Source organism: Vipera ursinii (genome assembly GCF_947247035.1).
Source record: "Vipera ursinii genome assembly, chromosome: Z".
Lineage (NCBI taxonomy): Eukaryota > Metazoa > Chordata > Lepidosauria > Squamata > Viperidae > Vipera > Vipera ursinii.
Genome location: NC_139517.1, coordinates 13,491,416 through 13,635,594, shown reverse-complemented (window position 1 = coordinate 13,635,594; position 144,179 = coordinate 13,491,416). Strand labels below are relative to the sequence as shown.

The following is a 144,179-nucleotide window of genomic DNA, read 5'->3' as shown; positions in this document are numbered from 1 at the left end:
TCTTTTATGACTCGTGGACTTCAACTCCCAGAATTCCTGAGCCAGTTTAGCTGGCTCAGGAATTCTGGGAGTTGAAGTCCACGAGACATAAAAGAGCCAAGGTTGCCTAGCCCTGTGCGAGGTAGATGCCTCTCTTTGCAGTGTAATCCCTTTTCACATAAAACCTTTATGATAGCCGGAGATCCCTCCATCTTTCCCTGCTGTTTTTGAAACAGATTTTCCACCTCTTGTGTCATGCTCACCTGAATAGGAAGGGTTCCAAAGTAGCTGGAAAAAAAAAGGGGGGGATTTAATCTTCCCTCCCTGGGGCACAGCGACCCCTGCTGGGTTTTACCTGCATTATTAGTGAGCCTGCAAGAGAGTAAAGTTAAGAAACGGGAGTTCTTGTGAACAGAAGTTCTAAGAAAGCCTAAGTGAATTACCAATTCACTTCCCAAACCTAAGTGAATTACCCAGAATTGGGTAAAATTAGGGTTTTTGGGGGGAGTAAGAATGCACAAACCCATTACCCATCACTATGAGGACATTTAAATTGACTTGAAGATTGCCACATGTATTAAAATATATTTTTAAAAAATTCCCCAAGTGTTCCTGTTAAGATGAAAATCGATGAAATCCCCAACGGTAATTTGCGGAAATATTCATCAAGTTCATTCAGTGATACTGTTTTTATAATACAGGTAGTCCTCAAATTATGACCATTTGTTCAACAACCATTCAAAGTTATGACGGTGCTGAAGGAAAGGTCTTACAACCGGCCCTTGAAGTTCAATAAGATTTTGGGGTAAGCAGTTTGAGGTAATGAAGGAAAAGATTTGGGAAGCACTGTTCTAAGATATTACTACTTCAAGATCTGGACTCCTTATGGCAACTATAAAACTGCCTTATTAGGGCTGTGCACATGTTGTTTGCTTATCCCATTGTCCCAGAAAGACAGAGAGCTGCTTTTATAAGTCATCAGCAGATTCTGCATTGATACTTTGGCATACTCTGAAAGTTCTTTGGGGAATTAAAATGAAACCTTTGCAGGCTTGACTTTTATTCTAAAGCACCAGAGGGCAGAACAAGAAGTAGTAGGAGGAAGCTTTTTAAAGAGAGATACAACCTAGAAGTAAGAAGAAATTTTCTGACAGTTATTTATTTAGCGTATGGCTGGTCACACACAGAATTAAAAGCACTTCATATTTACCAGTTAGAACAGTTAAAACATTTTTTTAAAAGAAGCAATTATAAAACCTAAGAGGAAAACAGAAATAACATTTCAGAGTTTAATGTCGAGTTTGGAGATCCAGTCAGTAGCTGCCGTTGTTACGCAGAGGAAGTCCTTAAAATCTCCTGGGTATCTTCTATTAGTGCATTCCCTCACTATATGTTGGATAGTCTGTCGGGGAGCCCCGCAATCACATTATGCTGAAGGTGTCTTTCCCCATTTATACAGAGAATCGGCACACACCCCATGAGTCGTTCTAATTCTATTGTATGTCACCCATATGTGTCGGGGTAGATTAAATCCTGGAGGTATACTATTAGGATTAATATGCTCAGAAATATCTTGGGAGGTATAGCTACTCCACGCTTCCATCCACTTTTGTATAGTGCTCTGATGTTCGGCCAACAGCTTAAGCGCTGTGAGGAGTGGTGGATTTCTTGACTTTAATCGACATCTTAAGAGATCAGAGGTATAGGCATGAATGGGTAGAGAGGAGTTTAGCAGGATCTTACTATACTCCCGAATGAGAGCTTCTTGTCGTCGTAAGTGCGGGGGAAGTATGTGGCTAAGAACTGGTAGCCAGTGAATAGGTGTAGATTTTATGCACCCAGTGAGAGCAATTAACTGATAAAGTAGCTTGCCTCCTGGACTTGTGGGTGCTCCATCACTGGAGGTTTTCAAAAATAGACTGCACAATATTTGACCAGGACATTATAAGGTCTCCTGCCTTCAACAGAGGGTTGGACTAGAAGACCTCTGAGGTCCTTTGCACCCCAATGATTCTGTGTTCTATGTTCTACTCAATGTCAATCTTTCAAGATAGAACAGGCGAAGAAACAACTTCACAAGAGCTACTGAAACTCTATTTATTATACTCTGCAACAATAGAGTTTGTTTCTTTCCCCCTCTTGTACCAAGAGAATGAAGGTGAGCAATTTTGAGCTTCTTCTTTTTTATTTCTTTCTCTTTTTCAGGGCTAAGCTGATATTTATGTATCTGCTGTTGCATCCTTTCTTCAAGGTTGTCACCCTGCTTCTCAATGAATTCTATTCTAAACAGCTCAGGATTGTATTATCTTCTCTGCAAAATCTTGGCCTGTGGGATCATCTCACTTCTTCAGATCTCTTATATAAGGCAGCCCAGAATAAGCACACAGCAAACAATTGACAACTGTCAGGACCCACCTCAATCCACATCTTAGGAAATAAGAACTCTTGGATGCAAGTTTAGTCCAAAAGGAAAATGTTTACTAGGATGGAATCGATTGTGGCAATACAAGACGGAATCTAACAAAGTTACATTTCAATGCTATATAAAGCATTCCCATTTCAGCCCCTCCCCTCATCCATTTGGTCAGGCTCTCATCATTTGCTTAGGTGTCAGGCCCTTCCATGGGAAAGGGAACTCTCCTTGGTTTTATGGTTATTGCTTTCCTTTTCAGTTGTAAATGAAGATGCATCCAGATCTGTCTCTCCCCCTCCCTCCCCCAGTTCAAACGTTCCCTGTTGTTTGAAGATCGCCTTAAGTGACCATCCTCTCCCCCCCCCCCTCGGAGAGATGGCAGAATCCCCAGAATAAGCCCAATGTTCTACCTATACATTTATGAAATGTGATATAAATGGATTCTGACATTCGGCTCTTCTTTCAGAAAAAAGATGAGTCCTTCTGTGGGGAAAAGAAAACATATAAATGTTAGCCTGGTTTGTTCGGATATTCTGTATGAAACCTCTTAAGCAACTTAGGTGCTTTAACATGGAGTTTGTTAACCCACTCATTTTCTGAGGAGGGGAGGTGTTTCCATGCCACTAAATATTGTATTTTTGGGTAGTTCTAATTCAACTGTTACTGGGTTTATGATTCTTTTAATTGGAAAGGGTCCAAGATATTTTGGTCCTAGTTTTTTACAGGGTTGGAGTGATTTCAGGTATTTTGTGGATAAATATACCATCTCTCCTACCCTAAATGGTGTGGGATCGGTTCTTTTTTTGTCTGCCTGTGTCTTGTATGCTTTTCTGGCATCTTCCAACGCTTTCCTAACGATTGGCCATGTATTTTGTAATTGAGCAATCCATTCCTTCAGATCAGGGATGACCGGTTCTTTTGGGGTTAGTTCTGGTATTGGGTTGAAACTCTGGCCTCTAGCTACTTGAAAAGGGGTGTAACCTGTGCTTGAGTGGACTGCATTATTATATGCTACTTCTGCGAAAGGCAGTAGGTCCGTCCAGTCGGACTGCTGAAAATTAATAAAGCATTTCAGATATTGTTCAAGTATATTATTAAGTCTTTCAGAAGCTCCGTCTGTCTGAGGATGGTGACTAGATGACAGTCCTTGGGTGGTTCCTAAGAGGGATAAAAATTCTTTCCAAAATGCCGACGTAAATTGCACCCCTCTGTCAGATATGATGCGTTGTGGTACCCCATGCAATCTGTAAATATGCTGTACAAAAAGTTTTGCTAATGCTTTTGCGGTCGGGATTTTTTGGCAAGGTATGAAATGTACTTGCTTAGAGAACAGATCTGTGACAGTCCAGACTATGGTGTTTCCATTACTTTCTGGCAGTTCTACGATAAAATCCATAGCTATTTCTTTCCATGGGGCTGAGGGGTTTGCCACCGGTTGTAACAGACCTGGCGGTTTCCCTTGCAGTCTTTTGGCCATCGCGCAAATTTGACAGCTACCCACATAGCTTTCTATGTCCTTTTTCATAGATGGCCACCAAAATTGCCTTTTAGTTAAGTGTAAGGTTTTTACAAAGCCAAAGTGTCCTGCTGATTTTGTATCATGGCACAGTTGCATGAAATTGATTCTCTGTGTGGCAGGTATATATAGCTTCTCCCCCACCCATGGCAGTCCATCTTTAATTGTGCACACATGTTTATTTTTCTGGAACCATTCATCACTTTCCAAAGATTTCCTGAATTCTATTCCAGTTTGGCTATCATTTTTTCGGCTTCATTTTTTCTTGTGCCCTGGTGGTGACTGGTGCTGCCAGTTGTTGTTCCGGTACAAGTGGTTTAAAGTCAGTAACTCTTGTGCTGTTATATTGGGGCATGCGGGATAATGCATCTGCCAGGAAGTTCTTTCCCCCCGGTAAGTGTTTGAGAGTGAAATTGAATCGGTGAAAATGTTGGGACCAGCGGGCTTGCTTAGGAGTGAGCTTCCTGGGCGTTTTTAGTGCTTCCAAATTCTTGTGGTCTGTCCAGACCTAGAAAGGTATTTTATTTCCTTCTAAAAATTGGCGCCATGTTAGTAATGCCCACCTCAACGAGAATGCCTCTTTTTCCCATATTGGCCAGCGTTGTTCTGTTTCTGTGAGTTTCCTGGATGTGTATGCGCATGGTTGCAACGTCCCCCCATCATTTTCTTGTAATAGTACGGCTCCTACCGCTACATCACTCGCATCTGCCTGTATTACAAAAGGTTTGTCAGGATCTAGGTGTTTTAGGACAGGTTCAGCAGAAAAAAGTCTCTTTAGCCTCTCAAATGCTGCTTGACATTCCATTGACCATTTTAGAGGCTGGCTGGGTTTCACGGGTGACCCCCACTTCGTTTTCAACAAATTTGTGAGGGGCATGGCTATTTGGCCAAATGCGGGGATGAATTGGCGGTAGAAATTTGCAAACCCCAGGAAACTTTGCAATTGCTTCCATGTGCGGGGGGGGGGTGCCCACTCTAGTACTGCCCTGACCTTCTCAGGGTCCATTTCGATGCCCTCTGTAGATATGCGATATCCCAGGTAGTCGATTTTATGCTGATGGAATTCACACTTCAATAATTTAGCATATAAATGGGCAGCTCGCAACTTCTTCAGGACTGCTCTGACTAGTTTGATATGTTCCTCTTTGGTTTCTGTGAAGATAAGGATGTCATCGAGGTAAACCAGGACCCCCTTATATAGGTGCTCTCTCAGCACGTCATTAATTAATTGCATAAAGACTGCGGGGGCCCCTTGCAGTCCGAATGGCAATACTTTGAATTGATAGCACCCCATTGGGCAGTTGAATGCAGTCTTCCATTCGTCTCCTTCCTTAATCCTAATATGGTAGTATGCTTCCCTCAGGTCTAGTTTGGTAAAAATCTTTCCTTTCGATAGGTGGGATAGCATATCCTTCATTAGGAGAAGGGGGTACGGATTACATTCACTAATTGTATTTAGATTCCGGTAATCCATGCACAAGTGGAAAGAACCATCTCCCTGAATAGAACCGGGGCGGCCACTTTGGGTTTGGCAGGCTCAATAAATCCTCTTTCTAAGTTTTTCTTTATGAATCTTTCCATTTCTGACATTTCCCTTGGGCTCATGGCATATATCCTGGGTTTTGGGAGTTTTGCCCCAGGTTTGAATTCTATAGCACAGTCAGTGGGGCGATGGGGGGGAAGCTCATCTGCCCGTTCCTCACTGAAAACTTCAGCAAGGTCCCTGTGTTCCTCCGGTATCTCTGGTAACTTCTCTGGTAACTTCCCATATCAGCCCCTCCCCTCATCCATTTGGTCAGGCTCTCATCATTTGCTTAGGTGTCAGGCCCTTCCATGGGAAAGGGAACTCTCCTTGGTTTTATGGTTATTGCTTTCCTTTTCAGTTGTAAATGAAGATGCATCCAGATCTGTCTCTCCCCCTCCCTCCCCCAGTTCAAACGTTCCCTGTTGTTTGAAGATCGCCTTAAGTAACCATCCTCTCCCCGCCCCTCGGAGAGATGGCAGAATCCCCAGAATAAGCCCAATGTTCTACCTATACATTTATGAAATGTGATATAAATGGATTCTGACAACAACTCAATTCCATCCTTCCATTAATGGACACTTCCAAAAAACACATTCTCTCAGAATTTTTTTTGTAAAAAAAAAAGATCTGCAAGGATCTGCACGGAATAAAAATAAAAATTTAGCCGGGGCAAAAAACCCCTCCCACTTTCTTCTCTCTGTGTTCTTTGTGGAAAAGGTCCCATACCATCCCCAACTTCCTTTGAGCCTTAACCATGATGTAGCCACTTTTTGTCCAGGTTCTGCCATACCATCTAATGGTATTTGTCCAGTGCTTTTACAGTAGCGGTCATTTGTATGCAACACAACATAAGGTGAAGACATTAAAAGATGTAGAACAAATTAAGGTGGCATGAGTTGCACAGGAAGAATATAGGAGACGAGAATAGTAAGAACACTCAGAATAGAATAACAGAACAACAGAGCTGGAAGGGACCTTAGAGGTCTTCTAGTCCAACCCCTGCTCAGGCAGGAAACCCTATACCAGGAGTAGGCAACCTTGGCTCTTTTATGACTTGTGGACTTCAAGTCATAAAAGGCTTGCATTTAAATCACTGCTTGTTGGACAAGTCACAGCGCCTTACTACAGTTAGTCCTAAATTTATAACCATTTGTTTAGTGACCGTCAAAAGAGCAGTAAAAAAGGTGACTTACTACCAGTCCTCCTATTTACAACGGTTGCAGCAATCCCACTATAGTTACATGATCAAAATTCAGGCACTTGGCAACCAGCATGTATTTAAATGGATGCAGTGTCTCAAGGTCATATAATCGCCATTTGAAACCTTGCCAGGCAGATTCTGACAAGCAGGGCCAATGGGGGAAGCTGGATTCCCTTAATGACTGCAGGAATCACTTAAGAACTGCTTAAGATTGCTTAACAATCTTGTCAAAAGAAATTGGATGTGATTCACCTAACAACTGACTTGTTTAGCATTGGAAGTTCTTGCCCAATTTTATTATAAGTCAAGGGTCACCTGTAGTTCAGAAAGTTAAGCAATTGTAGTTGGGGGTCAATGGTTGCCAGTGTGTTCACAGATCTTGCTCTCCAGAAATGTTCTGTCCTGTAAAACTAGTTCCTTCAATAAAAAACTCACAATGTCTAGACCCACCTTTTTCCTTATGTGAAATTTCTATGTGCAAGGTTTAAAAAATAATAGATTTATTTCTCAACATTTGTCTGTACAAGTTAGAATAGTGGCTAACCCTTCTTCTTTACAAGCTTCTCCACCCTCGGAAAAAAATCTGTCTTTTCAACCCCATGCAAAGTTTGCATCAGGTGGGGCCTGGATAAAGGGAATCCAGACAGCTGAATTCAGAGCTGAAACATCACTTGCAGGTAAATGCAGCACAACTATGCCATGGCGGTATCTCATCCCACGGATGTGCCAGGCTTAAATGATCTTAAACTGTTGCATTTTGAAGTCATGGTTTTTTCTCTTAGAGCTGGGTTTCCCAACCTTGGCAACTTTAAGATGTGTAGATTCCAACTCCCAGAATTTCCTAGCCAGCATGGCTGGCTGAGGAATTCTGGGAGTTGAAGTCCATGCATCTTGCCAAGATTGCAAAACCTTGCCTTAAAGTGCCAGTTTGGTATAGTGGTTAAGGAAGATTTCTCCAGGCAATTGCCAGGCATCCGTGCTGGTTTTAAGGCCGCCATCAATCAATATTTCTCCCTCAAGTCGTTTTAGGATGTGGAAAACCTGGTGCAGTTCCCTGTTCTTTTATTGCAATATGATGATTTGCAGAGAGTGGTGTGGGAAGTCAGCCCTCTCCAAGAGAAGGAAATATTAAAGAGGCAGAGAAGCATGCCCAATTTTTCTTAATAGCCCCAAGTCTCCCTCCCCAAGCAGAAACCAGCTCTGTAGAAATGCAGATGTAAATAATCCAGGAAGGTTGGAGGCCCTTAGCTAGAAGCTTAGGAAGACAAAGACACCTAAAATCTACATATCCCATCCAAACTCTAAGACAGGACATAATAGGATTATTTTTTATTTTTATTTTTTATTTTAATCCCATTTATATCCCACCCTTCTCTGAAGACTCAGGGCGGCTTACACTCTAAGCACAAATCAATGTGCTTAGCAATAGCCTTCATTCTATGTATATGCCTGCTTATTAGGGCTTTCACACACACCCCAAGCGGCATTATTACAAAGTCAGCTTATTGCCCCCAACAATCTGGGTCCTCATTTTACCTACCTCGGAAGGTTGGAAGGCTGAGTCAACCTTGAGCCTGGTGGGATGCGAACCTGCACTAATTGCAGGCAGCTGGTGTTACTTAAGGAGGCATTAGCCCACTGCTCCACCAACCCACAGATGGCAAAGGGCACACTCAGATTCAAGTCAAAGTTCATGCCACAGGAACAACTCCAAATAAAAGGCTCCAGAGGGTATAAAACCCCACTCCCTACATGTGCTCTCTCTCTCTTTTCTTCTAGAGCCATCTTTCTGTCTGGCTCTCCTCTTCAATAAACTGCAACCTTCTTTCTAAAGCAGTCACCATGTTGTTTATTCCCGGCTTGGACTGAACCATGATGAAGACTTTTCCTTCAATAATGGGAACAGCTATTTCCCCCCCCCCCTTGTCATGAAAGAGTTGGGGACAGCTGTGGGTTGCTTCAATGCCTAGGAGAAACTAGACATTTGAAAGAGCTCTGAACTCAGCCTGGCTTGAGCTGGCTGGTAAAGTGAGAGACGTCGTGCTGTCAGGTTTGGAAAGAGCCAGCTGTCCAACTTTATTGCGCAACAACCTCAATCCAATGATCAGCTATTCAGGTTTTATGGGAGCTTCGATCTCTCTTTTCCTGCCGTTCTCCTTGATTGACAGATTTGGTCTCATGGTGACTCTTAGATGGCTCAGTTGGACAAACACAGTGATCATCTGTCAGAACTCATCACTTGCCCAGGCTCTGTTCCTGCCCTGTCTCCCTTTTGTTATTCTATTAGCAGATGGCTGGTGGCATTGATCGATTATATGTCATCAAGTCATTGTCCATGCTTAGCAACTACAAGGGTAGATTTTTTTTCCATGATTTTTGCACATGCAAAAGAAGAGAATGCCATTCAGTAGCAAACCAAAACCGGCAATACAGCACAGGTAGTCCTCGACTTGCAAGCATTCGCTTAGCGACTGTTCTAAATGAACAGTGGCACTGAAAAAAACCTGACTTACACCCAATCTTCATATGTCGCACTGTCCCCACAGTCACATGATCAAAATTTGGATGCTTGGCAACTGGCATTATTTATGATTGTTGCATTATCCTAGGGTGATGTGATTGCCATTTGCAACCTTCCCCGCCAGCTTCCAATGGTAAAGTCAATAGAGGAAGCTGGGGTCACTTAACCAATAGCATGCTTTGTTTAACACTCTTGGTGACTTGCTTAATGACTACAGCAAAAAAGCCAATCAGAATAGAGTTGGAAGGGACCTTGGAGGTCTTCTAATCCAACTGCCTGCTCAAGTAGGAGACCCTATACCATTTCAGACAAATGGCCCTCCAATCTCTTCTTAAAAACCTCCAATGATGAAGCACCCACAATTTCTGAAGGCAAGCTGTTCCAGTGGTTAATTGTTCTCACTATTAGGAAGTTTCTCCTTAATTCCAGGTTGCCTCTCTCCTTGATTAGTTTCTATCCATTGTTTCTTGTCCTGCCTTCAGGTGTTTTGGAGAATAGCTTGACTCCCTCTTCTTTGCGGCAGCCCCTTATGTTGTGTCTGTAAATAGTTGCAAACATGTAAAATAGCAGGTTGCAAAAGTAGGTTCTTAAAGCGGGAAATTCTGGTGCAACCATTGGTTAAAGTAGCAAAGAAGCGGGAAAATAGCGATTGATGATTGGTTACAGTTTAAACAGTTCTACTATAAAAGCTTGAAACATTTGACAGTTGTCAGTTGACTTATGTGTATTGAATAAACTCCTTTCATTGTGAACCACTCTGAGTCATTGTCTACCTGAACCAAACGACTGGCGACGAAGGTGGGATAGACAGAGAAGGTTCGGCGGAACAGCTGCGCAAAGGCGGCAAATTTGAAAAGAGTCACAGTCAACCATAAGCGGCCGCGGCGGAATCAACAATCCTCCGAATGGCGCAAATCGGGTCCTTAAAAGAATTCGACCCAAGCTTCCCAGAGGACTGGGAAGAATATGTAGGACAGGTCGAAGGTTTCCTGCTTGTTAACGGGATAACGGACGACTGAAAAAAGGCGGCGGCGTTACTGACAATTTGCGGCACACCAGTATATCGGATCGCTGTAGGACTTTGTCAACCACAGCCGGTCTCAAGCGTTCCATATGCCGATCTATTAGCCAAATTAAAAGTGCATTTCACGCCAAGGAGATCAGAACTCTTTTGGCGTCGCATTTTCAAAAAAAGGAATCAGAGACCGGGCGAATCGATCCAAAGATTCGTTGCTGCAGTCAGAGAAGCCGCAGTACGATGCAAATATGACAACTTGGAAATAAGAATCAGGGATCGAGTGGTACTAGGCTTGCGAGACGAGCATCTACAAAATAGAATAATCGCCAAGCCCACCGGCGATTTGCAAGAAGTACTGGACGAACTATTAACGTATGAATCCACCGGGTATTGCGACCCCCCCCGTAGTAGCATGGCTGCGTCTGCCGAAATCAATCAAGAAGGCCTTGTGGACTGCAGGGAGGTGGACCAGCAATGGGAAGATGACATCGCCGAGGTCACCAGACGATTTGGGAAAATGGCGCCAAAACCATCCCGAAGTGACGGGCCTGAACCGAACCGCCGATTTCAAACCGCAACACCACAACGACAAGTGACAGCAACCCAATGACAATGGAGAGACACCGCAACGAGACCGCGCGACAACGACAACCGGTGTGGCAGCTGCGGGGGCAACCATCCCCGCGCAACTTGCAGATTTCGTACCGCCAGATGTAGATCGTGTGGGAAGACCGGCCACATCCAAGCCATCTGCAGGGGTCGTGCACGCGACAATCGCCTACATGAAGTCGACGTTTGGCCCGAAGGTAAGGTAACCCCTTACTATAGTGGCAAAGAGACCCCTAGACCGTGGGCTAAATTTCTGAACCGTGGGGAGGTGGCGCGAGTCAATCATAGTAGGAAGGGAAAAATTAATAATTTTCCGGAAGGAAAATTAAAAATCATAGTCCAATTGCAAGGGGTTCCTTGCAAAATGGAAATAGATTCAGTGTCCATAATATCCAGTGAAACCCTGAAAATGATTGAACAAATAAGTGGCAGAAAAATTCCACTTAGTTCAACCAAAATCCAATTGACTGACTTCCAAAAAACCCCAATAAAAATTAAAGGGAAAATTACCCTTAGTGTTAAATTTAAGGGGTTTAAGGGAGCTTTAGATTTAATAGTTACTGAGGGCCAGAGGACTAGTCTAATTGGCCTTAACTGGTTTCCTGCCCTGGGCATTTGGATAGGGGGAATAAACACAGTTATTAAAAATAAGACCCTCGAATCAGTCTGCAATGAATTCGCAGACGTATTCGATGGGTCTTTAGGTAAATACAAAGGGCCCCCAATTAAATTTAATCTAGACCCGTCGGTTAAACCCATCAGGCTTAAGGCCCGAAGGGTGCCTTTCGCCCTGAAGCAAAAAATCGAGGCCGAGCTCGATAAGCTTGTAGGCCAAGGCGTCTTAGAACCAGTCGAGGGTGGTTTGTGGGAAACGCCGATCGTCACACCCCTTAAACCTAACGGCGATGTGAGGATCTGCACTGACTACAAAGCCACCCTGAACCTTGGAATGAAAAAACACGCTTACCCGGTCCCGACGGTGAAGCAGGTCCTCGCCATGATACAGGACGGCGCCATATTTGCCAAGTTAGACTTGGCGCAGGTGTACTTGCAATTAACTGTTTCTGAAGAGGCTGCTGAAGCTCAGACGATAGTTACCCACAAGGGGGCGTTCTGAGTCCACAGATTGCAATTTGGTATTGCAGCAGCTCCAGGCATCTTTCAAGAAGTGATGGAGAGGACCTTAAAGGGCATACCTGGTGTATGCCCTTATTTTGATGATGTCCTGATAGCTGGAAGAAATGAAGAAATATTAGCAGAGCGTCTGGAACAGGTATTGGAAAGGTTTAGGAGGGCTGGACTGAAATTAAAAAAGGAAAAATGTTGCATTGGGGTTAAGTCCACTGAATTTCTAGGATTTAGGATAGACAAAAATGGAATTCATCCTACCCCTGATAAAATCAAGGCAATTAAATTGGCACCAGAACCAAAAAACAAGGCTGAATTACAAGCCTTCCTTGGCTTAGTTAATTTTTACCACACATTTGTGCCACACAAAGCTGCCATAGCAGAACCTCTTCATAGACTTTTAGATAAAAAGACCCCGTGGCAGTGGCTTAACAAACATAGAGTTAGTTTCCAAACATTAAAAGACATTCTTTCTAGCCAATCAACAGTAACCCATTTTATTGAAAATAAACCAATTTATTTAGCTTGCGATGCTTCACCTTATGGTGTGGGGGCTGTTATCAGCCACTTGGACAGTCATGGTGTTCAAAAGCCAATCGCATATTATTCCAGGACGCTTACTAAAGCAGAGCAGAATTATGCACAGATTGATAGGGAAGCATTAGCAATCGTGGCAGGAGTAAAAAAGTTCCATGATTACCTTTATGGTAGGAACTTTACCATACTCACTGACCATAAACCATTATTGGGACTGTTTACCACTGATAAACAGACACCCCAAATAATGTCGCCCAGAATGCTGAGGTGGTCAATTTTCCTCTCAGCATATTCATTCTCCCTTCAACACAGACCGGGCAAGGAAATGGGACATGCAGACGCCCTTAGCAGACTGCCATTAAATATCACTGAGGAAGACCCTGCCCCTGTGGGACAAATAATGTCCTTACAGGACATTCCTGAGTGGCCCTTAACCGCTAAAGATATAGCTGTGGCAACAAATAATGACCATATCCTAAAAAGAATTATGGCCTGGGTCCTCAGTGGGTGGCCAAGTACTAACCAGGATGCCAAGTACATTCCTTATTTTAGAAGAAAGGATGAACTGTCATCCCATTTGGGGTGTGTTCTGTGGGGAAACCGTGTTGTCATTCCCGAAATCCACAGACCTACAATTTTATTAGAACTACACGAGGGGCACCCTGGAATAGTACGTATGAAGGCATTGGCTAGGAGTCACTTATGGTGGCCAGGACTTGACAAGGACATTGAAGAATGTGTTTCTAATTGCTATTTGTGTCAACGTTCTAGGCCTGAGCTGCAACACACACGTACTCATAAGTGGGAGTTAGCCAGGAATCCTTGGTCCAGGATTCATATTGATTTTGCTGGACCTTTCCAGGGGTTAACCTTTCTAGTAGTAGTGGACAGTTTCTCTAGATGGCTAGAGGTAGTACCCGTCAGTTCAATGACTTCTGGTAAAACAATACAAGTTTTAAGGGGCCTCTTTGCCACTCACGGGTTACCTGATGTAATTGTGTCAGATAATGGGCCCCAATTCACCTCTGTTGAATTCCAGGATTTCCTCAGGGCCAACTTGATTAAACACACGACATCAGCACCCTTCCACCTGTCCACCAACGGCTTGGCTGAACGAAATGTGAGGACCACTAAAGATGCATTAAAGAGAATCATCCGTGGCGACTGGCACCAAAGACTAGCAGAATTCTTGCTGACCCAACATACGACCCCGTGCACGGCTACCGGAAAAAGCCCAGCAGAAATGAGGTGGGGGAAAAGATTAACCACCAAACTGGACAGGTTACATCCTGACAGACTACCATCAAGTGCGGAACCGGACATTCCAAACAGATCATTCAAAATTGGGGACCTAGTCTGGGCCAGGAATTATGCACAAGGGGACAAATGGGTCCCAGGGGTGGTCACTGAGATATTGGGACCTTTGTCTTACACTATTGAGGGGGAAGGGAACAGGGTTAGCAAAAGACATATAGATCAGCTAAGGAAGAGAACTATTGGTTGTATGCCAGTTGAGGGGGATCAAAGTATACACGGGGGGAACATTGCATCAGGGCTTATTGATAACAACCTGCCAGTTAGTGGGGAAGCAGAAATGCAAACCAGCCCGTCCACAGCTAACCAACAACAACACAGTCAATTTGACTGGGAGCTGCCCCCTTTGAGTAGGCCAGCAATAGCTGAACATCAAACACAACAACAACCACAACTTGTTAACAGAGAAGCATCTGAGCCAATTAGCCAAGAGTCCAGGTCCACCAGAGTAAGCCAGCCAAGCAGACAATCTGATAGAAATGACTTAGGTATCCAAAGCAATAGATATCCTTCTAGAGTCCATAGGCCACCCAAATATTTAAGAGACTATGTCAATAAATAACAACAACTGGGGGGTAAGGGGTGTTGTGTCTGTAAATAGTTGCAAACATGTAAAATAGCAGGTTGCAAAAGTAGGTTCTTAAAGCAGGAAATTCTGGTGCAACCATTGGTTAAAGTAGCAAAGAAGCGGGAAAATAGCGATTGATGATTGGTTACAGTTTAAACAGTTCTACTATAAAAGCTTGAAACATTTGACAGTTGTCAGTTGACTTATGTGTATTGAATAAACTCCTTTCATTGTGAACCACTCTGAGTCATTGTCTACCTGAACCAAACACCTTACAATACTGGAATACTGCTATCATGTCACCCGTAGTCCTTTTCTCTAGACTGGCCATACCCAAATCCTGCAACCGTTCTTCATATATTTTAGTCTCCAGGCCTTTTATCATCTTAGTTGTTCTTCTTTGCACTTTTTCCCCCAAAGTCTCAACATTTCAAAGTGAAGTCAAGAAATTACTTAATGACCACTTTGCTTAGCAACAGACATTCCAGCCCCATTTATAGATCTAGTAGGAATTGGAGATAGAAATAGCAAATGTTATGACTGGATAGTTTTCTGCCAATTCAAGGACAGGAAGATAATCAGAAGTCAGGAAAGGCACCAGATTTCTATAGGCTAAGTGTGTTATTCTGACCCCATCAGTGTTACACAGAGTGATGTGTATAAATCACAACTTCCCCATTATCTCCGGTGAGAAATGGTATAGTCCAGTGGTTCTCAACCTGTGGTCTGTGGACCCTGGGGGGGCATGATGTCACAGGGCGTCCACAAAGGCTTGAAGAAATGTTATGATTTAAATTTTGAGTTAGGTCTTGGTGGTCCATGGCCTTGGTCTATGGCAGGGGTCTTCAAACCTGGCCCTTTTATGACTTGTGGACTTCAACTCCCAGAATTCCTCAGCCTGGCATGCTGGCTGAGGAATTCTGGGAGTTGAAGTCCACAAGTTATAAAAGGGCCAAGTTTGAAGACCCCTGATCTTTGGCCACAAAAGCTATTTAAAGGGGGTCCGTGATGAAGAAAAGATTGAGAACTACTGGTAGTGCCTGTTCTGTCATAGCGGGTGTTAACAGCCACTTTTGCTAAAATGAGAAATCCACCTATTGTTTTTATTGAACTCACCAGGCTTTACTTCCTGGTGAATATTTACATGAAATTCATCTCTTAACTCTATCCTCCATCTTCATCAGTTCTGTTTATACATCTCCATAAAAGAGGAAATTCATCATTAAAGAAAGACAATAGAGGACGCTGATTTGCATTAACTTTGCATAGATTCATCTATACGCATCATAATGTAGAAGTATAAATCACACTGAAATGCGGTACAAGCTCACCATAGTTTATATTAAAAGCAGCATTTTGATGTGATACTTACGGAGGACTCCAATGTGCCATTTGCTCTCATTTGTTTGGGGTAGTTTTCAAATCTTTGAATCCTGAAGACATAAACGGGATGCATAATAGCTGTAAAGTCTACCATGTGCTTTCTTTAACGTCTGCAAATCCTCTTGTATTTGAGCTAAGCATTAGAAATTGACTTAGTCATTGAGGAGAGAAATCAACAGGTTTTTGCAGAGTGGAAGGACACGGCAGGCTGTAAAGAAGAAAGGTAGACCTTGACTTGCAGCCATTCGTTTAGTGACCAAAGTTGCAAAAGCATTGAAAAAGTGACTTCAACAAGCAATCTTCACCTGACCATTGCAGCATCCCCACGGTCACTTGATCAAAATTGGCGCACCCGGCAACTGGCATGTATGACTGTTGTGCATCCCAGATCATGTGATCATCATTTGCAACCTTCCCAGCTGGTTTCTGACAAGCAAAGTCAATGGGGGAAGCCAAATTCACTCAACAGCCATATGAGTCACATTTGCAGTGATTTGCTTAGCAATCATGGTAGAAATGGTCATAAAATCAGGTGTGAGTCTTATAACAACCTCCTTGCTTAACAGTGGAAATTCTAGAATTTCCACTGTTCTAAATTCTTCTCTGATCAGGGGACTGGAGGCTAAAACATATAAGGAACAGTTGCTGGAATTGGGTATGTCTAATCTAATGAAGAGAAGGACTAGGGGCAGGGCTTTTTTCCTCATAGAACGCTCAGAACTAATTTCGGTCACCACGATGTAAAAAAGATGTGGAGAGAAGAGCAACAAAGATGATCAGGGGACTGGAGGATAAATCATATAAGGAACAGTTGCTGGAAATGAGTATGTTAATCTAATGAAGAGAAGGGTGAGGGGTGACATGATAGCAGTGTTCCAATATCTCAGGGGCTGCCACAAAGAAGAGGGAGTCAAGCTCTTCTCCAAAGCACCTGAAGGCAGAACAAGAAGAAATGGATGGAAACTAACCAAAGAGAGAAGCAACCTAGAACTAAGGAGAGACTTCCTAACAGAACAATTAATCAGTGGAACAACCTGCCTCCAGAAGCTGTGAATGCTCCAACACTGGAAGTCTTTAGGAAGAGATTGGACTGCCATTTGTCTGAAATGCTTAGGGTTTCCTGCCTGAGCAGGGGGTTGGACTAGATGACCTCCAAGGTCCCTTCCAACATTGTTGTTGTTGTTGTTGTTGTTGTTGTTGTTGTTGTTCTTCTTCTTCTTCTTCTTCTTCTTCTTCTTCTTCTTCTTCTTCTTCTTCTTCTTCTTCTTATTATTATTATTATTATTATTATTATTATTATTATTATTATTATTATTATTATTATTATCCCAATTGCCATAAGTCACGGACTCCCTGTAGACCACCCATTTCTAAAGAGCCTTTCCTGGCTCAGAGGTTGACTACTGCTCAGTGTCCATCCCCCATCATTTGAGCAAAGTGCTTGAGCTGATTTTTTTTGTACAGATGTTCTTTGAGGACATTTAAAAGCCAGATAGAACTGGCTTTGGAACAGAATTAATCTGGGTGGCCCTGCTTGGTAATCTCCTGCAGGACTAAAAGAGAGCACGACTCCACTGATCCTATTGGATCCCTCAGCAGCCTTTGATGAGATCAGTAACCCTATTCTCCTGAATTAACTCCATGATTTAGAGGCTGAGCACTTAAGGTTACGTTCAAGGAGTAGCACTGAGTAATCATTTCTCTTCACTGTGACTGACAGCCATGCTGCCTGGAGCCACCAGTTATTAGTTTTGATCCAAAAGCTATTTAGCACCTTTATGAGGCTGCTGGGGCAGTCGTCAGATGTTTTGCATCTATTTGGTATCAATGCACTGATGACACCTAAATTAGGAAAAGTTCTACAGCTAGTTTTATTTGTTTAGTGACCTAAGTTGCAACAGTGCTGGAAAAACAATCACAGTCAGGTGATCAAAACCGGGGTGCTTAGCAACTAGCGTGCATTTACAACAGTTTTAGCATCCCCAGATTGTGTGATTGCCATTTGCAACCTTCCCTGAAGGCTTTTGACAAGCGAAGGAAAGGAGAAGCCGATTCCAGTTTAACGACCACATGATTCATTTAACAACTTAAAAATGCCTTATTTAGCAATAGAAATTCTGGTCCCAGTTATGATTGTAAATTGAGGGCTCCTAGTATGTTTTGAACGAATGTCCGGCAACAGGGGTGGTATTGTTGAGGGGAGATAAACAAATTCCATCCTGGTAAAACAAAGGCCATTCAGATGGATAGTTCCCCAGGTACAAAAACTGGGAGCAGGAATTCTAACTGTTCAAATGGGGGGTGTCCTCTTTTCAGGAACCACAAACTCTTGAACTGCTGTTGGAGGGCAGGAGTACCTGTTATCAGCTTCAGCTGATATGTCAGCTGTGACTTTTCCTGGACATAATCTGCTCAGGCCTTGGTGACCTCATATTCAGAGTACTTTGATGTATTTATTTGACAGGTGCAGAATGCAGTGCCCAGGTCATTTGGAATATGTATATGCACGGACTGCCACTTAACTTCCAAATCTGATTCAAAAGTTTGCAGATTTGAGAGGACAGTTTGCCTATAAAATGGCCAACACCTGTTCTTTCGCACACAGTCTGTGTGTGTGTGTGTGTGTGTGTGTGTGTGTGTGTGTGTGTGTGTGAGAGAGAGAGAGAGAGAGAGAGAGAGAGAGAGAGAGAGAGAGAGAGAGAGAGAGAGAGAGAGAGAGAGAGAGAGAGAGAGAGAGAGAAAGGGGGTGGGGGGGAGAAATAAAGGTATAGTAGGAAAGAGTAGAAGAGAAACCAGGGATTACTAGCCTCTGAGTCTTTGTGTATGTATTGACCTGATCTTCTGGAGTCTGCTGACTTGGGAATTCTTAACAGAACCTGTGACAAAGTAGTGGTATTAGTAGGATATCCAAAAAATATATGACAAGACAGATTGCCTACAAAATGGCCAGTCCCTGTGTTGCTCTTTCCCTTGACAGCATCTGACATACAAAATGATCAAGAGCCAGTGGAGAATTGCAACATTAGGGGGAATCTGGCTTCATGTGTGTAGATTGGTAGAGTGCAATCTTTGAATGGAGACTCTCTGTGGAGTGGTGCTTATCCTCAGTGTTTCTTAACCTTGGCAACCAAGGTGGGTGGACTTCAAGTTCCAGAATTCCCCAGCCAACAAGCCCACCTATCTTAAAGTTGCTAAGGTTGAGAAACACATATCACAACGTATGGTGACTTTTTTCCCATGGCCAGCAATGGGGTGGACACGGTTTCACCATGATGCATCTGGCCTGTTGGGCGGCAGTAGGACACCCCTGCCCTAGAGTATTCTCTTGCCTCCAATTTTTAAGATATCTGTCATTTCATCTTTCTTCCAGGTGGTCCCTGTATGAATCCTGAATTACTTGTTTTTCTTGCTCTTCCTCATTTTTAAAAATACATGAGAGTTTTCGATACATACCTACACGAAACATTAGATCAGAGAGGACCAGCTATGTCAGCTGTTCAGGTGAACTATGGATCTCCACAGGTAACCTTTGGGTCTTCTCAGTTTACTAACAATGAGCAGCTTGAAAAGCTTTGCTTCCTTCAAACCAGTTTGTAAAACACCTTCAGACAAGGGCCATTCCTTAGCAAAGTTGGTCAGAAGGATAGGCCTATCCTAGAATTCATTTGAATGCAAGCTGGGGCCACCAGGCAGCCAGGAAAGGGGGGGAAGGTTCCTTGGGTGACTTCCAGGAAAGTGCCAGCCCAAGAAATCTATAAGAAATGATGATGTTGATCCAGCAGGCCTGTTCCCAAGATATGGTGGTTCATACGGGGCCTTGAAACCAGTATAAAACAGGTTGAAGGCTCCCGTGGGGGACTTTTCAGGAGATAGCCCCAGATCTCCAAACCTGGGACTGCGTTGGTCACAATGTAAGTAAGAAATGGGACAAGGTTTTTTTTTGTTTAACACAATCAAAGGAAACTGAATTGCTTCAGTGGTCAAGAGGGAGCCCGGATAGTTTCTAAATCTCGAAACTTGCGCTGATAGAGGTGACCCATAAATGGTCATGCTTTTTTTACATCCCGGTGGCTCTGGAGTTCTTTCCAGCAGCAGCCTTCTGGAAAGAGAAGGTCAGTCTGGGATTTGTAGAGAGCACGGTAGAATTGGATTTTAAAGCTCCGCCATTAAGCCCTGTGTTCCTCTGTAAAAATTGGGGCGTGAGGAATCTTAAGGCTTCGGTGACTAATGTTTAACCTTGAGTCACCCTTGGAGATATTGCAAGAAATACAGCGAGCAGATTGGAAGTATGCCTGCTACGATGGGGAAAAGGGCAGTGTTGCAATATACAGCCAGTCCTCGACTTAATGACCACAATTGGGACCAGAATTTCCATTGCTAAGCAAGGCAGTTACTGTAAGTGAGTCATGTGTGTAGTGTGTAGTGGGGTGCCCCAGGGCTCTGTTCTGGGCCCAGTGCTTTTCAACATCTTCATCAATGACTTGGATGAGGGGATAGATGGGGAACTCATCAAATTTGCAGACGACACCAAGCTGGCAGGAATAGCCAACACTCCAGAAGATAGGCTTAAGTTACAGGAGCAGGGCTTTTTTTCTCATAGAACGCTCAGAACGGAGTTCCGGCACCTTTTTTGGATGGAACCTTGTAGGGTAGGCAAGGTGGGTTGTATGACATGTGTGACTTCCGGCACCTTTTTCTTTCACAAAAAAAGCACTGTACAGGAGGATCTGGACATGGGCACTATCTAACAAAATGAAATTCAATGGTGAAAAAGTAAGGTTCTACATTTAGATTTAGATAATCTTTGTTGTCATTTTTTACTGTGGGCACAACGGCACACAGGAAAAATGAAATTTAGTTTCCCGCTCTCAAAGTGAAACACATACATGACACAGACCTAAACATGCGAGAAAAACCAAATGCATAGGCATAATATAGGTGGTACCTTGCTCAATAGTAGTAACTGTGAGAGGGATCTCGGAGTCCTAGTGGACAATCACTTAAATATGAGCCAGCAGTGTGCTGCAGCTGCCTAAATAGCCAACACAGTGCTAGGCTGCATTAACCGAGGGATAGAATCAAGATCACATGAAGTGTTAATATCAATTTATAACACCTTGGCAAGGCCACACTTGGAATACTCAGGGCTTTTTTCCTCATAGAACGCTCAGAACGGAGTTCCGGCACCTTTTTGTGATGGTAGGGTAGACAAGGCGGGTTGTATGACATGTGTGAGTTCCAGCACCTTTTTCTTTTACAAAAAAAGCACTGGGCATACTGCATCTAGTTTCGGTCACCACGATGTAAAAAAGATGTTGAGAGAAGAGGGGGACTGGAGGATAAATCATATAAGGAACGGTTGCTGGAATTGAGTATGTTAATCTAATGAAGAGAAGGATGAGGGGTGACATGATAGCAGTGGTAGCAGGGGCTACCACAAACAAGAGGGAGTCAAGCTATTCTCCAAAGCACCTGAAGCCAGGACAAGAAGCAAAGGATGGAAACTAATCAAGGAGAGAACAACCTAGAACTAAGGAGAAACTTCCTGACAGTTAGAACAATTAACCAGTGGAACAACCTGCCTCCAGAAGCTGTGAATGCTCCAACACTGGAAGTTTTAAAGAAGAGACTAGACAGCCATTTGTCTGAAATGGTATAATGTTTCCTGCCTGAGCAGGGGGTTGGACTAAATGACCTCCAAGGTCCCTTCCAACATCATCATCATCATCATCATCATCATCATCATCATCATCATATAACTTTTATTCATTAAACATGAAACTCAGTCAACTGAACACTCAAATTGACTGGCACGGGTTGCTGCCAGCATCCTAGGTATCAACCAGGTATCTCCTTAAAATGTAAGATGTTCCAAGTAGCGCAGTTTTTCGTAGCTTTGCTGGAGTTATTACAGGAAGCTGCAATTTCTTGATGTATTCTGCAAAATGTTTGGACATACTTCCCAGTGCCCCGATGACAATGGGTATCACTGTTACATGTTTCATCCATAATCACACTACATTACAGTTTTGATGACCAGGTTGCGGTATTTCGTAATTTTTTCTAGTTCTTTTTCTTCGACTCTGGCATCTCCTGGTACAGCGATATCAATCAACTGTATGCTTCGGTTCTCTACGACTGCGATATCTGGCGTGTTGTGTTCCAAATGGCGATCTGTCTGTATTCGGAAGTCTCACAAGATCTTCACTCTCTCATTCTTCTTCTTCTTCTTCTTCTTCTTCTTCTTCTTCTTCTTCTTCTTCTTCTTCTTCTTCTTCTTCTTCTTCTTCTTTTTCTTCTTCTTCTTCTTCTTCTTCTTCTTCTTCTTCTTCTTCTTCTTCTTCTTCTTCTTCTTCTTCTTCTTCTTCTTCTTCTTCTTCTTCTTCTTCTTCTTTAATATTATGGGTTTGGGGTTTTTCCCCCCACATGGTCAAGTGACTCATTGAAGTTGCTAAGGGAATCACATGGTCGTTAAGCAAATCCAACTTCCCCCCACTGACTTTGCCTTGTCAGAAGCCAGCTGGGAAGGTTGCAAATGGCCGTCACGTGGCCCTCAGATTGCTGCGACGGTCATAAATATATGCCCGTTGCCAAGTGCCCAAATTTTGATCACATGACCATGGGGAATGCAGTAATGGTTGTAATTGTGAGGAAGGGCTGAAAGTCACTTCAGTAACGGAATGGTCACTAAACAAATGATCGTAAGTCGAGGACTACCTGTAATAGGAAAGATAATGTAGCTTATTGACTTTATATGCAATTGTCTTTCCAGGAAGGGTTGTTTCATCATCATTTTCATCCTCTCATGTGGCCTCACCCTCGATGCAGGTAAATTCAAGGAAAGGCTGTTCCACATGGAGTGGGGCTATTACCCACAGGCCCCCTACCACAGCTCAATCCTTTCTCTCTCTCCCCCCCCCCAATCTTATTTCAGAGTCTCCTCGGAGTTCCTCTTTTTCTGGGGAGTATGGGGGGCAAGGTGGAAAGCGCTTTTCTCATTCTGGGAACCAACTTGAGGGGCCCATAACGGCCATAAGGATCCGGGTTAACTCTCGGTACATTACGGGGTAAGTACGTGAATGGGAAAGAGGGCTGTGGCTCAAGATTATGTATGATGAGGAAGGAAAATACTGCTTGGGTTGGTGGAAATGGAAAGATGCTGCGTCAACACAACTTTGTGGGGTATGGGTGGTTGGGGAATTCTGGGAGTCTAAGCCCGTGCATTGTCAAATTGCCAAGCTTGAGAAACTCTCATCTTCACTAGAGTATCTTTGGGATAAGACACTGGATGAATTCTAACCTAGGGAATAGTAATAATAATGGCTTGGGACCACGTTATTTGACGGGCTGTCTTTTACCGGTCACATCTACCCAACTCACCAAAGCACGGAAATAGGGAATGCTATGGGTCCCCTCTCCTCAGGCGGTCCCTCTAGTAAGACCACAAAGAAGGGCCTTCCCTATATACTGTAGTTCCTGTGTCAACACAATTTTGTGGGGAAGCAGATCAGATTTGTTTATTTAATTTCTATAGCTGCCCAGCTCAGTGACTCTGGGTGACTTACATTTCCAATATTAATAAAACAATAAAAGGCATTTTGCAATCAAAACATCCAAGATAAATATAAACAGAAGCCTATTTATTTACTTATTCCATTTCCACAGCACCCATCCCAATCAATGACTCTGGGCAGCTTACACTTCCAAAACTATAAAAGAAATTAAATTAATTAAAGCAATCAGTCCGTAAAATCTAAAATGTACTTGTATATGTAGGGATATCTCAAGGAAGGACTTGAAAGAGGTTAAGATGGCAGTAATGACCACGTACGCAGGACATATAAAAAGAGGAAGGATTTCAGCTACACTATGTAAAACTTAAAACTTAAACTTATTGCATGTAGGATGCGTACACAAACAACTTTCATCATAAGGAGGGCTTTTTTTGTCATAGAATGCTCAGAACGGAGTTCCAGCACCTTTTTTGGATTGAACCTTGTAGGGTAGGCAAGGCGGGTTGTATGACGTGTGTGAGTTCCGGCACCTTTTCTTTTTTTAACAAAAAAAGCACTGATCATAAGGATCTTTGTTCTCTAGAGCAGAAGTCTCCAGCCTTGGTCATTTTAAGACTTGTGGATTTCAACTCCCAGAATTCAACCAATTCAGAGATGGCTATGCTGGCCAAGCCTGATGGGATTTTTAGTCAGTTCATCTGAAGCCAGGTTGGCGGGGAAGGTTAATCTGGGTCATGACTGGTTGGAGAATTCTGGAAGTTGAAGTCCACAAGTCTTCATGTGGCCATGGTTAAGGACCCCTGTTCTAGAAATCTTTTCTGTTCACGTGGAAGAGGGAAGGGCTTGGAGATAACTTTTGTTTTCCTTCCGTTGGATTTTGGCTCCGTTTCAGGTTTTAGAAATTGCCTGAATCAGTTTCATGGACAAATGTGAAAACTTACGTTTGCCACAATTCCAATTTGTGGATATTCCTAGAATCAGACTTGTACACCAGCTGTCCCTAACTTTTCTGGCTGTGGGGATCAGCAGGGGCAGTGGCGGATGGTAGCAGTGGGGGGGTGGGGGATGGTTTTGTACATGCAACCTAATCCCATGAATGTGCATATGGAGCTTTGTGCATTTGCTCATCACTTACACAGCCCAATTCCAACGGGCCATGGACTGGTAGTGGTCTGTAGACCAGGAGTTGGGAACCCCTGTTGTACACAGCAGAGTAGTGATTAAACCTTGCTTACAAAAATATTGCTTGTCAATGGCTTAATTATGATTATGTGCCATTAGGCTGGTGTGAATTCCTTGTGACTCCATAAGTAGGTTTTCTTCATGATAACCTCTCCCTGACCTGTCCTTCAGATCTTCCAACAGTGGAACCATCTCGACTGGTGGTCATCCTTTTCTTCTCTTTCCTTCCCCAGTTACTATACTTAAATCCAATGTTTTTTGCTTGTTAATCATTGGTGAGTCCAGAGAGATAATAGGCTATATCATATTAAAGCCATAGTTCTGAGAACTAGGTGCTGGATCTGAAACTGAATTACTCTGCTTGTTATCAGATTCAGCTTGGAAATGGGATACTCAATCTTAGTTATTTAAGAAAATTGATATGGCCGCCCAACTCAATCTCAGTGATTCCAAGGAGCTTGCAAAGATAAAAGGCCAATGTAAAACAATAAAAAGCAATAACCTCCTACCCTCCCAGTTGACCATAAACAAAGAAGTTACTTGATGGACTCCATCCCACTTTGGGGTCTCCAGCCTCTTGTCAAATCCTTAACTTAGGGGCCTTGTGAAAGAACGTGGAAGTCAATATTATCCCCACGTGGATGATGTTCCACATGGAGGCAGCCACCATGGAGAAGGCCCTTTTTTGTCTTGCTGGAGGGATTTCTTTAGGAGAAGGGATCCATAGCATTTCTATGCTGGCTGGGGAATTCTGGGACTGGAGATCCACACATCTTCAAGTTGCCAAGCTTGAGAAACACTCATCTACACTATAGTATCTTTGGGATAAGACACTGGATCAAATCTAACATAGGGACCACATCATTTGAATGACTGCGTTTTCCCAATCACATCTACCCAACCTAGAAGATCAGGGAAGTATGGAATGCTGGTTGGGGAATTCTGGGAGTTGAGGTCCATGCAACTTCAAGTTGCCAAGCTTGAGAAATCTTCATCTAGATTCTTCCGTTGTTTCATTTTGAATTGCCCAGTGGCTCTTCTTCCAACCCATGGCAGAGTAACTATAGGATTACTCAGCTGAACGTTGATGAAATGAATAACCTGTGTGGTTTAGTATGCGAGCAATTGGACTCTCAGAGAAAGGTTTCTAACAGCCCAGGGATAATTTCTACATTTGTTGGAAATAAAGACTGTTCCCGATGTTGGTTTAGTCATCATTAAGCCGGTTCTCCCTTTGATCAGTGTAGGTGTAATTAAGACCAAACAAAAGCTTCATTGAGCAGGTGTCTCGACATTTTTCACAGAATTTTAAGAAGAGTTATTGCAAAGGTAGCCTCAGCTTCTAACCTCCCTTTCTCCCCCCCAATTGCTCATTTCTTCATTGTGATAATGATAACTTTATTGTCACTTTGAATGTACACCAATCGGCATACATCAAAATGAAATTTCGTTGCATACAGCTCGCAAAGGGTCACCACCTCCAATATATACTCCTTGTTCGTGGCCCGCTCAAATTTCACATTGTCCATTTTAGTCTCTAGGGAGTGAACGATGGCAAACAGGACAGATGGAAATGGGGCTCCATGTGGACTAGCCCTCAAGTTAGCTTGTATTCTGACAACCTCGACTTCTTTCCTTTTTCTGATCCTGACTCTTCCACCTTTTCTTTAAAGAGGCCTTGCTTCTTTTCACCCATGGAGCATGCTGCTGCCGCCGCCACCAACTCCTCCAAAAGCCTCTCTCTCTTCCTCTAGGCCTGCCGACAGCCTCATCCAGTTCCTTCGCTCCATAAGCTCCAGGTCCTCTCCTCCTCTGGAAACAGCCCTGATTTGCAATACAATCCATCACTAGGCCAGCAGTCAGATCTTGCTGCTGGTAGAACAAATTCAAACAGAGCCTTGGTGGAGCAGTGGGCTAATGCCTCCTTAAGTAACACCAGCTGCCTGCAATTAGTGCAGGTTCGAGTCCCACCAGGCTCAAGGTTGACTCAGCCTTCCATCCTTCCGAGGTAGGTAAAATGAGGACCCAGATTGTTGGGGCCAATTAAGCTGACTTTGTAATAATGCCGCTTGGGGTGTGTGTGAAAGCCCTAATAAGCAGGCATATACATAGAATGAAGGCTACTGCTAAGCTTGTAAGCCGCCCTGAGTCTTCGGAGAAGGGCGGGATATAAATGGAATTAAAATAAAAATAAAAAAATAAAAACAGCGTCAACGACTTTTAACGGTCTCTCCAACAGTTCCAAAACAACTAGAAACTCTCCAGGCCAGCAAAGATTGTCGGTCGTATGTCGTATGTTGTTCTTCTCAGAGGAAATCTATTAAGGAAACTAAGATGCCTTTTTATGGGTAATAATATGATTTTAATCTGGAAACTCATACTTCACAGATTGAAACTGATCCGAGAGAACCAAGACCCTGTTTATATATTCTAGCTTGCAGGTCCGTTACGGAAAAGATTGGAGTAACTACGTTGGTGGCAATTCGGGAGATTTGGAGGAAATCTTCCTGCACCCAGGGGAGTCCGTCATTCAAGTATCTGGAAAATACAGAAGTTATGTCCAGAAATTGGTCTTTGTCACTAACCGGGGCCGCTACTTTCCTTTCGGTCGGGATGACGGCACCAGTTTCAGTGGGGCACCGCTCTTCCCAAGCACCGTCCTGCGTTACTTCAGTGGTCGTTCCGGTTCCGTCATTGATGCCATTGGTTTCCACTGGGATAAGTATCCTTGCGGTAGAAATCAGACGCAGCAACAAGAGGTTGGAGAGAGAGAGCAGAGTAGCGGACAGCCTTCTCTGCTACCAGAGAGATTAGTGTAATAAGTTCCTTCAACATCCAAGGATACTACCCTCCCCTGCCCTGTTATATTTCCCACCCCTCCTTTATCCTGAAAAGGAAAGGAAAGAAAAGTTGATCTGCCTCAACTTTGCTTTGGAGCCGTCCTTCCTACAGAGGATCCAGCCTTGAACACTGGGGCTAATAAAAGGCAAACTGGAAACAAAGCAGCGTTGTTTTTATTTACTCATTGTCCACCCTTGACATTGGCACCATCACTCTGCTGAAATAATATAGGAATTTCTTACAACCTAATTTTTCAACATTTAGGTGTGCGTAGCATACTGAATTCACATAATGGGAGAAATGGAGCAATGCTTAAATGCATCAGCCATGAGCTCCTACTCTTCTCTCAATCACGGCCTTCCTGTTTGATCCTAAGTAAACTGCTACCTGGCTTCCTTAGCCTTCCTGATATAAATGAAAGGACAAAATAATGCTGTTTTTCTAAAGCTATTGTGAAGATGAATGAACTTATGCACTTCAGCCAAGCCATAGCTTACTTTAACTATAATTTTTGAGGAGGTAATAACAGCTGTGCTGACATATGAGTAGTGCTTAACTTAGGACCACACCAGAATTTTCATTTCTAAGCAGGGCGTTTGTTAGGTCACACTCCTTACGGCCTTTTTTGCCATGGTTGTTAAGTGAATCACATGGTTGTTAAGCAAATTCAGCTTCCCCTGTTGACTTTACCTGTCTGTAACCAGGTGGGAAGGTCACAGGTAGCTTCCACATGGCCCTGGGATGCAGCAACCATCGCAAATACGTGCCAGTTGCCAATTGTCCAACTTTTGATCACGTGGCCTTGGGGATGCTCTGACAATTGAAAGTGCAAGGACCAATTATAAGTCACCTTTTCATTGTTGATGCAACTTCAACTAGTTGCAAAATGAATGGCTGTAAGTTGAGGACTACCAGTACATGAGCCAAAACCAAGAAATCATGTTATGCATAGGTGTGATGTACAAACCCAGCCATACACTTTTAAAAAAAAAGATAAATGATGCTGGAATGGATGGAGGGTTGTTTTGTGGAGAGGGAGGTTAAAAAAAGAAGCTGATTGGTTGATGTCTTCTGTGTTTTGTGTGCTTTGTTGTTTGAGCACGTTAACATTTGCAGGAGTATAAATGCAACAGCTATGCAACTGTCCCTGAACAACAGACACAGATTTTCCCTGATGTGCAGTAACGCAAGAGTGTAAACCAACCCTAGGGCGTCAGGTTAGCCTAGAAGCCGGGAGACAGTAAATTCTAGACCCACCTCAAGCATAAAGGTCAGCTGGATGACTCTGGTCCAATCACCAGGAGACTGTGAGTTCTAGTCCCATTGGAAAGTAGTCAGATATTTCCATTTTTCAGGGCTTGGAAGTGTAAGTTTTATGGCCCTCAGAGTAACTTTGGGAGGAGCCAAAATTGTTGGCTTTTTCTTGGGTTTGGTTTTTAGGATGGGCAGAACAGCCAAAATGGAAGAGATTCTGAACAGTGCTGCCCGAGTTTGCTTTCCATTAGACATTCACAAGGAGACCGTGAGTTCTAGTCCAACTTTGGGCATGAGAAATGTGGTGGATGACTTGGGGCCAGTCACTCTTTCTGAGCTCAACAACCCACAGGGTGGTTGTTGTGGGGAAAATAGGAGGTAGACACAGGATACACTGGATATCTACCTCTGTGAAGATCTTACCTGGAAAGTTAATACAACCCAGGTGGCCAGAAAGGCCCAACAGAGACTCCACTTGCTCAGGGTCTTGCGGAAGAACAGGGTAGAATAACGGCTAATGACCTTCTTTTACCAGTCTACTATAGAGAGTGTCCTCTCGTGTTGCATTGTGGTTTGGTATGCTGGCCTGACAGCCGCATATAGGAAAGTATTACAGAGGGTGGTGAGCATAGCACAAGGCATTGTGGGCTGTTCCCTGACACCACTGGATGACATTGCCAGGGCTCGCTGCCTTGGAAGAGTGAGATAAATTCTCAGGGACGACTCACACCCTGGTCGGTACTTCTTTACTCTCCTACCATCGGGTAGCAGATACAGGAGTATAGCCAGCTGTACCAACAGGCTGAAGAACAGCTTCTATCCATGGGCTGTCAGGCTCTTGAATGGGAAATAATTTTATAATTTTATGTATGATTGACTTACAAGGCCGGTGTGTTGTGCAATTAGCTCACATGGTGTAACAAGATGGTGGGTTTGTTGTCACTATGGGTTGGGGGGGCATGAAGGGAGGCTCAGCCAGTCTCAATGTATACATGGTTGTACTTTGATAATAAAGGTTCATTCATATCAGGATATGCAATATCCAGATTGGACCCCGTATTGCAGGAGTCCCCAACCCCAGGTCTGCAGTCTGGTACTAGGTTGCAGCCTGTTCAGAACCGGGCTGCGGAAGTGATGGGCAAGCGTGTGTGTTCCAGCACGTGTGCATGAAGCTGCACTTGTAAAAGTGGCATACACACGGGCAACAAACCATCTCTCTCCCCCGCCACCGCTACTGCTGCCACTGCCTCCACCGATCCACCGAATTAGAAAGCTTGGGGATTGCTGCTGCATTGGATACATTCACTGCCTTGAGTTATTTATAACAATAATAAAGGCAGTATTTAAATAAATAAAAAATTGGCAAATCCACTGCCCTGAACTTGTCCTCACTAATATCATCAATGAAGAGTTGCGCATGGTCAGCAAGACTGTGGAAAACTCTTCCTGTAACACAGGAATGATAAAAGATAAATTCAGGTCCACTCGGTAGTTAGCCAAGGATGAGATAAAGGCAGTTGTGTGAAAATATGGCCTTTAAAAATGGGTTAGGGAAGCATTTTTGTGTCACGACCAGAAGGAAGAAGGAAGCTGAAGATCCATACGGAAGCTCCTGTAGGGCTGCTAAGAATCTCTTGCTTGGAGACATTATCAATTCCAAGCATTGCCTCTTTACAAAGGAAGACCAAGTGAGCTATTTAGAATCAGTAACATCAGTTGCTAGGCACCCTTGTGTCATTTTCTGCAATCCTGTAGGCCTCCCAATATTTTGGTGTTCTTGTCTGAAACCCCACGTGAGAATGTTGAAATGTCACAGAATTAGGGCCATCTCATGAGATGCTGGCCATTTTCAAATATTTTCAGTTTTCACCAGTTATCCCTAAAGGGCAGGGCCAGGAGGAACACCTGGTGATAGTTTTGTGGTGTTGTGGCACCTGCATCGGGCCTTGTTGTGGACCCCTAACTGCGATGAATGCTAGAGTACAATGCAGATCTATATCTCTTAGATGGGGATGTTTGGTTGCACAAAACCAAAGCAGAATGTGTACGTTCTTCCCTTCTTCCCCTTGTGGTTGTTGTACCTTCATTTAAGCTAGTTTGTGTCTAGATCAGGGTGTCCAACATAGGCAACCTTAAGACCGGTGGACTTCAACTCCCAGACTTCAATCCGCATGGCGGGCTAAGGGAATTCTGGGAGTTGAAGTTCACAAGTCTTAATATTGTCCAGGTTAGACACCTCTGGCCTGGACCATCACTTCTTTTTCTGTTACCAGCCCTGATTTTTTCCCCTGTATCTGAGCAGCTAATCATTTATTTCTATGCCACCTTATCTCCAGAGAGTACTCCATCTCACTCTTAGCTCTTTTATTCTCAGAGCAATCCCGTGAGCTAAGCTGTGTGAAATGACATTAGCTAGCCCGACGCTCATCAGCTGACCTCCACGATCCAGGAGGACTTGATCCAAGTTCTCTGCTTGAAACCACAGCCCTGCATGAGACATTTTAAAACAGTAGGAGAAGCAGAAAATCCTTCTTCCCTTATGTATGTCTCAGCTCAGCAAGAGGAGACAACGAAAGCTTTGATTTTATTATAAACCATCAATTCAGTGTTGACTGTTAGTATCCACATACTGTAGATTTTCTCCAGGATGTAGATCTTCAATCACCGCTATAACAGAGCCCATACGATTTACTGCTGGCCACTGAAACTTTCTCTTTCCGTTCAATGTTCCCAGCACGATGGACTTCTCCTGAGAGAACATTCTTTGCATAATATGTCCAATATGTTATTGTTATTATTATTATTATTATCATCCCAATTGCCATAAGTCACGAACTCCCTGTAGACCACCCATTTCTAAAGAGCCTTTCCTGGCTCAGAGGTTGACTACTGCTCAGTGTCCATCTGTTAGATGTTTTTTGTGCCAGCCATGGCAGTTCCCCAAAAAGGTCATCAGATGGGAGCAAAGAGGCATATTTGCTCCCACTGGTGGGTCGGGGTCCCCGGCCCCTGCAGCCCCATTGGAGAGAGTTAATTGGTAAGGGAGGGACTGAGGACCCCCATAAAAACACTGCTCAGGGGCTGCTCTCTCTCTGCTCTCTTTGTTCTCTCTTCTGCTTGCTTGCTTGCTGATCCATGAGCTCAACCCAGGCATGGATGCCTCCATGCCAGGGAACTCTTTCTATTTACTTTATCGTTAAATAAAGCTTTGAATGATTGCATCCCTGCATGCTGCCTTTTTTACTTGGAAGCACCTTAACGAATCATCGGTCTCGTGAGACCATCTCACAAATTGGTAGAAAGAGGATAGTTTAAGGCAACGCTTCCAAGCCAGCAGCTACTGCAAGATGCCTGGAGGTTCCAGCAAGAATCCATTTGAGACGGATGGCAGCAGATCCCCGATTGTGACAAGGAGTCTTCAATCCAGGACGGCAGCCCTGCATCCAGCCCCTGACGCAAGCTCAGCGCCAGGGACCCCTTCACATGCCTCCCTACAGCTGAAAGCCACAGAGGGAAGCATGGAAGGCTTACAGTCTATCCAAGACTGCCCAGAAGCAGCGGAAGCGGCCTGGGCCCAAGCCAAGCGCAGCGTGGACCAGAACAGGAATGCAGGGAGCTGCTCCAAACATTCCTTGCAGCACAAAGGACGCCACAAGCCTCTCCATGAGGGATGCCAGCGCAGGGGGCCTCTGGACACCGGCTAAGTCCTTCCCCAGCGCCCACGAGGCCCCCTAACATGGTGCCGGCCACCCTGGGGGACCCCGGAACCCCAGAGCTTTTGGCACGAAATTTCCTGCCAAACTGTAATCTGCAACTTCCGGGGCCAACCGGAAGCAAGATGGCGGCCCCCAGGACACCCACGTGGCTTCATAAGGCCTATGATGGCCTCGAAGCCTGCCCAGCCGAGACTACTACAGCAGGGCTTGAAGCAGCCATCCAGGTCCTGGTTGCGGCCCTGGAAGCCAAAAAGCCCGCGGCCTCGACATCGGGGGGGCCTCCAATCCTCTCCCCGGGGCCTAACTCCCGGGAGGGGTCCGACCTGGAGCCTCCCAGCTACGTCCTGCAACCCCAGAGGGCCCCCAGTGAACCCCCGGGCCCTCCAGCCTACTTTTCACTGCTGCCCAGACGCCCTGCTTGCCAGATGGTCTTCGGGGGGCCTCCGGATGAGCCCCTCCTCCAGCGCCGTCTTCAGCCGCCTCCAGGGTCTTCAGGACCAGCGATGGGCTCCTCTGGGCAATCCAGGCAATCCGGGCAATCCATGTGCCATCCCGGCCCCATCCTGCGATCTTCCCCCCCGGGTGAGTGTTCCAGTGCCGGGGGGGCTTCAGGAGGAATCCTCGGGTCTACTGTGGCCTTCAGCCCCTCTTCAGGCCCAAATTCCAGCCTACAGGCCCAGGCCTGGGCCTGGCCCAGAGGCAGAGAGACAGACATCTGCTCTCTCCGCCCCCTGGGCCCAAGTGAGCTCTGAGCATGCCCAGTCGGGGCCATCCAACTCTGAGCATGCCCAGTCGGGGCCATCCAAAAATCAGAGAAAAATACCACCACCTGCCACCAGAGGGGTCCCTCTTCCATTCACCTCAATGGAGGGCTCTCAGATGTATAGACATGGACAAAAGGCTAAGGAAAATTCCCTTTCATCTGCTTCTGCCCTCCCAAATAATTTTGAAAAACTGCAACTTGGGGGGGGAGAATTACAGCAGTTGGAGTAGAGATGTGCAGGTATGTCTATTGAAGGATGGGACTCTAGAGATGGTTCTGAATCCTCCACCTCTTCCCTGGGGACCCCAAGAAGAGTGGTATCATAGACAAGCATACACCACTCTTCTGAACTCACTGGATGGCAACTTGTACCCTAGCATTCCAGATGGGCTCACAGCTGGCGACGTTTGGGGGTTATTATACAATTTATTCAACAGCGATAGCATCGGTTCGATCACCAGACTCACAACTGAGTTTTACACCACCAGACTGAGGTTTGGGGCTATGCTCCTGGCTCCAAGGCCTACCGTTTCCTGGGAGAGTGGGGCAGGACTGTGACTTCCCAATCTGCCTCCTTCGAAGAGGACTCCAATTGGACCCAGATCCACTCAAATGATCTGAGCCCATATGTCAACCAACCCAGCAAGGACACACCAACCACGACATCACCTGAGACAACCACATAACCTGCCACCGACAAAAGTGAGGAACAAGACAAAGATGTCAACCTACCTGGTTCAGATGGGGAGGATGAGCCGTCCAGTCCCAAGGGGGAAGACATGCTGTCTTCATCATCCCAGTGATGCCTCAAAGACCCATGATGCCCAGCACCTGGGACCGAGGGTCCACACGTCCTAATTATGAAATGCCAGCGGACGTGGAACCCGCAGAAGAAAAGGGCGGTGAGTGGCAGAAGGTCAGGAGATCAAAGCGGTCCAACATAGGGATCCCGCCAAAGAGAATCGACATTGGGCACATCGCGTCTGTCAACAGTGTTGTGGTCACCCCAAAATCCTTCTCTGACATCCAGGAGCTACCCATCGAAGAACAGGAGAAATGCAGCTCGCGATGGAGAAGGAGATGGCGAGCCTGAAAAAGCTGAAGGTCTTCAACCCCCAGCAACCACCAAAGGAGAGGAAAGTCATTGGCACAAGGTGGGTTTTCAAGGCTAAACCACTTGCCAAAGGCCTCTACCTGTATAAGGCCCGTTTGGTAGCTCAGGGGTTCGCCCAGCGCTACATGGAGGACTACGGGGAGACCTACTCTCCAACCGTCCGGGCAGAGAGCGTCAAGGCCGCCCTTGTAACTGCAGCCGCTCTGGGGGAGGAAGTCTTCCAATTCGACATCCAGACGGCTTACCTCCACGCCAACTTGGACTGGCAGATCTACGTGAGGGCCCCTCCTGGCTACCAGCAGGAAGGGGGAAACACATGGCTACTCTGAAAAGGGTTATATGGCCTCAAGCAGTCGGGGAAACTATGGTACGACTGCCTTAGAAAAAGTTTAGAACGAGTTGGTTTCAGTGCATCCCATGCAGATGAATGTGTTTTCACATGCAACTCCAAGGGTACCACAGAACGGGTGTTAGTTTATGTGGACGATCTCCTATATGTAGGGCCTGACAAGGAAGGGTGTGCTGAATTTGCCAAGGCCCTGGGGGAAAAGTTTACCCTGAAGTCTTTGGGGTGGGTTGACAAGTACTTGGGTGTGCACATCTTGGCCACTAAGGGGGGGTTCGCTCTATCTCAGAAAGAAAAGATTGAGGAGTTATTGGCCAAATGCAAAATGGCAGAATCTAACCCAACGCATAGCCCGATACAAAGTGACTAGTACAATCACACTCACAAGGACGGTCCTGAGTTCACAGATAATAAGCTTTACAGATCTGTGATTGGCTCCTTGCTATATATCAGCAATTGGAGCAGGCCTGACATAGCTTTAGCTGTGAATCTACTGTCCAGGCATGTGGAACACCCAGGGGAATTCCACTGGACTGCTGTTAAGAGGGTACTTAGGTACCTCAGGGGCACGACCGATGCTCTCCTTGTGCTGGAGCCGGCCCAGGGGAAGACGGCCCAGCTCTCCGCTTACTCGGACGCAGACTGGGCTGGCAACACTAAGAGTAGACGGAGCACCTCTGGTTTCCTCATATTGCTAAATGGCTGTCCTATCCATTGGCATGTTAGGCAGCAAAAATTTGTTTCTTGCTCCACGGCCGAGGTGGAATATGCCAGCCTGTCAGACACGGCCAATGATTTGATTTGGTTCGATGCTCTGATAACGAGCATCTGGGCACCTCCTCCTCTGCCCATCCAAATTCAAGAGGATAATACGGCTGCAATTGCAATCTCGGGCGCATATGCAGTGGGCTCTAGGTCCCGCCACAAAGACATACGCTATAAAAATGTCAGGCAGCTTGCCAAAATGGGGTTTATACATGTTGAGCATTGTAATACAACTGACCAGATAGCTGAACTGTTCACCAAACCCGTTCCCATTGACCGGCACAACCTTCTGTGTAAGCGTTTGTGTTTGGTCTTCTGAACGTGTATATGCATGTCTATGACCCCTGCTCGCCCCCTCACATACATTCATTGGTCTCTGTCATTGGCTGGCAAGAAGGGGAATTGTTAGAAGTTTTTTGTGCCAGCCATGGCAGTTCCCCCAAAAGGTCATCAGATGGGAGCAAAGAGGCATCTTTGCTCCCACTGGTGGGTCAGGGGTCCCCGGCCCCTGCAGCCCCATTGGAGAGAGTTAATTGGTAAGGGAGGGACTGAGGACCCCCATAAAAACTCTGCTCAGGGGCTGCTCTCTCTCTCTGCTCTCTTTGTTCTCTCTTCTGCTTGCTTGCTTGCTGATCCATGAGCTCAGCCCAGGCATGGATGCCTCCATGCCAGGGAACTCTTTCTATTTACTTTATCGTTAAATAAAGCTTTGAATGATTGCATCCCTGCGTGCTGCCTTTTTTACTTGGAAGCACCTTAACGAATCATCGGTCTCGTGAGACCATCTCACATCATCATGTTTTTTGTACAGATGTTCTTTGAGGACATTTAAAAGCCAGATAGAACTGGCTTTGGAACAGAATTAATCTGGGTGGCCCTGCTTGGTAATCTCCTGCAGGACTAAAAGAGAGCACAAATCCACTGATCCTATTGGATCCCTCAGCAGCCTTTGATGAGATCAGTAACCCTATTCTCCTGAATTAACTCCATGATTTAGAGGCTGAGCACTTAAGGTTATGTTCAAGGAGTAGCACTGAGTAATCATTTCTCTTCACTGTGACTGACAGCCATGCTGCCTGGAGCCACCAGTTATTAGTTTTGATCCAAAAGCTATTTAGCACCTTTATGAGGCTGCTGGGGCAGTCGTCAGATGTTTTGCATCTATTTGGTATCAATCACTGATGACACCTAAATTAGGAAAAGTTCTACAGCTAGTTTTATTTGTTTAGTGACCTAAGTTGCAACAGTGCTGGAAAAACAATCACAGTCAGGTGATCAAAACCGGGGTGCTTAGCAACTAGCGTGCATTTACAACAGTTTTAGCATCCCCAGATTGTGTGATTGCCATTTGCAACCTTCCCTGAAGGCTTTTGACAAGCGAAGGAAAGGGGAAGCCGATTCCAGTTTAACGACCACATGATTCATTTAACAACTTAAAAATGCCTTATTTAGTAATAGAAATTCTGGTCCCAGTTATGATTGTAAATTGAGGGCTCCTAGTATGTTTTGAACGAATGTCCGGCAACAGGGGTGGTATTGTTGAGGGGAGATAAACAAATTCCATCCTGGTAAAACAAAGGCCATTCAGATGGATAGTTCCCCAGGTACAAAAACTGGGAGCAGGAATTCTAACTGTTCAAATGGGGGGTGTCCTCTTTTCAGGAACCACAAACTCTTGAACTGCTGTTGGAGGGCAGGAGTACCTGTTATCAGCTTCAGCTGATATGTCAGCTGTGACTTTTCCTGGACATAATCTGCTCAGGCCTTGGTGACCTCATATTCAGAGTACTTTGATGTATTTATTTGACAGGTGCAGAATGCAGTGCCCAGGTCATTTGGAATATGTATATGCACGGACTGCCACTTAACTTCCAAATCTGATTCAAAAGTTTGCAGATTTGAGAGGACAGTTTGCCTATAAAATGGCCAACACCTGTTCTTTCGCACACAGTCTCTCTCTCTCTGTGTGTGTGTGTGTCTGTGTGTGTGTGTGTGTGTGTGTGTGTGTGTGTGAGAGAGAGAGAGAGAGAGAGAGAGAGAGAGAGAGAGAGAAAGGGGGTGGGGGGGTGGGAGGAATAAAGGTATAGTAGGAAAGAGTAGAAGAGAGACCAGGGATTACTAGCCTTTGAGTCTTTGTGTATGTATTGACCTGATCTTCTGGAGTCTGCTGACTTGGGAATTCTTAACAGAACCTGTGACAAAGTAGTGGTTATTGTGTAGTGGGTCCGACGCAAGGAAGAGACGCCAGCTGGTGTGTGAGTTCAGCTCTTTATTGGAAGGGGGAAGTGAACTGGGGAATGAGGGCTACCTAGCCTCCTTAAATACCTGGCCAGGTAAGTGAACAGCCAATGGGGTTGGCCCTAGGTTTCCCGCCGAAACTGGGTTTCCCACCGAAACCGTCCAGGCCAGCGCCCCCTGGTGGCTGTTGCTATGCAGGTGCCTGCATACATAACAGTGGTATTAGTAGGATATCCAAAAAAGATACGACAAGACAGATTGCCTACAAAATGGCCAGTCCCTGTGTTGCTCTTTCCCTTGACAGCATCTGACATACAAAATGATCAAGAGCCAGTGGAGAATTGCAACATTAGGGGGAATCTGGCTTCATGTGTGTAGATTGGTAGAGTGCAATCTTTGAATGGAGACTCTCTGTGGAGTGGTGCTTGTCCTCAGTGTTTCTTAACCTTGGCAACCAAGGTGGGTGGACTTCAAGTTCCAGAATTCCCCAGCCAACAAGCCCACCTATCTTAAAGTTGCTAAGGTTGAGAAACACATATCACAACGTATGGTGACTTTTTTCCCATGGCCAGCAATGGGGTGGACACGGTTTCACCATGATGCATCTGGCCTGTTGGGCGGCAGTAGGACACCCCTGCCCTAGAGTATTCTCTTGCCTCCAATTTTTAAGATATCTGTCATTTCATCTTTCTTCCAGGTGGTCCCTGTATGAATCCTGAATTACTTGTTTTTCTTGCTCTTCCTCATTTTTAAAAATACATGAGAGTTTTCGATACATACCTACACGAAACATTAGATCAAAGAGGACCAGCTATGTCAGCTGTTCAGGTGAACTATGGATCTCCACAGGTAACCTTTGGGTCTTCTCAGTTTACTAACAATGAGCAGCTTGAAAAGCTTTGCTTCCTTCAAACCAGTTTGTAAAACACCTTCAGACAAGGGCCATTCCTTAGCAAAGTTGGTCAGAAGGACAGGCCTATCCTAGAATTCATGTGAAGGCCAGCTGGGGCCACCAGGCAGCCAGGAAAGGGGGGGGAGGTTCCTTGGGTGACTTCCAGGAAAGTGCCAGCCCAAGAAATCTATAAGAAATGATGATGTTGATCCAGCAGGCCTGTTCCCAAGATACGGTGGTTCATACGGGGCCTTGAAACCAGTATAAAACAGGTTGAAGGCTCCCGTGGGGGACTTTTCAGGAGATAGGCCCAGATCTCCAAACCTGGGACTGCGTTGGTCACGATGTAAGTAAGAAATGGGACAAGGTTTTTTTTTTCTATTTAACACAATCAAAGGAAACCAACCATCCATTCTTACCAATCTAGGTGAAAAATTTGCATACTGTCCTTAATCTAAGTTCTTAAGAATTGCTTCAGTGGTCGAGAGGGAGCCCGGATGGTTTCTAAATTTAATAAAAATAATTAATAGGGGAGAAGCTTCCTAAATCTCGAAACTTGCGCTGATAGAGGTGACCCATAAATGGTCATGCTTTTTTTACATCCCGGTGGCTCTGGAGATCTTTCCAGCAGCAGCCTTCTGGAAAGAGAAGGTCAGTCTGGGATTTGTAGAGAGCACGGTAGAATTGGATTTTAAAGCTCCGCCATTAAGCCCTGTGTTCCTCTGTAAAAATTGGGGCGTGAGGAATCTTAAGGCTTCGGTGACTAATGTTTAAATTGAGTCACCCTTGGAGATATTGCAAGAAACACAGCGAGCAGATTGGAAGTATGCCTGCTGCGATGCGGAAAAGGGCAGTGTCGCAATATACAGCCAGTCCTCGACTTAACGACCACAATTGGGACCAGAATTTCCATTGCTAAGCAAGGCAGTTACTGTAAGTGAGTCATGTGTGTAGTGTGCAGTGGGGTGCCCCAGGGCCCTGTTCTGGGCCCAGTGCTTTTCAACATCTTCATCAATGACTTGGATGAGGGGATAGATGGGGAACTCATCAAATTTGCAGACGACACCAAGCTGGCAGGAATAGCAAACACTCCAGAAGATCAGACGACACCAAGCTGGCAGGAATAGCAAACACTCCAGAAGATAGGCTTAAGTTACAGGAGGATCTGGACATGGGCGCTATCTAACAAAATGAAATAAATTTTATATAAATAAAATTTTAAAAAAAATTCAATGGTGAAAAAGTAAGGTTCTACATTTAGATTTAGATAATCTTTATTGTCATTTTTTACTGTGGGCACAAGTAAAAGGCCACACTTGGAATACTGCATCTAGTTTCGGTCACTACGATGTAAAAAAGATGTTGAGAGAAGAGCAACAAAAATGATCAGGGGACTGGAGGATAAATCATATAAGGAACGGTTGCTGGAATTGAGTATGTTAATCTAATGAAGAGAAGGATGAGGGGTGAGATGATAGCAGTGTTCCAATAACTCAGGGGCTGCCACAAACAAGAGGGAGTCAAGCTATTCTCCAAAGCACCTGAAGCCAGGACAAGAAGCAACGGATGGAAACTAGTCAAGGAGACAAGCAACCTAGAACTAAGGAGAAATTTGCTGACAATTAGAACCATTTATCAGTGGAACAACCTGCCTCCAGAAGCTGTGAATGCTCCAACACTGGAAGTTTTAAAGAAGAGACTAGACAGCCATTTGTCTGAAATGGTATAATGTTTCCTGCCTGAGCAGGGGGTTGGACTAGATGACCTCCAAGGTCCCTTCCATCATCATCATCATCATCATCATCATCATCATCATCATCATCATATAACTTTTATTCATTAAACATGAAACTCAGTCAACTGAACACTCAAATTGACTGGCACGGGTTGCTGCCAGCATCCTAGGTATCAACCAGGTATCTCCTTAAAATGTAAGATGTTCCAAGTAGCGCGGTTTTTCGTAGCTTTGCTGGAGTTATTACACGAAGCTGCAATTTCTTGATGTATTCTGCAAAATGTTTGGACATACTTCCCAGTGCCCCGATGACAATGGGTATCACTGTTACATGTTTCATCCATAATCACACTACATTACAGTTTTAATGACCAGCTCGCGGTATTTCATATTTTTCCCCAGTTCTTTTTCTTCGACTCTGGCATCTCCTGGTACAGCGATATCAGTCAACTGTATGCTTCGGTTCTCTACGACTGCGATATCTGGCGTGTTGTGTTCCAAATGGCGATCTGTCTGTATTCGGAAGTCTCACAAGATCTTCACTCTCTCATTCTTCTTCTTCTTCTTCTTCTTCTTCTTCTTCTTCTTCTTCTTCTTCTTCTTCTTCTTCTTCTTCTTTTTCTTCTTCTTCTTCTTCTTCTTCTTCTTCTTCTTCTTCTTCTTCTTCTTCTTCTTCTTCTTCTTCTTCTTCTTATTATTATTATTATTATTTAATATTATGGGTTTGGGGTTTTTCCCCCCACATGGTCAAGTGACTCATTGAAGTTGCTAAGGGAATCACATGGTCGTTAAGCAAATCCAACTTCCCCCCCACTGACTTTGCCTTGTCAGAAGCCAGCTGGGAAGGCTGCAAATGGCCGTCACGTGGCCCTCAGATTGCTGCGACGGTCATAAATATATGCCCGTTGCCAAGTGCCCAAATTTTGATCACATGACCATGGGGAATGCAGTAATGGTTGTAATTGTGAGGAAGGGCTGAAAGTCACTTCAGTAACTGAATGGTCACTAAACAAATGATCGTAAGTCGAGGACTACCTGTAATAGCAAAGATAATGTAGCTTATTGACTTTATATGCAATTGTCTTTCCAGGAAGGGTTGTTTCATCATCATTTTCATCCTCTCATGTGGCCTCACCCTCGATGCAGGTAAATTCAAGGAAAGGCTGTTCCACATGGAGTGGGGCTATTACCCACAGGCCCCCTACCACAGCTCAACCCTTTCTCTCCCCCCCCCAATCTTATTTCAGAGTCTCCTCGGAGTTCCTCTTTTTCTGGGGAGTATGGGGGGCAAGGTGGAAAGCGCTTTTCTCATTCTGGGAACCAACTTGAGGGGCCCATAACGGCCATAAGGATCCGGGTTAACTCTTGGTACATTACGGGGTAAGTACGTGAATGGGCAAGAGGGCTGTGGCTCAAGATTATGTATGATGAGGAAGGAAAAACTGCTTGGGTTGGTGGAAATGGAAAGATGCTGCGTCAACACAACTTTGTGGGGTATGGGTGGCTGGGGAATTCTGGGAGTCTAAGTCCATGCATCGTCAAGTTGCCAAGCTTGAGAAACTCTCATCTTCACTAGAGTATCTTTGGTATAAGACACTGGATCAATTCTAACTTAGGGAATAGTAGTAATAATGGCTTGGGACCACGTTATTTGACGGGCTGTCTTTTCCCGGTCACATCTACCCAACTCACCAAAGCATGGAAGTAGGGAATGCTATGGGTCCCCTCTCCTCAGGCGGTCCCTCTAGCAAGACCGCAAAGAAGGGCCTTCTCTATATAGTTCCTGTGTCAACACAATTTTGTGGGGAAGCAGATCAGATTTGTTTATTTAATTTCTATAGCTGCCCATCTCAGTGACTCTGGGTGACTTACATTTCCAATATTAATAAAACAATAAAAGGCATTTTGCAATCAAAACATCCAACATAAATATAAATAGAAGCCTATTTATTTACTTATTCCATTTCCACAGCACCCATCCCAATCAATGACTCTGGGCAGCTTACACTTCCAAAACTATAAAAGAAATTAAATTAATTAAAGCAATCAGTCCGTAAAATCTAAAATGTACTTGTATATGTAGGGATATCTCAAGGAAGGACTTGAAAGAGGTTAAGATGGCAGTAATGACCACGTACGCAGGACATATAAAAAGAGGAAGGATTTCAGCTACACTATTGCATGTAGGATGCGTACACAAACAACTTTCATCATAAGCAGGGCTTTTTTTGTCATAGAACGCCCAAAACGGAGTTCCGGCACCTTTTTTGGATGGAACCTTGTAGGGTAGGCAAGGCGGGTGGGTTGTATGACGTGTGTGAGTTCCGGCACTTTTTTTTTTTAAAGCAAAAAAAGCACTCATCATAAGGATCTTTGTTCTCTAGAGCAGGGGTCTCCAGCCTTGGTCATTTTAAGACTTGTGGATTTCAACTCCCAGAATTCAACCAATTCAGAGATGGCTATGCTGGCCAAGCCTGATGGGATTTTTAGTCAGTTCATCTGAAGCCAGGTTGGCTGGGGAAGTTTAATCTGGGTCATGACTGGTTGGAGAATTCTGGGAGTTGAAGTCCACAAGTCTTCATGTGGCCACGGTTGAGGACCCCTGCTCTAGAGATCTTTTCTGTTCACGTGGAAGAGGGAAGGGCTTGGGAATAACTTTTGTTTTCCTTCCGTTTGATTTTGGCTCCATTTCAGGTTTTAGAAATTGCCTGAATCAATTTCACGGACAAATGTGAAAACGTACGTTTGCCAGAATTCCAATTTGTGGATATTCCTGGAATCAGACTTGTACACCAGCTGTCCCTAACTTTTCTGGCTGTGGGGATCAGCAGGGGCAGTGGTGGATAGTAACAGTGGGGGGGTGGGGGATGGTTTTGTACATGCAACCTAATCCCATGAATGTGCATATGGAGCTTTGTGCATTTGCCCGTCACTTACACAGCCCAATTTCCAATGGGCCATGGACTGGTAGTGGTCTGCAGACCAGGAGTTGGGAACCCCTGTTGTACACAGCAGAGTAGTGATTAAACCTTGCTTACGAAAATATTGCTTGTCAATGGCTTAATTATGATTATGTGCCATTAGGCTGCAACTTCAAGTTGCCAAGCTTGAGAAATCTTCATCTAGATTCTTCCATTGTTTCATTTTGAATTGCCCAGTGGCTCTTCTTCCAACCCATGTTTTTTCACATGGCAGAGTAACTATAGGATTACTCAGCCGAACGTTGATGAAATGAATAACCTGTGTGGTTTAGTATGCGAGCAATCGGACTCTCAGAGAAAGGTTTCTAACAGCCCAGGGATAATTTCTACACTTGATGGAAATAAAGGCTGTTCCCGATGTTGGTTTAGTCATCATTAAGCCAGTTCTCCCTTTGATCAGTGTAGGTGTAATTAAGACCAAACAAAAGCTTCATTGAGCAGGTGTCTCGACATTTTTCGCAGAATTTTAAGAAGAGTTATTGCAAAGGTAGCCTCAGCTTCTAACCTCCCTTTCTCCCCCCCCCAATTGCTCATTTCTTCATTGTTCTTCTCAGAAGAAATCTATTAAGGAAACTAAGATGCCTTTTTATCGGTAATAATACGATTTTAATCTGGAAACTCATACTTCACAGATTGAAACTGGTCCGAGAGAACCAAGACCCTGTTTATATATTCTAGCTTGCAGGTCCGTTATGGAAAAGATTGGAGTAACTACGTTGGTGGCAGTTCGGGAGATTTGGAGGAAATCTTCCTGTACCCAGAGGAGTCCATCGTTCAAGTATCTGGAAAATACAGAAGTTATGTCCAGAAATTGGTCTTTGTCACTAACTGGGGCCGCTACTTTCCTTTTGGTCGGGATGACGGCACCAGTTTCAGTGGGGCACCGCTCTTCCCAAACACCGTCCTGCGTTACTTCAGCGGTCGTTCCGGTTCCGTCATTGATGCCATTGGTTTCCACTGGGATAAGTATCTTTCCAGTAGAAATCAGACGCAGCCACAAGAGGTTGGAGAGAGAGAGCAGAGTAGCGGACAGCCTTCTCTGCTACCAGAGAGATTAGTGTAATAAGTTCCTTCAACATCCAAGGATACTAGCCTCCCCTGCCCTGTTGCCAATTATCTGTTGCTCTACAGGTACCTACTAAACCAATAAACCATACTAAACCAAAACAATGTTTTCTTCCAAAATATTTCCCACCCCTCCTTTATCCTGAAAAGGAAAGGAAAGAAAAGTTGATCTGCCTCAACTTTGCTTTGGAGCCGTCCTTCCTACAGAAGATCCAGCCTTGAACACTGGGGCTAATGAAAGGCAAACCGAAACAAAGCAGCGTTGTTTTTATTTACTCATTGTCCACCCTTGACGTTGGCAACATCACTTTGCTGAAATAATGTAGGAATTTCTTACAACCTATTTTTTCAACATTTAGGTGTGCGTAGCATACTGAATTCACATAATGGGAGAAATGGAGCAATGCTTAAATGCATCTGCCATGAGCTCCTACTCTTCTCTCAGTCACGGCCTTCCTGTTTGATCCTAAGTAAACTGCTACCTGGCTTCCTTAGCCTTCCTGATATAAATGAAAGGACAAAATAATGCTTTTTTTCTAAAGCTATTGTGAAGATGAATGAACTTATGCACTTCAGCCAAGCCATAGCTTACTTTAACTATAATTTTTGAGGAGGTAATAACAGCTGTGCTGACATATGAGTAGTGCTTAACTTAGGACCACACCAGAATTTTCATTTCTAAGCAGGGCGTTTGTTAGGTCACACTCCTTACGGCCTTTTTTGCCATGGTTGTTAAGTGAATCACATGGTTGTTAAGCAAATTCAGCTTCCCCTGTTGACTTTACCTGTCTGTAACCAGGTGGGAAGGTCACAGGTAGCTTCCACATGGCCCTGGGATGCAGCAACCATCGCAAATACGTGCCAGTTGCCAATTGTCCAACTTTTGATCACGTGGCCTTGGGGATGCTCTGACAATTGAAAGTGCAAGGACCAATTATAAGTCACCTTTTCATTGTTGATGCAACTTCAACTAGTTGCAAAATGAATGGCTGTAAGTTGAGGACTACCAGTACATGAGCCAAAACCAAGAAATCATGTTATGCATAGGTGTGATGTACAAACCCAGCCATACACTTTTAAAAAAAAAGATAAATGATGCTGGAATGGATGGAGGGTTGTTTTGTGGAGAGGGAGGTTAAAAAAAGAAGCTGATTGGTTGATGTCTTCTGTGTTTTGTGTGCTTTGTTGTTTGAGCACGTTAACATTTGCAGGAGTATAAATGCAACAGCTATGCAACCGTCCCCAAACAACAGACATAGATTTTCCCTGATGTGCAGTAACGCAAGAGTGTAAATCAAGCCTAGGGCATCAGGTTTAGTCCAGAAGCCAGGAGGCAGTAAATTCTAGACCCACCTCAAGCATAAACGTCGGCTGGATGACTCTGGTCCAGTCACCAGGAGACTGTGAGTTCTAGTCCCATTGGAAAGTAGTCAGATATTTCCATTTTTCAGGGCTTGGAAGTGTAAGTTTTATGGCCCTCAGAGTAACTTTGGGAGGAGCCAAAATTGTTGGCTTTTTCTTGGGTTTGGTTTTTAGGATGGGCTGAACAGCCAAAATGGAAGAGATTCTGAACAGTGCTGCCCGAGTTTGCTTTCCATTAGACATTCACAAGGAGACCGTGAGTTCTAGTCCCACTTATGGCATGAAAAACGTGGTGGATGACTTGGGGCCAGTCACTCTTTCTGAGCCCAACAACCCACAACGTGGTTGTTGTGGGGAAAATAGGAGGTACACTGGATATACTGGATGTCTACCTCTGTGAAGATCTTACCTGGAAAGTTAATACAGCCCAGGTGGCCAGAAAGGCCCAACAGAGACTCCACTTCCTCAGGGTCTTGAGGAAGAACAGGGTAGAACAACGGCTAATGACCTTCTTTTACCAGTCTACTATAGAGAGCATCCTCTAGCACTGTATTGTGGTTTGGTATGCTGGCCTGACAGCCGCATATAGGAAAGTATTACAGAGGGTGGTGAGGACAGCACAAGACATTGTGGGCTGTTCCCTGACACCACTGGATGACATCGCCAGGGCTCGTTGCCTTGGAAGAGTGAGGAAGATTCTCACGGATAACTCACACCCTGGTCAGTACTTCTTTACTCTCCTACCATCGGGTAGCAGATACAGGAGTATAGCCAGGTGTACCAACAGGCTGAAGAACAGCTTCTATCCATGGGCTGTCAGGCTCTTGAATGGGAAATAATTTTATAATTTTATGTATGATTGACTTACAAGGCCGGTGTGTTGTGCAATTAGCTCACATGGTGTAACAAGATGGTGGGTTTGTTGTCACTATGGGTTGGGGGGGCATGAAGGGAGGCTCAGCCAGTCTCAATGTATACATGGTTGTACTTTTACTTTATTATCAAAGGTTTATTATCAAAGTACATGGTTGTACTTTTACTTTATTATCAAAGGTTCATTCATATCAGTATATGCAATATCCAGATTGGACCCCGTATTGCAGGGGTTCCCAACCCCAGGTCCGCAGTCTGGTGCTGGGTTGCAGCCTGTTCAGAACCGGGCTGCGGAAGTGATGGGCAAGCGTGTGTGTTCCAGCACGTGTGCATGAAGCTGCACTTGTAAAAGTGGCATACACACGGGCAACAAACCATCTCTCTCCCCCGCCACCGCTACTGCTGCCACCGCTACTGCTGCCACCGCCTCCACCGATCCACCGAATTAGAAAGCTTGGGGATTGCTGCTGCATTGGATACATTCACTGCCTTGAGTTATTTATAACAATAATAAAGGCAGTATTTAAATAAATAAAAAATTGGCAAATCCACTGCCCTGAACTTGTCCTCACTAATATCATCAATGAAGAGTTGCGCATGGTCAGCAAGACTGTGGAAAACTCTTCCTGTAACACAGGAATGATAAAAGATAAATTCAGGTCCCCTCGGTAGTTAGTCAAGGATGAGATAAAGGCAGTTGTGTGAAAATATGGCCTTTAAAAATGGGTTAGGGAAGCATTTTTGTGTCACGACCAGAAGGAAGAAGGAAGTTGAAGAATCTCTTGCTTGGAGACATTATCAATTCCAAGCATTGTCTCTGTATAAAGGAAGACCAAGTGAGCTATTTAGAATCAGTAACATCAGTTGCTAGGCACCCTTGTGTCGTTTTCTGCAATCCTGTAGGCCTCCCAATATTTTGGTGTTCTTGTCTGAAACCCCACGTGAGAATGTTGAAATGTCACACAGTTAGGGCCATCTCATGAGATGCTGGCCATTTTCAAAGTAAATATTTTCAGTTTTTACTAGTTATCCCTAAAGGGCAGGGCCAGTAGGAACACTTGGTGATAGTTTTGTGGTGTTGTGGCACCTGCATCGAGCCTTGTTGTGGACCCCTAACTGCGATGAATGCTAGACTACAATGCAGATCTATATCTCTTAGATGGGGATGTTTGGTTGCACAAAACCAAAGCAGAATGTGTACATTCTTCCCCTTGTGGTTGTTGTACCTTCATTTAAGCTAGTTTGTGTCTAGATCAGGGTGTCCAACATAGGCAACCTTAAGACCGGTGGACTTCAACTCCCAGACTTCAACCCGCATGGCGGGCTAGGGAATTCTGGGAGTTGAAGTTCACAAGTCTTAATATTGTCCAGGTTAGACACCTCTGGCCTGGACCATCACTTCTTTTTCTGTTACCAGCCCTGATTTTTTCCCCTGTATCTGAGTAGCTAAGCATTTATTTCTATGCCACCTTATCTCCAGAGAGTACTCCATATCACTCTTAGCTCTTTTTTTCTCAGAGCAATCCCGTGAGCTAAGCTGTGTGAAATGACATTAGTTAGCCTGACGCTCATCAGCTGACTTCCACGATCCAGGAGGACTTGATCCAAGTTCTCTGCTTGAAACCACAGCCCTGCATGAGACATTTTAAAACAGCAGGAAAAGCAGAAAATCCTTCTTCCCTTATGTATGTCTCAGCTCAGCAAGAAGAGACACCGAAAACTTTGATTTTATTATAAACCATCAATTCAGTGTTGACTGTTAGTATCCACATAGATTTTCTCCAGGATGTAGATCTTCAATCACCGCTATAACAGAGCCCATACGATTTACGGCTGGCCACTGAAACTTTCTCTTTCCGTTCAATGTTCCCAGCACGATGGACTTCTCCTGAGAGAACGTTCTTTGCATAATATGTCCAAAATACAGTATGGTAATTTGAGACGGGTCATTTATGCTTGGAGTGAGAATTCTGGGTTGATTGGTTCATTTTCTTAATCCTTCAAGAATCTTCTCCAGTACCAAATTTCAAAAGCATCAGAATTCATTCTATCTTGATCCTATTTCTATCTCACATCTTTAAAGCCCAGCTTTTGTTTCTGTAGAGAGTCAGGGGGAAAAGCGTTGCCTGAATGATTCTGGTCTTTATTTATTCATTTGTTTGTTTTTATTTATAATATTTTTTTATTTATTTCTTGTACCCCACCTTTGTTATTTTTATAAACAACTCAAAACAGTGAACATCCAATACTCTTTCCCCCTCCTATTTCTCCCACAGTAAGCCTGTAATGACTGAGCCAAAGTCAGCCGTCAGCTTTCATGCCTAAAGCAAGACTAGAACTCACAGTCTCCTGGTGATTGGCCCAAAGTCACCCATCTGGCTTTCATGCCTAAGGAGGGACTAGAACTCACAGTCTCCTGGTGATTGGCCCAAAGTCACCCATCTGGCTTTCATGCCTAAGGAGGGACTAGAACTCACAGTCTCCTGGTGATTGGCCCAAAGTCACCCATCTGGCTTTCATGCCTAAGGAGGGACTAGAACTCACAGTCTCCTGGTGATTGGCCCAAAGCCACCCATCTGGCTTTCATGCCTAAGGAGGGACTAGAACTCACAGTCTCCTGGTTTCTAGCCTGGTTCCTTAACCAATACACCAAACTGCCTCTACAGCATATAGACCCATTGCAGCATCTGAATGTCATTCCCAAGACTTGCATAACTTCCCCGCCAGGTGCTGGTTCTTTCACCACTGGTGGTTGATCCCCCAAAGGCAGAAACTGATGGAAAGCAAACTCTGCTACTGCTATTCGCTATCCATTCCAGTTTGGTTATTCACCCCATCCAAATTTTTAAAAAAAAAAAACCAAAAAAACCCACCAAGAAAAGCAAACAACTTTGGCTCCTTCCAAAAGTATTCTTTTGGCCATAAAAGTTGCACCTCCATGCCCTGCAGAATGGAAAGCAGATATTTGACTACTTTCCAATCTGTTTTTTATTGCTTAATGTCACCAACTTTTGATAGGAGAAATTCCTGCCAGGACAGGGTTAATTAGATGTTAAGGGAGGCATTGGAGAAGCCAGTTTCACTTAACAACCATGTTACTAACTTAACAACTGCAACGATTTGCTGAACAACTGTGACAAGAAGGATCGTAAAATGGTACAAAACTAACAAATGTCTCACTTAACAACATAAATGTTTGGCTCAGTTGTGGTCATAGGTCGAGGACCACCTGTACTTGGGTACAGGAAAACATTCCACGGAATTCTGACTTGAAGATTCTAACTTGAAATCATGTACTTTTAGAAATTAAATTAAATTAGAATATAGTAAATTAGAATACATGTTATATGTATATGATATTTATGTATATATGCATCAGAACACAGCCAAGCCTCCACCCACAGAACACACCCCCTCTGGCAGTTTAAAAAAGAAGAAAAAACAGCCACTATCACACACTTCTCCCAGAAGAACGAAGCTGAAGTCACCAGCCTGAGGATGACGGATGAGATTTCGTCGAAACGTTGCCCTGATACCTTCAACTCTACGTGGGGAAAAACCCGAATGACCAAAGATCTACATACAAACACCCGCGAAAACCTCAGAAAACAAATATGCATTTATGTATTTATAAATCTATCTATCATCTATCTATCTATCTATCTATCTATCTATCTATCTATCTATCTATCTATTGATTTTTAATTAATTCAGTCTACAAACCTTTAATAATCATCATCATCATCATCATCATCATCATCATCATCTTTGTAGACTGCATGAGTTTTTCTTTCTTTCCACACAGTCCAGGCTTCCATCTTGTAGCCCTCAAGATGTTAACCTCCTAACAGCTGAAGTCCCAGTGAAAAAGTAATGAAGAACTCTACACTTTCTCTGTATGCAGGAGAATTGAAGTGGGGAAGATTTTACAAGAATGGTTTAACTTGCTGGCAACTAAATAGAGTGATTTGTGATAAAGAAGGCTCACATAGCCTGGGAAAATCAAATCTTTTTTTTTGTAGGGCTGACTGGAAAGATTATGAAGGGTTTGTCAATAAAACTGAAAGCAGAGACTCCAGGCCAGAGCTTCTGCTAATAGGAATATTTTCCTATTCTTTATTTACTACCCACTGAGTTCTGGGCTGAAAACGTAAAGCTGCAGTAAGCTTGTCTTTCACATATAACAATATAATGTGACTGACCTAGAAACACGTGGTAAATAAGTACATCCGTCTTCTCCAATCTGACACTTTCTAGACGCTTAAAATCGGTGTACAGGTAGTCCTTGACTTACAATTAGGACCAGAATTTCCGTGGCAAAGCAAGGCAGCTGGAAAATGAGTTGCACCCAATTTCATGACCTTATTTTTAAACCAGGGCTGTTAAGTGAATGACTGCAGTTATTAAGTGAGTCATGCAAATGGTAAGCCAATCTGACTTCCTTCCATTGACTTTGCTTGGCAGAAGCCGACTGGGAAGGTCACAAAATGGTGATCACGTGACCCTGGCGGGGGGCTGCAACTGTTGTAAAAGCCTGTTGGTTGCGAAGCACTCTAATTTGGATCACCTGACCTTGGGGACATTACAGCGGTTGTAAGTACGAAGATTGGTTGTAAGTCATTTTTCTTCAGTGCCACTGTAATTTTGAACGGTTGCTAAATGTGCTGTATGTGAAAAAGCTGCTGTCGTTTTGTTAAGTTGCCGCCTCCAGTAGATTTAATGCTACTTAAATGGTGTGACATCATTTAACGCATTCTTTTTCTTCAGAGACTGCTGTGTTTCCTGTGGAAGTGGGGCGGTGGGGTGGGTGGAAAAAGGGCCACCAATATGTTTGCTTCAAGCAGCAGAAAAGTAACTTAGAATATTGAAATAAATGCATATTTGCTACAGACAATTCCTTCCTTCCCTCATCTATAAACCCGCCGGACAGATCAAGCCTGAATTCTCCTCATTACCCTTAAAGAAAAATTAATAAGGAAATAAAAGTTAGACTAGGCAATCACCGACTCTAAATATAGTGCAAGGCAGCTGGGCAAAGGACAAATTACCACAAATTAGGTCAATCTCTGACAAACTGCCATTCAACAACTCACTCTGTCTAGGACTCTGGAGATGAATTTCTGAAAACAGCAAATATGGCTTGGATTGCTCAGGCTGTCTGAAAAATCCTGATGTTTATTACCTCAACCATTGGAGAAAGTTACTATCCAACTGCAACTCTTAGCATAACAAAAGAGCAAATAATTAGATCTCTAGGGAAATTGTACAGATTTAATTTAATTTTAATTGTATTTAAATTTGAACCAGAAGATTTTTTTTGAGCCGGTTCTGCCCAATCCCTTTTCTTCAGCGTGAAGAGGGAGGGGAAAATGTCACATAATATATTTAAATTATTTCAGCAGTTCCATTTGCTTTCTAATAGTGAAAGATTTCCACTCTTTGCCTTTATTATAAGATGGACCCAAATGTTTACAGATCATGCCATCTTTTCTCATTTTAGAGGAGAAAGAAAAATAGATTACTTAGAAGGCAAATTTCTTCTCCTAGTGATGAAGAGCTCGGCGTTCTTTCAGAACCGAGCATCTAGTATTGCTGCTGGCATGGTTAAATTAAACATTAATTTCACTTTTTGAGCCAAATCCCTTGCTGGAAAACACATCATGTTCACTGAAGTTTTAGCTCTGAAAGATTTAGAGCTGTGTTTCTCAACCTTGTCAACTTTAAAACAAGTGAAATTAATTCCCAGAATTCCCCAGTCAGCCAAGGGTAGTCCTCGACATACAACTAATGAAACTTACCCATTATAGTTGTAAGTCATGACAGCTGTAAAACAGGTTGGTCACCTGACTGAACTGATTTAATGACCTTTTTTGTGGTGGTCATTAAACAAATGCAGCAGTCATAAAACAAACACAGTGATTGTTAAGTGAACTCCTCGATTACTATGGCACCATTTTATCAAAAAGCGGAAGTGATGGTTTTCTGCAAAACCATCATAAAACATGGTCACCTGACGGGACACTACATCATCAATGCAGCTGTGTTGTCAAGTGCCAGAAGTTTGATCACGTGACTCTGGAGAGGCCCCAAACATCAGAACTTTGAATCTGGGTCATAAGTAGCCCAAAGGTAGGTTTGTCATAACTTCAAATGGTCACTAAGCAACTGGTTATAAGTCAAGGACTGTTTAGGCTTCTCAGACAGAAAAGGGTTGGTGCAACTTGCTGTAACTTTCTGCCTATAGTTATTACACTGAATGTAATCCAATAGTTTTGTCCAAATTGTTATGTATGGGGTTTAAGCAACAGCTTGGCAAATACCACCAGGGGGCGCTGTACCATTACCGTATTGGCTGGTTAGCTTTCGGCGGGAGATTCAGATGAACGGATTGGCCGAGAGCGTACCTGGCAAGGTTTATAAGGGGTACAAGTAACCCCCTTTGTTCAGTTCAGTACTACCTACAATAAAGAGCTGTTGCTGTACTCATCTGCCTGCTGTCTCCATGCGGTCCAGAACCCACTACACAATAGTGGCGACGAGGATGGGATGCTGCTTCACTCAGAGCTGAAATCACTAGCTGAAATCACTAGCTGAAGTCACTAGGGAAAGGAGGAGAAGAATTCCCTTCTATCGAAGCAGCATCCACAGGACCGAACACAGCATGGCAAAACTTGGTCAGATCCGTGAATTCGACATCAGCCATCCCGAACGCTGGGAATTGCATCTGGGCCAGGTCGAGGGATACCTGTTGGTCAACCGGATCACTGAAGACCATTTTAAAGCGGCGGCCCTGCTGTGCATCAGCAGGCCAGCCATTTATGATATAGCTGTCGGGTTGTGCTCCCCGGCAGCTATCGGAACTGTTTCCTACAGCGATCTCACGGCTAAACTAAACAAACACTTCATGCCGTGGAGGTCTGAAATGTTCTGGCGTTTCAGGTTCATCCAGCGAATCCAGTTACCAGGCGAACCGACGGCCGACTTTATAGCGGCCATGCGACAGGCCGCCTGTTTTTGTAAGTTTCCTGATTTAGAAGAGCGGCTTTGCGACTGGATCGTCTTTGGTCTAAGCGAGAAGCAGCTGCGACAGAAATTGCTCGTGAAGCTGACAGTGAGCCTGCAAGAGGTGCTGGACGAGGTCCTGGCACACAAGGCGGCCAGCGACTCAGGCCAGACCACTCACCGACCCAGCAGCAGCTCTGGGGGATCAGTCCATCATGAGAGCGCTGCGTATGGCGGAGCTGATGAAGACAAAGCAGATGAAATTGACGCGGTACACCGGAGGCCAGACAACTGACAAACCCAATAGCACGGAGACCAAGGGGCCCAGCGGCGGCCAACACCATCGCAAAAATACACCAGAGGGCTCGGCGCCGAAACTGCCTCCGGAGGAGGAGCGACCAGTCCCAAGTGTGCTGGCTGCGGAGAAAACCATGCGAAGGCAGCCTGCAGATTTCGCTCGGCTAAGTGCCGGGTTTGCGGAAAAACAGGCCACATCGCAGTGGACTGTTGGAGTCGTTCCCGGGATGAGGATGCGTCACCGAAAGGTACCGGGAAACCCCTAGTCACCGCCTCAAATTCCTTCATGTGTCTGAGAGCCATATCCCACACTGGGGTCCATTGGTTGCTCACCCCCAAAATTAAATTAGAGGTCCATCTGCAAGGCGTGCCTTGCAAGATGGAGCTCGACTCTGGGTCTGCCGTCTCTATAATTTCTTACGAGATGTTTAAACTAGTGTGCGGCCGGAGCAAGCAGTGGGCACAATTAAGACTGACCAATCTTAAACTAACTGATTTTCAAAATGCACCCGTTAAAATTAAGGGGGAGGCCACCCTGTCGGTGAGGTTCAGGGAGTTCCGTGGGCACTTGGATGTCCTAGTAGTTCAGGGCCAGAGGACTAACGTAGTGGGGCTGGACTGGTTTGGGGCTCTGGGCATAGGGATCTCTGGGATCCATAGCACCCAGGTCAAGAGCCTCGAATCCGTCTGCAAAGCGTTTGCAGACGTATTCGATGGCAAGTTAGGAAGGTACACCGGGCCACCCATTAAATTCAAACTGAACCCAAACATCATGCCTGTTAGAATTAAACCCTGGAGAGTTCCCTTCACTCTCAAACAAAAAATTGAGAATGAATTAGATAGGCTAGTGGAGCAAGGGGTGTTAGAGCCAGTAGAAGGGGGAGAGTGGGAGACCCCTATAGTTACACCACTGAAGGCTAACGGGGAGGTGAGGATCTGCGCTGACTATAAGTGCTCGGTGAACCGGGCCTTAAATCTGCACGCTTACCCGGTTCCGACGGTCAGCCATGTCCTCGCCTCTCTCCAGGGCGGCACCATCTTTGTGAAGCTGGATCTCGCGCAGGCGTACCAGCAGCTCCCAGTTACCAGGGAGATGGCAGACGCCCAAACCATAGTAATGCACAGAGGAGCTTTCAGAGTTAACCGTTTGCAGTTCGGTGTCTTTGTAGCTCCAGGAATCTTTCAGGAGGTGATGGAGAAGACTCTGAAGGGCATTCCGGGAGTGTGCCCTTACTTTGATGATGTCCTCATCGCTGGAAGCTCTGAGGAGGTATTGGCTGAGAGACTGCAGGCTGTTTTAAGCAGATTCCGCTCTGCAGGGCTCAAACTCAAAAAAGACAAGTGCAGCATTGGGGTGGCATCCACAGAGTTCCTAGGGTTCAGGATTGATGCCAAGGGAATCCACCCTGCAGAATCCAAGGTAAGGGCAATCAAAATGGCCCCTACCCCCCAAAACAAGGGGGAACTGCAAGCATTCCTGGGGCTCCTTAATTTTTACCATTCATTCCTCCCACACAAAGCAGCCATAGCAGAGCCTCTGGACAGGCTCCTAGACAAGCAGGCTGCATGGAACTGGACCAAGGTCCACGACACGAGTTTTAAAAACCTAAAGGAACTACTATCTAGTAATTCCTCTGTCACCCACTTCATAGAGTCAAAGCCTATCTGCATCGCTTGTGACGCGTCTCCCTATGGAGTGGGAAGTCCACATTGATTACGCTGTTCCTTTCCAAGGCCAGCTGTTCTTAGTGGTGGTAGACAGCCATTTCAAATGGCTAGAGGTGATACCAGTCAATAGCATGACTATGGCCAAAACTATCCAAGTGCTCAGGGGGCTCTTTGCCACACATGGCCTCCCTGACGTATTGGTCTCAGACAATGGGCCTCAATTCACCTCTGCTGAATTCCAGGCATTCACCAGAGCCAACTTGATTAGGCATGTCACAGCTGCGCCCTTCCACCTGTTGACCAATGGATTAGCAGAATGCATGGTTTGAACGACCAAGGATGCATTGAGGCGCATCAGTGGCAACTGGCATCAAAGGTTGGCACAATTCCTGTTAGCACACTACACCACACCTTGCACGGCCACAGGAAAGAGCCCAGCGGAAATTCGTTGGGGCCAGTGTCTCATCACCAAATTGGACAGGTTATACCCCGACAGAGTGGTGGCGGAGACTGAGCAACTCAAGCCCTCTAGAGAACTTCTCACCAATGACCTTGTTTGGGCATGGAACTATGGGCTGGAACATGCATGGATTCCGGGGGTGGTGGTTGACAGGACTGGGCCCTTGTCCTACATTGTAGGGGTGGAGGGGGATCGTCAGATCAGATGACACATAGATCAAATCAGGAAGTGGGTTCCTGAAAGGTCACAGATCGTTCAACCCCAACAACCGACAACAACAGGATGGGAGGAGAGCCGGTCCGTACAACAACAGACCCTGGTCCATCATGACAGCATGGCTGCAAGGACTGACCCTGGAATGGGTCAACGAGGAACTCTGAGCCAGCACTCTACCACTGACTCTGCTGTCCCGGTTGAAGGGCAAACTCTGAGGCGGTCTTTCAGAGCTCACAGACCACCTGCTTATCTCGCAGACTATGTTCAATCTTGACGAGGGACAGGCCTAGAGTCAAGTCATGGTTTGCCATTAACCACTGTAACTACAGGAAAATATTATGCATGATGTTTTGTATTAAATATATATTGTTTGTTCTTTAAGGGGGAAGGGGTGTTATGTATGGGGTTTAAGCAACAGCTTGGCAAATACCACCAGGGGGCGCTGTACCATTACCGTATTGGCTGGTTAGCTTTCGGCGGGAGATTCAGATGAATGGATTGGCCGAGAGCGTACCTGGCAAGTTATATAAGAGGTACAGGTAACCCCCTTTGTTCAGTTCAGTACTACCTACAATAAAGAGCTGTTGCTGTACTCATCTGCCTGCTGTCTCCATGCGGTCCAGAACCCACTACACAATACAAACGATCTGAACTTTGGAATTATTTTAATTTTGCCATTCACATTTCATTTTGTCCCTCCTTTGGCTTCCTTTCTTTAATGATTCTGTTCTACTATTTCTTCGATATTAGTATAACTCTTGTCCCATGGTAAGTTGCTCCATGGCAAGTTGGCCAGGGTGAATTGTCCCATGGCGACTTGGCTGTGGATCCTTGTTTCAGTCCTAGACACTGGTCATACTGACTGGGATTTGTGGATAGTCCAACACATAAAATATGTTAAATCAGATTTGATTTATTCCCACCAATAAGTCAGTCTTTCTCAATCTTGGCAACTCTAAGACAGGTGGACTTCAGCTCCCAGAATTCCCACCCAATTTAAAGTTACCACGTTTGGAAAACACATGTAAGAACAGCAACTGGGCGGTCCATAGCAGGAGAAGTAGTCCCTCAAAGTGTTAAGCAGGCCAGAGCCTAAGTCTGTGTGGGCAACTATGGCCCTTTTATGATCTGTGGACTTCAGCTCCCAGAATTCCTGGCCAGGAATTGCAGAGAAGAGCAACAAAGATGATTAGAGGGCTGGAGGCTAAAGCATATGAAGAACGGTTGCAGGAATTGAGTGTGTCTAGTTTAATGAAAAAAAGGACTAGAAGTGACATGATAGCAGTGTTCCAATATTTGAAAGCACCTGAAGGCAGGACAAGAAAGAATGGATGGAAACTAATCAAGGAGAGAACCAAGCTAGGACTAAGGAGAAATTTCCTGACAGTTAGAACAATCAATCAGTGGAACAACTTGCCTCCAGAAGTTGTGGGTGCTCCAACACTGGAGGTCTTTAAGAAGAGACTGGAGAACCATTTGCTTCCTTCCTGAGTAGGGGGTTGGGCTAGAAGACCTCCAAGGTCTTGGTAAACCTCAACTTATGATCACAATGGAGCCCAAAATTTCTGTGGTTATGTGAGACATTTGTTGAGTTTTGCCCCATTTTACGACTTTTCTTGCCACAGTTGTTAAGTGAATCAATGCAGTTGTTAACTTAGTAGTTAAGTAAATCTGGCTTCCCCATTGAGTTTGCTTTGTCAGAAGGTCATAAATATGAACAAGTTGCCACGCATCTGAATTTTGATCACATCACGGGGATGCTGTAAAGGTTGTAAGTGTGAAAAACGGTCATAAGTCGCTTTTTTCAGTGCCATTGTAACTTTGAATGTTGTAACTTTGACACTATACGAACTGTTGTAAGTCGAGGAGTACCTGTATTCTGTTATTCTGTCACTGTGTTCTGTTACAATATTCTGTCACCGTTCTCTGTTATTCTGTTATTCTGATTGTGGCCTGCAAAGTCAATATGAGCTGAGCATCAGGTGTGAAACTACTGGTGGATGTGTAACCCCACTCAAAGTAGGCCTCACCTCAATTCCAGAATCCAGCTTCTTCCTTACCAATCAAATTATGTTTGGATTTAATTTCAGCTTGTTTTCCTTGATCTAGCCCAGGGGTAGGCAACCTTGGCTCTTTTATGACTCGTGGACTTCAACTCCCAGAATTCCTGAGCCAGCATGGCTCAGCATGGAAACCTCTCCATTTCTCCTCAGCTTGGCTGGCTCAGGAATTCTGGGAGTTGAAGTCCAGGAATCATAAAAGAGCCAAGGTTGCCTACCCCTGATCTAGCCTGTAAATGAGTTGGCCATCTGCCCTGCAGAAGGTCTCTTGGGAGCAGAACAACACTTTCCTTCCTTTTATCTTGTTTTATCTAAATCTGTGGAGGATTTTTCAGAAATTAACATGTTGGGCATGAATAGCTATATTGCATTCATGTTTTGGACTGCAAAAATTCAGAAAACCAATAGATGGCAAGAAAAACAAAAATTCAGATTTTTTTTGTCCTCCCTTCCAACAAATAAATAAATGAAAATTAAATATATAAATGTAAAACCAGTTTTATATTCTCAGGGATTTTTTTTGGGGTTTGTTTTCATATGTGCCCTAGGTGGATTTGTAGATATTTTTTTTTTGTTGGTTGGTTCTTTAAAGATAATCACAATCAGTCTTCATTTTATTTTGCCCTCTGTAGTTTTGCAAATAATTTTTAAACGTGTCAGGTTTTGCAAAATCTACAAAAGGGAAAACAAAGAATAAATAAACTTTAAGGAATAAATAAACTGTGTTGCAAGTTTAAATAAACTTAAACAAATAAATTACTTTTGGGACCTTGGAAAACATTTCTAAATTCATGGCCAGCATAGGGCCAATGGCTGGAAATTATGGAATTACAGTCTCAAATTAGAGAAGAAGTACACGCCAGTTGCTAAAGGCCTGAATTTTGTTCACATGACCTGAAGATGATACAATGGTTATTCAGTGGGAAAATCAATCATAGGTCACTTTTTGTGGTACCATTGTAACTTTGAACAGTCACTAAATGAACAGTTGTAAGTCGAGGACTACCTGCACAATGAATGCCAAGTCTTTTGAGGGCAATTACTATTGATTAATTTTAAAAAGCAGAGCTGAATCAAGGGCTCATTTCACTTCTAGCCCTGCAGAACAGAAATCTCCACAAGTTGTGGTCAATTTGTGTCTTCCCTATCGTGGGAAGGTTTATTGCAGCCTTTTCCAACCTGGACTCCTCAAGATGGATTATGGGTAGTCCTCAACTTATAACCCGTTCGTTTAGCAACCGTTCAAAATTACAGTGGCACTGAAGAAAAATGACTTACATCTGATCTTTGTAATTAAAACCGCTGTAATGTCCCCAAGGTCAGGTGATCCAAATTAGGGTTCTTAGCAACTGAGAGGCTTTTACAACAGTTGCAGCCCCCCTCGGGTCACGTGATCACCATTTTGTGACCTTCCCAGTCGGCTTCCACCAAGCAAAGTCAATGGAGGGAAGTCAGATTGGCTTACCAATTGCATGACTCACTTAATAACTGCAGTGATTCACTTAACAGCCCTGGTTTAAAAATAAGGTCATGAAATTGGGTGCAACTCATTTTCCAGCTGCCTTGCTTTGCCACGGAAATTCTGGTCCTAATTGTAAGTCAAGGACTACCTGTACAACGATTTTAAGCGTCTAGAAAGTGTCAGATTGGAGAAGACGGATGTACTTATTTACCACGTGTTTCTAGGTCAGTCACATTATATTGTTATATGTGAAAGACAAGCTTACTGCAGCTTTACGTTTTCAGCCCAGAACTCAAGGGGTAGTAAATAAAGAATAGGAAAATATTCCTATTAGCAGAAGCTCTGGCCTGGAGTCTCTGCTTTCAGTTTTATTGACAAACCCTTCATAATCCTTCCAGTCAGCCCTGCAAAAAAAAGATTTGATTCTCCCAGGCTATGTGAGCCTTCTTTATCACAAATCACTCTATTTAGTTGCCAGCAAGTTAAACCATTCTTGTAAAATCTTCCCCACTTCAATTCTCCTGCATACAGAGAAAGTGTAGAGTTCTTCATTACTTCTTCACTGGGACTTCAGCTGTTAGGAGGTTAACATCTTGATGGCTACAGGATGGAAGCCTGGACTGTGTAGAAAGAAAGGAAAATTCATGCAGTCTACAAAGATTATTATTATTAAGCTTTGTAGACTGAATTAATTAAAAATCAACACACACACACACACACACACACACAGACACACACACACACACACACATATATATATAATTTTTTAATTAATTTGGTCTACAAATATTAGTAGTAACTAAATTATATATATATATATATATATATATATATATATATATATATATATATATATATATATATATATGCATGCATACATACATACATACATATTATATACAAAAGCACACACATACATTATAATTTACTATATTATAATTTAATTTAATTTCTAAAAGTACATGGTTTCAAGTTAGAATCTTCAAGTGAGCATTCCATGGATTATTCTCATGTACCCAAGTACAGGTAGTCCTCGACTTACAATTGAGCCACAATTGAGCCAAACATTTATGTCGTTAAGTGAGACATTTGTTGTTAGTTTTGTCCCATTTTATGACCTTTCTTGTCACAGTTGTTAAGCAAATCATTGCAGTTGTTAAGTTAGCAACATGGCTGTTAAGTGAAACTTGCTTCCCCATTGGCTTGTCTTGTCGGAAGGGGATCACATGACCCTGGGGATACCGCTGCCACCGTAAATATGAACCATTTGCCAAGCATCCGAATTTTGGTCACATGACCAAGGAGATGCTGCAATGGTCATAAGTGTGAAAAGCAGTCCTATGTCACTTTGTTCAGTGCCGTTGTAACTTTGAACGGTCGCTAAATGAACTGGTGTAAGTCGAGGACTACCTGTAATATTTTCTGCTGGAAGGTATTTTGAAATTATTGGTTTTTTTAAGAAATGATCAAAGTTGATCATTTCAATTTTTAAAAAAATCTGAGGGCCAGTTTGGATTATTCATGCTAAAAATCTTCTACCTGGAAGGTGTGGATAAGCACTGTTTAGTTTAACCCGTCTCAAATTACCATACTGTATTTTGGACATATTATGCAAAGAACGTTCTCTCAGGAGAAGTCCATCATGCTGGGAACATTGAACGGAAAGAGAAAGTTTCAGTGGCCAGCCGTAAATCGTATGGGCTCTGTTATAGCGGTGATTAAAGATCTACATCCTGGAGAAAATCTATGTGGATACTAACAGTCAACACTGAATTGATGGTTTATAATAAAATCAAAGTTTTCGGTGTCTCTTCTTGCTGAACTGAGATGTACATAAGGGAAGAAGAATTTTCTGCTTCTCCTGCTGTTTTAAAATGTCTCATGCAGGGCTGTGGTTTCAAGCAGAGAACTTGGATCAAGTCCTCCTGGATCGTGGAAGTCAGCTGATGAGCGTCGGGCTAACTAATGTTATTTCACACAGCTTAGCTCACGGGATTGCTCTGAGAATAAAAGAGCTAAGAGTGATATGGAGTACTCTCTGGAGATAAGGTGGCATAGAAATAAATGCTTAGCTGCTCAGATACAGGGGAAAAAATCAGGGCTGGTAACAGAAAAAGAAGTGATGGTCCAGGCCAGAGGTGTCTAACCTGGACAATATTAAGACTTGTGAACTTCAACTCCCAGAATTCCCTTAGCCCGCCATGCGGGTTGAAGTCTGGGAGTTGAAGTCCACCGGTCTTAAGGTTGCCTATGTTGGACACCCTGATCTAGACACAAACTAGCTTAAATGAAGGTACAACAACCACAAGGGGAAGAAGGGAAGAATGTACACATTCTGCTTTGGTTTTGTGCAACCAAACATCCCCATCTAAGAGATATAGATCTGCATTGTAGTCTAGCATTCATCGCAGTTAGGGGTCCACAACAAGGCCCGATGCAGGTGCCACAACACCACAAAACTATCACCAGGTGTTCCTCCTGGCCCTGCCCTTTAGGGATAACTAGTAAAAACCGAAAATATTTACTTTGAAAATGGCCAGCATCTCATGAGATGGCCCTAACTGTGTGACATTTCAACATTCTCACGTGGGGTTTCAGATAAGAACACCAAAATATTGGGAGGCCTACAGGATTGCAGAAAACGACACAAGGGTGCCTAGCAACTGATGTTACTGATTCTAAATAGCTCACTTGGTCTTCCTTTGTACAGAGACAACGCTTGGAATTGATAATGTCTCCAAGCAAGAGATTCTTAGCAGCCCTACAGGAGCTTCCGTATGGATCTTCAGCTTCCTTCTTCCTTCTGGTCGTGACACAAAAATGCTTCCCTAACCCATTTTTAAAGGCCATATTTTCACACAACTGCCTTTATCTCATCCTTGGCTAACTACCGAGGGGACCTGAATTTATCTTTTATCATTCCTGTGTTACGGAAGTGTTTTCCACAGTCTTGCTGACCATGCGCAACTCTTCATTGATGATATTAGTGAGGACAAGTTCAGGGGAGTGGATTTGCCAATTTTTTATTTATTTAAATACTGCCTTTATTATTTTTATAAATAACTCAAGGCAGTGAATGTATCCAATGCAGCAGCAATCCCCAAGCTTTCTAATTTGGTGGACCGGTGGAGGCGGTGGCAGTGGCAGTGGTGGTGGGGGAGAGAGATGGTTTGTTGCCCGCGTGCATGCCACTTTCACAAGTGCAGCTTCATGCACACGTGCTGGAACACACGATTGCCCATCACTTCTGCAGCCCAGTTCTGAACAGGCTGCAACCCAGCACCAGACTGCGGTCCACGTATTGCAATAGGGGATCCAATCTGGATATTGTATATCTTGATATCCAGTCTATCTTCTTCCTCCTATTTTCTCCACAACAACCCTGTGGGTTGTTGGGCTCAGAAAGAGTGACTGGCCCCAAGTCATCCACCACATTTTTCATGCCTAAAGTGGGACTAGAACCCGCGGTCTCCTTGTGAATGTCTAATGGAAAGCAAACCTGGGCAGCGCTGTTCAGAATCTGTTCCATTTTGGCTATTCAGCCCATCCTAAAAACCAAACCCAAGAAAAAGCCAACAATTTTGGCTCCTCCCAAAGTTACTCTGAGGGCCATAAAACTTACATTTCCAAGCCCTGAAAAATGGAAATATCTGACTACTTTCCAATGGGACTAGAACTCACAGTCTCCTGGTGATTGGACCAGAGTCATCCAGCTGACCTTTATGCTTGAGGTGGGTCTAGAATTTACTGTCTCCTGGCTTCTAGGCTAACCTGACGCCCTAGGCTTGATTTACACTCTTGCGTTACTGCACATCAGGGAAAATCTGTGTCTGTTGTTTGGGGAGAGTTGCATAGCTGTTGCATTTATACTCCTGCAAATGTTAACGTGCTCAAACAACAAAGCACACAAAACACAGAAGACATCAACCAATCAGCTTCTTTTTTTAACCTCCCTCTCCACAAAACAACCCTCCATCCATTCCAGCATCATTTATCTTTTTTTTTAAAGCGTATGGCTGGGTTTGTACATCACACCTATGCATAACATGATTTCTTGGTTTTGGCTCATGTACTGGTAGTCCTCAACTTACAGCCATTCATTTTGCAACTAGTTGAAGTTGCATCAACACTGAAAAGGTGACTTATAATTGGTCCTTGCACTTTCAATTGTCAGAGCATCCCCAGGGTCACGTGATCAAAAGTTGGACAATTGGCAACTGGCACGTATTTGCGATGGTTGCAGCATCCCAGGGCCATGTGGAAGCTACCTGTGACCTTCCCACCTGGTTACAGACAGACAAGGTCAACAGGGGAAGCTGAATTTGCTTAACAACCATGTGATTCACTTAACAACCATGGCAAAAAGGTCGTAAGATTGAGTGTGACTTAAGAAACGCCCTGGTTTGAAATGAAAATTCTGGTGTGGTCCTAAGTTAAGCACTACCTGTATGTCAGTCCAGCCGTTATTACCTACTCAATAATTATAGTTAAAGTAAAGTATGGCTTGGCTGAAGTGCATAAGTTCATTCATTTAAAAAAAATTATGGTTAAAGTAAGTATATAGTATGTTTTAGGTGTGAGTCCTGTATGTGTTTCACTTTGTGAGCGGGCAACTAAATTTCATTTTTGATGTGTGCTGTTGTGCCCACAGTAAAAAATGACAATAAAGACTCATCATCTTAACAGCTTTAGAAAAACAGCATTATTTTGTCCTTTCATTTATATCAGGAAGGCTAAGGAAGCCAGGTAGCAGTTTACTTAGGATCAAACAGGAAGGCCGTGATTGAGAGAAGAGTAGGAGCTCATGGCTGATGCATTTAAGCATTGCTCCATTTCTCCCATTATGTGAATTCAGTATGCTACGCACACCTAAATGTTGAAAAATTAGGTGGTAAGAAATTCCTACGTTATTTCAGCAGAGTGATGGCACCAGTGTCTAGGGTAAAGGAGGGGTGGGAAATATGTCAGAAGAAAACGTCGTTTTGGTTTGGTATGGTTTATTGGTTTAGTAGGCACCTGTAGAGCGACAGATAATTGGCAAGAGGGCAGGGGAGGCTAGTATCCTTGGATGTTGAAGGAACTTATTACACTAATCTCTCTGGTAGCAGAGAAGGCTGTCCGCTACTCTGCTCTCTCTTGTTGCTGCGTCTCATTTCTACAAATGCTACTAATGCTCAGGATACTTATCCCAGTGAAAACCAATGGCATTAATGGCGGAACTGGAACGACCACTGAAGTAACGCAGGACGGTGTTTGGGAAGAGCGGTGCCGCATTGAAACTGGTGCCAACATCCTTGCCGAAAGGAAAATAGCGCCCCTGGTTAGTGACGACGACCATTTTCTGGATATAACTTAGGTATTTTCCAGATACTTGAACGATGGACTCCTCTGGGGACAGGAAAATTTCCTCCAAATCTCCCGAATTGCCACCAACGTAGTTACTCCACTCTTTTCCGTAACGGACCTGCAAGCTAGAATACATAAACAGGGTCTTGGTTCTCTCGGATCAGTTTCAATCTGTGAAGTATGAGTTTCCAGATTAGAATTATGTTATTACCGATAAAAAGGCATCTTAGTTTCCTTAATAGATTTTCTCTGAAAAGAACAATGAAGAAATGAGCAATTTGGAGGGGGGGGGAGGTTAGAAGCTGAGGCTACTTTTACAATAACTCTTCTTAAAATTCTGTGAAGACAACTGTACAATGAAGCTTTTGTTTGGTCTTAATTACACCTACACTGATTAAAGGGAAAACTGGCTTAATGATGACTAAACCAACATCGGGAACAGTCTTTATTTCCAACAAGTGTAGAAATTATCCCTGGGCTGTTAGAAGCCTTTCTCTGAGAATGTGTTTGCTCGCATATTAAACCACACAGGTTATTCATTTCATCTGGCACTATACATCAACGTTCGGCTGAGTAATCCTAGAGTTACTCTGCCATGTGAAAAAACATGGGTTGGAAGAAGAGCCACTGGGCAATTCAAAATGATGTGATTGGGAAAACGCAGTCATTCAAATGATGTGCTCCCTGTTAGATTTGATCCAGTGTTTATCCCAAAGATACTATAGCGTAGATGAGGGTTTCTCAAGCTTGGCAACTTGAAGATGTGTGGACTTCCAGTCCCAGAATTCCCCAGCCAGCATAGGAATGCTATGGATCCCTTCTCCTAGAGAACAAAGATCCTTATGATCAGTGCTTTTTTTGTAAAAAAAAAAAAAAAAAAAGGTGCCGGAACTCACACACGTCATACAACCCACCCGCCTTGCCTACCCTACAAGGTTCCATCCAAAAAAGGTGCTGGAACTCCGTTCTGGGCGTTCTATGACAAAAAAAGCCCTGCTTATGATGAAAGTTGTTTGTGTACACATCCTACATGGAATAGTGTCGCTGAAATCCTTCCTCTTTTTATATGTCCTGCATACGTGGTCATTACTGCCATCTTAACCTCTTCCAAGCCCTTCCTTCAGATATCCCTACATATACAAGTACATTTTGGATTTTACAGACTGATTGCTTTAATTAATTTTTTTTTTTTATAGTTTTGGAAGTTTAAGCTGCCCAGAGTCATTGATTGGGATGGGTGCTGTGGAAATGGAATAAGTAAATAAATAGGCTTCTGTTTCTATTTATCTTGGATGTTTTGATTGCAAAATGCCTTTTATTGTTTTATTAATATTGGAAATGTAAGTCACCCAGAGTCACTGAGATGGGCAGCTATAGAAATTAAATAAACAAATCTGATCTGCTTCCCCACAAAATTGTGTTGACACAGGAACTATATAGGGAAGGCCCTTCTTCGCGGTCTTGCTAGAGGGACCGCCTGAGGAGAGGGGACCCATAGCATTCCCTACTTCTGTGCTTTGGTGAGATGAGTAGATGTGACCGGGAAAAGACAGCCCGTCAAATAACGTGGTCCCAAGCCATTATTACTACTATTCCCTAGGTTAGAATTGGTCCAGTGTCTTATCCCAAAGATACTCTAGTGAAGATGAGAGTTTCTCAAGCTTGGCAACTTGACGATGCATGGACTTAGACTCCCAGAATTCCCCAGCCACCCATACCCCACAAAGTTATGTTGACGCAGCATCTTTCCATTTCCACCAACCCAAGCAGTATTTTCCTTCCTCATCATACATAATCTTGAGCCACAGCCCTCTTGCCCATTCACGTACTTACCCCGTAATGTACCAAGAGTTAACCCGGATCCTTATGGCCGTTATGGGCCCCTCAAGTTGGTTCCCAGAATGAGAAAAGCGCTTTCCACCTTGCCCCCCATACTCCCCAGAAAAAGAGGAACTCCGAGGAGACTCTGAAATAAGATTGGGGGGGGGGAGAGAGAGAAAGGATTGAGCTGTGGTAGGGGGCCTGTGGGTAATAGCCCCACTCCATGTGGAACAGCCTTTCCTTGAATTTACCTGCATCGAGGGTGAGGCCACATGAGAGGATGAAAATGATGATGAAACAACCCTTCCTGGAAAGACAATTGCATATAAAGTCAATAAGCTACATTATCTTTACTATTACAGGTAGTCCTCGACTTACGATCATTTGTTTAGTGACCATTCAGTTACTGAAGTGACTTTCAGCCATTCCTCACAATTACAACCATTACTGCATTCCCCATGGTCATGTGATCAAAATTTGGGCACTTGGCAACGGGCATATATTTGTGATCGTCACAACATCCTGAGGGCCACGTGACAGCCATTTGCAACCTTCCCAGCCGGCTTCTGACAAGTCAAAGTCAGTGGGGGGGAAGTTGGATTTGCTTAATGACCATGTGATTTCTTTAGCAACTTCAATGATTCACTTGACTGTGGCAACCCCCCCCCCAATAAAATTAGAAATAATGATGATGATGATGATGATGATGATGGAAGGGACCTTGGAGGAGGTCATCTAGTCCAACCCCGTGCTCAGGCAGAAAACCCGATACCATTTCAGGCAAATGGCTGTACAGTCTCTTAAAAACTTCCAGTGTTGGAGCATTCAGAGCTTCTGGAGGCAAGTTGTTCCATTGGTTAATTGTTCTAATTGTCAGGAAGTTTCTCCTTAGTTCTAGGTTGCTTCTCTCCTTGATTAGTTTCCATCCGTTGCTTCTTGTCCTACCTTCAGGCGCTTTGGAGAATAGCTTGACTCCCTCTTCTTTGTGGCAGCCCCTGAGATATTGGAACATTTCTATCATGTCACCCCTAGTCCTTCTCTTCATTAAACTAGACATACCCAATTCCAGCAACTGTTCCTTACATGTTTTAGCCTCCAGTCCCCTGATCATCTTTGTTGCCAATCACTGCAAATGTGACTCATATGGCTGTTGAGTGAATTTGGCTTCACCCATTGACTTTGCTTGTCAGAAGCCAGCTGGGAAGGTTGCAAATGATGATCACATGATCTGGGATGCACAACAGTCATACATGCCAGTTGCCGGGTGCGCCAATTTTGATCAAGTGACCGTGGGGATGCTGCAATGGTCAGGTGAAGATTTCTTGTTTGAAGTCACTTTTTCAATGCTTTTGCAACTTTGGTCACTAAATGAATGGCTGCAAGTCAAGGTCTACCTGTCTTCTTTAAAGCCAGCCATGTCCTTCCACTCTGCAAAAACCTGTTGATTTCTCTCCTCAATGACTAAGTCAATTTCTAATGCTTAGCTCAAATACAAGAGGATTTGCAGACATTAAGGAAAGCACATGGTAGACTTTACAGCTATTATGTATCCCGTTTATGTCTTCAGGATTCAAAGATTTGAAAACTACCCCAAACAAATGAGAGCAAATGGCACATTGGAGTCCTCCGTAAGTATCACATCAAAATGCTGCTTTTAATATAAACTATGGTGAGCTTGTACCGCATTTCAGTGTGATTTATACTTCTACATTATGATGCGCATAGATGAATATATGCAAAGTTAATGCAAATCAGCGTCCTCTATTGTCTTTCTTTAATGATGAATTTCCTCTTTTATGGAGATGTATAAACAGAACTGATGAAGATGGAGGATAAAGTTAAGAGATGAATTTCATGTGAATATTCACCAGGAAGTAAAGCCTGGTGAGTTCAATAAAAACAATAGGTGGATTTCTCATTTTAGCAAAAGTGGCTGTTAACACCCGCTATGACAGAACAGGCACTACCAGTAATTCTCAATCTTTTCTTCATCACGGACCCCCTTTAAATAGCTTTTGTGGCCAAAGATCAGGGGTCTTCAAACTTGGCCCTTTTATGACTTGTGGACTTCAACTCCCAAAATTCCTCAGCCAGCGTGCCAGGCTGAGGAATTCTGGGAGTTGAAGTCCACAAGTCATAAAAGGGCCAGGTTTGAAGACCCCTGCCATAGACCAAGGCCATGGACCACCAAGACCTAACTCAAAATTTAAATCATAACATTTCTTCAAGCCTTTGTGGACGCCCTGTGACATCACACACACACACCCCCAGGATCCACAGACCACAGGTTGAGAACCACTGGACTATACCATTTCTCACCGGAGATAATGGGGAAGTTGTGATTTATACACATCACTCTGTGTAACACTGATGGGGTCAGAATAACACACTTAGCCTATAGAAATCTGGTGCGGTTTCAGCACGATGCATCCGGCTCGTGGGCCGGCAGTTTGACACTCCTGACCTAGACCAAAGATTGACATAAAGCACACCAAGAAAGTGTGAGATACACAATAAATGTACATGTTGTAATTTTCCGTTTCTGCTTAAGGAATAGGCATGTAGAGACCCTTAGCTAAGGTACTTTTAGGGAAGGAGATGTAGTAAGCTGGAGCAACAGAGAGGGATTATATACACTGACTCATCATCATCATCATGATAAAGTTGGAAGTGACCTTGGAGGTCATCTAGTCCAACCCCCTTATAAGGCAGGAAACTCTATACCATTTCAGACAAATGGCTGTCCAGTCTCTTCTTAAAAACTTCCAGTGTTGGAGCATTCACAGTTTCTGGAGGCAGGTTTTTCCACTGGTTAATTGTTCTAACTGTCAGGAAGTTTCTCCTTAGTTCTAGGTTGCTTCTCTCCTTGATTAGTTTCCATCCATTGCTTCTTGTTCTGTCTTCAGGCACTTTGGAGAATAGCTTGAGTCCCTCCTTTTTGTTGCAGCCCCTGAGATATTGGAACACTGCTATCATGTCCCCCCTCGTCCTTCTCTTCATTAAACTAGACATACCCAATTCCAGCAGCCGTTCCTTATATGTTTTAGTCTCCAGTCCCCTAATCATCTTTGTTGCTCTTCTCTGTACTCTTTCTAGAGTCTCAACATCTTTTTTACATCGTTGTTACCAAAACTAGATGCAGTATTCCAAGTGTGGCCTTACCAAGGCATTGCAAAGTGGTATTAATGCTTAACGTGATCTTGATTCTATTCCTCTGTTAATGCAGCCTAGCACCATGTTGGCTTTTTTGGCAACTGCAGCACACTGCTGGCTCATACTTAAGTGATTGTCCACTAGGACTCCGAGATCGCTCTCACAGTTACTACTATTGAGTAAGGTACCCCATATACTATACCTGTACATTTGGTTTTTCTTGCCTAAATGTAGAACCTTACTTTTTTCACCATTGAATTTCATTTTGTTCGATAGCGCCGTGTTCAAATCTGTCCAGATCCTTACTTTTAGAATAGTGCACACTACAGTAGAATAGTATATTTATTTATTGATTGATTGATTGATTTAGATTTAGATTTAGATACCGCCCTTTTCCCAAGGGACTCAGGGTGGTTTACAGGGCAAATTAAAGCAGTACAATATATATAGGTTACAATAGGATTAAATTAAGTAGCCCCAAAATAATTAAAAATTAAAACCTTAACCCAAAACCCTCAGTCCCGGCCGGCAAGCTCGAATAGCCAAGTTTTTAGGTCCCAGCGAAACGAGCGAAGGTCGGGGGCCATCCGGAGTTCCACAGGCAGCTGATTCCAAAGGGCAGGCGCGCCCACTGAGAATGCCCTCCCTCTGGGGGCCGCCAGCCGGCACTCCCTGACCGGTGGCACCCTGAGGAGGCCCTCCCTGTGGGAGCGCACAGGACGATGGGAAGTTGATGCTGGCAGCAGGTGCTCCCGAAGATAGTCCGGACCCATATAGTTTATGAATGATATATTACTCAATTTATAACCACAGGAATGCACAACCACCTAACAATAATTAGTATCAAAAGGATTAGAATGTTGTTGTTAGTTGCGAAGTCGTGTCCTACCCAGTGCGACCCGATGGACAACGTTCCTCCAGGCCTTCCTGTCCTCTACCATCTAGGATTAGAGTAGAAACACTAAAAAGTGCACAACAAGAAAATAATTACACCGGATCCCTCCTGGAGCAAAAATTTAACACTTTTTAGACAGAATTTATAAAGGAATTAACCCAACAATAGACACTGACCAACAAATCAGAAAAGACAAATTTTAAACTCACGAATCAGAAATGACAATTTTGGAAACCGTGAAAGGGTATAAGAACTCACCTTGGAGGACCATTCTGTCTAGCTAGCCAGGGATTCATGCTGAATTGTCACTCAACTTTAATCTCTGTGATTAAACCTCTCTTTCCAGCACCTGGCTTCACCTTCTACTTATTCTCTTCTGCTGGAGAAGCCTGAACAGGAGGATTCCTCCCAACACATGTGACCAGACTGAGACCTATCAACTGGGTCTGGAAAAGAAGGATGTAGCACATTCTATGGGACAGGTTAGAAAAAAGTTCGTGCTGAAAACTGATTCAAGTGTGGTTTCTGCGATTTCCAATTACCAAGGGATCCACCAGCCTTTTGCAAATGCTTCAGTGAAACTTGTTTTGTTTTCCAACACCCTTGGAGTTGAATTTTTATTTCTCGCAAAAGGAAAAGAATAAGGGCAAGCGCAGGAAGCAAAACAGGCAAACAAAGTTGGGGGGGGGAGAGAAAGACTAACGATTATTAAAGATCATTAACTCCTAAATAAATAAAACTTTATTAAATACCCCTCAACAGTGATCACCGAACACCCTTGCCCTTCCTCCCTCCCTTAAGCCTTGCAAAAATCCAGCCCAGGGGTCTTCAAACTTGGCCCTTTTATGACTTGTGGACTTCAACTCCCAGAATTCCTCAGCCAGCATGCCTGGCTGAGGAATTCTGGGAGTTGAAGTCCACAAGTCATAAAAGGGCCAAGTTTGAAGACCCCTGATCCAGCCCCTCCCTCATTCCATCCTTTCTTTTTCCATCCTCAAATCTAGAAATTGTGATTTTTTTTCCCTCACCACTCTCCCCGCTTCTCTCTCTCTCTCTCCCACATTTTCATCCCAAAATCCAGACGAGGCAAAAGGCTTTCCAGCTAGAAAACCTACGTATTGTTCGGCCACGTGGGTTCTGCAAAGCAGCCGGCCTTTTCCTTTCCGAGCCGTTTTAATCCCTCGGCGCCCCAGGCCGGCTTCCTCCCGCCCGCTCCCCGCAGCCCATCGCTCGCCCGCCCGCCCGCCCGCCTGCCTCTCTCCCCGCGGCCAGTAGATGGGGTCCGCCGGCGTCGCTGGCCTCCTCGCACGCAGCTTGCCTTTTCCTTCCTGCCTGGTTCCTGCCTTCCTGCCTGCCTGCCTTCCTTCCTCCGGCCCCGTAAAGATGGACCCCCGGCGCCTCTAACAAAGACCCCGCCAGGCACCCCGCCCGCCCGGCTTTCGCCGCTGCCGCCGCCTCGGCCGCCGCTCCTGCTCCTCTTCCAGCTCCTGCTCGCCCGGGGGTTTGCTGGGTCTGCCGGGGAAGTGGGGTGCTTGGCGCGTCTGCGTCCCGGGGAGCCCCTTTTGTCTCCGACCCCCTCCGCCCCCATGCCTTGCTGAGACGCTGCGAAGCCCACCCGGGGGGGCGGGTGGGGGGAAGGACCCCCTTCCGCACCATGGACGCCCCCACCTTCCCCCCCGCTGGCCCGTCGCTAGGACCCGTCTTGGGCTGAGGATTGAATCCCTTTCCCTGCCGGGGAAGAAAAGTTGAGAGCACCCCAATATCTGCCTTGCCTCGCTTGCCGTTTTCAAGGCAAGCCTCCCTTAGGCCTCCCTTTGCACCCTGTTTATTCCTCCTCTGACCCCCCCCCCTACTCCCCGCTCACACCTTGCAGATCCTGAACCTCTAAAGTTTACTTCCGCACTTATCCGGGGCATCTTTCTTCCAATCTGTTGCCCCTCTTGTTGCCTGGAAGTAAGGGGTTGGTTGTGTGGTTCTTTGACACCTCCAGATTTAATCACAGCTTCCTGAATCAGCCTAACAGGGCTGGTTGCCAAGAGAGCTGCTTTCTCTGCACCCCCTTTTTATTGAGTCTGTCCCTCCTCCCCCCCCCCACACTTTTGATTGTTGAGAAACTTTCCCCAAAGTGCACCCGTGAGTTAAGGTTGTGTGGTTCGGATGGCAGCTTTTCTGTTATACCACATCCTCATTTGAGGTTTTCCATTTCTGTTGGAAGGGGATATTTTCGCAACTTTGGGCGTTTCGGGTCACCGAACCCCCTCCCCCTTCTAATATTTTGCTGGGAATACCCCAGCATTTTCACACCTCACTAGAAAGGCAATAGACCTCATTCTCCAATTCGTGAAGTGCTCTTCCCAAATTTACTTCCATTTCTCTTGCTCTAATCTAGAGAGTGCCTCTCTTGCATCCCGGCCTCTAATAGTAGCTTGTATTTCCTAACGTGTGTATAAGATTCCCCAATTTTTTTTTTTAGGCCTCTTGATATTTCAGTACAGCCCAGGATTTCCATCATCTTGGTTATATGGTGAGATAAAACCTCAGTGCTCTGTTCTCTGTTCAATATTTTTTTTAAAAAATAACGTAATCCCAGAAATCCTGTTTAAATGTCTTGTGGTTCCACAAAGCTCACCTATTAAGAGAAAAATGTTATACAACATTTCTGCTCTTTTCCTATAGATTGTCAAGGCTCTACATCTATTCTTAATCAGTCTCCCCTTTTATGTTTAATGTAAGTACAATATTCCAAATTTTTCTGTGCATTCTGGAGAAAACGCAGCTTCTTAGAAATCTTCCCTGATGTCTTCCACATCAGAGATTTAGTTGAAGAACTGATTTTCATCAGTTGCTCTGTCACACACACACACACACTTTCAGCCAGGGTTAATACGGTCCCTAAAACATATCAAACTGTCCCAAAATATAATTTACGCTTTATTGTAATAATAATTTTAAATTTAAAATAAGCCAAGATACCTCTTTTAAAGATTTTTTTAAAAACCTTAAGGAGAAAAAAAATACTACTTGTATAAAAACACTCCTTTGCTGGAGCGCACAATTTTGCATGCATTTATTTTGCTTGTGAGATTTGCCCTAATAAGCCAGGTATTTTCCACTCAATATTTCCCAAACCTCCTTTTTGCAAACCACAATTTGTTTCAATTCCAGAGGGCTGTTTTGCGTCCTCTCCCAATCTTCTTGTCCAAAATCAGTGTTTCTCACACCTCTGTCCTAATTTGTCTGATGGCTTTCCAAGACCCCAACCATCCGCTTCAAGCTCAGCTTTGTAGCAATGTTTTTGGGGCATTGACGGGGTTAATCCAGCCACCTTTAGCTGCTGGGCTAGGTGGGGGGCAGAAATATTATTGCAATAATGGGGTACAGATAGCTCCCCCCCAGCAACAGCAGACAACGCTTGGCAATGCGATGATGGTGGACCCAGAACCAGATCGACCCATCGGTTATGGTGCTTTTGGTGTGGTATGGTGAGTGAGGAGTTATCTGCTGCATGATAGAAGAGAAGGATGAAGGTAATAGAGACAGGAAAGGATTGATAGATACGATCACAATTCAGACTAGAATTTCCATTTCAGAAGCTTTTTTGTCCTGGTTGTTAAGTGAATCACTGCAGTTGTTAAGTGAATCGTGCAGCTGTTAAGCAAATCTGGTTTCCCGCATTGACTCTTGTTTATCGGAAGTCAGCTGGGAAAGTTGCATAGGATGATCACATGACCCTGGGACACAGCAACCATTGTAAATACAAATTGGTTGCCAAGGGCCGGAAGTTTGATCACATGATCGTGGGGATGCTGCAACATTTCTAATGTGAGGATCGGTCATAAGCAGCTTTGTATACTTATAACATCGAACGTTCCCTAAACAAGTGGTTCTAAGTCGAGGACTACCTGTCTAAAAATAATTTTTATTAAAGAGATTTTTAGGAGAAAAAGCAGTATGGAATTTAGAAAAGAAATAGAGAAAAATGGTGAATTGTAAGAAAGGAAATAGGAAAAAGAAAACGGGGAAAAAATATAAAGCAATGTTTTCCAATCTTCTTAAGAGCAGATCTTAAAATGTATTTTCATCTTTTGCCCTCTCTCTCTAAAATTACATTGCAATTGCCTCCTTGCTGTGGTCTACCGTTTCTTATTACCAAAAAGTAAATTGTAAATAGAAGGACATTTTTCTTCTTCCTGCAGGTCTGTGACAGACCCTCGGGATGGGTCGCGAGTTGCACTCAAAAAGATGCCCAATGTTTTCCAGAACTTGGTCTCTTGCAAACGGGTCTTCAGAGAATTGAGAATGCTCTGTTACTTCAAACATGACAATGTGAGTTTGGAACAGTTTGCAGAGCCAAAGGTGGTCCCTTCTATGGCACCCTGGGTTTGGGTTAGGTTTCCCCAGATTTAGGAATGTGCATTGTGGAAAGGTGTAGGTGTATACTGATTTTCAATCATTCTGACCTCTTTTTAAATTTTATGTATTTTATGTTCTAATAATTTGTACACTGCCCAGAGTCTCTCTGTGAGGGAAATGGGCGGTTTCAAAATTGTGGGGTCCTTGGTGCTTTCTGAGCTTGGTTGTTTTCTTGCAGACATTTCATTCTGAGATGTGATAAGGTCTCCTGCCTTAAGAAAGGGGTTGGACTAGATGACCTCCAAGATCCTTTCCAGCCTTACAATTCTAAGTCCATGACATTATTCCCCTAAATAACATCATCAAAATGATCTGATGACATATGATGATGTTATCTAGTTAGGTAATGAGACATCTGCAGGAAATCAACCAAGCTCAGAGAACACCTAGGACTCCACAATTCAACTGTGAGCTACAAATATTTTCTATGGGTTTTCAAAATTTGATTAAATAAATGAATATAAAAATATGGCTCCAGGCAGATTATGTTGGAGAGGCAGCAACAAGGGCAGTTGATCACACATGCAGTGACACTGATCCAGAATAGGGTTCCCTGCTAGAATGATTGGATGGATTGATAGGTTTTTTTAAAATTCAAGTCAGTGAAACCATGTGGTTAAGTTTATATCCCAAGAGTGACTCCAGAATGTTGGATTTCCATAGGCTTCCTTAATGGACAGTTGACAGGAATGGACAACAAAGGATAAAAAGAAAAGAATTAGAGTAATATAATTCATTGAGGAGCGGTGGAAGGAGGAGATGGCCTCTGATGATAGGCCAGGGTCAGTGGTAGGCCTTGCTCCCTGGCACAAGGAAGCTGACGAAGGGCCGTTTCACCTCAGGGACAAAGCTGGAAGATTGGAAGAGATGGGCACAAATTGATGGTGTATAGCAGGGGTCTGGAACCTTGACAACTTTAAGACTTGTGGACTTCAGCTCCCAGAATTCCTCAGCCAGCATAGCTGAGTCCACAAGTCTTAAAGTTGTCAAGGTTGCAGACCCCTGGTGTATAGGACAGAAGGACGCTTGGATGGTGTGCCGTGTTCGTGAAGTTATGAAGGGTCCCTTGCACTGACCAAGTCATTGCAGCTGTGGGTGGCAGGGCTGACCCTATTATTAGACAAACTGTGCAGGCTGCTCTTACCAGCTAAGTTTCACTCCTGTTTTTGAGTAGGTACATTATTAGTTGCTGTTGTCCTATTTTTATTACTAGGAGGGGGCGGGTGGTACGTTAAGCTTGATAGGCCTGTCATGCCAAAACACCAGATTATAGTACAGATGTTGGGTTCCACCACTGGTTTCATCCTTTCTGTCTGTGAGGGGATATTTTCAGACTTTTAACAGAATAACAAAGTTGGAAGGGACTTTGGAGGTTTTCTAGTCCAACCCCCTGCTCAAGCAGGTGACCCTATACCATTTCAGACAAAAAAAATGTCTTTTTTTTTCTTCTTCTCAGGTCCTCTCAGCACTGGATATCCTCCAACCTCCACAGATTGACTGTTTTGAGGAAATGTATCCTTCATTCCACCTGTAGCTAACTTCTTTCCTCATTATTATTTTCCCTACTGTTCCCATGCTCCATTTTGTGCTATCGTTGTTGTTGTTGTTAGTTGCGAAGTCATGTCCGACCCATCGCGACCCTATGGACAAAGTTCCTCCAGGCCTTCCTGTCCTCTACCATCTTCTGGAGTCCGTTTAAGCTCACGCCTACTGCTTCAGTGACTCCATCCAGCCACCTCATTCTCTGTCGTCCCCTTCTTCTCTTGCCCTCAATCTTTCCCAGCATGAGGCTCTTCTCCAGTGAGTCCTTCCTTCTCATTAGGTGGCCAAAGTATTTGAGTTTTAGCTTCAGGATCTGGCCTTCTAAAGAGCAGTCAGGTTTGATCTCCTCTAGGACTGACCGGTTTGATCGCCTTGCAGTCCAAGGGACTCGCAGGAGTCTTCTCCAGCACCATAGTTCAAAGGCTTCAATTCTTTGGCGCTCAGCCTTTCTTATGGTCCAGCTTTCACTGCCATACATTGCAACTGGGAAGACCATAGCCTTGACTATACACACTTTTGTTGAAGGGGGGTGATGTCTCTGCTTTTTAGTGTGGTGTCTAGATTTGCCATGGCTTTCCTCCCCAGGAGCAAGCGTCTTTTAATTTCTTGGCTACAGTCCCCATCTGCAGTGATCTTGGAGCCCAGGAAAATAAAATCTGTCACTACCTCCATTTCTTTCCCATCTATTTGCCAGGAATTGAGAGTGCTATCGTTACCTTTGCTTTTTTCCCCTCTACACATGCTACATGTGAGAAGAGGAAGTGAAATATTTATTGATTGTTCTTGCTTTTCTTAAGTCTGATTTGATTCTTCTTATTTTTTTTTGCAGTATCCTTATGTTCCATTTGCTTTGATTTTTCTCTTTTACTTCTCACATATTTTTTTATTTCCTTCATTTACAGTACTGCTTTGGATTCTTCCCCCCCCCCCTTATATTCTCATGCAATTGTTTTCTAGTTCGTTGAGGTTGTCCTTGCCACCGTTCCTTGCCAAGTTTTTCAGCCTGTGTCGGCTATTTTCAAAAGATCCAAGATTATGTGAAATCTCCTCCCTCTTGCCCCATTTTTATGTTTACTCACCTGAAGATGATTGAATGATTCACTAGCTTTGGTCCAGTCTTGGGGTTTTGAAGTCAACTGCAGCATAGTATTCCCGATAGGTTCTCTCTGAGCTTGAGAATGCTAGGAAATCTTGAGTGCTCAGTCTCCTAAGCCAGATGTCTACAACCTTTGGACACCAGTAGGTACAGTTGCTATTTTAAATCTCTTGTTGTTGGCATAGGATGGTCCTCATTTACCTAATGGCAAGCTGGGAAGCTGCTCTCCATCATTCCTTCAAAACTCCTAAGACGTTTCATACCAGTCTTAAGTTCCTCAGTTGTTTCTGGGCAGCCTTTGATTGACAGCTCCCTCCACTTTTATGATCTGACCCAGAGGCTTTCTTAGAAATGGTGGTAGGACATTGTTCTGGAGCCTGCTAGCTTCCCATTTAACTTCTTTGGACAGTAAGTACATGAATCTAATGGAATATGAGGAGGGCATGGAACCTGGTGGCCATTGAGGTTTGTGGGATCTGGATACCATGCTAGAGATTGAGATGCCTCAGTCTGAGGTCTGAGATCCCTTGCTGGAGACCATGGCTTTCTATAAATGAAGAGTAATGAGAATGGATGGTCAGGGATGGTCTGGCTGTGGAGTCCTTGGTGCTGTCTGAGTTTGGTTATTTGTTTGCTCAGAGGCCACCGAGCTCTGTTTGCAAGTTGAAAAGAGCATCAGGTCTGATTGTTCCTACTTCATCTCTTCATGCACAAATGTTGCAGCAGCACCTAGATAGGGCTATCATATCTTACATGTTATGTTTCCTTCCAGCTTCATCTCCTTAAAATAGTGCTCCTCAATCTTTCCACTTTGGCGGCCTGGCCTGGTCTGGGTGGGGGAGCGTGTGAGTGCCAGGCGCCTGCGCGCGCACAGCTCCATTGGTGTGGCCGGTTGGTGCACATGCCCTCCATTCACAGGAATGGAGCTTTGCATGTTAAGCTCTACTCATGCGAGCGGAGGGTGCTTGTGCTCACACGCGAAGCTCCACTTGCGTGCAAAGTTCCATTTGCGCCGCTCATGTGAGTGGAGCTTCGCATACACACATGCTTGCCCATCACTCGCACGGCCTGGTTTGAAAGAGGCCGCGGCCCAATAGTGGGCTGTGACTCGGGTTGGGGACCCCTGCCTTAAAAGAATAGAATCATAACTTTTAGTAATAAACACCTAGCTATAGCTAGCAAGCCCTTTATTACTAAAAGTTATGATACTATTCTTTTAACCTCAGAGGTCAACAGCACAATTTTAGCTAGTAATTGTATAATTAATGTGTATTTATTTATTAAATTGGTTTATTTAATGTAAATGCTGCCCATCTCGTTAACAAGTAACTCTGGGCGGCTTACAAACGTCAATATTCACAGAAGCCATGGCCTCATATATTCATGCTCAGTTGGGGTTTTTTGTTTGTTTGTTAAAAATACTCTTAAATCTTTTCATAATGCCCCATTAGAGTCTGTGCTGAGATTGTCACAGTTCCATGAAATTTGAGTGGCATTTGTGGGCAGGAAGTACCTCGTTTTGAGATTGTGCAGTAGTGTACAATACTAGAAAAGATTGCTTTTGCTTATTTTGTCTGCACTTTTGTCTTCTTTTATTTTCCTTGCAACTAAGAGTTTCCATACTGATTTTTAAAATTTCTTAATAGTTAGGTTCGTCCATTCTCATACGCATTTTGTGTCTCAGTTCTGCACTGGAGATGCTTTTGAGGTTCTTTAGTTCTTTTTGATTTATTTATTTTATTTATTTATTTTAATTCCATTTATATCCCGCCCTTCTCCGAAGACTCAGTCTTTCCTTAGTTTTGTGTCCTCCAAAATTGATATGAGTTTGCATTCCAGCCTATATACAGAGTATCAGGTTGGCGATGGCTGATCTGTTTTTCTTTCTATATTTTCTTATTTTATTTTACCTCACTTTGTCCCGCTGTTTGGTATTTGTGCCTCCTTATTCTGTTCGAGCTTGTTGGTTTTACAAAATGGTGGGAAAGTAATTTTTCTTTTTGCTTCCAATGGGAAGAGCTGGGTATTCAGATAACCTCCATTCTCTGTTCCATTCCCCATCAACCTCCTTGACAATGACCATCAGTTATGTTATCACTGAATTGATGCAAAGTGACCTTCACAAAGTCATAGTTTCTCCGCAACCACTCAGCTCTGATCATATCAAGGTCTTTTTGTATCAGATCCTCAGGGGTAAGTCTGACTTGGAAATGCCATAAATTGGGAACTATCCATTTGGGCAAAGTTCTTTATTTAGATTCAGTGCGAATGTAGAGCTGTCTGGCTTGGCAGCCGTATAACATGACAAGGATTGTAATCATTCAGTAGAAGAATGTGAGCTAATAGGACAATGTCTATACAGAGTTGGCTGATGCTATGCTGTCAGAGCATGCACAGCCTTATTGCGCCGAGGTAACCCAGGAGTAAATACAGTAGTGGTTTGTATTAAATGGTGATTTATATTACACTATCTACAAATATACACTAGAAATAAAATACAAACACGTGGTGATAATTCAGCAAACTCCAATACATAGCAGTTACAGCAGGAAAGGGACAAGAGAGAAAGACTCCAGCAAGGCCTTCCCTTTTATATTCAAGCTCTTAAAGGGATACAGACTCCTGCTGAGTCATTCCTAACATTGCATCATTCATCTCACATTATACAAGCTGCCTAGCTTCTAAATCATACGCATAGCCTGCAGTTGTAGAATCCTCAACTCCAAGTTAAAAGATTCCATAACGGTGATCAAAGTTATGGATGCCAGAACTTAGTCAAGATTAGGGATTAAGAAGCGAGGATGACAATAATCAGAAGTAGGAAAGAGAAGGATGAAGAATCAAAAGAGAGTAAAGGGTATTCTACATTGTCTCAAAGGGGAGACTGGATCTCAGGGGCTTCAGGTCCCATGAAAGAAGAAGGTACAATTCATTGACGGGTTGCTATCGGTCTAATGCTTTGACATTAGAGGGGTTGGAGAAGCGTTGAGATCTTCCTTGTGCATGTTTTTGAATTGGGATGGAGAGCCATGGGGGTGGAGATCCAGCAGGGGTTTGATGACCAAACAAGTTGTATTTCTATTATCCCTCTTGAATGGTCTCTTTGATATGTCCTCTAATATTTTCTCCTCTCATGTTTATCAGATATCTTTTGCCCTTTTCTCCTGCTCCTTTCCTTTGCTCCCGTCCTTCCTAATTATGTCCTGTTGCAAGTCATTTGTTTTAATATTTCCTCCCCTTCCCTCCTTTTCTGACGATCCTTGCACAGTTGCAATTCCATAAAATACAAGGAGTTTCTTTTCAGGATTTAAGAATCCTGCACGTGTGCGACTTAAGGGGCTATTTTCTTAGAAGAGATAACGAGTGTCCCTTTTTAAATTTTCTTAGTTACTTAATGTTTAAGTAAAATGTGTTTGGAGTCAAACTCAGCACCAGGCTCAGCACTTCAGCAGTAGTTCAGAACTTACACAAAAGTTTTAAATTTTGAAAACTATGTTGATAATGGGTTTAATTTCAGTTTTAATTTTTATTGCATCTGTTGACTCCAAATAAAATACCCAATGTATTTTTTCTTTTGCCTTACTTCTCCAGGGCTAAAATATTTGCACTCTGCTGGTGTCCTTCATCGGGACATCAAGCCTGGGAATTTGCTGGTCAACAGCAACTGTGTCCTCAAGGTAATTCCTCCTTGTAGCCAACCCAGGCAGTTTTCAAGATAGCCACCTCCGGGGGGACTGTGACGTCCAGCATTTTTAGCTATTATGGCCAAACATTAAATGTTCTCACCCACCCTCCCACTCCAATCACTGTGAATCATACTACGGTAAGAATAGAGATGTTGGGTGTATAAATATGTGTATGGTTCTGACAAATCCATAAAATGTCATGTATGCCATTGCACCCAAAGCTATCAGTGGTGACACGGTGCCCACCATGCTGTAGATTTTAACACATATGTATCTTCAATAATTCTCTGTCACATAGTCTTGCAGCTGATAAAGTCACAACCAGCAAATTGCTATTTTTGATGTGACAAAAGAAAAAAAAATTAACCATGCAAGAAGTGATCAAACGAATTGTATTTAATTTAATGCAGTGTACTTGAATTTGAGACATAGAATCCTTTATTTGTGTACAGGTAGTTCTTGAACTATAACTGTAATGGCATCTGCCCATTACGGTCGTAAGTTGTGATGGTCGTTTAAGTGAGGCAACCACGTGATCTTGCTTAACGATCCCACCTCTGCCGTCCTTCATGTAGTCGTTAAGTGGAGCACTGGGTGCCTCAGGTGGGGGAGAACTTGGGAAACCTAGCGCAGGCCCAGGCCCTCCTGCCCCAGACTTGTAGGGCCTCCCCCATCCTCTACGATCTGCTTCCTGCCCCTTGATGTCCCCGTAGGCCTTGGGCCTGCTTCCCTCACCACTACTGGGGCCCGTAGGCCTTTTCCCCTCTCCCCCCAGCAGGGTCCTTACAAGCCTTGTCAGGTTCCCTAATGCTGGCCAGAGAATTCTGGGAGTTGAAGTCCACACCTCTTAAAGTTGCCAGGGTTGAGAAACATCCATGCAGCTCCCATGGTGGCTGTGACTAGGGGGGCTTTCGCCCAGGTTCGCCTGGTGCGCCAGTTGCGGCCCTATCTAAGCCTGGATGATTTATGCACGGTCACTCACGCGCTCGTGACCTCTCGTCTAGACTACTGCAACGCTCTCTACATGGGGCTTCCCTTGAGGACCACCCGGAGGCTCCAACTGGTACAGAATGCAGCCGCGAGAGTTGTGTTGGGAGTTTCCCGATACTCCCATGTCACACCTCTGCTCCGTGAGCTGCATTGGTTACCAGTTGTCTTCCGGGTGAGATTCAAGGTGCTAGTAATGGTGTTTAAAGCCCTACATGGCAGGGTTCCGGAGTACCGTAGGGAACACCTGCTGCCGGCGTCTACTTCCCTCCGCCCTGTGCGTTCCCACAGAGAGGGCCTCCTCAGGGTGCCACCGGTCAGAGAATGTCGACTGGTGGCCCCCAGGGGGAGATCCTTCTCTGTGGGCGCCCCGGAGCTATGGAACCAGCTACCGGTTGAGTTCCGGACGGCGCCCGATCTTCGCTCCTTTCGCCGCGATCTGAAAACATACTTGTTCGAGCAAGCCGGCCTGGCCTGAGGGGGGATTGGTGGGGTTTTTTACTATTTTTATTGGGGGTTTTTAGTATGTATTAACTGTATTTTAATTGGGCATGTATTTAATTACCTTTTATCTTTTGTATATCTCTGTGTTTTATTCTTGCCCTGTACACCGCCCTGAGTCCTTCGGGAGAAGGGCGGTATAGAAATATTAATAAATTAAAATTAAATTAAATTTTAGAATGCACCTGAATTAATAGCATTCGGTGGCATTGAAAGAATGTTGATTCCCAGAAGGAGCAGCAAATAGTAGAGAAAAGTAGGTCTGGAAGTTTTATTTCTCTAGAACAGTGATGGCGAACCTTTCAGAGATCAAGTGCCCAAACTGCAACCCAAAGCCCACTTATGTATCGTCAGGTGCCAGGTGGGTGTGGCCCATTGGGTGGGCATGGCTGCCGTGGTAACAGCAGACTGGGTGGGACTAAAAAGTTCAATCAATCAATCCCAACTTTGCGTGATCTTTTTTTTTTCCCCCCCGCGAGAAGTTGAAATTGATTGATCAATTGAGCCTTTTCTTTTTTGCACATGGCAGCCGAGGCCTAAAGCGAAAAGGTTTTATAAAACCCAACTGAAGGCCTAGGACTGGAGCTACAGCGCGCGTGCGCACAGAGAGGGCTCTGCGTGCCACTTGTGGCACGCGTGCCGTAGGTTCGCCATCACGGCTCTAGAAGCTTCCTCAGGTTGACCACACCTTTTCATCTTTCTTTCAGATCTGTGATTTTGGTTTGGCCCGGGTAGAGGAGCCAGATGAGTCCCAGCACATGACTCAAGAGGTGGTTACTCAATATTACCGGGCACCTGAAATCCTGATGGGCAGCAGGCATTATGGACGTCCAATTGATATTTGGTCCGTGGGCTGCATTTTCGCCGAACTCCTTGGCAGGCGTATCCTCTTTCAGGCTCAGAGCCCAATTCAGCAGGTATCTCAACCGGCTTTGAAGAAAGAGTTGCGAAAGTGTGTGGTTTCAGAAGGCGTGAAAGAACATTTCAGCTTGTGCTTCCACAAAACGTCCACTACTCGACACCAAAGGAGTAACTTTCCTCTTTCCCTTCTCTCTCCCTCTCTCCATTTCTTCTTCTTCTCTTCTTCCTTTGATCTACGGGTGGCAGTTGGACCTGATTACAGATCTCCTGGGGACTCCTCCCGTTGCTGCCCTCCGTTCAGCCTGCGAGGGGGCCCGGGCCCACATCCTGCGTGGCAGTCACAAGCCGGTGAGTACCATCACGGCTGGGAAGGTAAGAGCCATGGAAATGAAGGAAGCTTTTTAACACTTGCCTTTTTTTTTATCCTAGCCATCATTGTCTGTCCTTTACATGCTCTCTGGAGAAGCCACCCACGAAGCTGTGCATTTGCTCTGCCGGATGTTGGTCTTTGATCCAGTGAGTTGGCAATGTAGTCAAAGGAAAACTTTAGACTAGTCAGGTTGTCTCTCTTCCTCTCTCACATTCACCTCGCCATTGTTGTTCCAGTTGTTAGGGGCATAAAATTGAAAGTGTAGAGATAAACCATCGGATATGCCAAATGATAGAGACAGTATACATCCACTCCTCAATTTAGTGGCAATCTCAGTTAGCAACCATTTGCGAATACAACAGTATTAAGAAGTTCATTTTCTGCGCATTGTACGCATTTTTGATCAAATTTTGGGAGCCTTAAGACAATATACACCGTAATGAGAGCAATGCTGGCTGCCTCTCTCTTTATCAACCTAAAGAATTAACAGGTAGTCCTCGGCTTGTGACCACAATTGAGCCCCAAATTTACGTTGCTAAGTGAGAAATTTGTTAAGTGAGTTTTGTCCCATTTTACAACTTTTCTTGCCACATTTGTTTAGTGAATCACTGCAGTTGTTAAGTTAGTAACATAGTTGTTAAGTGGATCTGTGTTCCCCACTGACTTCGCTTGTCAGAAGGTGATCACATGACCCCGGGGCACTGCAACTGTCATAAAGGTGAACCAGTTGCCAAGCACCCGAATTTTGATCACATGACCGCAGGGCCGCTGCAATGGTCATAAGTGTGAAAAACAGTCATAAGTCACTTTTTTCAATCCTGTTGTAACTTCGAATGGTCACTAAATGAGTTGAAGGTTGTAAATTGAGGATTTGTTTTAATCTTTTCAGTTCCTTTCTGGTGTTCCTTCAGATTTGCCCCTTTTTCAGATTTGTTTTTTTCCCCCCCAAGAATATACAGTCACTCTCCTTCCTGTCTGCCAGCTCTGAGCAACATACTACCCTCCAGTGTGTGATTAAGGTTGAAAACATTTAATCAAACTTAGATTTATTATAAAGTTATAATCAGAGGTGATTGTTACATGATGTAACTCAGCCATAGGTACCATTTGTCTGGTCCTTTTAGTAATCAGAAAATTTTTGTTGTTGTTTATGAAATTTACATGCCAGCCATCTCACTATCCGAAGCAACTCTGGACAACATATAAATTAAATAAAATTGATTAAAATAGGATTTCTATAGGGGAGTGCATAGAGTTAAAATTAGTGTCTTGTTGGAGGACTGGTTTGTCTCATCTTGGTCTACTGTAAGGCAGAAGCCAAAAAGACCATGGCTTAAGCCAGGGGTCTTCAGACTTGGCCCTTTTATGACTTGTGGACTTCAACTCCCAGAATTCCTCAGTCAGGTACGCTGGCTGAGGAATTCTGGGAGTTGAAGTCCACAAGTCATAAAAGGGCCAAGTTTGGAGGCCCCCCCTGGCTTAAGAGAATAACTCAAGAGCTCCTCTGTATACATATTGCTAGCAAATCATGGATGGAACCATTTGGATGTTTTTGGCAAAATGAAAAAAAAACCTTTTTCTTTGCAAAACCAGGCATTGAATTGAGATTTCTTGATTGGTCGATACTGTACACCAGTGTTTCTCAACCTTAGCAACTCTAAGATGTGTGGACTTCAACTCCCATGTTTCTCTAGCCAGCATGTTGAGAAACGCTGTTGTACAGGTGGTCCTCAACTTAGGACAGTTGCTCTTAGCAACCGTTCAAAGTTATGACCTACCAGATAAAGGGGACTTGTGACCTGGATCTGAAGTTCCGATGGTTCCTCACCGCCACCACAGTTCAGGTGGCTGCATTTGGGGCACTCATCAACATATTTACCGCCATTTGCATTATGCTATGATCACATGACTGTACATTACGATGGTTTTGTGAAAAAAATGGCATTTGTTTTCAGTTTTCGGCAAAACCAGGCCACAGCGAACAATGGATCACTCAACGATCATGGTGTTCGCTTAATAACTGCCACAAAAAGTCATAGAAGCAGGCTGGTCACATGACCGGCGCATTTTGTTCAACCTTTATGATCTATGACTAATGGGAAGGCTTCATTACAGTCGTAAGTCGAGAACTGCCTCTATACAATAGAGATCTCCCAGTGGTCTTACAGGTTTCTCGAATTTTTGGTAGGTTATTTCCTTCCAGATATTGGATCATTCTCTCTCTTGGAATTTCTTCTGTGTCATACAGTTTCTTATAATATTCTTTAATTATCTTTTTTTATTTCTTCATTTTTAAATTGTAGGCAAACTTTTTCATCTACCAAATTATTTATCAGATTCTTCTTCTGTTTTTTTTTTTAAGTTTATAAGCTTCCTTCCTTTTTCTGCAGGCCAAGCGGATCTCAGCGAAGGATGCCCTTTCACATCCTTACTTAGATGAAGGGCGACTGAGATACCACACCTGTATGTGCACTTGCTGCTTTTCGGTCTCCTCCGGCCGCATTTACACCAGTGACTTTGAACCCCGGGCCGACCCCAAATTTGACGGCTCTTACGAAAAGAACCTCGCTTCTGTCTGGCAGGTCAAAGGTAAGTTGGTAATGACCTACAAAGCCCTACATGGCATGGGTCTGGAATACCTTGGGGAGCACCTGCGGCCGGCGTCAACTTCCCTCCGCCCAGTACGCTCCCACAGAGAGGGCCTCCTCAGGGTGCCACCGGTCAAAGAATGCCGACTGGTGACCCCCAGGGGGAGGGCGTTCTCGGTGGGCGCGCCGGATTTATGGAACCATCTTCCGGTCGAGCTCCGGATGGCGCCTGACCTCCGCTCTTTCCGGCGCGATCTAAAAACTTACCTTTTTGAACAAGCTGGCCTGGCCTGATGGGATGGGGTTGGGTTTTATAAATGTGTTTTAACCTGCTTTTAATGCGCTTTAACTTATTTGTGGGCACCTTGTTTAATCTTTTTTAATTTTTGTATTCTGTCTTTTAATATGTATTGCCCTGTTCACCGCCCTGAGTCCTTCGGGAGAAGGGCGGTATACAAATTAAATTAATAAATAAATAATAAGTTGATTGAGTCCAAACCACCTGACAAATCCTGGGGTGTCCAGAGGGCCCCATTCTTAACGTAGCGGTGGCGCAGAGGTTAGAATGCTGGATTATGAAAGTATGAAACGGTATGTCAGTCTTAAGTGCTATTGCTAACTGTCTGTGGAGATTCTCTGTCATCCAGGTCATGGTTGTCCGAAAGGTGCTTTTTCAAGAGACAAGAGCTGAAGAAGCTTGAAAGAGAAGCGAAACGTCTTCAAAGAAAAACAGGAAAGTCCAGTTGCCTCTTGAAAAAGCACCTCGGGGACATTGCTATTGCTAGTTGCTAATTTAGGAGCTAAACATTGATCTCAGCTGTCTTACACGAAGTACGTGAGAGCAGTTAATGTACGTAATTCTTCCATGAATTCCACCAGACTTTGTGATTTCAGTTTTTCTTCACCCTCTGTGGGTATTTTGTATCATCTTACAGAATTACGGAGAAGTCAAAACGTTAATGCATCCTTTCGTGTCACTTCATGCTAAGAAGCACATCCCACTTGGGTTGCTGCATCTCCCAATTCCCCTGTGCAACCAGTGTAGCACTAATGGCATCTATTCATATTGGAGGAGGAAGAGGAGATTTCCAAAGAGGGGATGGAGATTTTGCAGAAGTAGGGATTTATCTGAATCTGCTGGTGAAGTTCTGAGTGTACACAGGACAAGTCACCTGGATGGCAAGTGTCCAAATGTGCACGCATTCAGTTGCGATTCGCTGCTTCTATTATCCCAAACATTTGTGATGGCCTTGGCTTGCCTGAGTGAGGAGAGGCAGAATGAAAATGCATGGAAAAATAGAGGAGGAGAAAAGAGGGGCATGTATTATGTAAATATAGGGCTACAGATTTGGTCTGCAAGAATCGGGGAGGGGGGGATTTTTGTGGCCCTGATGGCGACCAAACCAAAAATGTACTTTTTGTTTTTCAGAACTGGTGCACAGGTTTATCTTGGAACAGCAGCATGGGAAACGGGTTCCACTCTGTATCAACCCCCAGTCAGCTGCCTTCAAAACCTTCATCCGGTGAGTCTCTGAAATTGGTGGCTTGTTGTACCGTCCCTTACCAGCAGGCTGGTGGCTCTGTCTTTACAGAAGGAGAAAGAGGAGGTAGGTCAGGTACTCCTCGACTTAACAACAGTTCGTTTAGTGACCATTCAAAGTTACCACGGTGCTGAAAAACGGGACTTAGGGCCGTTTTTCACGGTTTTGACCTTTGCAACTTTCCCATGATCACGTGATCAAAATTCAGACGCTTGGCAACTGGTCCGTATTTATGACCGTTGCTGAGTCCCGGGAGTCACGTGACCCCCTTTTGCGACCACCTCACAAGCAAAGTCAATGGGGAAGCCAGATTCACTTAAGCAGCGGGGTTACTGAGTTATCAACTGCACTGATTCCCTTAACAACCATGGCAAGACAGGTGATAAAAAGGGGCAAAACCCATTTAACAAATGTCTCACTTAGCGGCAGAAAGTTTGGGCTCAATTTTGGTCGTAAGTCGAGGACTACCTGTAATACTTTTTTTAATTTTTATTTTTTCCTACCCGGCAGCTCCACAGCATGGCATTCTTCCAAGGTGTCCAGGAAGGAAGAGAGATGAAGCTGACCCTTGGACGGTCATGACGGAAAAAGAAAAGAAAGACAGAAGAAGAGGGACGGAAGACACGGAAGGGATGGCGTTGCTGCTGGCAGTGGAGAGATGAAAAGAAGAGGGAAACGCTGCCCCTTCATCCTGCACTCTTGAATATTTTGACTTATGGCCAGACATTTGGGAATGGGGGTGTCTGGGTCGTTATTATATTATTATTATTATTATTATTTGGAAGTGGAAAAGTTGGGGGAAGGGATTTCTCCCCCCCCCCCCCCACTGATGGGTGTCTTTTCCCTTCCCCTGTTCCTGTACTGCACTGGAAAACTCTGGGTTGGTGGGCACTGTCCTTGTGAGTTCTTTCCCTTCTCCCTGGCTCTGCACCAATATTTTCCTTTCCCTATACCAGGGGTAGGCAACCTTGGCTCTTTTATGACTCGTGGACTTCAACTCCCAGAATTCCTGAGCCAGCATGGCTCAGCTTGGAAACCTCTCCCTTTTCCCTCAGTGTGGCTGAGGGAGTCCATGAGTCATAAAGCGGCCTAGGCCAGGGGTAGGCAACCTTGGCTCTTTTATGACTTATGGACTTCAACTCCCAGAATTCCTGAGTCAGCTGACTCAGGAATTCTGGGAGTTGAAGTTCATGAGTCATAAAAGAGCCGAGGTTGCCTACCCCTGCCCTATACATACACATATGGGGTCTTATCTGGCTTTCGGCCAGGTTGGAATGAAGAGAAGTTGTGTTCTTGAAATGAGGGGTGTCTGTTCTTTCTGGCTGGCGAATTCTGGCAGTTGGAAGTCTAATCATTTTAAAGCGGGCAAGGTTAAACGCTGCCTTAGGCTAAGGATAGATGTGTTCCCCCTCAAATCGCTCTTCCCTTAAAAGATTTCCCAAACTGGGATAGGTGGGAGAAATAAGCAAGGCTCAATCTTCCGAATCTACAACGGGGTTCGTACATTTCCTGCAACCGAGGATTTTGTTTCGAGGACTTGTCTTTGGTCTCCAGCAGCTTCTGGGAAACGTGTGCAACATCCATGTGGCTTCCTTAAACCTGTCCTGTATATCTGGAAAAAACAACAACAACACAACTTTGAGGAAGGTTCCAGTAGAAAAGAGCACACCAATAATGATATCTTTTTATTTCCCCCCTCCCCCGTCACCTTTCTCCTTCCCAAACAATCTTCTGTTACCCTAAACGGGCCAAAAGGACACGTTGAGTTGGAGTAAACATTGCTTCAAAGAAAGAGCAGTGGTCCTCCCCCTCTCTCTCTCTCTCACACACACACATAAAATTAAATTTTGGGATAAGATGCTAAATTCTTTGGTGTGTACTTTGGTCCTCTCCTGACTACCTTCTTTCCACATTTCTCTTATCCCAGCATGGACACCTCCTGTTGTAAGAAGCGGTTGGAGGCCCTGACACATTTCTTCTGTATTTCAGAAAATGCTTCTTTTCTTTAAAAAAATATGTGGCATTTTCTGAAAGATTTTTGAGTTTTTGACCTTGATGCTGGATGTGGAATGCCTGTAAAAGTCCCCCCCTCCCCTTCTGCCCCTCCACTTTTCCTGCCTGCGGTCAACTCAACCTCCTTCCTTTATTCAATGTATTCATTAATTTCACACACACCCCTTCAAAAATCTACCTCTTTTCTCCTAGTGGATTTCATGTGTGCATGTGTTTGGGACACTTGTGTTATTAATTTTGTATTTTTATTTTGTTGGTGGTTGATTTCTTTACTTGGTCATCTCTTTTTTTTTGTCAATGACCCATTCTTAATTTATGATCAGAGCAGTTTATACGCTAGTTTAAATCCCAAATGTGTGCGTGTATTTTTTCTTTTTTGTATCTGGAAAAAAAAAAGAAACCTGCATGAGAGGGGAGGGGGGGGAACAATAACACATAACCAATAACCTGGAAACTTGAACTGTCTTTGGCTGTAATAATCCCCTTCCTTAATTTAATTGTGCTCCATAGTAGCTGAATTAAATTTATGCTGTATATTTTTCTCCTGTAGTGGGTTTGGTTTGTCTTTAGTCGTTTTTTTCCTTTGAATGGGACCGGTGGTTCTCACTGCTCAGCAGTGGACAAGCTGTCACCTGAGTTGAAAGATAAGTCTGATAGGAGGAAGTGCTTTGCTCTCAGCCCACAGCTTTGAGCGGGTGTGCCCAGGAAGTGATGTGACTCGCCATGTATCCCACATCCTCTTCTCCACTGTTGTCAAAGGCAAGTCAAGGGTATGACGCTCTTTGGAGGCCAGAACGCTTGAACACTGAAGACAGAAATCCAGCACAATTTCCGATACCTGAGGTTAGAATTTTTTTCCCCCTCCCCTTCCAACTTCTCCCTTTGCCTCCTCTTCCTCCACCCCCCCCCACTTCCTTTAAGTATAGCCCAGGGGTAGGCAACCTCGGCTCTTTTATGACTCGTGAACTTCAACTCCCAGAATTCCTGAGCCAGCATGGCTCAGCATGGAAACCTCTCCTTTTCTCCTCAGCTTGGCTGGCTCAGGAATTCTGGGAGTTGAAGTCCAGGAGTCATAAAAGAGCCAAGGTTGCCTACCCCTGATCTAGCCTGTAAATGAGTTGGCCATCTGCCCTGCAGAAGGTCTCTTGGGAGCAGAACAACACTTTCCTTCCTTTTATCTTGTTTTATCTAAATCTGTGGAGGATTTTTCAGAAATTAACATGTTGGGCATGAATAGCTATATTGGCTCTTTTATGACTCGTGGACTTCAACTCCCAGAATTCCTGAGCCAGCCAAGCTGAGGAGAAATGGAGAGGTTTCCATGCTGAGCCATGCTGGCTCAGGAATTCTGGGAGTTGAAGTCCACGAGTCATAAAAGAGCCGAGGTTGCCTACCCCTGGTATAGCCCCTTCTCCCGTGCCTCTGAGCTGAAAGCATAGTTCACATTTCTTACCCGGTATCCTATAATTGGGCTGGGATTATGGCTTCAGACTTCTCAGCTATCGTCTGAAGGGAAAGTAGCATAACCTTACAGAGAAGAAAACAGAGAAACTCATGGCTAGCTTAGAACCTGCCTTACATGTTGTTTTGGATTTTTATTTTTATGGTGATTAACTAGGTTTACATCCCACCTTTCCTTAAAAAAAAACTTTCCATTTAGCCTTGTCTGATAAATTAAGGATAACCTACTTTGTCCAAAGCTATCTTCAGATTTTTTTTAATGCTACCACAGCAAGTTTGTACCTAAAATTATATGGAAAAAGATACGACAGCCTCCTTTAACCTTGTGTTGTCCAGATATTTTGGTCTATATATGCCTGGTGTAGAGTACAGCTATACAGCAATTTGGAATTGATTCCAAAAAGTGCTTTGGAACATGTGTGGACATGAATGTAATGCTTGCCTGCAACTCTTTAAAGCAGCCATGTCTTCTGGGATCTTACAACTGCCCTGTGCAGCTGTCATGACATTCTAGGAAAAGATATGACTGCTTTAAAGAGTTGCAGACATACGCTATATTTGGTATATATATCCAAAGCAATACATAACCCTAGTATTGAAATAGTTCAAACTGGAGGAAACTGTCCCGAGATACAAGATACAATTGGCTTAGAAGGACTTTAAAAATGGTTGGGATTTGCAAGGCAGAGTTCTTGTTCTATTCTAGCCTTTCTCAGTCATGTGTCTTTCAAAAGTCTTTAGGCTACAATTCACAGAATTTCTAGCCAATAATAATTATAATGGCTGAGTATTTGGAGATCTCATCCTATACATCGGGAAAGCACCCAGTTAGTACTGGTATAAACCATTGCACTTAGGGTTTTGTTGGACTGACGAATATGAGCTGTTTTTGAGTTGTTAGGCTAAGTTTGCACAACTCTCACATCCTTCAGTTGCGTCAAAGATTGCTAACTCTTTTACATACAGTTCTCTGACCCGTCTCCTCCCATTTTCTTCTCCATCCAGCTTTTTTCTAACAAAAGTAATATTGGTTCCAGATGCAGCCAACTTGATCTGGCTTGGTTCTTGTCCATTCGCTGTCATGTTGGGTCCCTCAACAAGCGTTGAGATGCCGCCTCCTTCCACTGCCTCCCCACTAAGTGATTGTGGTAACTGCTTGCTGATCATGGTAAGCCTGGCTATCATTGCAGCTGTGTTCATTGTGGTCTCAGCCGTCCTCTGCGAATGGGTTTTCCGAGGGTCCCTGCCCCAAGAAACAGAAGCTGTGCCGACTGTGTGGAGGCAAGGAGGGACGCTGTGGATTGAGCCCACAAACCGTAATAGACAACCAGATGTCTTCTCAAGGCCCTCAGCTACAGTCCCACTTTGGATTCAGCGTTCAAATGACTGGTTTCTGGACATTTCTCCTGCAGGACTGGAGAGCTACGTTTCCACTGAGGACCTCCAGAGAGAGACCCCCAGTCCCAGCAGCACTAGCCCTCTCTGGAACCACAGCGAGCCATCATGGGGGGTCCAGCCGCACGTAACTCTGCCAGACATAGATAATTTCTTCAGGAGGAGTAGCCATGTTACCTATAGTTCTCAGCACTTGGTTTAACGGAGGGTGTCCAGGGCAAAAGGTGCCAATGTTCTTCTCTCTAAGGTTCAAAGACCTTAGACTAGCTTACCTGACGGCTGAGCAATATATTTTCTACTTCAAAACCTACAACAAAATGCTTTGATACGTGTACATGTATGAGTGAGAAAACACCAACATTGTTCCATGAGACTCTCCTACGTAGGAGCAAGGGAGGAGAAGGGAAATCAGGTCTTGGAAAAGATCATTGTCAACCTGGTGACTGGGGCAAGTACAGTATTTAAAGACTGGGATGAAAGGATACCAAAACTGGAGTTTTGGAACTAGAGGTGTGTTCCTTGGAAAAATGTGGCAGTCATAACAACAGTTAAAAACAGCAATGAAACTGATACAATAGTTCTCAACTTACGACCACAACTGAGCCCCAAATTTCCATTGCTAAGTGAGACAGTTGTCAAGTGAGTTTTGCCCCATTTTATGACCTATCTTGCCACTTGTTAACTGAATTACTTCAGTTGTTAAGTTAGGAACAGGGTTGTTAAGTGAATCTGCCTTCCCCCCACCCCTCCTTGACTTTGCTTGTCAGAGGGTGACAAAATGACCCTGGGACATGGTTGCCAAGCATCTGGAATTTGATCTTGTGGCTACAGGGAGGCTGCAATGGTTATAAGTGTGAAAATCGGTCCTAAGTCACTTTTTACAGTAAAATTGTAACTTCGAACGGTCACTGGTTGTAGGTCGAGGAGTACCTGCAACTGTTGATATTAAATTTATGAACAGTCACCTAGTTCAGGGGTAGGCAACCTTGGCTCTTTTATGATTCATGGACTTCAACTCCCAGAATTCCTGAGCCAGCCATGCTGGCTCAGGAATTCTGGGAGTTGAAGTCCACGAGTCATAAAAGAGCCAAGGTTGCCTACCCCTGAGTCCTAGTAACTGCAAAAGTCTGACTTGGTTCCAAGTTCTGACAGCCCGGTCTCCCTCCCCTCCATGGTTGCATCACTGCATTTTGGGTGCTCAGCAACTGACCCCCACCTATGGCCATTTGCAACATCCCACGGCCACATGGAAGCATTTTACAACGTTTTTTCTGAAAACCTAAATATAGCAAACAGTGCGTCTTCTTAACCACAGCAGCCTCTTATCAACCACGGCAGTTGCTTTACAAAAAGCATTGTAAAATTTGAGTCCATTACGGTTATAAGTCAAGGGCTACCTGTATCGCTCTTACTTTTTTGTTTTTTTAAATGCTTTCTAAATTTTTGTGTACCATTCATGTCTCCTCCATGATTTTTCAATAATCCCTAAATTATATCCCCCCCCTCCCCGATTACATAATTTTTATCATCTGCCACCGAAATGTTGGCTGGCATAAAAGGAAGGAACCCGGGACTTTTGTGTCCTTTTAGGCAGCATAGCCATGAACGCCTAAGTTCTCCTAACCAACCTGTCCCAACATTAAGGTGCATTCTGAAGGCAGTGTTGAATTTTCTTGCAGTTCAGAATAAGGCTGGTAATGACCACGAAATTTGCATCTGGTAGTGCCTTGGTTGCAGGTTGTTCTCCACAGTGACTGATCTGGACCAACCCCAGGGCCTTTGTGGTACCTAATTAAGACCTTATATCTTCCTGGTCTAAGGTGGGATGGGAATATTTTGGAACGGCCTGTTCCTAAGGACAGAGGGTATGAATTTTAATTGATCTAATTTTGCATTTCTGCAGCAAGGCACCAGACCTATGTTCTAAAGTTCCAATCCTTTAGCTTTTATAGTTCAAAGGAGTGAACTGCAATTCTTCAAAGCATGAATATTACAAAAATGTCTACCTAAAAAGGCAAAAAGGATTTAAAAAATAAAAAAAGTGAACCCAATGCATAACACTGGGAAAAGTTGTATGCAAAAACTATTCACCCAACACAGTTGGCACCATTTGGAGGAAAACCGACGTAGGCCCTTGATTCCTCCAGCCATCTCTATCTTTCTGCTTTAGGCACTCATGGCAGATTTCCGTGATTCTTCCACCACCACACACAGGAAGGGACGTGTGTGAGGATCTCTGCTTATGAAAGATGGCAACATCCCTCGGATGTCCTTTGAAGGATGACAGAACCACAGACTTTAATGCCAAGTGCATCATTTCATTGGTTGTGCTGCCAAGGCTTTAATCATGTTTATTTTTAATGGGTTCAGGTTTTATTGTTAGAATAATGTTAGTGTGACTAGTTGCTCTGAACATCCTGCGGTGACAGTTGCCTGTAACAAAGACATTGATAAACTACCTCCATGAAACGTCGCTTGTGTTCTTTTGTGGTCTTGGGTCTTGGCTGGCTCTATAGAGGGGAGGGAAACCATAGAGGAAGGACTACACCATCACCACCAATGTGAAGTATGAAACTAACATGGAGATCTGAGTCAGTAACCATTAAAAAAGCTCTTTGCGTCATACTCCTTGGTTTTCTGCATGAACTGGCCTTCTGTGACCAAAAGTGCTGCCCAAATGCAGATGAATACTGTGTTTTCAAGAAAATTAGAATTAGAATTTATTAAATTTATATGCCGCCCTTCTCCCTAAGGACTCGGCGGCTCACAACGATAAAAAGTTAAAAAACATAAAATACAAAATTTAAAAAAGAATTAAATCATAAATGTAATAAATACATACCAATTAACCCAATAAAATCTAATTTAAAACTATAGTCAGTCCAGGCTTGATTGTTGGAACAGCCATGTCTTCAGGTCACGGCGGAAGGACTGAAGGTCAGGGGCCATCCGCAGCTCCGGAGGCAACTCATTCCAGAGGGTCGGTGCACCCACAGAGAAGGCTCTCCCCCTGGGGGTCGCCAGCTGGCATTGCTTAGCCGACGGAACCCTGAGGAGGCCGACTCTGTGGGAGTGAACTGGGCGATGGGAGGTTGACATTGGCAGCAGGTGGTCTCGCAAGTACCCCGGGCCTAAGCCATGTAGGGCTTTAAAGGTAATTAACAGCATCTTGAATCACACCCGGAGGGCAACCGGAAGCCAATGCAGCTCACGCAGGAGAGGTGTAACATGGGAGTATCGAGATACTCCCATAAGCACCCACGCGGCCGCATTCTGCAACAGCTGAAGCCTCCGGGTGCACTTCAAGGGCAGCCCCATGTAGAGAGCATTGCAGTAATCCAGGCGAGAAGTGACAAGGGCATGGGTGACCGTGCATAGGGCATCTCGGTCCAAAAAGGGGCGCAACTGGCATACCAGGCGAACCTGTGCAAAAGCCCCCCTGGTCACGGCAGTTAGATGATCTTCCAAATTAAGCCATGAATCCAGGAGGACACCCAAGTTGTGGGCCCTTTCTGAGGGGGGCAATAGCTCCCCCCCATAAGAAGAGATGGAACCTGTTGGACAGTACGAGATGCCGATATCCACAGCCACTAGGTCTTGGAGGGGTTCAGCCTGACCCTGTTCCTTCCCATCCAGACCCGCACCGCCTCCAGGCACTGGGTCATCACATCAAGGGCATCACTGGGTTGGCTCAGGGTGGAGATAAACAACTGGGTATCATCGGCATATTGGTGATACCTCACCCCAAAGCCACGGATGATCTCACCCAGCGGCTTCATATAGGTGTTGAACAGGAGGGGGGAGAGAACCGACCCCTGAGGTACCCCACAAGAAAGGGGCCTCGGGGTAGATCTCTGCCCCCCTGCCACTACAAACTGCAAACGGCCAGAGAGGTAGGAGGAGAGCCACCATAAAACAAAAATGGAGGGATTCCCCCTGACCAACATGCTCAGACTGAGGAAGCTACTTGGATAAACGTCTAAGGGAGTTTCTCAGTCACCCAAGTCATGGCTGTTCCAAAGGTGCTTTGTCAAGGGGAAACTGGACTTTCTTGAAGATATTTCACTTCTCATCCAGGAAGCTTCTTCACTCCTCAAATGAAATGAATTGAAATAGCTTCTTGGGTGAGAAACAAAACATCTTTGAGGGGGAAAAAAGAAGAAGGTCCAGTTGCTTCTTGAAAGAAGACCTTTGGGACAATTGGATAAGCAGCGAAATGTTTCAAAGCATAAGAAAAGTAGCCCAGTTGCAGTGGCGTAGCGTGGGGGGTGCAGGGGGGCCCGGCCGCACCGGGTGCAACATCTGGGGGGGCGCGCTCGCACTCGCAGCTCTCTGCCCCTGCCTGGCTCCTGCGAATCCGATCCGAGTGGCCGGGTTGCCGCCCACTGTGGAGGGGGGGTGGCAGGCGTGCGGTGAGGTGCGGAGAGAGAGAGAGCTAAAATCCACGGGTTAGGGGGCGCAAATTACTTGCCTTGCCCCAGGTGCTGACAACCCACGCTACGCCACTGCCCAGTTGCCATGACTCAACTTCCTTACGAATGTAACAGAGCCTGCTTTTAGAAGCTTTCCCCCACCCTCCCAGCCCCTGCCTATTTTGAAACTGGAGCTGGACCTTGCACCTTCTCCAAGTAAAATTGCTGCCTTTCCTAACCATGGAGTTGTTGGAGACAAAGATACTCCCTAAGCAATGTTGAGAATTAGTAGCCATATCGTCAGGTCTGAAGACAACACGCTGGAGAAATGCTTCAATTCGTTACTCATTTGGGTGTCACCACAGGTTGAAGACCACGAAGAAAAAGAAAGAAGCAAAAGAAACGAAACCAGTGAAGGAATTTGTAAGAAACAGGAAACAAGGTTGAAGACCCCGACTTAGATAGCTCCTGAGACTCTGCATACAGTTACTTAAAGTGCTAAAGTCCATTTCAGTTCCCCACTGAGGGTTTGAACCCCATCAAATAATACACGGCTACCTACATCTGACAAGTGAAAATTAGGATAAAAGTGGGGAGCTAGTGCCCACCTCCAGATGGATAACATCAAGAAAAAAAAACATTTAACAAATCAACAATCCTATTTTGTTTCCGACCAGGAAAGCAAACCAAGACCCCACTTTGCAAGAGAGAGCAAACTCACAATATCCCAAATCCTGATGGGATATGGAAGGTTTAAGATTGATGTCCATTCTTAGCAACCACGTCATCCCATGATCTATCCCCAATCTGTTCTTTAAGGCCTTCTAACCCTGGTGTTCTCTGAGCTTGGTTGTTTCCCTACAAACATTTCACTACCCAAACTAGGTAACCTCATCAGTACTAGTAGTGGGACTGGTGATATTACCTAGTTTGGTAATAAAATGTTTGCCAAAAAAAAGCAACCAAGCTCAGAGAGCAGCAAGGACCCCTCATTTCAACCCTGAGCTACAAATATTCTCCTCTATTTGTCTTCTAACCCTTCACCACCATCGCTCAGTCCATTCACCTTGCTACTGGTCATCCTCTTTCCTCCTCCCTTTCCCGAGCCAACTCCAGAGAGAGCTAGGTCTTTGCGTAATGAATAGAATAGAATAGAATAACAGAATTGGAAGGGACCTTGTAGGTCATCTAGTCTAACCTCCCGCCAAGCACTTAATGTGTCCTTAGTAGATAATTTGAGCCGGATCATTTGTGCCTTAAATGAGAAATGTGGATTGATTTATTCAGTGATCCATATTTTTTTTTAATCCTTGCTGTCTGTGGTATTCGCAGGAGTTTTCTCCAAGAGCAGTTTTTAAGAACCTTCTAACACCCAGCAGGACTGGACCTATGAAGGTTTCAGAATTGGATGTTTTTCCAAGGGAGAGAGGCTGCAATTGAAGCATCCCATCTTCAAGGTTCTTGCTGATGGCATTCCTTGATTAAAGAACCTAAGGAAACCTAATATTCTTTACCTACCTGAATAACAGTCGGAAAAAGGCTGTTCTGAATTTACAATATCCAGGTCGTGTAGGTTCCAGAAGTGACAAGGCCACTTTGAATTGCACTTGGAGCCACAATGAAGTGGAGATGTTTTATGACTGAATAGTTCAGACCTGACCCAGAACTCATAAGCATTCTCCAACTGATAAGCATGATACATTTACCTTTTATATGAAAATACAGATAGAAAGATTCCTCCACTCCTCCAGACAACAGAAACCCCTCGTAATGTGCCTGGAAATTGTTGCAAGAACCTTCTGTGAAACAACAGGATAGAATGAAAGTTTCCAAAAGTGATTATAGTGATGAGACAATAACTTAACAGCAACTTGTTACCCCGGTTCAGGGGTAGGCAACCTTGGCTCTTTTATGACTCGTGGACTTCAACTCCTAGAATTCCTGAGCCATGCTGGCTCAAGAATTCTGGGAGTTGAAGTCCACGAGTCATAAAAGAGCCGAGGTTGCCGACCCCTGCCCCAGTTGCTTGTTCCTACCTTGACTAAAATATATTTATCTGGCTAGCCACTAAGAACACAGAAGGAAAAAGAAGATTAACTTTTGCAGTTTCTTTCCTGTATCCTGATCTTATTTTGTCTTTCACTGTTGAGAATCTTCCAATAGCCGTTACATAAGGGCTGTTATCAAGCCCTCCCAGATTGTTTCCTGTTTCTTACAAATTCCTTTACTGGTTTCGTTTCTTTTGCTTCTTTCCTTTTTCTTCGTGGTCTTCAACCTGTGGTGGCACCCAAATGAGTAACGAATTGAAGCATTTCTCCAGCGTGTTGTCTTCAGACCTGACGATATGGCTACTAATTCTCAACATTGCTTAGGGAGTATCTTTGTCTCCAACAACTCCATGGTTAGGAAAGGTAGCAATTTTACTTGGAGAAGGTGCTAGGTCCAGCTCCAGTTTCAAAATAGGCAGGGGCTGGGAGGGTGGGGGAAAGCTTCTAAAAGCAGGCTCCGTTACATTCGTAAGGAAGTTGAGTCATGGCAACTGGGCTACTTTTCTTATGCTTCGAAACATTTCGCTGCTTATCCAAGTGTCCCAAAGGTCTTCTTTCAAGAAGCAACTGGACCTTCTTTTTTTCCCCCTCAAAGATGTTATGCTTCTCACCCAAGAAACTATTTCAATTCATTTCATTTGAGGAGTGAAAAAGCTTCTTGGATGAGAAGTGAAATATCTTCAAGAAAGTCCAGTTTCCCCTTGACAAAGCACCTTTGGAACAGCCATGACTTGGGTGACTGAGAAACTCCTTTAGACGTTTATCCAAGTAACTTCCTCAGTCTGAGCATGTTGGTCAGGGGGAATCCCTCCATTTTTCATTTGTTCACCTAATCTAAATAGGCTGGCTAGGTGAGTAGGCAGAAAGGCATTAAGGGCCCTTGTTCCAAAAACCTTCTCTTAGTTGGGTCACCTCCTTTGGATTGTCTTGAGGGACGACAGGAGACAGCAGGCACGGTCCAAAACAAAACGTTTTATTGGGCAGAGGTCCCGGGCGAAGCATCGCCGGGAATCTCCCGTATTTATAGTGAACAGGGACAACAACAACAACATCAAGAACCAATAAACAAGCAGGGTTCTCCCGCCTAACAAGGACGCCCAATTAGAGGGAGACCGGCTAAAGGTAGGCGCGGCTGTAGCGGCTTGTTGCCGGGGCCAGCTGGCAGCTTTGACAGCTCCGGCTGAGCTGCGCATGCGCGGTTCTCTGAAGTTTGACAGCTGTCAGTGTACTGCGCATGCGTGGCAGTTTGACAGCTGTCAGGGTCGGCCGGTTTGACAGCTGTCAGTGTACTGCGCATGCGCGGCAGTTTGACAGCTGTCAGAATCGGCCGCTAGCCGTGTGTGTGTGGGGGGGAATGCCGCAGCAGCCTTTTGACGGCTGTCAACGGCTGCCGGGGATCCCTTATAGATGTGAGGGGGTTGTGTGTGTGTGAATATGTAACATCCTTGGTGAACCTCTGAAGTGGTCCCTATCTTCTTGGGAAGTCATAAAAAAAATGGAGGACAGGTTGTGTCTGAGGCCTCCCCCGCTATTGAGGGAAGGATTTTCCACTTTAGTATAAATGGATTCCCTCACTTCTCTCTCAAACCATCTATCTTCCCTGTCCAAAATGTGAACGTTATGGTCCTCAAAAGAGTGCCCTTTTTCTTTTAAGTGAAGGCATACTGCTGATTCTGGTCCTCTGATGTTGCTTCTCCTGTGCTCCAGTGAAAAAGCTATTTGGATAGCTCCTTCACAGACAAGAAGAAAAGACGTCTAGTTGACATGACTCAACTTCCAGACAACTCTTATCTGTATGACTTGAGAATCTTCGACAGTACAGTCGTAAGTTGAGGACTACCTGTACTTAAAAGAACCTCTACTGTAGTACTAGACTATGAAGAACTCTGGGCACTACTAAGTCAGAAGGATACAAAACTGATGCAGTACCTACTGAAATATGGAAAGGAATTGAAGAGTCAAGCTTCCCACCATCAAAGAAAGGAAACTTAACAGGGTGTGCAAACTATTGCACAACATCCTTAATTTCCCATGCTAGCATAACCAGTCCTGCCTGGGGTATTCTGGGAGCTGAAGTTCACACATCTTAAAATGGCTAAGGTTAAGAAGCATTGGTTTTAGAATATTGAGCATGATTTTAAAACTGGAGGAAGAAGCATCAATAATCTGAGCTCTGCTGACGATACTATTCAGATAACTAAACATGTAAATAATTAGCAAGCTCTGGTAAGTAAAGTCAAAGAACACAGTGGAAAAAAATGGGACTAAGATTAAATATAAAGAAGACCAAACCAATAACAACAAATATAGCAACCTGTCTTAGAACAAATGGTGAAGGAGTGGAAAGTCTCTGCCTTTTAGAATTAGTTATCAACAGTAAAGGAACCAGTAGCCTATGAAATACACCAGAAACTAGTATTTGGTAGAATTGGATTAAAGACTTTAGAAAATAAATTCAGATGCTCTAATGTAATATTTCTCAACCTTAGCAACTTGAAGATGTGCAAACTTCAACTCCCAGAATTCCCCAGCCAGCCATGCTTGTTTCATGATTTGAAGTCCACGTACCTTCAAGTTGCTACGGCTGAGAAACACTGCATACTGACTCTATATCTAAAACAACAACAACTTTATTGATTAGCCCTTGGGCCATATCAAAGTGCAAAGTTCCAGCAACAAACCGTCACCAAAACTTGATAAAAGCAATCCAAAATGGAATTTGATAAAATACAATTTAAAATGGAATTAAATAAGATACAATTTAAGATGAAATAGTAATAAAATACAAATTTAAGATATAGATAAAACATAACATTATATTTCGGAGTCGCCCTTACAATCTACCCCAATCAGTCCCACATATGCAGATCTTAACCGTATCATTTTGTTTAAATACTGTGCTACGTTAAATGTTATTTTCAAGTTCTGACCGGACATAAGATAAGTTATTTTGATATGGGGATCCCAATGGGTCATTCGTTTGGTATATAGACCAAGATACCTGTCTCTCACCCTCTTATACAGACAACAGTCAAATAGGATGTGAGCCAGGTCCTCTACCTCTGCCGCTCCGCAAATGCAGAGACGCTCATTGTACGGTATAGCATGAAATCTCCCATATCTGACCGTTGTGTCAAGCTGTTCGAATCTTGCTCTCGTAAATATCTCCCTAAGATGTTTTGGGAGTTGTGACTTCAAATAACTGTCCACTTGAAAAGTACATTTGTATTTACTCAGCCATTTCAAGTTACCCACCTTACTAAGTATAGCTATATCAGTTTGTGCTTCTATATCCTTAATTCTTTGGGCAACTATATCTAAAACAGAATCATGCAGCTCATAGCTTTTCCTGTCAAATTCTATGGAAGTGAAAATTGAATAGCATAGATACAATGGAAAGAATGCTGATGCTTTCAAGCTTTGGTCAAAAGTTGGAGAAGCCTTTTGTCATGTGCATACAGTGGACAGCCAAGAAAACAAACAGATCATTGAACAAATCAACCCAATGTTTTCACTCAAGGCACAAATGACCAGCTTCAAATTATCCTACTTCAGACACATTATGCCAAGACCTGGTTCTCTGGAGAAGCCTCAAATGCTGAGAATGTTTGTGCACTTATCTAACATCTCCCACCTAGGATCAATATTCAATAAATCTTACATCAAGGTCCAAATTTAGTTCCTCACCTCCCAATCCATTTTCAGGTTACTGCCTTACTGCCTGTAAGAAATTGGTTGACATGATTGCCCAACAGAGTTGACCCAGATTGCAATTATGTGTTGAAAAACTGGGTTTGATTGCTTCTGGTTTCAAGAAAGTAATCTCTCCACAGACTGAAACAAGATAAGATAAAAATGTAATGCAGTAATAGGTGGGAAGGAAATGGGAAGGAAGATCCATAAAAACCCAACTATTTCTATTTCTATTGACAATAAAGTATTAAATAACTGGCACAGAGAAAGAATGGATTATATATGAGCTAACAAAAGGCCAAGGATTAGATTCCAGAAATTGCAAAATTCAAAAGATGGAAGTGTCCCCAAACTTCAGATTCTATTTTCATGCCAGTTGCCCAACCTGAATTCCAGAATGGATCATATTTCTTTATCATTCTACCTCCTCAATGCAAGAGGCAGAAGCTTTCCAGGGACTACTTAAATAAACCTTGGTTATATTCATAGAAACAAGCCATTTTCAATAGACAATGCATTGTATCTAGTCCTCCACTTGCAGCCCCAATTGAGCCCCAATTTTCCATTACTAAGCAAAACAGTGGCTAAGTGAATTTTGCCCCATTTTACAACCTTTCTGGCCACAGTTGTTAAAGGAATCACTGCAGTTACATTAGTAAAATAATTGTTAAATGAATCTGATTTCCCCATTGACTTTGTCAGGACACAAAAGCTGATCACGTGATACCTGGACACAGCAACGGTCATAAATACAAGCCAAGTGACAAATGTCCACATTTTGATCACTTGACCATCCATGGGGATGCTGCAACTTCAAGTCACTTTTCTTCAGTGCTGTTGTAAATTTGAATGGTCACCAAACAAATAGTTGCAAGCCGAGGGCTGCCTGTATTATTGCTGTCGTTGTTAATTAGATTAAATATGGACTCTGGAGAGCTTACTTCCTTACTGCGTATCTATTTTTATGACGATGAAAGCCCTAAATGTTTTGCTCAGTGAAGAGTCAGTAACCTGTAAAGATTTTTATCATTAACAGGAGAAAAATTAAGACCTTTCCAGTCTTTTGCTGTTCAGTACTGTCAAAAAAAGACATAGAGCCACAAGAGAATTATGGAGAATAAGGGGGAAAGTTTGCTGAATTTGAAAATCGCATAACTCATCATAGTGAACTTTTATTTGGCATGATTTATAATCTATTAGTGAAACGTAACTCAGAACCTCAATGAGTCAAATATTGTTGTGGGGGAGAAAATTAATGTCGTGAATAAAATGGAGGGTGCTTTTTTTTTTCCTGCCTGTGTTTTGGGTGTGCCTGGGGCCAATCCCTGTTTCTATATTTCTCTATCAGGCTCAAGCTGACCATCCCTGCCCCAGATAAAGCCTCATCCAGCCACATCAACTAGACCAGGAATAGAAACCTCCTCACCAGCACACAGCACAACCCAACCTTTCATCCTCTATCGGGGACTTGCCCTTGATTATTTTTATATACTTATTAAATTTATTACCTCCACATTGTATCTTATACTGGGGCTAACTACAGAAATAACCCCGGATCTCTGAACAATGATCTACCTAATTTCTCCCAAAGTTGCCAGTCAAACAGATTCTACGTGGCTCCCAACTTCTATGTTTTTTTTTAAAAAAAGTCTTTGCTTTGTCATTGCTCCAGATCCCTCATTCTTGCAAAGCAGGGACCCCCTCCCTTTGCAATAAATATGGTTCCTTTTTTTTTTTGGCATGTGCTCTGCATTTCAGAATTTTCCATGACATTGCATGATTACATGGAGGCAAAATTAGATCAGAAGGTCGGCAGTTTGGCGGGTCAAATCCCGAGTGCCACATAGCAGAGTGAGCGCCTGTTACTCGTCCCAGCTTCTGCCAACCTAGCAGTTCGAAAGCACGTAAAAATGCAAGTAGAAGAATAGGGACCACTACGGTGGGAAGGTAACAGCGTTCCGTGCGCCTTTGGCGTCTAGTCATGCCGGCCACATGACCACGGAGACGTCCTCGGACAAGCGCTGGCTCTTCGGCTTTGAAACGGAGATGAGCACCAGCCCCTAGAGTTGGAAATGACTAGCACGCATGTGCGGGGGAACCTTTACCTTTACCTTTATCTTTATAATGCCTTGGTAAGACCACACTTGGAATACTGCACCTAGTTTTGGTCATTACAATGTAAAAAAGATGTTTGGACTCTAGAAAGAGTGCAGAGAAGAGCAGCAAAGACAGGATTGGAGGCTAAAACATACGGCAATAGCACTTAGATTAGGGGTTCCCAACTGGGGGTGCGAGACAATATTCCAGGGGATGCAAAAACTTGGGTTTTCAAAATTATAGTGTATATGCATAATTCGTTGCTGTTATTTCGAACTTTTGTAAGGGTGCGAGAATATATCAGAAGCTTTCTAGGGGTGCAGGGTATAGAAAAGGTCGGGAGCCACTGACTTAGACTTATATACTACTTCATAGTGTTTTACAGCCCGCTCTAAGCGGTTTATAAAGTTAGCATATTGCCCCCAACAATCTGGGTCCTCATTTCATTGACCTTGGAAGTATGCAAGGCTGAACCTTGACAGAGTGAGGATCAAACTCCTGGCAGTGAGCAGAGTTAGCCTGCATCACTGCATTCTAACCACTGCACCACCATAAATCTTAAAACATATAAAGAATGGTTGCTGGAATTGAGTGTATCTACTTTACTGAAAAGAAGGACTGGGGGGGTTGACATGAAAGCAGTGTTTCAATATTTAAGGGGCTGCCACAGAGTAGAGGGGGGTCAACCTATTCTCCAAAGCACCTGAGGGCAAGACAAGAAGCAACGGATGGAAATTTACCAAGGAGAGGAGCAACCTAGAACTAAGGAGAAATTTCCTGACTGTTAGAACAATTAATCAGTGGAACAGTGGAACAAACTGCCTCCAGAAGCTGTGAATGCTCCAACACTGGAAGTTTTTAAGAAGAGATTGGACAACCATTTGTCTGAAATGGTATAGGGTTTTCTGCCTAAGCAGGAGGTTGGACTAGAAGGCCTCCAAGGTCCCATCCATCTCTGTTATTCTGTTATTCTGCTAAAATGGACCTATGAGAATTTCAATGGAAAAAGCATATTAAATTTACTATAAATATTATATTTAAGGAAAACTAGTATAAGATATTTTACATTGCTGGTATATTACTGCTGTTAAGATTGCAAAAATATGTAAACTCCCTTTCTTCCATTTGTGGTGGCAATGTTGCAACAATATTGGAAGTGAATTCATCATAGAAAGGAAGAAAGTCATAACTACATTTCAGCTAGACTTATTTTTAATTAAATTATGGGTGTACGCTTTGATATCTAGAATAACGTCATATCGGAAAAGTAAATCTGATGTAGAAGTTAGTTTTATTTGGTAACCATTTCAGGATTCCAGTTTCTATATATTGTTGCTATATATTGTACCACAGCCCAGAGTTGGCTTCTAGAGTTTATATTTTAATCTAATATATAGTTTATATATTATTTAAAGAATTCTTTCAATATTGTTTATTGTTTATAATTTTTCTTCTTCCTTTATTGATTTTAACTGCGCTAAACAAAAAAATTTTTCCAGGTCAATGAAGACATGGCTTGACTGAAAAATGAATATGAATTCTTTTATAGTATGCTAAAGCATTAATGGCACATTAAACTACATTAAGCATATCAGATTTTAGATCTGCTTGTTATTCAAGGTCAGTGGCAGTCCGCCTCTTTTGTTTGTATTGGCTTATCCCCCCTTTTTTGCCTATATTTCTTATTGTCTTTTTAAGTGGTGTTTGTGTTAGCATTGTTTCCTTTCCTCTGTTGTTTGGAATTATAATAAGATTAAAAAAACTGAACAAAACCCAGCTACAGGTGGTTATCAACTTACAGCAGTTCATTTAGTGAATCATTTGAAGTTACAATGGCCCTGAAAAAAATGACTTCTGACCATTTCTCACACTTAAGACTGTTGTAGCATCCTCAGGGTCACATGATCAACATTTGGACACTGGGTAACTGACATGTATTTGGGACAGTTGCAGAGTCATGGATCATGTGACTGATGGTTGCGAACCTCTGACAAACAAAGTCAATGGGGAAGCCAGATTCAATTAACCACTGTGTTACTAACTTAACAACTGCTTAACAACACTGGCAAGAAATGTCACGAAATGGAGCAAAACTCACTTAATAACGGTCTTGCTTAGCAATGGAAATTTTGGGCTCAGTTGTGGTTGCAAGTCAAGGACTACCTCTAATTGGGCAAGTTGCGCTGTCCTGGGATCATCATATAATCACCATTTATCACCTTCTCAGCCAGCTTCCGACAAGCAAAGTCAGTGGAGGAGGCCAGATTTGCTTAACGATTGCACGATTCCTATAACAAGTCTGGTGGTACATTTAACAACTGTGGTAAAAGGTCATAAAATAAGGCAAGACTCACTTAGGAATTATCTTGCTTAACACTAGAAATTTTGGGCTCAAATATGGCCGTGGCCCTTTAACCTCTCTCAATCCATCCACTCCAGATCCATGGGCAGATCTCTACATTGGAGAAATAAAATAAAAAAAACACTTCATAAATGCATGGCACAACATAGGAGAACAAACCCATCAGGACAAGATGCAGCAGTCCATCTGCCTTTAAAAGACAAAGGCCACTCTTTCAAAGACAGCAAAGTCCACATTTTGGACAGAGAGGACCGCTGGTTTGAAAGAGAGGTCAAAGAGGCCATCTACGTCAAAACTGAACAGCCCTCTCTCAACAGAGGGGGAGGGATACGACCTCATCTACCTCCAGTCTACAACACAGTCCTTTCAACAGTTCCAAGAAGGCTCCATACCCATTTGCACCACTCAGGTGACATTGAGGACACAGATAAACCTCCAGGTGGCCTCAACGTCTCTCTAAAAGATTGCAAATGACCAGCTGTCAGCAAGGAATATAAATTCTTCCATTCCCTACCATCCAGTCAGAGGTGAAGAAGCTTCTTGGATGAGAAGCGAAACGTCTTCAAAGAAAAACAGTTGCCTCCTGAAAAAGCATCTTTGGGACGTCCACTCCAGACGTCAGTAAGGGAAGACTACATATTAGTGGGGAAATAATGTCCTAGTGACCACAACAGAAAGAACATGTTAGTAGTGACCCCCACTCCCACCCCAAATATTGAGGCCTGGCCAAAGAGGGGAACCTCAGCAAGTTACAAGACCACTGAAGCGACATTTCATATTTTTTTTAATTTTTTTTAAAATTCCATTTATATCCCGCCCTTCTCCGAAAACTCAGGGTGGCTTACAAGCTTAGCAGTAGCCTTCATTCTATGTATATGCCTGCTTATTAGGGCTTTCATACACCCCCCAAGCGGCATTATTACAAAGTCAGCTTAATTGCCCCCAACAATCTGGGTCCTCATTTTACCTACCTCGGAAGGATGGAAGGCTGAGTCAGCCTTGAGCCTGGTGGGATGCGAACCTGCACTAATTGCAGGCAGCTGGTGTTACTTAAGGAGGCATTAGCCCACTGCTCCACCAAGGCTCTTTTTATGATAACAACTGCAAAGATTATATGCTTTTTTATTATTATTGAAAAAGATCTTTGATTGCCTCTATGGAGCAATGATGAATAGTTTTGAATAGTTCCATCTCTTTGGCCAGCCTCAGTAGGCACAGAGTGTTGGGGGAGGGGCACCACTAAAAAGTTCTCTCTGTTGTGGTTACCAGAACATCTGGAGAGTCTTTAAGCTGCTAGCCTTGTTCCGAGGAACTCAGCAGGAGGAGGAGGACCCACCCTTCAGACCTGATAAGAGGAAGACATGCAAGCCATGATAACAGCTTTTGAGATGTATTACTACTACTACTTCTTCTTCTTTCATGTGCTTCAGACGTAGAAAGAGCCGCTGTGTGGAGACCAATCAAGACTGTGGTTTGGTAAGACAAAAATCTCTTCCCTCTACTAACTCCTTGCAAGTCTCACCTGAGAAACCTGGGATTGGTCCCTGGGTGCTGTTGCTCAAATGTTCAGCTCCACCTGCAATTTCATTTGTCCATTTCTGGCCCCTCTGCTCAATCTCTCCCCTATTTACACGAGGGTGCCCATTGCTGTGTACTTGGGTATGACTCACCTTTGCAACTCTGAAAAACACAGGAAGTTGGCCGAAATGAACAAATGACTTTGGTTTGGTGTCACTTTTATGCAGTTGCCCAATTTTTTTTTTTGCTTTTGGCAGAAAAGGTGAGGCACAGCCGCTTCTGGAGCCTTTGCCTAGGGGAAAGGTGCTTTGTATCTGCTCAGAAGTACTCTTTCGTCTTTTGTCCACTCTGGGGATATATCAAGAGAGGGCAAAACAACGGTGTGGGGGGGAGGAGACGGAACCCACTTTCCAACCCTGAATACCTTATCCAAGTCTTCAGCCTCAGATGCTATAGAAGTGGGTGGAATTAACGTGATTGCCACCACTCAAAGCCACTTCCTCTATGAATGTAACGGTTAGCTTCTTCTTTTTTCTGCATTTTCCAGCAGCACCACCTGCTCTGGTTTCATTCGCTCCTTCCTGCCCAATCAAGCGAGAACAGGGGAAACGGAGCCAGTTCATGGTTAGCAGACACGATCCTTTCCTTGAAAACCCTGAGACCCATCCTGGCTTTGTCCGGAGAAACCTAGAAGAAGGTATAGCAGGGTGGGTTGGTGGGCAGGGAGCCGGGGTGGGTGGGATGCATCTTACTTATTCACTCCCTACAAAATTATGGCGGCGGGGGTGGGGAGGGGAAATATCAGTAGGAAATTGTTGCAGGGAGTCAAGGCAAAGGAGGTGAGTGTATTACTAGAGAGAGAGAGAGGTGTAGGTTTTATTGTTGTTTTTCAGCCAAATGCTTGACCAGCAAATGTAGTTGGATATCTATGCCTCAATTTTGGATTCACAACAATCCTGCAAGGTGGATTAGGGTTATGATCTAGCGGAGTGGATGATGTGGAATGTAAGGCTCAATCAAGCTACTGTGCAGGTCTTCTCCAATCAAGGCCTTCTCCAGTTAACCGGGCCCTGAGTCCCATCATCTAGACCAGATTGACATAGTCTGGAGAACACTGGTTTGGGGACAAAGTTTCCCTACATCATATTGGGAAGAAGACATGTTAGTGGGCTGAGAAAAAATTGAAAGGGAAGCCGGCATGTAGGGTCGACCCTTCTGATCTTCTCCCCTAGCCTTCCAGAAGCAAGCTTCAGTTTGCATTAGAAGGGAAGTTTAGTCAAGGCAGAAGTGAATTTCATGGCCAGAACAGATGGTGTATAGTGGGGAGGTGGAAATGGAGATGAGATTTGACTTCACAAAACAAATATTTTGGACTGGTAAGCATTGTCATCCAGACCACCTTACAGATCTCACTGTTCTTCATTCGGTACCCCTCTCGAATCTTTGGCGGATATATCCTGTTCCCAAATCCTCACATGAAAACTCACTGATGTGCAGCAAATAAGATGCCGCAAGTGATGGGGTTTGTGTTTGCATGCAGCGAAGAGCAGAGCTGCCACGAGGAAGGCGTCAACCCACAATTGTGTTTGTACCGATTTCCTCACCTTGAGTCTTCCAGATAGATTTTTGCTTGAATCATTTCTGGCCAGCCATGCCTCAGTAGCACCACTAGATTCTCTCTGCCCAAATAGAGAGCTAAGGACATAGCTCTGCTTGTTGAATGTGAACAATAGGACTGAAATAGAAATTTTCAACGGCTTTCCTTAAAAATTCTGGCAGCTGAGCTCAGTTACTTTACTGAGACCGATTCTCTCGCTTCTCTGATTTTTAGTTTCCCAGTGCAATGTTTCCCAACCTTCACTAGTTTAAGATGTGTGGACTTCAACTCCCAGCATGCTGGCTGGGGGGATTCTGGGACTTGAAGTTCACACATCTTCAAGTTGCTGAGGCTGAGAAACATTGCCCTGATTATCTGCATTTCCTCACAAGCCTCTTTACTTTTCAACCTTCAAATCCAGATTACTCTGGATGCCAGCTTTTATTGATGGGACAGCTCCAGTTGGTCCACCTAGCATCTTACCTGTTGATTAAGAACCCTGCCATGATGTGATGGCCTAGCCTGTCACCGTGTCACCAAGTCCAAGTTGCAGAAGTGACAACGTCCTTCCTGGCTTCTGGTGTTTGTAGGATGCCCTTTCTGCTGAGCAAGTCAGGCTAATTCTCAAACCTGACATTTAAAACAACTGGTGTTGTGTAGATGAAGACAAGCCATGAATACTTCAGGCCAAAATGGGGCAGTTTTCTCTTGCTGGTGAAAGATGCCAGCTGCTTCATTTGGCTTAGAACATAACTGCATGTGGGGATTCCTATAGGGCAGGTGTCTCCAAACCAGGCAACTTTAAGACTTGTGGACTTCAACTCCCAGAATTCCTCAGCCCGCATAGCATGGAATTCTGGGAGCTGACGTCCACAAGTCTTAAAATTGCCAAGCTTGCAGACCCCCGCTATAGGGTCTTGTTTCCCTCCTGGTCTCTGGGGATGGAATTACCAAATGAAGAAGAAAAGGTAGCGGGTTTATAAGAAGAAGCACCGGCTCTGAGGCAGGTGCAAGTCATATAGGGTTTAGAGGGGTATAGAATAGTTATCAAAGGCCTTTCATCTTTAGAACACAATATTTTATTTTCAAAACTCTCTAAATGGTCCAGTTATGTTGTTCTGTTCCAGATTTGCCTTGCATTATGCAAATACACGTGGTCTTTTCACTTTAATGATCTACTGTTAGCAAAACAGTTTCAATACCCTAGCATGGTGTGTACTGCAGAGGTGCGATAATGGAGCTTTAATGACCTTGATAAAGGTCACGGGGCGGGGAGGGGGGAGGGAGACTGCCCTAAGGACAAAAAAATAAAAAATGCATCAGTAGCCATCCAGGCTGAAATCTGGGGAGGGAGAAGGGGGGAACTCCCATTTGATGGCGATCAAATTTTAAATATAATATTTAATATTTCTTTAAAAGATTTTAAAAACCATCACTTCCTAAGCAAAGAGAAATAGACAGAAGTCTTTTCAACATACTAGGAGTAAACCAAGAGAGTCTTGAGAAAGATAAGCAGTTGCAACACTAGAAAGCTGTTTTTTAGTTTCTATTTCCTTGCAGTCTTGCCAAACATCTTCATTAAATGTATGAGCACTTGAAAGTTTCCACTCATAGTTTTTAACTATAGTTGAAGGTTTCCTGTGGATAGTCTGGGACTTATTTTTCTGTCCAGCTTTCTATGGTACTTTTTAAAAATAAATCTCTCCCTCTTTTTCCACCTCTCCCTCTCCTCTCCTCTCCTCTCCTCTCCTCTCCTCTCCTCTCCTCTCCTCTCCTCTCCTCACCCCTGCCCTCTCCTCTCCTTATGCATGAAGAAAGGTCTCCAAACAATTCTCATTCAGTTGTGTTGAGTGTGGCGTTGGTAGGAAATTTGCTGCCCTGTGAAACAGCAAGGAGAGTTGCAAAGAGGTCCGCCTTCAGGCTGACAAGCACATGGTGCTAACATCTCTCCTTCAACTTTGTCTCCAACATGAGAGTCTACTGGGAAGCTGAAGGAGATGATGGTTCAAGTGGGTGAGCAACGCGCACGACCTTGCATGTTGCAAAACTCACATGTTTTATGGTGGGTTTGGTCTCACGGAGGCTACATACCACCAAGAAGCACTATAGGACTTCCAGTCTCTCTGAACGTTGGTGGCGGTCGCTTCGCTGCTTATGAGAGATTCTTTGCCATTTCTATTCAGCCAACTTCATCTTCTCTACTAGACTTCCCTTCCATGGCTTTGTCACAAAGCCAGGCCCCTCCATGTGGCTGAGAGGATGATTACACAATAGACGGAGAACTCTACACCCATTTTGCAGCAACAAATTGCTTCCAAGTACATTGTTTGTCAAGGCTTGAATAAATAGGTCTTGGTTTTTTTCAGACTTTGGTGTCATTGTCATTGTCAGCCATTCAGTCATGTCCAACCCTCGGCCACTCTATGGATCAGCGCTCTCCATGCCCCTCTGTCTCACATCCTCTGTCTCCTTCAGATCAGCCATGATCATCCTGGTGTCATCCTTTATAGTGTCTGGCCAGCCAGTACTAAGGAGGCCCCTTCTCTTTTTTCTGCTGATCACCCCCAGCATGACTGACTTTTTGAGTGAATCCTCTCTCATGACATGACCAAAGTATGACAGCCTCTGTTTGACAATCCTGGCTTCAAGTAATATTTTTGGTGAGATTCGGGCTAGGACTTCTTTGTTATTTTTGCAGTCCATGGGATGTGTAATAGTTGCCTATAGTTGCAGGAAAAAAAGACTTCAAAACACAGTTTTCTTTATGGAGATTCTCAATCATCCAAGTGATGGATGTCCCAAAGGTGCTTTCCCCCCCGCCTCCCCAAAAGGCAACTGGATTTTCTTGGGGTTTTTTCTCTTTGAAAACATTTCACTTCTCATTCAAGAAGCTTCTTCAGTTCTAACTGACTGGTGAAGGATGGAAGAGTCAACGTTTTGAGGGTCATTCTGTTCCCTTTGTTCATTCATTAATGATCTTAAGTAGTCACCACGTTCATCTTCTGTAAATGAGTTGGAGATAATAAAATGACTTTGCTTTGTTTTTTTTAAAAAAACTTTCTTCTTCAAGGAAAACAACTGGAAAATTACGGAGGAACTGGGGTGGAACATAGTCTTGAGTTGCAGGAGGGAGAGAGCAAAGAGACAGTGAAACTGTCCAAAAAAAACCTGTCAAAAAAAACACCTGTCAAAGACAGAGTCTTTGGTATGCAGAAAGAGGGTGAAGGCAGACGTCCCTAGCAATATGTAGTAGTCTGGCAAGGTTTTTGTCCATTATCTACAGAGGTTCTCAGTCATCCAGGTCATGCGTTATCTCAAAAGTGCTTTAAATTAAAAAAAAGAAAAAAAACTGGAATATGCTTTCTCCTTGAGGAAGAAATGTTTTTCCCTTGAAGAAAGAAACCTCTTCTTACATCGTTTTCTTCAAGGAAATAACATTTCTTCCTCAAGAAGAAACATAGTCCAGTTGACTTTTGAAAAGAAAAAAAAAGCACATTTGGGACATTTCTGTTAATAAGGTAAAGGTAAAGGTTCCCCTGCACATGTGTGCTAGTCGTTTCCGACTCTAGGGGCTGGTGCTCATCTCCGTTTCAAAGCCGAAGAGCCAGCGCTTGTCCGAGGACGTCTCCGTGGTCATGTGGCCGGCATGACTAGATGCCAAAGGCGCACGGAACGCTGTTACCTTCCCACCGTAGTGGTCCCTATTTTTCTACTTGCATTTCTACGTGCTTTCGAACTGCTAGGTTGGCAGAAGCTGGGACGAGTAACAGGCACTCACTCTGTTACGCGGCACTCGGGATTCGACCTGCCAAACTGCCGACCTTCTGATCGACAAGCTCAGCCTCCTAACCCACTGAGCCACCGCGTCCCTTTCTGTTAATAGGTGAGCACAATAAAGAAATGACTTGGAAGTAACTCCACATCTCGTTCCTTGGGCCATACTCATCTTCGGCCCATTCTTGAGGCAAAGGAACCAAAGATTTTTTAAACAAACAAACAAACAAACAAACCCTAATTCTTTCAGAAATAATTTATTTTTTTCCTGTTTACTATGTGTGTTAGCCCTGGCTTCCAGCTGATGTCATCCCTGGGCGGAGAATTCTTTCTTGCCTAACTTCACTATTTCTTCACATTTTACATAGGGCAAATGTAAACTCTATCTGCTATTGCCACCTAGTGGTTGGAAGTCAAAATGTTCTTTTAGGAAAAGGGCATGTGGCATCTCTGGACTTTTAGCTATGTGGTTGCATGTTGGCTACCAGATGGAGAGTGACGTAAAAAGGGACTGAACACCAAGTATTGTTCCATTTTACAGATGTAACCACTGGTGACTATGTCACTGCACGTTTTTTTTAGTTCGTCCGAAAAGCTCAATTCTAATTTTACATTTCCTTCTGTTCTGCACCTGTGTTGATAACCTATCTGGTAACCATAGTGAATGTCACGTGGTCTAGCTATGTTATGAGTTAGCTCTGCTGCGTGTGCAAGTGTAAGAAAGTTTTCTAGTCTTTGTCTTTTTACACTTTTCTTTTACTGTCTGATGAGAGAGGATGTAGTCGGTTAGCTTTTTTTGTTTATATATATTTTTCTTTTGTGATTAAAGGTTTTTAATAGAATATGCATCAGGCTCTATTTTACTTCACCCACACACATTATGCATCATCTGAAGCACGGTCCATCGCCCTCTGATAGGAAGAATTATTCCTTGACAGACTAATTATATTGGCTTCATAAAGCTGAGTTCTGCACCCCTTGCCACATTCAGAAGTTTTTCTGCAGAACTCACAATTCACACAGACCTGTTAATAATCCACAGCCAATCTCCAGCGATGAAACATGTCTTAAAGGCACCTAAAGAGGATCTCCTGTCCTTTGCTTTAAGATTACAGTTCCACTCTTTCACCGCCTGCTCACAAGCCTATTTTTAGCTCTAGATTTTGGAATGCATTTTCTGAGAGTGGATTGTAAGTTGTGTATCATTGATAAGGTGTCTCTTCTTCAGTATTCACACATGACATGGTACTAGGGAAATATACCTTTGGACCACCAGAAGTATGGGTGGGTGGAGGGGCATCAAAAATCTGAGCAAGAGTAAGGTAGTGCTTGCAATTCCTCATCTCTATCCAAAAATTAATAGGAAAGAGGCATATGGTACTCTGCATCAACATAGGCATTGTGGTGCAGGCTACAATGTATGTGGAAATCCATATCTTTGGATGTGGATCTCCACATTCTCTGGGCATATAAAAAATCCTTGGGTACAGTCCTTTGCCAGTTTAGGCCATTCTCCTTCTCAGATTGAAGTTTTCAAGTCATTCTATAGTTTTGCCCCTCTCTCTTAAGCATACAATGTTCTCTTACAACTTGTCACGTTTTTTTGTTCCCAGATTCTTTATAGCCATTACTTATTCCACACCAAGAGGGCCTGGGCTTGGGAATTCTGCTGCCATGGAAAAATCAAGATCCTTGTTCCAGCAAGTAATTGCCCACAAGATGCTTTTCGTTGTCTTCCTACTTTTCCCCACAGATATTCTTATAGAGGGACAAAATATAAGCGAGGTCACTGACCCCAAAAATATGAGCACCATTGTAAATACAACAGCCAGCAATATCAGCACCTCACTTCCTCCAGTATCTCCTAAGGTGACTGCAAAGAATTCCATGACATCTGTTACATCACCTCCTGATGCCACCATGCATGGCATTCTTAGCGGAAGTGTGAACACTTCAGTGCAACCAGCATCATCCCTCAGAGCAACACCTCCAGTCTCAAAACAGGAACTACATTCTTCCACTGTTGTGAAGGCTGTTGCCCCAGAAGACACTTCCTCCCCTATGCCAAGTGACGTCATGGTCTCTATTGAAGGAAAAAAACCTCATAGTGAAGCACCTCCAGTCTCAAAACAGGAACTACATTCTTCCACTGTCGTGAAGGCTGTTGCCCCAGAAGACACTTCCTCCCCTATGCCAAGTGACGTCACGGTCTCTATTGAAGGAAAAAAACCTCATAGTGAAGCACCTCCAGTCTCAAAACAGGAACTACATTCTTCCACTGTCGTGAAGGCTGTTGCCCCAGAAGACACTTCCTCCCCTATGCCAAGTAATGTCACGGTCTCTACTGAAGGAAAAAAACCTCACAGTGAAGCAGCGGAGGTACGAGAATCCACAACATCTCTTGGTCAGAAGGAAGTTTCCTCCAAAATGACTGTCACACCACACTTCGATAGTGAGAAGGCGTCTTCTCCAGCAAAGGATTTTGGAACCAGATCCCAAGGGAGCTTCTCTGAGCAATCATCCAGTGCAATCGCCTACACAGAAGCTACAAAGAGTACAGAACCAAAACAGGGCAGAAAAGGACCAATACCACCAAGACAAGCTGTTACAGAATTGACTCAGACTCCTGAGACCAGCAGCCAGCATCCATCTGGTCCTTTCACCACATTGGTGACCTCTATCACCAATGCATCAGAATCTGTCCCTTTTGATCAAATTTCTTCAGAGAGGAAACATTCTGTCATCATTTTGGTCGTTATTGTCTCCATCCTGCTGATTGTGGGCCTCCTAGCTTTCCTGTATTTTAGGCGTCGTCGTCACTCTGGCTCAACCAGCTTCAATGCCCCAGAATGGCCTGGACAAGCAAGATTGCCGGATGATACGGGCTTGGATAAGGACATGGAGCAACAGGCGGGGGCTGTAGGGGAAGGGGAAGCCCGGCGTGGGACTCTTGTGACTTTCTTTGGGAAGCGCCAGTCTAGGGTGCCTTCGATAGCTATGGAAGACATGAATGGGAAGGGAGGAAAGGGGGAAACAGAGCAGCTGCTAAGTGGAGAGTCTGAGACAGGATCCACTTCACAGGCGACTGGGGATGCCAATGGCAAAGTACCAGAGCCCCTTAAGAAGTCTTCTTAGGTGTCCCCAGCCTCCAATAAGTTAGGAGAAAGTTCCTCCTAAATAGGGCTTCCTTTGCCTTTCCTTGGAGACCTTCCGCTTCCCATCCAAGAAACTTTTTCAGTTCAGTTTAGATGAGAAGCAAAATGCCTTCAAGGAAAAACCAGGAAAGCCCAGTTGACATTTGAAAAAGCACCTTTGGACCACCAGGACTCAGATTATTGAGAATCTCCATAGACACAACTCCTAAATAGTGAGTTAAAAGGTAGATTCACCTCTTAGGCCACTTCTGGAGCAGAAAATCTTTATGGTTTACATAGGCGTTGTTGGGTATATCTCATTATCCTACAGGATAGATGTATCCTATATCTTCTAGTCCAGGGATAGACAACCTTGGCTCTTTTATGACTCGTGGACTTCAACTCCCAGAATTCCTGAGCCAGCCATGCTGAGGGAAAAGGGAGAGTTTTCCAAGCTGAGCCACGCTGGCTCAGGAATTCTGGGAGTTGAAGTCCACGAATCATAAAAGAGCCGAGGTTGCCTACCCTTGCTCTAGTCTATCCCCTGATCATTATGTTAAGATGTCCCTTGTTCATATATGAGGGATGAGTGGAAGATGGAGGAGTGAAAGAAAGAGTTCTCTCCCTCAACTTCTCTTATGAAAGTCCTCAGCATCTCATTTCCCCTGCTTTCTTATAAGCCACAGGTATGGCAGACCCAAAAGCAGAGAGAAACTAAACACTGGCCCAGCCCAGTTTCACCAAGAACTTTTTAATTTCATTTTCCCTCTTCTTTTAGAGCAGACATGTCAAACACAAGGCCCGGGGGCCGGATCCGGCCCGCAAAGTGCTTTCATGTGGCCCGCAAAGCCATCCTGGAAACAGTGACAGAATGGCCCCCACTGCCTTGGCCCTGGCCCAGAGACCCTCCTTCTGCCAGAGACCCTCAGATCTGTCCCACTCCTGCCCAGGCCCCCATAGGCACCCTTGATGCGAACGATGTAGAGCTGGCCATGCCCACCCAGTAGGCCATATGCACTCTAGCCACGCCCACCCAGTAGGCCACGCCCACCCAGGCCATACCCACCTGGCCCCCTGAGGGCAACTGCAATGCTGATGCGGCCCTCAGTGAAATTGAGTTTGACACCCCTGTTTTAGAGGATAAAAAGGTCCATGGGAGGCTGGATGGTTGACAAATTTCCAGGTGATGGTGGTGAGGGGTTGTGCCTGAAGAATAATGAGCATTGATCAGGCTTTGAGTCTATTTTGTGTAGAAGAAAGTCTTAATCCGCATCGCCAGAAAGAAAGTATAGTAACAAAAGTTCTACTTGCTAAAAATTTTTTTATGATGCTGCAAATTGCTTGGCTGATTCATGCTCAGAAGTGCTGGGTGAATGGCTTTTATGCACACATGTAGGAATATCCTAACTAGATTTTTTTTTAATTATTATTAACTCAGATTTTATTAACTCAGATTTTTCATTGTATCAGCTCTCTGGGAATGTCTACAAAGGAAACACTTTATATGGGCACCCCCAAAGAGCTGATATAGTTGGCAGTTAGATATGTATGTAGGTTTAAATGCTTTTATTCCATTCAGAGACCTTTCCAATTATTCTGCAGCGCTTTGTCCTTTGCATCACTTCAGAAGTACCAAGTTTAAAACAGCCATAGGAGAGGGTATTTCTTCCTTTTTTTAAAAAAAGTCTTTGGATTAAGATAAAGGCAAAATGGAAATATCTAATCGGCACAATGTACAAAATGTATAAATATGAGAGTTTAAATTTTGAATTATATGAACATATATTAAGTAGGAAATAGCATTATGCTTTGCCTGTCCTTGCTTACATATTAAAGGTTTGCTTCTGTTGGTTCCAGTGGATTTCAGAGAACTTGGCAGGTTAAAATAGTTCATCTTATTACATAACTTTTACTTATTTTTTCCTAGGGTAATAACATTTGATCCTGAATAATTTTACTCTTGATGCTGAATAATTTCAGAGGAACTACTTAACAAAGAGCCAATTAATAAATACAGGTAGTTAGTCCTTGATTTAGGACAGCAATGGTTCAAAGTTATGACAGCCTTGGAAAAAGTGATTTAGATCTTACTTGCACTTATGACCATCTTACCATCCCCACAGTCACGTGATCACAATTCATTTGGCAACTGACTTGCATTTATAACCTGTTGCAGCATCCTGTGGTCACATGATTGTTTCCAGCAAAAAGCACCCATTGGGAAAGTTAGATTTGCTTGAAGTTTGCTTGTGTCACTTAACAACCATCATAAAAGTTATTGCAAAGTTGGGTCTGCCTCGACTTACAACCGCAACATCTTAACGATGGAGATTCCAGGTCCAGTTATGGTCATAACTGTAGATAAACAATGGCAGAAATTGCAACGCAGTTCTATGGCTGATCTCTTGGGAATAAGTCCCATCAAACTGAATGAGGCTTACTCTGCCTAAGAGTGTCTGAAATTGCTATCCAAAGGGAATCTCTTTTCTCATTAGCCATGTCATGAGCTAATATACTATACAGCAGTGTTTCTTAAGCTTAGGAAGTTTAAGAGGTGTAGACTTCAACTCCCAGAATTCCCCAGCCAGCCATGTTGGCTGGGGAATTCTGGGAGTTGAAGTCTGCACCTCTTAAACTCACTGAGATTGAGAAACACTACCTCAAGTGCTCATAGACTTAATGAAGATGTTTGGCAAGACTGCTCCTTTTCCAGACTTCATTTATCTTTGCCCCCGTGAGACACAAAATTAGAAGGCCAAATATGTGTTTTCTGAAAATAGTAGAAAGGCATTCCTATTTGTTTTTGAAAACAAGGGGAACTTTGCACAGAGATAGTTTGTCATGGGCTGGACTGGAGTGAGAGGATCAAGATTGAAGAACCTTGCAGACTAATAAACAAGCCAGGTTTTATGGAACTTTTAGTTTTTTTATATTACCCCGCTAATACAATGCCTGACAGTTGTTTTGTTTGTTTGTTTGTTTCATTGATTTCCATTCAGTTTTATATATTAGGTCTAGGCCTTAGTCAATCTGAATTTCTCTTGTGTAAAACTCACTGAAATGAAGAGGAGCTAAATAAGAACATATGTGCCGGTTTCCGACTTAACTTTTCTCTTCCCTTCAGCTTCTTTAGAATTCTAAATTCTTTAGGATTCCCCTGTATTTTCTGTAATTGTTAGTTCAATATTTTTTTATTCATTTATTTCAGAAGTGTATTTTTATAAGAATGTGTGGAGCTTCATTCAAATCTACCCAATAAAAAGTCTTAAGTTCAGTTTAAATGTTTGCAGCATGGTTCTTGATGAAGTTGAAACCAGCTATTATGATCAGCTTGGCTTCATTTTAATTCTCTCCCCTCAGCCCAGAGAGGCCTGTAAGAGACACCTGGGGCCTACCAAGAATGATAGATCCAGTGTCTCTCAACTTGGGCAGCTTGAAGATGTGACTTGGGGAAGCCAGCTGGGGAATTCTGGGAGTTGAAGTCCACCCATCTTCAAGTTGCCAAATTGAGAAACACTAATTTAGACTTTGTTACTGTAATGTAGTGGGTCCGACGCAAGGAAGAGACGCCAGCCGGAGTACGTGTTCAGCTCTTTATTGTGGGGGGTGCGTACTCAGGAACAAGGGCTACCTGGCCTCCTTATATACTCGGCCAGGGAGGCGGCCAGCCAATGGGGTTGGCCCTAGGTTACCCACCGAAACTAGGTTTCCCGCCAAAACCGTCCAGACCAACGCCCCCTAGTGGCTGTTGCTATGCAGATGCCTGCAACTAGATACATAACAGTTACCTTCCAGTTCTATGGACTTCAGTTCCCCGAATTCTTACTAATGGCCCCATTGACCAGGGTGTTATGGGAGTTGAGGGTGACACATCTGGAGAGCAGCGATGTTGGAAAATCCTAGTTTTGAACATTGTTTGCCATCAGATGGGTGTTATGTATTGAGCTTTTGGGGAATACCTTACCACGTGTAAGCTGGAAAGCTAACGGTTCTCCAGTAGCACAGATAGAACTTTCCAGTCCTGACTGCAGTCAACTTGGCGGGAATGATGGGTTCAATCTGATTGGTTGTTTAGACTATGGGAGACTATATAAAGATTGCATGGTTACCCTTAATCCTCAGTACAGTTATAGTTATGAATAAAGCAACTATTCTTCTGTACTCATCTGCCTGGCGTCTTTCCTGCTTGTCCGAACCCGAAACATAACAATGGGCATTCTGAGTTTTTTATTTTGACACTCTGCAGGGCAGATTTACCACATTTCCTGGATTTAAGAATGAATATGCTTTTAGTTGTGCATATATAAAAAAATTCTGAGACAAAAAATATGCTTGCATACAGCAATTTGAAGGAGGATAAGGGGACACCACTATTTCTAAATTCCCTCTCTCCATCCATATCTACAGTATGTATCTGTCTATTTATCATCCCTCGATGCATGCATCCATCCATATCAGTCTATCATCTATCAATTATCCATCCATATCTATCTGTCTGTCTGTCTGTCTGTCTGTCTAACATCTATCTATCTAGCTGGTCATTTGAATTTATCCAAGGAAGTAGAAAAGGCTTTGAAAGGAAGGAATCTGCCACTAAATCTCCAAGGTGGTTATCTTGTCACCAATTTCCCTTTTCTCTCTCTCAAAGATTCTAACTACTAGTATGGCTGTAAACAGCTTCTGCTTCTCCATGCTCTTCACCCAGGGTAGAAATTATTCCAGTCAGCTGTGCCTCCATGTTTCTTGTGATTTGGAGATGGAAAATGCTCACAAAGTATAATGTAAGCTTGAAAGGAGACTTAATCTCTGTCTCTCTCTCATCTATGTCATCTATCTGTCATCTATATCTATCATCTATATCTTCTGTATGTCTATCTGTCCAGCTATCTAGCTGTCAAAAGTAATACTGTCTGAAATCCCCAGGAGCTGTCATAAAGTTCTCCAACAGATGGAACTCTTGCTAGCTAATCCTCAAGCCTTTAATCAAAGTTTCCCAATTTAAGTGCTGTCCAGATATAGGAACTTCTCTTTCCAGAACTCTCCAGACCCTGTGGTCAGCGCTGAGAATTCTCGGAGTAGAAGTTTACCCTTCTGGAAATTGTCAGAGTTGGGAAACACACTCTACAGGAGATCTCAAATTTAAATCTTGTCTCTCCTCATGTTTCAAAGCCATTTGAGAAGCAGGCAATTGGGATATATTTAGGATATTAATGCTAAGACTCGGGGGCTTTGCTGAGGGGATGTCAGTATTTTGTATAATCAGTCAAGTCCTTTGAAATTTCCTTAGAAGTGATCAGCTTTGATGACATGTCCCAGTGAAGCCAGAAGACCACTGGAGGGCATTGTCCTGGCATTACATTAAAGCACACACCTGCCTGACTATAATTACTTGTCAAACCTCTTCTTTTGTTTTGCTTGCCAATATTTTGGAAACAAGTCTGTAATGCCTGCCTTCACACTACATGGGCAATGTTCTTTGTTGCCATTAGGCATTGATGAAGCAGCAAACATTTTTAATAACCAGCTTCCCTCTCCAAGAAAATTAAGAAGATATTTAGGACACCAGAATTATTTGATCTAATCTCTCTACATGCTGATTATTTTGCAGAGAATAAACTTCCTGGAGTCTTGTGTCACATCTTGCAGGCTATTTGAATCCTGGGAAGCTTTTTTGGAGTTGAAATTTTCTGTATGTGCTGGATATCAGGTCCTATAGTTTTCAGCCAACATGTAGGATGCATGTTGAAAACCAACACATTTGAGAACATTGTCCAAGTATATGGCTTTAAGGCAGGGGTGGGGAACTATGGTGCCTTTATGACCATGGCTGGCTCAGGAATTCTGGGACTTGAAGTCCACAGGTCATTAAGGAGTCATAGTTCTTCACTCCTGCTTTGGGGGCTGGGGGCGGGGAAGGCTTAGATCAGGATTATGGATTTGAAACCAGGTGTAAGTCACCCAAGACCTTTGGACTTCATAGAGCCGAAGCCATTTTTTCCAGACTTCAGAGGCACAGTTTCCTGACATTTTGAGGACCTCTCCAACTCTGGCCCAAACTCATAGGAATAAAAGGCAATTGTAACCTCTTTGCATGCATATCTCAGATCTGCTTCTCATGGCTCAGGTCTCAGTCTGGCTCTGAAGAAGCTGGTCTAGTGGAAAGTCAGCTTCAGGAGACACCAAGCCAGGAATCATCTGAAGCTAATCAAAGGCAGGTACCATGAGAACAGCTGGCTAGTCAGATGATGGTGCATGACTAGCCTCCAAGTCCCTGGAGTCAGTTAGCAAAGCAGAGAGCAGAGCAAAGATGCCCAGTGAGGCCCCTTGCCAAGCAAGGGCAAACTCTACCTAGCTGTCTACAGCCTGACTTAAGAGATAGCCCTGACCCATGTGTCTTTTTTGGGGAAAAAACTGTATGATTTCCTGTTCTGATGTGTCATTCCGGTGTACAGGTGGCAGTCAACTTATGATAGGTTACTTAACAATCATTCGAAGTTATGGCTAAAAAAAAGTGAGTTACGACTCAGTCTCAAAGTTATGTCTGCCTCACCACCTGCACAGCCAAGGGGTCACATTTTGGGTGTTTGGCAACTGGCTAGCATTGATGGCCAATTGCAGTGACCCATAGCCACATAATTGTGTTTCCCTACACTTTTTTCTGTTTTCTGGCGAAAGTTCCTCATTGGAAAAGGTACATTTGGATTACAACCAGGTGATTGTTTAAAGGGCCATTGTAAAAACAGTTGCAAAAGCAAGTTCAGTCATGTAACAACAACAATAACAACAACAACAACAACAACAACAACAACAACAACAACAACAATAATAATAATAATAATAATAATAATAATAATAATAATAATTATAATAATAATTATAATTGTCAATACACGTCCTTGAATGTAAGCAAACACGAATCTCCAGCAGGAATGTGTGACAAAACAGAGGTTGCTTTATTCAGCTCCAATGCACATAAAGTGAAAACAAAGTCAGCATTGGTAGCACATCGCTCCCAATGCTTACATAGCCGCCAGGTACAGGGTTCCGCCCTCAAGCCACAGACCAACATCCGCCCCCGCATCCATATAATCCCTCCTCCCCCCTGCAGCTCCGTTTGCTGCTGCCTCCAGATGCCAGCCTTGCGCACGTTCGTCAGCCCGTCTCCCCCCTGTCCGGTAGCCCATCCCCAACCAGGTAAGGAGACCAGGTAACCCCCACCCATATCCCTAAACGCCCAGCCCCACCGTGCCCAGCTACACAAGGCATGCCGCAGCCCACACTACCCTCTGCAAATCCAGGGACGCCTGTTCCTGGGCTCTTCTGGCTGGTAGCCATCCCGGCAAGGAGCTCCAACTGCTCCGCTGCTTCCCCCGAGGTCCCCACACCTAACCGGTTGGCAGCGGAGCCACCGGGACTCTCCCGACACCGTGCAGCCCTCTCTAATGCCTCCTGGACCAGTTGTTCGGTGGCAGCACCATCCAACGCGTCTCCTGAGCCAGCTGATCGGCGGCAGACCCAGCAAGGAGGCCCGTGTGCGCAGCCGTGCCTCCTGGCAGTCCCGGAAGCAGCCAACAGTCGGCCAAAGAGGCAGGGAGCAGCTGGCAGTCGGCCGAAGATGTGGGATGCCCAGGAAGGACAGCGGCGTCCATAGAGCAGGGAGATGGACATGGCCGCCCGGTGGTAGGCCCCACGGGGAGGCAGGCAGAGGCAGGACCTGGGGGTGAGGGGCCAGCGTGAGAGGCTGCCTCCCCCACTGAATGTTGGGCCCACGAGGCTCGACAGGCGGCTCCCCCTAACCAGGGTTCCACCTGGAAGACAAGAGGTCACACGTGAATGATTGTCCACCTGACCGGAGGGCTCTGCCCTTCCCCCACCCGGCTTCCCTGGATGCTGGCGATGAAATGCCCAAACTAAGCGGGGTGCATGGACATCCACCTCCTTCACCCACGAGGCTTCTGTCATGGGATAACCCTTCCACAATATCAAATGTTGCAACCTCCCCCTCCGCACCCTAGAGTTGAGGATCTCCTGTACCTTGAAATGACCGTCATGTACAAGTCTTGGACCCCCCCTCCTCTGGTCCATGGGGTGATACCCTGGCCAGCTTTAGCAGGCTGCTGTGAAAGAGTGGGTGTATCTTACCCAGATACTTTGGCAGTTGGAGCCACACCATCACAGGGTTGATAACTTGTGTCACCCAGAAAGGCCCTAGGAACTTGGGACCAAGTTTTTTACAGGGTAATTGAAGCCGCAGATATTTAGTGGATAGGTACACTAAGTCCGCTACCTGGAAGGGCTTAAAGGGTCTCCTTTTCCTGTCCGCCTGTTCTTTACTCGTCTCTGCGGCCTTCACTAGGGCCTTCTTTACTGTCTCCCACACCGCCCCCACCTGCCTCATCCATTCTCTGGGTTGGCATGGGAGAGGCTCCCCCTGGACTCAAGAATGGGGACGAAGTCATGGCCAGACACCACCCTGAATGGGGAGAACCCAGTGCTGCTATGCACTGCATTATTATGTGCCACCTCAGCAAACGCCAACAGGTCCACCCAATTAGATTGCTGATATGACACATAGCATTGTAGATACCACTCCACCATGGCGTTTGCTCACTCTGTTGCCCTATGGATGTTCATCACCCACATATACCGCCTACATGGAGTGCCCCAACGGATCATCTCGGATCGAGGGATGCAGTTTACAGCTCAATTCTGGAGGGAGTTTTTTTGCTTTATAGGATCCTCCCAAGGCCTAAGTTCGGCATACCATCCAAGTACCAATACTTGGATGGTATGCCGAACTTATGCCTTGGGAGGATCCTATAAAGCGAAAAAACTCCCTCCAGAATTGAGCTGTAAACTGCATCCCTCGATCCGAGATGATCTGTTGGGGCACTCCATGTAGGCGGTATATGTGGGTGATGAACATCCATGCCAGCCGCCTAGCAGACGGTAATCCTTTGCATGGCACAAAATACGCTTGTTTGGAGAATAAGTCAATAATCGTCCAGATGACATTATAGCCACGACTCTCCAGTAATTCGACTACGAAGTCCATCGCAATGTCCTGCCAGGGTCTAGTAGGGTCCGCCACAGTTTGGAGTAACCCCAATGGCTTCCCCGCACAAGGTTTCGCAGTTGCACAGGTGTGACAACCCTGTACATGGTCTTCAATCTTCTGTTTCATACGCGGCCACCAGAACTGCCGGCGAGCCAAATGTAAGGTCTTTAAAAACCCATAATGTCCCGCCTGCTTGGTGTCGTGACACTGATAAAGCACTCTCCGTCTCATCGTTTGGGGTACATAGATCTTATCCCCATGCCAGGCCAGCCCATCCCGTCTCATCAAAATGTTCGTATGGCTTTGCAACCAGATATCTCCCTGGAGTGCTTTCTGTAGGTCATGGATCAGGTCATCCGTTGCTATGTGGGCTACAGCTCCTGCCACCTCTTGTTGGCAAGGGGGCATGATCGCTTGCACCACTTCCTCCCTCTTGCTTTCGTACTGTGGTTGTCATGAGAGCGCGTCAGCCAGGAAGTTCTTCCCTCCCAGCACGTATTTTAGAGTAAAACGGAAACGCAGAAAATATTGGGCCCATCTGACGTGTTTTGCAGACAAGCGTCTTGGCATTTGTAACACCTCCAGATTTTTATGATCAGTCCAAACCTCAAACGGGGCTTTGGCCCCCTCCAGGAGGTGTTGCCATGTCTCAAGAGCCCAAAGTACAGCAAAGGCCTCTTTCTCCCAGATTGCCCAAGCCCGTTCAGTGTTTGTCAGCTTTCTGGAAGTGTAAGCACACAGTTGCAGGGACCTGTGCCTATTTCGTTGTAGGAGGACGGCTCCCACCACAACATCGCTAGCGTCCGCCTGCACAATGAATGGTAGTTCAGGGTCCGGGTGGAGCAAAACGGGTTCTCTGGCAAACAGGGCCTTTAAAGCCTCAAAAGCCTGTTGGCATGCCTTAGACCACACTAGTTTCTGCCCAGGACGAGGCTTTATCGCTGTTTGCCATGTGCGCAGAAGATCTGTAAGTGGCAAGGCAATCGAGGCAAAGGACAGGATGAATTGCCGATAGAAATTGGCAAACCCCAGAAAGCTTTGTAGCTGGCGATGAGTCCTTGGCACCTGCCATTGCAGAATAGCTTCAACCTTCTTGGGGTCCATCTCCACCCCTCCCTCAGATATTCTGTACCCCAAATAGTCCAACTGGGCCCTGTGGAACTTGCACTTAGGTAGCTTCACGTACAGTCAAGCCTGCAACAACTTTTGTAGCACCTGTCTTACCAGGACGCCGTGTTCCTCCATAGTGGTGGTGTATATGAGTATGTCGTCCAAATAGACCAGTACTCCTCAGTACAGATGTTCATGCAACACCTGATTAATTAACTGCATGAATACCGCAGGAGCACCTTGCAATCCAAATGGCATAACCCTGAATTGATAGCTGCCAAGTGGACAGTTAAAGGCCATCTTCCATTCATCCCAGTGCTTAATCTGCACCCTGTAGTACGCCTCCCTCAGGTCCAGCTTTGTGAATATCCTTCCTTTCGCTAGATGGGCTAGAAGGTCTTTCATCAGGGGAAGGGGGTACAGGTATTCCACACATACCCCATTGATGCCTCGGAAGTCGACACATAACTGTAGGGAGCCATCCTTCTTCTCCTTAAACAGGACAGGTGCCGCTATCCGGGAACGGGCCAGTTGGATGAAACCCCTTTCCAGATTCCGATCAATATACCGTCGCAGTTCCTCCATCTACCATGGCATCATAGCGTACATACGGGGTTTGGGTAATTTGACCCCGGCTCCAATTCAATGGCACAATCCATTGGTCAATGGGGTGGCAGGATGTCACATTCTTGCTCATTGAACACATCGACCAGATCGGAGTACACCTGCGGGACCTGGACCTCCTGTCTGGCCTCTGCCTGGCAGGCTCCCACCCCCTCAGCTTTCTCTTCTGGTCACACGAGGTCATGAACTGGGGGCTGGGGTCCTGTCCCGCTACGTAGGTGACAGCAACCTCCCTCCCACCAAATCGTTGGACCCCATTTATCGAGCCAGGTAAGCCCTAGAATCACTGCCTCAGTCATAGAGGGCACTCCTATGAAACGAAGGATCTCTCAGTGCTCCCCCATCTCCATCCGAATAGGCTCCATCACATGAGTAACAGGTGCCCCCCCCAAGAGGGACCCGTCCACCTGCTCAAATCTGAGTGGGGTGGCTAATTGTTCCATCTTAATACCCACCTCGGACACCACCATTTTACTAATGAGGCAGTGGGTACTACCAGAGTCAATTAAAGCCCGGTATGCACCCTTCTGTCCCGTCTGTGGGCTCACCAACACAAGAAGGATTGCAAAGGGACACACTGGTGCACTCACCATAGGATCCTCATTCGACTCATCAGCGCTGTCATAGACCATCGGTTGATGTCCAGCAGCCATCAGTGTCTCCACCCCCGTCTGGGACAACCCCCTAGGTTTCTCACCCACCAGCTGATGTGCTGCTCGTGTTCGTTCCACGGGCTTCCTGGGTGTTGTGCTGCGTGTTCCAGGGGCTGTTCGGACTGCTCAGGGCACCGGGGCTGGACACTTGGCCACCCTATGTCCCAGCTGATCACAACAGAAACACCGAATCGGTGACCGAGTCGCTGGACTGGAAGGCCTTGGTGTTACGGTCGGGGTTTTCTGTCCTTCCTCCTTTGCCTTCTCAGTTGATCTTCAGACTCCAGGCACACTCTCTGTTCTCCCCTGGAACTCCTGCAACCTCATGTCCAGCTCTACTGTCACCTGAAACCAATCCTGTAGTCTGTTTGGGATGCCGCGGACGACGCATGCCCTGCGAAGAGCCCCATCCAGACCTGCCCTGAAATGGTGGACCAGAAGGCGTTCTGGCCATGATCGTAATTTACCAGCCACCCGTCGGAACTCATGAACATAGTCGATAACAGGTCTGCCGCGCTGTCTCAGACCCACCACTTCAGCCTCGGCTCTTTGGACCCGGGAGACGTCCTCGAACCGTGCCCGTAGCACCTCCAGGAAGAGACCAGCATCACCCAGTTCTCTGGCGTGGTCGCTGTGTAAATCCGCTGCCCAGGCTGCAGCCTCGCCCTGCAGGCTAGCTGTCACTGCCACCACCATCGCCCACTGGGATGAGTAAGCCGGGGCATACCTGTCCAGATGACTGATGGCGTGGCTTAAAAACATAGCCAGGCAGTCAGGATGCCTGTCATAGGACATCGGCAGCGGTGGTGGACCCCAAACCATACCTGACCCCCGTGGACCCATCTGTAGCCCTGGCCCTCGTGGGGTGATATCATAGTATCAGGAACCCACTGCCTGCCAGTCCAAGGCACTGGATGGTCTTGCTGCCGGCCAGGTAGGCACTCCGTCTGCTGTTGGCCTGGCATCGGGACCAATCCGTGTTGGTACTGCCGGAATGTGAGTAGTAGGACCCCTCCCCTGGGACGTACCATGACCAGGCGGAATCCGGAACCATGGACTGGCCAGCTGAAAACGAGACGACCCCGAGCGAACAGGCTGAGTCTCAGTGTGCGACCACCACGTTGTGTCATGTTCAGCCTCTAGGACAGGCCATGGCATGGGCTCCTGGTACCCTATCTCACCGAACCTATCCCGGATTATCTCCATTGTTTGCCTGCCCGGCACTGTGGAGTAACTCCACTCCTCCTCTTCGTCATCGGTGAGACGTCGCTCTCTCCACTCCGTTAACGGACCTCTTGGCCTTGCTGTTTGTCCCTGACCAGGTTCCATGTGGACAAGAGCAGGGTTGAATCACCATTCCCCTCTATGGGTCTGGTCTTCTGCCTCCTGGGGATCATCAACTGTGGCTACTGGCGGTGGGTCCCGTACCTGGGGTCTAACCGCCGGCTGAGCTTCTCCCAACTCTGCCATGTCAATAGGTGCTGCAGCTCCAGCTAGCTCTCCCTCAACAGCTGCTGGGGCAGCCCCCTGTGTTCCCTCTGCCATGCCTACGCCTGAGAAAAAAGACAGGTAGAGGTGAACAGGAAAAATAAAGGAATGCTGACTTACTGTCAATACACGTCCTTGAATGTAAGCAAACACGAATCTCCAGCAGGAATGTGTGACAAAACAGAGGTTGCTTTATTTAGCTCCAATGCACATAAAGTGAAAACAAAGTCAGCATTGGTAGCACATTGCTCCCAACGCTTACATAGCCGCCAGGTACAGGGCTCCGCCCTCAAGCCACAGACCAACATCTGCCCCTGCATCCATATAATCCCTCCTCCCCCCTGCAGCTCCGTTTGCTGCTGCCTCCAGACGCCAGCCTCACGCGCGTTCGTCAGCCCGTCTCCCCCCTGTCCGGTAGCCCATCCCCAACCAGGTAAGGAGACCAGGTAACCCCCACCCATATCCCTAAATGCCCAGCCCCACTGTGCCCAGCTACACAAGGCATGCTACAGCCTACACTACCCTCTGCAAATCTGGGGACGCCTGTTCCTGGGCTCTTCTGGCTGGCAGCCATCCCGGCAAGGAGCTCCAACTGCTCCACTGCTTCCCCCGAGGTCCCCACGCCTAACCGGTTGGCAGCAGAGCCACTGGGACTCTCCTGACACCGTGCAGCCCTCTCCAACGCCTCCTGGACCAGTTGTTCAGTGGCAGCACCGTCCAACACCTCCTGAGCCAGCTGATCTGTGGCAGACCAAGCAGGGAGGCCCGTGTGCACAGCCGTGCCTCCTGGCAGTCCCAGAAACAGCCGGCAGTTGGCTAAAGAGGCAGGGAGCAGCTGGCAGTCGGCCGAAGAAGCGGGATGCCCAGGAAGGCCTGCAGTGTCTGTAGAGCAGGGAGATGGACACAGCCACCTGGCGGTACGCCCCGTGGGGAGGCAGGCAGAGGCAGGACCTGGGGGTAAGGGGCCGGCGTGAGGTCATCTAGTCCAACCCCCTGCTCAGGCAGGAAACCCTATACCATTTCAGACAAATGGCTGGCCAGTCTCTTCTTTAAAACTTCCAGTGTTGGAGCATTCACCACTTCTGGAAGCAGGTTGTTCCACTGGTTAATTGTTCTAACTGTCAGGAAGTTTCTCCTTAGTTCTAGGTTGCTTCTCTCCTTGACTAGTTTCCATCCGTTGCTTCTTATCCTGCTTTCAGGTGCTTTGGAGAATAGCTTGACTCCCTCTTCTTTGTGGCAGCCCCTGAGATATTGGAACACTGCTATCATGTCACCCCTCACCCTTCTCTTCGTTAAACTACACATACCCAATTCCAGCAACCGTTCCCTATATGTTTTAGCCTCCAGTCCCCCAATCATCTTTGTTGCTCTTCTCTGTACTCTTTCTAGAGTCTCAACATCTTTTTTACATCGTGATGACCAAAACTGGATGCAGTATTCCAGGTGTGGCCTTACCAAGGCATTGTAAAGTGTTATTAGTACTTCACGTGATCTTGATTCTATCCCTCTGTTAATGCAGCTTAGCACTGTGTTGGCTTTTTTGGCAGCTGAAGCACACTGCTGGCCCATATTTAAGTGATTGTCCACTAGGAGTCTGAGATCTCTCAGTTTACAAATGGAACAACTTACAATAACATACATCCTGGACTACCTGTACTCTACCTGTGTAAAAAAAATCTGAAACTCTAATCTTTGGATTGGCTGACAATCCTGGCTTGACTCTTTGAACTTTGAACTCTGGGCTTTGACATTTTTTTCTGGGAGTTTCTGTTGAGAGTGAAATTACTCAGGTAAGCTTTCTTCCCCCCCCAAAAAAAAACTTTGTTTAGATTTACATTCCTTTCCCCATCTGCTGTTTATCTATTTAGCCTTGAGTAAATTTCTGCTGTCACCTAGCAACTCTGAGTATGTGTGTGTGTTTGAAACCTGAAACAGGATCCTCATCATCACAGGGCAGAAACAGGTAACAGGACAAGAAGCAACGGATGGAAACTAACCAAGGAGAAAAGCAACCTAGAACTAAGAAGAAACTTCCTGACAGTTAGAGCAATTAACCAGTGGAACAACCTGCCTCCAGAAGCTGTGAATGCTCCAACACTGGAAGTTTTTAAGAAGAGACTGGACAGCCATTTGTCTGAAATGGTATAGGGTTTCCTGCCTTAGCAGGTGGTTGGACTCAATGACCTCCAAGATCCCTTCCAACTTTACTACTACTACTACTACTACTACTACTACTACTACTACTACTATTACTATTATTATTATTATTATTATTATTATTATTATTATTATTATTATTATTATTATTATTATTATTATTATGGTGACTGAGAACTTCTCTTAATATTTTTGGAAATCTGCTGATCACAATTGGTAGGATAATGGTGCATACTGGGTAAAACTATTTTTTCCTTGTGTTTGAGGATATATTTCAAATGGCTTTTCCATTTTAGGAACTCTGTTAAATCTATTGTTGAATATGACAAAGTCACTCAGCTCCACCCATAAGAACTGTAAATGTGGTCTCTTTGTAAGGTTAAAAAGAAAAAGATTATCCATTTATCTCCTAATTATCCATACCGGTTGGAGTTAGTCCTCCACTTATGACCACAAGTGGGACTGGACTGCTCTCATTAAGTGAGTCGCACCAGATTTTATGACCTCTTTTTCAATAGTCATTAAGTGGGTACCATGGCTGCAGGATGAATTGCATGGTTTTAAGTGAATCCGGCTTCCTCCATTGACTTTGCTTGTTGGAGAACCCCCGAGAAGGTTGCAAATGACAGTCACATGATTCCATGGTGCTGCAACTGTCGAGCTCTTGTATTTTGACCCCATGACTGTGGAAACACTGACAGGCGTCAGTGCAAGGACAGGTCATCGGCCACTTTTTTCAGCAGTGTTGTAGCTCTGAACAGTTGTTAAACAAATGGTCATGAGTCGAGGACCGCCTATGTAGAACCTTGGTGGCGCAATGATTAGAATGCAGCATTGCAGACTAATGGTGCCGACTGCCAGCAGTTCGATCCTGACTGGCTCAAGGTTGACTCAATCTTCCATCGTTCTGAGGTGGGTAAAATGAGGACCCAGATTGTTGGGGCCAATAGTCTGACTCTGTAAACTGCTTAGAGAGGGCTGGAAAGCACTGTGAAGTGGTCCATCAGTCTAAATGCTATTGGCTGACCTTGCTTGGATTCTAGAAGACTGAGAAGTCAAAAAATATATATATCTCAGAAGAAAAGGATGACAAAGCGCTTCCCACTGCTGCTAAGAAAACAGTGATGGAATTTGGAGTGTAACCCCATAGAGAAAGGTTGCTAAGCATTCTCTTCCTCCAAAATGGATCTGATAGCAGATATTCTTGGCTAATTAAATGCTGGTACATAAATCACTCTGCCTTCTCAAGTTGATCCATGTTATATTGGATCCACCCACACATTTGGTTTCAGGGCATCAGGCGAAAAATAAGAGAGCTGTGATAATTTGCTGGGGAAAAAAATAAGGGGGCTTCTTGCTTCATAAACAATGACCTTTGAATAAACATTTATGGAGCTGCTTTTTAACAACTATCCTGGAGAATATCTGGGATGTACCTTAAGAATCTCTTTCAACTAATTAAACACTCCCCACAGGTTGAAGAACCTGGAGCTATTTAAATATATCGCACCAAATGATAGCTTTTTTAAAAAAAAATACGAAAAGAATAAAATAGCAAATACATATTTTACCAAGAACAGCTAAGACATGCAAGCAAGTTCTTTCTGGACTTCCATATTCAAGAGTAGAATGTGATCTAAGATCTAATACAAAGGTTCTTGGCCTGAAATTTCCTACTTTTTTTTTTTACTAAAAGTTTTATCTGGGGCTTATGATTTGGACCTTTTTTTCTGGAAGATTAAAAAAAAAGATGACTGGAACAAGAGTCTCGGAAAGACTCTGTAACACACCGATACATGCACACTGATATTTGTTACCTAGTTTGGTTAATGAAACATGTACAAGAAAACCACCAAGCTCAGAGAACACCAGAGAATCCGACTTCTTTCACTGTCTGGCTTGCTACTTTCCATAGTCACTAAGCTTTTAACTCCTTCCTTTCTCTCTTCTGCTGACCAGCTTGTCCTGTCCACTGTCTCAGCTCGTGGCAGAGCTAAGCTCCCTCAATCTCGAAAGCCAACAACAGTCACGTAAACGGCACAGAATGAGCACTTCTCCTCTATCATTTTGGCCAGTCCGAAGCATTGGGCCTTCTTTATTCATTTCAACAGCTCTCTAATGCTGCTTTCCTAGCTAGCAATTGGACTCTATGGAAGCTAAGGATCCTCCAATGGACCTGGAGGAAGGGTGTGTGTGTGTCTTACCTGACTGTGGTGGTGTCCCAAACGGTGTTAGCCAATTAGATCTAGCCATCTTTTAACATTTGCTGCGAGACTGGAGAGCAAAGGAGCATTGTGGGGAAATGAAACTCTAATTTGGCTGAGCCACTTGTTCGCAAGTGATGGGAAAGATAGAAGGGGTCCCAGAGATGCTTAGGGTTGACAACCCATCCCCTTTAAGTAGGCTCATACTCGGTGCTTTTCACAAAGGCCCTTGCCAACAAACAGCAGGGACGTCAGCAACCAAGGGACATGCAAGCTTTGACATCTAACTCTCAATATGAAAGGAAATATTAAAAGGGAGGAAGGATATTAAGATATTTGCTGTTCTTGAGTCTGATCCCATAATAAGAAATAAGACTGGAAATTTCTGAGCCGTCTCTATTCCCAGGTGAAGTGAAAGATTCTGAATTGCGTCTGTTCAGATGGCACGTAAGGACTCAAATGCTCCTCCCCTTTAAGAAACTAATAATAAAAACAAATATTCTACAGGCGAGAAAATTAAAATTCCAAAGGGGAGGGGGGTGATGACTGCTTGAATTCCCCCCCCCCTTGAAAACCTAGTCTTAGCAAAGAGGAAATTCTGCAAGCTTTCTCAATCATGGGTTTATGATATTGTTAGAATACATCTCTTTTCATGGCTAGCTGTTGGCTACGATTACTGGTGATATGAGATACTTTCTCCCCAAAAAAAGTCTGAGGATTCATTTAGAAAAATCTCATTCAGTCTGGTTTGTGTGAACCAACGGGTAAATTGTTATACACATTACAGCTAAGTCAAAAAAATTACATTTTTCCTATTTTTGCCTGGTTAAACTGACAGCCTTACTGATTAATTAAAATCAGACTTTTTCTACGTAGCCAGATCGAGATGTCACGCTAGGGATTTGGCCAAAACAACACTCAAAACTGGAAAAAAAATATGTAAGGTCTTGACTTGGCTCGAGTTTTATTGAAAATACCAGGACTTAATGAATTATTTGTTTTCTTTTTAACATACCTTGATGTTCATAACTGAGGCTTGCAGGTGAACGTTTCTCCCAATATTTTGTGTATACAAATTCCTGTTTAGTTCAATAGGACGTTGGGCACAAAATTGTATTACATCAGCCCAGTTCTAAACAAAAGTAAGGTCAGTTAGTTTTGGTTTGCAATACTCCTTAACAAGTTAGACCCTTAAAATAATCTATGCGCCACGTTAGCAATATTAAAAAGGAGCGGGGAAATTAAATAAAGCGGGGGGGGAACCCTACCCAAATCCCTTATACCTTCACCACCCAATCTCCAAAAAAGAAAGAAAGAAAGAAAGTTATTTTCTCTTCTATTTCCAGCTTTCTGAGTAAAATAGAACTTTTTCCTCTCCTTTTTATCATGAAATATCAATACAGCTCAAAAGGAATTCTTTATATGGATTCTTTTTCCCATCTGACAAAATCCCTGCCTTTGTCAAGTGCTGCTCTTTCATTAAAATGGCTATTTAGAGCTGTCTTCTGGATTTGTGGTATCAGGGTGATGGGAAAAGTCAACCCTGCCTGGAATTTTAGAATGTTTGCAACATTGGAAAACCCCTGTTTTAATGCGGCTTTGGACATTTTTAGCAGATGCAATCCTTAATTGCTTCGAAAAACTAACACAATGAATTATCACCGGAAGTGGTGGTTGCCTCGTTTAGGTAACCTAAACCTTGGGTAACTCTGATCAGCAGTATGAAATGGGTTGGCTGGACTCATCAGCAATTCCTTTCACTCTCCTGCCATCTTCCTATAGCCCTACTTCCTTCTCCTCGGTGTCGTTTTCTACATCTCCCCTAATCACGTGGCCTTCCGGTGTTGTGTCCTCAGCACAAGCTCTGGGGCAACTCCCCTGAGGCTCGCTGCACATACGACGACACCTTTTGTTCCAACAGAACCGTATGTGAAAGTAGCCGCAGCAAGCTATTATGAAAAGGATGGCGGTGAACGCCATCCCCCATAACGCCATGCGTTTCTCAGCTCTTCCTTTCACCGCGCATTCAACTGCTTTGGGGCAACTGATGGCGTTTGGAGAGCAGATCCAGGAGCGTCCAACCAGTCTGGGCATCTGGAGGAGAAGTATAATACACAGGAAGCAGGTCTCGCTCGTTAGGAGAAGCGCCACCCAGATGTCAAAGAGAGGGATGCCACAGATGTTTGCGAGGACTAACTTGGCGTGATCCTGTGGACCAGCTATAGATGGTGCATTAAGGGTGGGTGCAGCATTGGAACCCGGGTCTCTTTGGGGTTGAGATGAAGGGCCCGGGTGGCATGGATTATTCCCAGCACATGTACATGCTGCACCACCAGGGCAAGGTGGAGCTGGTCCAGGGGCCGTGCCAGCCCCACTCACAGCTTTATTTTCATCAGCGGATCTGCAGTGGGAATCCTCTGCCATCCAAGGTTGGGGCCCCATCTGATTGCCATAGCCCGTATTACTCCACCCAGGAGCATCAAAAGCTAATTGCTGCTTGTTTTTCATTTTACCTCCAGGAACTGGTCTACGTTTGATGGCCATCTTCATGGCATCTGGCCTAGGCTGGGTTGCAGTTTGGTCCACATTGCTTTCAGAGATTGTTTGACATTTGGTTGCCATGCTATATTTGATTTCCTTGGAGTATCTGGGGTTCATCTTGCCTCTCCCCACACCCTTTCTACCCATGGTGTATGCATAGTCAGTACCTTCACCGTATTCTTTAGGGCCTCTGTACCTCTGTTGAAGACCCTCATGATCTTTGTCCTCGGACCAATAATGAGGAGGCATTTTACTTTGATGTACCATGGGAACGGACGCATAGTTGGTAGAAACATTGCTGGGCGGTGTTTCATTAAAATAGGATGCAACATTGAGCGATTCTTTCGAACTTTGAAGGGAAGGCATTTCATATCGATCTGTTTCAAAGCCATGGGGAGCCATCTTGGCCTGTTGCATATCTGTTGGATATGCAGTCATTGTGTGTGGAGACATATCATACCAGTGGCTGGGCATTTCAGAGCTGTTGGCATATCCAGGATTAGAAGGCATGCCATAGCCTCTGTACGGCCGCAAGCCAACATTGGGGCCATGTCCTCCAGGAACGTAGGCCATAGGCATGCCACCCCGATTGTGCCAAACATTGTGGTGAAAATATCGGGAATTGGAGGGATCATAGCGCATCGGAAGACCATGAGGTCCAGCTAGGTAGACACCGGATGACCCTCCTGCCCCAGCAGTAACCACAGCCACACCTCTGTCACTACTCCCGCTGGTGCTACCAGTGATTTTGTCATTCTCGTCATCTTTCTTTTTCTTTTTCCTGGGGGTGGTGAGCCTCATAAGCCCCACCAGGAGGAGTATGACCATGAATGACAGCGCCCCTGTGGATGAAACTGGAAGTGGGAAATACTGATTTTGGCACAGGACCGTACAGAATTCCTTCGATTTGTCTTGGGCTGGGGTCACCCAACTGCAGCTCACGTCCTGCTTCAAGGAATCCCAGGGCCCACTGGAGAAGAAGATGGCCACAATGCGGAGACCTGTGAGGAAGTACCATGGAGCGACACCCTTGCACTCGAGTACGCCAGAGAGGGACGATAGCAGTGGCCGAAAGAACTGGATAAGACCGGTGAGGATAATGGACATCTGTTGGGGACAGGAAAAACACAAACAGAGAAGTTATTCTTAATTTAGGAATTAAGTAACCTAGCAAGTTACTTAGACTGGCAAAAGGGCCGGGCTTAGCAAAGGCTTTTGCTGTCTAAGGAGCCATCTCACCCAAAGCCAACTCCTTACCGAAAAGAGGTCAGCCACATAAAGCTGAAGAAAGCAGAAGATAAAGTCATCCCCAAGTCAGCACTCTCCACGTGGATTGGGACCATAGTTCTAAGACTAGGATGATGGCTGAACATTCTAGGCATTGTAGTCCCAACTCATCTGAAGGGTGCTGGCCTGGGCAAAGGAATTGATCTGATCTGCTGTTATGAACTCATATACAGTCTTCTCTTGAGCAATCCCAGATCTTGCCTTGACTTCAAGAGAAGCAAGTGTCGATTGTATGGCTTAGACAAGATATCCAATCAATCTTTAGAAAAATAATTCTATATAACATCAGGAGACTTGCATTCCTATACAGACTCAAGCCCAGCTTGGCTTTGATCTGCATTGGCTTTTTCCTTCCTTTCCCCCTCCCCGCCCCTTCCTTGGTTCTTGAGCTACAGGCTATTCCTTCTTTTTCACATATTATTTTATTTCTCATTCTGTTTCCTCCATTTGTTTTTCTTTATCTTCAGAATTAAATTGCTATATACATCATGGGTACCTTTAGTGGAACTTTAAAAAGTCCAAATAGGCAAGATGGTGGTTGCAACTGTGACATCAAAGCCCTGCTTCCTTTAGGCTTTTAATCATGTGGTTGTGGTGGGTATCTTGACTTTTGGGGCACATCCCAATGGATGCCTCTGCAACCCACTTCTCCTTGATCTTCTCCAACCTCTGTTGCTTTTGTTCTACTTTGCCTCCAATTGGAGGAGTCCTTGTTGCATGTTAAGCAGAAGTCCTCATGGATTTCTCAAGTTCTCCATCCAGTTCACCATCCTTCCCTCTGAAAACATTGCCACCTGGCTGCAAAATATCCTCCATTTGTGGTGCCCTGCCTTTTGGTTTATGTCAGTTTTCAGAGAACGTGGCTTTAAGGGTCTCTCACAGCTCCATACATCTGCTAACAGAAGCCCTACAGCCATGGTAGCGAACCTATGGCACGCGTGCCACAGGTGGCACGCAGAGCCGTCTCTGTCGGCATGCGCGCCATTGCCACAGACAGAGGTACACAGGGCCGGGCTGCTCCCCTCCCCCTCTCCATGCATGGGTAGTTGAGTCCTGGAACAGCTGTGAGAGCTGGGCGGGGTGAGGGAAACCTATAAAAGGAGCAGATTTTGGCAGGACAGTGACTGAACGGCCTTTGGAACCAACCAGTGGTGGGTTTCAAATAATTTAACAACCTGTTCTCTGCCTTGTCTTCCCTTCATCTTGGGCTGGGCTGCTCGGGGGGGGGAGGGTCGGTTCGCCATGATGCAGGACAGCCGACAGGCTGTGGCTGCTGATGGACACTGTCTGGCCCCATGTGCTCACTGGCCTCTGTGTGCAGGAGCCAATGGTGTCAGGCAGCAGCTGCCCCGACCCTTGCCTTGCCTTGCCCCGCAGCAATTGGCACCCCCGCTCTGCCTCGCTTCACCCGCAGGATGAGCCTCCGGCCCACCACCCCAATTGCCAGAGACCCCCCCTGGATCTCCCCCAACCCTGCCCAGCCCCCACAGGTGTGCCTCCCCACGGGCATCATCGAGGTGGCCACTCCCACCCCAGCCATGCCCACCCTGCATTAAATAAGTGAGTTTTGGGTTGCAGTTTGGGCACTCGCCATCACTGCCCTACAGCATTGTCCTTCTAGCAGGAAGGAAAAACAGAAATAGAAAATATTTGTATGAGCCTAAAGTGCCCAATAAGCATCAGGCTGCTCACCCTCCTTCACCTCGGATGGCTTCCCTTGATTGTATCCCCCGCCCCCCAGCATGAGTAGCATGCAAAGCATGTCAAATTCTACAGATCAGGGGTAGGCAACCTTGGCTCTTTTATGACTCGTGGACTTCAACTCCCAGAATTCCTGAGTCAGCATAGCTGACTCAGGAATTCTGGAAGTTGAAGTCCACGAGTCATAAAAGAGCCGAGGTTGCCTACCCCGGTACAGATCTTCAAACAGCTGTTGGTTGTGATCAACTGAAGGAGAAAAGTCTAACACTGGGTGTCCTCAAACAAGGGGGGGGGACAATATGAAACAGGAGGATAGATCCTTCTCTTCTTCAAAAGAAGGGCATAATTTACTCAAGCAAAATCTTCCTCCTGCCCCAACAGCAGATCTTGAGGACCATGGATGGTGGTAGGGAGGAGTGGAAGGCATAAAGGTTTTGGACCTCACCTCACACTAAAAAAATGGTAGGGAGAATGGATCTGCTGCCTTAAAGATGAGTCTTTATTATTAACTAAAGTCCAGATCAAAAAGAACATTAGATCTCCAAAGCTCTCTCCATCTTCAGTGGAATGTTCATTCCATTCCCAGCACTGTTTCTTTTTCTTCTGATTTGTCATAATTTATTCTTTAGCCCAGGTCCAGCAAAAAACTAATCTGCTCCTAGGAGACCGTTCCACTGATTTTGATTTGCATCTGCCCCTGTCCTTAAGGCTCCTGTTACAAGAAGCCCTCGACTTACAGCAGTTCATTTAGTGACCCTTCGAAGTTACAACGGCACTAAAAAGGTGACTTATGACCATTTTTTCACACTTATGACCGTTGTAGCATCCCCGTGGTCATGTGATTTACATTGAGATGCCTGACAACTGACTGTCCTTTATGACGGTTGCAGTGTTCTGGTTGCACGTGATCCTTTTTTGAGGCCTTCTGACAAGCAAATGGGGAAACCAGGCTACTCATTTAACAACTGCAGTGATTCACTTAACAAGCGTGGCAAAAAAAAGTCGTTAAATGGAGCAAAACTCACTTAACAAATTTCTCACTTAACAACATAAATTTGGGGGCTCGGTTATGGTTTTAAATTGAGGAGGACTACCTGTATTCAGAACCTTATAAAGCAGACATGTCAAACACAAGGCCCGGGGGCCAGATCCGGCCCGCGAAGTGGTTCCATGTGGCCCACGAAGCCATCCTGGAAACAGTGAGGGAACGGACCCCACTGCCTTGGCCCTGGCCCAGAGACCCTCCTTCTGCCAGAGACCCCCAGATCTGTCCCACTCCTGCCCAGGCCCCCATAGGCACCCTTGATGCCAACGATGTAGAGCTGGCCACACCCACCCAGTAGGCCATACGCACTCTAGCCACGCCCACCCAGTAGGCCACACCCACCCAGCCCCCTGAGGGCAGCCACAGTGCTGATGCGGCCCTCAGTGAAATTGAGTTTGACACCCCTGTTATAAAGAATGTGAGAATAAAGCAGATGAATTAACTGCTTTGTTAAGTCTAAAACTCACACATCCCTTTTAGCAGGAGAATCAAAGCCAGCCTGACTCAGCCTTGTTGCCTAAACTGCGTTGCGATAGGCAGTTCAGAGGTTGGCCTGTGACATCGAAGTTCAGAGGATGCTGAAAAGGTCACTGGATAGAGTGGAGAGACAAGTTAGACAAGGAAACTCAGATCATTTCAGTAAAAGTAACTAAGGCAACGATACAGACTTTGGGAAATAAAAACAACACATCTGACTATCGTATAAATCAATAATCAGAAACGGGACACATATTGACTGGAGGTAAGGGGAGGAATTCACTAAACTTGATCCAACTAAGCAAAAACTTTAAAAAATCTTGAGGTCCATGGAGTGATGCCCACAAAAACCTAATTTCAAAGAAAAGCCCTTTTAGAAAAAGCCTGATGATCTAATTTATTCGGCAAAGGGATGAAAATAAAGCGATCAGCCATATTGCACTGATGCGGTTATACAGGTAGTCCTCATTTAGCCACTGCCTCACTTAGCAACCGTTCACAGTGATGAAAAAGTAACTTTGAGATCAACCCTCACATTTATGACCTTCACAGGTCCGTAAAGCAAAGGAAAGCTGAAGTAAGACCATAATCTCTGTTGCCGTTTCACTTAGCAACCACTTCACTTAACGACTGATTTGCCAGTCCCAACTGTGTTCGCTACACAAAGACCACCTGTACATTACTGCATGGCTGTTTTTTATTTCATTTTTTATTTATTTTAATCCCATTTATATCCCGCCCTTCTCCGAAGACTCAGGGCGGCTTACAATTTAAGCACAAACCAATGTGCTTAGCAGTAGCCTTCATTCTATGTAAATGCCTGCTTATTGGGGCTTATTAGGGTCCCCCCAAGCCACATTATTACAAAGTCATCTTATTGCCCCCAACAATCTGGGTTCTCATTTTACCTACCTCGGAAGGATGGAAGGCTGAATCAACCTTGAGCCTGGTGGGACTCGAACCTGCACTAATTGCAGGCAGCTGGTGTTACTTAAGGAGGCATTAGCCCACTGCTCCACCAAGGCTCCTGATTACATTTGTATACTGCATCTCAGAAAGCTTAGAATGGGTGGTGAATCTAATGGAGGCAGGTCTGCTTGCCATGCTGCTAGATCAGCCAAATTGCTTTGCTTCTCAGAAAAGACATGTACTGGTCCACCCAAATTAATCCCTTAATTCTGTCCAATGTGCAGCAACCAAGATGACTCCTCCATACCTGTGGCTATTTGACTTTTCCCCTCTTCTTTCATTCGTCCTCTTTTGAAGCCCGGTCTCCCTTGCCAAAGGCCAATAGGTCCTAATTAAGGAAGTTATGTCCCAGGTGAGAGCTGCCAAACAGCCTGCCAGCTGGAGAAGAACAGAGGCTGGCAAGGCTGATGCTTGGTACTAGCTGGCAATATCCTGAGACACGCCCTGTTCCACCTACCAATGAATTTCTCAGCCACCCACAGGGCATCCCGGGGTTGTTAGAGCAAAAATTGAAGCTAGTCCTGAATGACAGCTTGATTTGCTCTCCTGCACGGAGGGCACCCCCAAATCAAGGAGATTTTTTGCAAAAGCGGGTCTTGCCTACACAAACCAAACCACAACAGCTTTGCCCCACGCCTTTTAGATTTATGAGTGCGAAGAAGAAAAAAGCAGCAGCTGCTTATCATCAGAAAGATAAGGGGGGAAAAGTCAGCCTCTCCCACCATATCAGGTGCTTATATCACCTCTCTTTTAAGTCTTCCCCAAGCCCAAGTTACCTGCAGCTTCATGTCACTAGTATAAGCTCTTTGTAGGTGGAAGTAAAGAACCAGATGCTTTTTCTATGGTTCATCCTAAGGACAAAGCTTTAGAAAGTACCTCTGCATCACAAGACTTCAGTTTATATTTGCATTGCTCATCCCAACATTCCCTTTCATGGTTTTATCCCAACACTGTAAACTTATATATCTAGGGACCACTACAGTGGCCTTCTTTTTCTAGGGTTAGAGTCCCTTCTCTGATGGCAAAGCTGGCTGCTTCTTCAA

At 44.5% G+C, this 144,179-nt stretch overlaps 3 protein-coding genes and 3 long non-coding RNA genes across 8 annotated transcripts; all 6 read left to right on the top strand.

Annotated features, from left to right (window-relative positions):
• Positions 1 to 19,220: 19,220 nt before the first annotated feature.
• Positions 19,221 to 27,227, top strand: ZG16 (zymogen granule protein 16; the record flags this gene model as incomplete). The annotated part of the gene is made up of 4 exons (XM_083377426.1): positions 19,221 to 19,234; positions 22,485 to 22,540; positions 22,647 to 22,779; positions 26,843 to 27,227. The coding sequence occupies 4 exons, from the start codon at positions 19,221 to 19,223 to the stop codon at positions 27,225 to 27,227; spliced, it is 588 nt and encodes a 195-aa protein (XP_083233552.1).
• A 30,783-nt stretch (positions 27,228 to 58,010) lies between these two features.
• LOC310649810 lies at positions 58,011 to 90,872 on the top strand. Its single transcript, XR_014494318.1, has 2 exons — positions 58,011 to 58,265; positions 89,530 to 90,872. It is a non-coding gene; the product is annotated as an uncharacterized lncRNA (long non-coding RNA).
• LOC310649582 (serine/threonine-protein kinase NLK2-like) lies at positions 72,158 to 89,375 on the top strand. The gene is made up of 11 exons (XM_083378115.1): positions 72,158 to 74,215; positions 74,930 to 75,059; positions 76,603 to 76,658; positions 79,871 to 79,977; positions 81,376 to 81,461; positions 83,666 to 83,875; positions 84,066 to 84,167; positions 84,249 to 84,335; positions 86,580 to 86,778; positions 88,207 to 88,300; positions 88,829 to 89,375. The coding sequence occupies exons 1-11, from the start codon at positions 73,974 to 73,976 to the stop codon at positions 88,875 to 88,877; spliced, it is 1,362 nt and encodes a 453-aa protein (XP_083234241.1). The 5' UTR covers positions 72,158 to 73,973; the 3' UTR covers positions 88,878 to 89,375.
• A 216-nt stretch (positions 90,873 to 91,088) lies between the features above and the next one.
• On the top strand, positions 91,089 to 95,959 carry LOC310648830. The gene is made up of 3 exons (XR_014494158.1): positions 91,089 to 91,174; positions 92,830 to 92,960; positions 95,358 to 95,959. It is a non-coding gene; the product is annotated as an uncharacterized lncRNA (long non-coding RNA).
• Positions 95,960 to 101,321: 5,362 nt separating this feature from the next.
• On the top strand, positions 101,322 to 107,026 carry LOC310649512. Of its 2 annotated transcripts, none has more exons than XR_014494251.1 (3): positions 101,322 to 101,471; positions 104,043 to 104,179; positions 106,937 to 107,026. It is a non-coding gene; the product is annotated as an uncharacterized lncRNA (long non-coding RNA). The 2 variants fall into 2 exon arrangements; XR_014494252.1 differs by lacking the exon at positions 101,322 to 101,471 and adding an exon at positions 101,799 to 101,873.
• A 1,953-nt stretch (positions 107,027 to 108,979) lies between these two features.
• On the top strand, positions 108,980 to 121,096 carry SPN (sialophorin). Of its 2 annotated transcripts, none has more exons than XM_083377047.1 (3): positions 108,980 to 109,275; positions 109,865 to 110,014; positions 116,302 to 121,096. In XM_083377047.1, the coding sequence occupies exon 3, from the start codon at positions 116,363 to 116,365 to the stop codon at positions 117,821 to 117,823; it is 1,461 nt and encodes a 486-aa protein (XP_083233173.1). In that variant the 5' UTR covers positions 108,980 to 109,275; positions 109,865 to 110,014; positions 116,302 to 116,362; the 3' UTR covers positions 117,824 to 121,096. The 2 variants fall into 2 exon arrangements, with proteins under 2 accessions (XP_083233173.1, XP_083233174.1); XM_083377048.1 differs by lacking the exon at positions 108,980 to 109,275 and adding an exon at positions 109,705 to 109,775.
• The last annotated feature ends 23,083 nt before the right edge of the window (positions 121,097 to 144,179 follow it).

Excerpts from the sequence above, each read along its gene's own strand:
- SPN (XM_083377047.1), top strand. The coding sequence starts at position 116,363 with ATGGAAAAATCAAGATCCTTGTTCCAGCAAGTAATTGCCCACAAGATG.
- LOC310649582 (XM_083378115.1), top strand. The coding sequence starts at position 73,974 with ATGGCTTTCCAAGACCCCAACCATCCGCTTCAAGCTCAGCTTTGTAGC. Across the intron at positions 79,978-81,375 it reads TTTGTATCAGATCCTCAGGG|GGCTAAAATATTTGCACTCT; the intron begins GTAAGTCTGACT and ends TTACTTCTCCAG. Across the intron at positions 86,779-88,206 it reads TTCTGTCTGGCAGGTCAAAG|AACTGGTGCACAGGTTTATC; the intron begins GTAAGTTGGTAA and ends TTTGTTTTTCAG.